The sequence below is a fragment of the Camellia sinensis genome, chromosome 5, assembly GCF_055761805.1.
Source record: "Camellia sinensis isolate YWXY chromosome 5, ASM5576180v1, whole genome shotgun sequence".
In the NCBI taxonomy this organism is placed as follows: domain Eukaryota; kingdom Viridiplantae; phylum Streptophyta; class Magnoliopsida; order Ericales; family Theaceae; genus Camellia; species Camellia sinensis.
In genome coordinates this window covers 97,205,669-97,349,847 of record NC_138965.1, presented here as the reverse complement: position 1 = coordinate 97,349,847, position 144,179 = coordinate 97,205,669, and the positions used below count along the sequence as shown (strand labels likewise).

The 144,179-nt window shown below is 38.7% G+C and overlaps 4 protein-coding genes across 4 annotated transcripts in view; 2 read left to right on the top strand and 2 right to left on the bottom strand.

Moving 5' to 3' along the window:
* The first annotated feature begins 72,744 nt into the window (after positions 1-72,744).
* LOC114314670 (E3 ubiquitin-protein ligase ATL4) lies at positions 72,745-84,992 on the top strand. Its single transcript, XM_028261135.2, has 2 exons — positions 72,745-73,867; positions 84,652-84,992. Exons 1-2 carry the CDS (start codon positions 72,839-72,841, stop codon positions 84,658-84,660), a joined length of 1,038 nt encoding a protein of 345 aa, XP_028116936.2. The 5' UTR covers positions 72,745-72,838; the 3' UTR covers positions 84,661-84,992.
* Positions 79,925-102,579, bottom strand: LOC114314852 (uncharacterized). The gene is made up of 2 exons (XM_028261372.2): positions 102,323-102,579; positions 79,925-80,668 (listed from the first exon to the last, which is right to left on the bottom strand). The coding sequence occupies exons 1-2, from the start codon at positions 102,405-102,407 to the stop codon at positions 80,091-80,093; spliced, it is 663 nt and encodes a 220-aa protein (XP_028117173.2). The 5' UTR covers positions 102,408-102,579; the 3' UTR covers positions 79,925-80,090.
* Positions 102,580-133,621: 31,042 nt separating this feature from the next.
* On the top strand, positions 133,622-140,966 carry LOC114314846 (10 kDa chaperonin 1, chloroplastic). The gene is made up of 7 exons (XM_028261359.2): positions 133,622-133,958; positions 134,062-134,120; positions 134,570-134,620; positions 136,526-136,591; positions 136,688-136,735; positions 137,541-137,570; positions 140,585-140,966. Exons 1-7 carry the CDS (start codon positions 133,871-133,873, stop codon positions 140,651-140,653), a joined length of 411 nt encoding a protein of 136 aa, XP_028117160.2. The 5' UTR covers positions 133,622-133,870; the 3' UTR covers positions 140,654-140,966.
* A 1,019-nt stretch (positions 140,967-141,985) lies between these two features.
* Positions 141,986-144,179, bottom strand: part of LOC114314834 (TRIGALACTOSYLDIACYLGLYCEROL-like protein) — a 9,701-nt gene continuing 7,507 nt past the window's right edge. The window contains exons 4-5 of the mRNA XM_028261342.2: positions 143,004-143,323; positions 141,986-142,300 (exon numbers count right to left, since the gene is read on the bottom strand). Coding sequence (XP_028117143.2) covers positions 142,103-142,300; positions 143,004-143,323 — 518 coding nt within the window. The 3' untranslated portion in view covers positions 141,986-142,102. The remainder of the gene's footprint in view (positions 142,301-143,003; positions 143,324-144,179) is intronic.

Sequence of the window (144,179 nt, the reverse complement as noted above, 5' to 3'; positions counted from 1 at the left end):
ATAACCTGCCCTGCCGAAGGGTTTGAAAGAATGGCCAGCATCGATCTGAGGACCAGCTAATAAATCTGTTAAGTACTGCAGCCATGCCCATTAACTTCTAAACTTCCTTGGCCGATCTTGGTGAGCCGAGTTCCATGATGGCCTTGATTTGTTTTGGATTAGCTTCGATTCCACAAAGATTTACAATATTGCTGAGAAATTTTCCTAATCCAATGCCGAATGCACATTTTGAGGCATTGAGCTTCATTTTGTATTTTTGGAGAATATCAAAGGTTGTGGCAAGATCGGCTAAGTGTACACCCTTTTCTTTGGACTTCACTACCATATCATCGATGTAGACTTCTATGGTTCTGCCAATTTGATCTTTGAACATGGCAATGACCAATCTTTGATATGTTTTCGCAGTATTTTTCAGTCCAAAGGGCATGACTTTGTAACAATAGGTTCCTCTTAGAGTGAGAAATGTCGTTTTGTCTTGGTTGGCTGGATCCATGGCAATTTGGTGATACCCTCCCTATAAGCTTCTAGGAAGTTCATGCGCTAATGTTGGGCAGTTGCATCCACAAGTTGATCAATTCTAGGTAAAGAAAAATAATCCTTGGGACAAGCTTGGTTCAAATCCGTAAAGTCTACGCAGACACGCTACGACTCTATCTTCTTCTTTACCACGACAATATTGGACAACCACGTGGGATAAGTAACTTTCCAAATTGCCCCAGTTTCCAATAGCTTGTCAACTTCGTCAACTATGGCCGTAGCATGTTCTGCAGCTAAACGACGGCTTCTCTGAATGACTGGCTTAGCTTTGGGGTCAACATTTAGGCTATGCATAGCTATGGCGGGGTCTACCTCTGGTATGTCGTAAGGTGACCATGCAAAAACATCGATGCTGTCGAGGAGGAAGGAAATCAACTTTTGTCACTTGGCAGCACTGAGACTAGTGCCGACCAAAAAGAATTTCTCAAGATCATCATTAATTATCACTCAGTCCAAATCTTTTGTTACTTTTTCAGCTGGGGCCTTCCTAATATCCTCAAGACTCTCCTGATCTAAAATTTCAATTAAATTCACTTCCAGTTCCTTTGGCTTCTTCACCACGACTATGAGATAATAATCCTTAGCTAACTTTTGAGAACTACAGATTTGCTTGATGCCGTATTGAGTCGGATAACGGAGAAGTTAATGGTGAGTACTTGGTATGGCCTGCATTGCGTGGAGCCATATTCGGCCCATGATTATATTATAAGGTGATGAAAGTTGGACGACTAGGAATTCAACCTCTAGTGTCTTGGTACCTACACGCACTGGTAATACAATCTTACTCAGGGGGTATTCCAGATTGGCATTAAAGCCAAAAAAAAGGTAGTCAATCAACATGAGATTTGCATCCTTAAAGTCGAGCTTGAAAAATGTTTATTATCTTAGAGGTCCTCCCTTAGTCGATTAGGACATGCCCAACGGCGAACTTATTTACTCATAACTTGATCATGAGAGCGTCATCATGAGGCACACTGACCCCTTTGAGATCGACGGAGAAGCTAATTTTGTTAGACAACTGCGGTCGTTTGGCTGATATACTGGACTCAAAGCTATGTAGACACCCCATTTTTGACCACTCGCAAGACTTGGGTGCTTTGTCCTGCGCACTTGATGATGAAAGTTGCGTTGTGTGTGATTTGAATTCTCAACGAAGAAACGTAAGATCGCGCTCTAGAACAATCCCAAACCCTTCATATTCATATTGTTCTTACCCCAGAAATTCATTTTTGAACATTGTGTCATCCTACACTGAGTTTGAAACAGAGGAACAGGGGAGAACATTGGGAGCCGGCCATGGCCATTGGGGACCGGCCGGCTCTTTTTAGGGAAAAACACTGTTCTGGGCGAGAATTAGCCAGCTATCCATTTTTTAAGATATTTTCGACCTATTTTGCTCAAATTCTATAAATACGAGCTTATATCTCAATGTTAGAGGTTGGAAAAATTTCAAAGAAGCTAAACAATAGTTGAGAGCTCCTTCTTCTTGTGCAAGCTAACTTTGAGATATTTGATCATCCATACACCATATCTATACACTGCATACAACCTTGGAGCCATAACTTAGAACCTTGGTTGAGCTTTGTGAATCACATTTCAAGCTTGGAAGTGTGCTTGGACCAAGTTTGGTTCACAAACAAGAGCTTACCTTCTTCAAGAGGTATAAGCTTACCACCTTTCTATTGTTTTCATTTCTATCTTTCTCTGCCTATTTATTGTGTTTTTGTAATGTTTTGATCCTATTTCAAGTGTTGGAACTTGGGTTTGAATAGCTACCAAAGGGTAGAAAGAGTTAACACCCTTTCTTGCAATCTACTTCATAGCTCACACCCTTGTTTTACACTATTTTCTTTGCCTTTTAAACTAATTTTCAGAGTTTGAAAAAGGATTAAAATATATATATATATATATATATATGGTTTGAGGTCTCAAAAATGGAGAGGTTAGCCACCTCTTCTTGCTCTTGTTCACTAGCCTTGCATTTCCTTGTTCTTTCCTACTTTTTATTTATTTTTATTTATTTTTATGTTCTTTAACATGTTTTTTGGCTACTGTTTTTAACATATTAGGGGCTATTTTAGGGCTGCCCTAATTTATTTAATTAGTGCATGCTTTGAATATCTAGCTTGTTGTGTTGTGTTACCCATGCTTTGATAGCTTTTCTTTGGTTAATTTTCATGTCAAGAGTCTTATCCTAATAATCAAATTCATGTGATCATTTTTGCCACCTCCCTCTTTTCTTCTTCTTCTTCTTTTTTTTTTTTTTTTATATATCTTTTTCGTTTGAGAGTTATTTCAAACGATTGATGGTTATTCAAGGCATGGGAAAGAGACCTATGTGTAGACATCCCATTTTTGACCGACCTTAAGACTCAGACATCACCGATTGAGCGCTTGGTGATGTTACATGATGTGCTCGTTCAGAAGTTTCAGAGTCGCGGCCGTGAGCCCTGCCTCTGGACTTCCGAACCCTCTTTTGTGCTTTGTCTCGGTTTGCGAACCAGGCTCGGTTTTCGTTGTTTCTTTTCCTGAGGGGAGGGAGAGGTCCCGTAGACCATCTCTCAATGTCCGCAGGCTACACTTCGTGGCCGTAGGCCATTTTGCCCATTTCGGAGCTCGGTTCCCGGTTTTCGGAGCCATCAGGCCGTGTGCCTCGGTTCGGGACCGCTTAACCATCTCCATTTGCTCTAAATTTTGGCACACATTTTATTTTCTCCCTTTCAAGGGACATTGGGGTCAGAGAAACCCACTTCGTGGCCGAACGCCACTTTTGGTGCTTAGCAGCCCATTTTCGGGACCCCGAACTACGCGTTTTAGTCCCCGAACATTCGTTTTGCATCGGTTCTTGTTCATTTTTGGCAGGTGCCTCTGTTTCATCACCGGGAAGGTCACTGGAGGGTGGGAGGCCAGTAATTGTTGCAGCAACCAGTTATACATCCTCCGACGCCCTTCGATGCCCGTTTTTCACACTTCCGGGCTAATGTTGAACCATCTGGACCCACTTTCTTGAACTTTGGACCACATATCTGTGATGTACACACTTGGGAGGATCCTAAAAGTTGGTGGCCGGCCAGTAATGCTTCCTGACCCTTTTGAACCCCTCCTTCCGGGCTAATGTTGAACCATCTGGACCCACTTTCTTGAACTTTGGACCACATATCTGTGATGTACACACTTGGGAGGATCCTAAAAGTTGGTGGCCGGCCAGTAATGCTTCCTGACCCTTTTGAACCCCTCCTTCCGGGCTAATGTTGAACCATCTGGACCCTTTTTCTTGAATTTTGAACCACATATCTGTGATCTACACACATGGGAGGACCTTAAAAAGTGGTGGTCGGCCACTATTTCAAATTGACTGTTTTGACCTCTAGCCGGCCGGCTAGGTGGTGTGGCCGGCCGGCCACCTGCAGCAAAAATAATGGGCCGGCCATGTTCCTCTCTCCTCACACTTTACAGCTGTATAGCTTTATCCCCCAGAAAATATCAATATCCGGGGGATATTTTGTGGGGAAAAGTTGACCTCCTTTTCCCCCACCTTTACACCCCCTTTTTGTTCCATATAACCAGCTGCCAACATGCATTATAGGGGTTAGAAAAAATTGTCTTCAAGCCTCAAGAGCCATATCTCCCTCCATCCTTCTCATTTTTCCTAAAAATCCTTAAGTCCTACACCTTGTTTTCTTCATCACCACCAAGCTCTACCATCACCACTTCATTTCCAGCAACAAGGAGGGCTTCTCAAAGGCTAAAGGAGCTGCAAATTGGTCCAAGAAGCAACAAAAGACTTGTCTCCAAGGGTGAGTTGCCATTTTCTGTTTTTTGAGCTTTTCTTTGCAACATTTCTTAGCCATCTATGCTTTTTGCTTTGAGCTCCGGCCATAACTGAAAGTGGCCTTCTTTTGAGCTCATTTTCATGTCTCATTAAGGGCTCAACCCTGTTTGAGCCCTCCATCTTGCACTTGCTTCATTATCCCTCTAAAATGTTATTTTATGTTATATCTCACTTTCGGTCCGTCTTCTTGCATGTTTTGTTAGCCTACCATGCTTTTGTTTTTGGCCATTTTACAGTTCTGAAAATAGTCTTATTTTGTCCCATTATTCATGTTTCATTAAGGGTCTTTGGCCATTTGTGGAATATTTTGCATACTTCATGTTATAGCCTCTTTTGAGCCTCATTTTGCATTGCATTTCTAGCATGTTTGTATATTGTTTTGGAGTTTTTACAGTTCTGTAAATAGTCATATTTTTGGTCCCTCTTCAATGTTGTAGAAGGGAATTTTTCAGTTTGGGCTTTGCATATACCACTTGCCTCTTTGGCCACCGTTTGGTCCATTTTCTTGCATAAGAACTTAGCCTTATCTCTGTTTATTTTTGAGGTTTTTATAGTTCTGTGAAAGTGCTTATTTTTTGTCCCTCTTCTATGTTGTTGAAGGGTCCTAACCTGTTTGAGGACAGTAGCTATGAGTTGCTTCATAATCTCATGTTTAGGGCCATTTTCGCATGCTAATTTTGCTCTATCTTTGCTTGCTGTTTGGCCATGTTTTGTACTAGTAAAATGCTTATTTTTAGGCTGCCTTGCTTCTGTCTTTTCATTCCATGTGCCAATTATGCATGCTTGGTATAGCTATAGGCCATTTCGGGTGCCTAATTTTGCATTTCGGGAGAAATTCCATGCATCGGGTGTGTTTTTTGCTTCATTTCGGGGCTGTTTTCCCCCACATTTCATTGCTGAAAACCCATTAGCATGTTTGCATATCATTTCATGTCATTTGCATTGCATATGCCATTGCCTCGGTTTGCGTGCCTGTGTGCACGCATTTCGAGGCACTTCATTTTCATCCATCGGCCTCTTATGTGAGTGTAGCTGAGGCTCTCTCATGTTGGTATAAGCCCATATCATAGTTTCATGTCATTTGCATTTCGTATGTTATTGCCTCGGTTTGCGTGCCCGTGTGCACGCATTTCGAGGCAATTCATTTTCATCCATCGGCCTCTTATGTGAGTGTAGCTGAGGCTCTCTCATGTTGGTATAAGCCCATATCATAGTTTCATGTCATTTGCATTTCGTATGTTATTGCCTCGGTTTGCGTGCCCGTGTGCACGCATTTCGAGGCACTTCATTTTCATCCACCGGCCTCTTATGTGAGTGTGGCTGAGGCTCTCTCATGTTAGTGTAAGCCCATATCGCATTTCCATATCATTTGCATTGCGTATGTCATTTTCTCAATTTGCGTGCCCGTGTGCACGCATTTCGAGGCATCTCTTTTTTTACAGCATAGTGCATACTAAATTGTATCTTAGATCGCGTTTTGTCATTTTCTCGGTTTGCGTGCCCGCGTGTACGCATTTCGAGACATCTCATTTCCATAACATTGTGTATGTTAGGATTGTATCTTAGTTGCATTTCATGCATATCATGCATATTGCATTGCGTTCAGAATAGGAGTTAGCCCGGGCGCGGGAAACGAGGTGCGTTTCGTACTCCGAGTGACGGAACGTGTCTCAATTCCCCAGTCACCGACACTCCGGATCATCCATGATGGAGCTAGGTCTTGTTGTGTTTTCATGTGCATTCATTCTATATTGAGTTATGCAATTCGACTCCTCGGCCATTATGCCTCGGTATGCGTGATTGGTGGCACGGGGATCGAGGCATGCATATATCTGTGAAAATACATTGCTATGCCCCTTTCCTGCTCTCTGTTGCAGCAAAATGAAGAATCAACAACTTTTCGGAGCTCGGCATGCTTTCCAAGATTAACTGCTAAACAGAGGCTAATTGGGGCATCTCGGTGGATTTCCGCGCGAGGCAGCCCAGACATGCATCATCCATCAGAAGCAAGGCAGTCCCTGGCTTGCACGCCAGTTCTATTTACTTTCTTAGTTAATTTCTTAATTAATTAGGAATTTGTATATTATTCGGACTGTAATATTTGGACTGTAATATTCTTTTATTTGGGACTGTATATTTATTCGGACCCTCTGCGCGAGGGCATAACTGTAATAAGTGTGCGTGTGTGTGTTGTATGTCTTCCAACCCCACGTCTTTCTCCCTTTTATTTATCCGCTTTTGATGGTTAGATTAGGGCATGTTTAAATTAGCATACAGTATGACAGCATGTTTGCATTATTCATCTGTATTGCATGCACCGGGCTCGGCGCATCATACTAACTGCATTGTACTTTTAATTTCAAAATTGAATACGTGTTAGTTGTAGCATTCCATATGCCATGTTTAGAATAGCCGAGCCTGCTATAGTTGCATTTTTGCATGTGTTGCATTAGGCATTTCTGTATACTTAGGATTCATGCATGATTTCTAATGAGTTTTTGTTTTGGCTTGGAGTACCCGGTGAGCTTTATGCTTTAGCATCCTTGCATGCGTGTGAGTGAATGCCATGATAGCATGCTTACCATGAGGCAATTTGCTTATGTGATATAACTGCCTGAATGCCTGTGGGTGAAGGTTGAGTTGCTTGAATTGGAATAAATCATCAACTATTTGTTTTAAGCCCACTAGATAGTGGCAAAACCATCTTTTCCTAAGCCCACCTGTGGGTGGCAAAATCTGCATTTTTAGCCTACTTGCGAGTAGCAAACCACCTTTCAAAAATAAACATGAAATGTTTTGTTCCAATCCAAGCGACCTGGTCTATACTTGTATGCTGTGCGCATCACATAGTAACCTAGGCTAATAACCGGAATAAGAACATACAATGTTTTCAAAAATAGATATCATGGTTAGTAGAGGCCGATCTTTGATCGGGCGAGCGGGGGTGCTCACGAAGTGACCTTCCCCAATCGTACCCAAGTTCCCGAGCCGAGGCAACTTTGGTGATGACGGACACGTGGCCTTTGGCACCGAGTCAGGGTTTCCTAAATTTCCCATTATAAAATATTTAGGTGGCGACTCTGTATCTGGCAAAGCAGTCCATGTTTGGCACTTCTTTCAAAAATCTGTTTTCTCAAAACGATTTGCCGGATTTGGACTCTTTGGTTCAGACTTAGAACCGTGACAAATTTGAGAGTCCTGAGCTGTAGTGACCCCAAAATGAACAGAACGGGAGCTCGTTCCTCCCGGGGCATTCGGGGACGTCTACAGTTTCTGGCGACTCCGCTGGGGATTTAGAGAACTTGACTCGAACTCGTGATATCTGTTTTTGACTACACTTGTGTGATTCTTTGCATTGCATTTGCATTGGTGCGCCTAGGACACCGTGTTTGCCATCTGCTATTCCTGAACGGTTTGCCGGAGGCTTGTCTTGTCAAGGCATGACCATAAGGCTGACCGGTTGTGGGCTCTGCCAGTATGGGAACACAAACCCCGGTTTTACCGGGGCACCCTCTTTGACCATTCGACCTAGTGCATATTCGGATCCATAGTGACCATTCCAAACTAGGACAGGTTGCTTACCCGTTTATAGGTTGTTTGAAACCGCTGCGTGCGTAGTGAAACCCTAGCTCCTGACAAAATAGGACAGGGAAACCCTACCCCCAACATAGGGGTGTTTTGGCTCTCACTTATCTGTTATGTGCTTTAGAGTGCGTCTCTACAGGAATGCATGTATCAGTGTATGAGTTTGGGCAGCAGGCCTGCGGGCATCAGTTCAGTATTATGGGTATCAGGCCTGCGGGCATCAGCCAGTATTTGAGAATTAGTTTTCTGCGGGTATCAGATTCTGTTTTTTTTTTTGGAGACAGTGATACAGGGATAATAATCAGTGTTTGAGGACAGTGTGTATTCAGCTTATTGACTGTGTGTTGTTATGCCCGGCTGAATGTCTTGCATTTTATTTTAAGCTGTTATGTTGTCCGTTTATCTGTTTATTTATTTCCTTTTCGCTTTATTTATCTTTTGCTAGGTCAGTTTTAGCACAATTGCTTCCAACCCAGCAGGCATTCCCCAAGCACTTTGGACACGAGGTCGTCGACTCCATCGATCTGAGGATCTAATCGACGGACAGCCAGTGTTCCATTCTCTACCCCCCGTTACCAGAAGAAAGCCGAGGAAGCGCAGTGTGTCAGAACAGCGATTGTCAGAACAGTGGATTACTTCATCAGAGGACTGTAGGACTGAGGTCTCAATTACTGCTATAGAAACAGACATACCGGTTAGACAGATGGATCAGCAACATACATCAGGGATGGAGGCCCTAATGCGCCAAATGCAGGAGAGCATGAGACAGATGCACGATGATGCCGCCCGTCAAGCGGAGTTCTCCAAACAGCAGGCCGCAATCATGGCCCAACAGGCCGAACTGATTACTAGACTGCAACAGCAGAATGAGGCATCTGCTTCACAACAAATTCCTCCTCCGGCAGGGGCTCCATTACCTGAGCAGACACCTGCTGTTCAGAACGCTCCTCCAAATATCCAGAATACTGTGCCGACTATCCAGAACCTGCAAGAGGACACGAACCTCCCAACGGGGCCAGCTCCGCCCCCGCTTCCACCACAACTGTCCAAGGTCCATGCACCCAATCGCCCGGACTCTCCCTTCGAGTTCGAGGTTGATCATACAGCTCTGAAAATTGAGCAAACTTGAGAAGCTCTTCAAGAAATCCCAAGGGGTCAAGGCTATGCCGGATATCGAAGACGGATATACCGAGGAGGCCGTAACACTCCCCGATAGGTTCAAAATGCCACAAATCGACCGCTTTGACGGGTCCGGCGACCCCATGGTCCATCTCCGACTGTTCGCAGACATCTTGCGGCCGATGGGCCTAACACGACCACAGAAGCTTTCACTATTCGGCCGAACCCTGTCGGGTGTGGCCGCCCACTGGTACGCAAAGTTACAAGACGAAGTGAAAAAGAATTGGGATGAAATGTCTGAGGCCTTTGTCGCGCAATATTCGTACAACACTCAGATCGAGATCACAACCCGTGATCTCGAAACGACAAGGCAAGAGCCCAAGGAAACTTTCTCGGACTTTGTAATCCGATGGAGGGCAAAGGCGTCAATGATGACTTTAAGGCCCACTGACAAAGATCAAATCCGGATGATTGTGCGCAATCTCCACCCAAAGTTAATGCAGAGAATGATTGTGGTCCCCTTTCCTACTTTCGCAGATTTACATGAGATGGGGGTGCAGATCGAAGATGCAATGAAACAAGGTCTGTTTGACCACGATAGGGAGCAACCGAGGAGAACTTTCAACCGTAATAACAATGCGGGCTCGAGTGGCGCTGTAAATACAAGAGCCTCAGAAGTCAGTATGGTCACCACCACTCCCCCTCCCCCTCCAAGGCCCATGGCTGCCACACCTTTCTCCGGCGCGTCCGGAAGCAACACACAAACCACCAGATTCCAACCTCGAGGCCAAAGAACCTTCACCCCATTATACATGCCCCTTTCCAAAGCTCTAGGGGTATTGATCAGGAATAAGCATTTGAAACCCCTGGAGCCGAAGCCACTACCCAATCCACTCCCTCCCTCTCATGACCCGACAAAGTATTGCGCGTATCACCAACAACACGGTCACGACACCGACCGTTGTTTCAGATTGCGTCATGAGATCCAGGATCTTATCGACAAATGGGTGATCGCGCCTCCCGAGAAACCCAATGTCACCACCAACCCTCTCCCACCACATAACCAAGCTCCCCCTCCCAACAGAATCAATTTTATCCAAACTGGGGTCGCATCTTACGATCCTAGTATCTATATCACCCCATCCCACCTACCCAAGCCGGAGGTGTTCCTCCCTGATTGCACTGACCTCTTGTGCATGGTGGACATCTCCAAAACCCAACCAGAGCCGATGGTGGTGACCGTCGAAGATGGGGCAGGGCAGATTTTGGGAGAGAATGAGATTGTTGAATCTGGGGCTGAACAGAGTTTTGCTAGGGAAGCCTATGATCCAAGCAAGTACATCCTATCAACAAGCCAGATTGGGCTGAGCTTAGAATTTCCCGAGACAGGAGAACTGTGCATGATCCGGGGGGATGAATTTGGGCTAGAGACAGATGATCTGACAGCAGTGGAAGAAGACTTAGCCAACCTCCAATTTTTCGATGACCAGGAACCGGGGGATTCGACAATCAACTGGTTCGACTATGAGGAATCGGCAGAGGCCACTGGATGGCTCGAGGATCAACCAGATGAAGTGGGGGAGGCCCAACCAGAACAGAGCCCGACAGGGGCAGAGGTATCAGCTGTGGCCGGAATGGCCGGAAGTCAAGTTGTATCGCCAGAGAGCGCCGGTGCTAAGAATTCAGCTCGAGATTTGGGTATTTTGGATGTGGGAATTGTTAAAAAACCAGCTGTACTGATGCAGTTGGAACAAGAAAAGTTCGAGGATGCTGAGAGAATTAGGAAAGCTAAAGGCCCTGAGGGGACTGAGAGTGCTGTGTACACGAAGACAGAGAATGCTGCGAACTTGTGGACAGGGAGTACTGCGAGTACAACTAAATCGGAGCCAGACAGGTGTCTGTTGCCTGCCGACGGAATGTGGTGGGAAGACGACGACTTATGTCTTGCCCACACGGATGAAGATTGGGGAAACAATCAACCGGATGACACTTGGTAGCTCGATGAGGTTGACCATATGACGAGAAGTGGGAGGTACTTCACACCCCCACACATAGACCAACCCGAGGCGTCCGGGAAGGATAGAGAAGCAAAGAAGCAGAAGGAGAAGCAGATTGAGGAGGAAGCTGTGCTGAAACAGTTAAAGAAGATACAAGCGGACATCTCCATCTGGGGACTGCTAATGGCATCGCGGGTACATAGAGAAGCTGTCCTGTCTGCTATGGACAAATCCAAACTCTCCATAGATACCACCCCTGAACAACTGGTCGGGCTAGTTTTTCCGGGAGGAGGTTCCCCGGCATTAACCTTTTCGGACAAGGAACTACCGCCTGAGGGCACAAATCATAACAAACCTCTCTATATTTCCGTGGAATGTAGAGATAAGTGGATACCGGTGGTACTTGTTGATACCGGGTCTGCTATTAATGTCTGCCCGACCAGAACGGCGTATGCAATCGGGTTGAAACCTGCGGACTTCGTCCCGACCACTCAAGTAATCAGAGCATACGACAATACCAGCAGAGAAGTGATGGGGACTGTTAAAGTTCAAACCAAGGTTGGTCCAGGACAACACGGCATTGAATTTCATATCTTGGACGTTCCTGCAACCTTTAACCTACTTTTGGGGCGACCGTGGTTGCACCAGGTCAAAGCAGTCTCTTCCACTCTACATCAGATGCTGAAATACCCTCACGAGAAAGGGGTAGCAATTGTTTTTGGGAATTCATCAATCCATCCGCCGCCGGAAGTGTCCACACCTGTCTTGGAGATCGAGCACGGCACGGAGGATGTGTTTTTATCGGGGTTCACTTTGGCCGAGGCTCAAGTAGTACAGAATGTCATGGCTGTGAATGAAGGTATGTATGTCAGTGCTCAATCTATCTACCTCATGAACAAGCTAAAACATACCCCGGGATGGGATTAGGGAGAAGCGGCCGGAAGGGCGTCTCAGCGTTGGCCGAAGTGCCACACAACCCTCACACCTTTGGACTGGGTTATCTGCCCACCAAAGAGGACTGGTTGAGGAAAGGAAAAGAAATGGCCGGAAGAGCCAGGGCAAAGAAGGCTGGGAAGCCATTTGAGTTAATGCATAGGCCCATCTAGGGTACCCTAAACGGACGCTTCGTCTGGGAGGGGGAAGATTTTCCATTCTGCGGCTTCCCGGAACCATGGCTGAACGCGGAGAGGAAACGCGTGCCTGGTTTTGAAATCTTCTTCGACATACAATTACCTGGGGATGACGTTGCCGAAGCGCAGACAGACCCACCAACTAAGGTTGAGCAGTGTGAAACAGTAGATTCTGAGAGCACAGAGCTTGAAATGGGGGTAGCACTGGCGAGTCTACTATCAGACCCTCCGATCAGCCAAGAGTGCTTGGGGGATAACTCTTCGGTTTCTATGGTTGGAGATGAAATAGCTGCGGGCTTTCCAGCGCCGATCTTGGATGCATCTGTCGTACCTTCTCTCATCTGGCAATATGAAGAAGGCTTTTTATCTAGCAGCACCGGGTCAGGTAGTGAGCCGGAATCTGATTCTACCGAATCTTCTGCGTCGGAATCAGATTCCAGCTCGACTGAGTCTGAGTCCGGTATTCCTGGGGGTGATAACCCGGATGCCACAGTCCTGTCTAGGTCGTCATTTTCATTTTCTTTTGAGTCTGTTGTAACAGAGGAATATGACGGCTTGGAAGTATTTAATGAGAACGATGTGGATGTGGTTTCTGAGTATTTTTCTGTGCCTTTGATTTATTGCTTAAATCAGGATTTTCAAAATTTTGATGAAAACGACGAGGAAGAAATTCCTCCGGTTTTGCAACGATTAATTGATCAAGAGCAGGAAAGATTTGTTAAACCTTTAATGGATGAAATCACTACTGTGAGTGTTGGTACTGAGAAGGACCCGCGGCTGGTCCAGATCGGGTCCACGTTGTCTTCCGAGGAACGCGAGCGCTTAGTCGCTTTATTAAAAGATTTCAAAGATGTTTTCGCGTGGTCCTACGAAGACATGCCTGGAATCGATCCTGAGATTGTACAGCACCGGATCCCTCTTGATCCCGAGGCCCGCCCTGTCAAACAGAAACTCAGAAGGATCCGCCTCGACTGGGCCCTCAAGATTAAGGAAGAGATCACCAAGCAAATTGACGCAGGGTTCCTGCTAGTGTCCGAATACCCAACTTGGTTGGCCAACATTGTTCCGGTGCCAAAGAAGGATGGCAGAATCCGGGTCTGTGTAGACTTCAGAGATTTGAACAGGGCTAGTCCGAAGGACGACTTTCCCTTGCCGCACATTGATGAATTGGTAGATTTCACGGCAGGACACGCCTTGCTTTCATTTATGGATGGCTTCTCAGGCTATAATCAGATAGTAATGGCCCCCGAAGACCGGGAGAAGACTGCATTCACTACCCCGTGGGGTACATATTGTTATAGGGTGATGCCATTCGGGTTGAAAAATGCTGGAGCTACTTATCAGCGGGCAGCAACTACAATATTGCATGATATGATCCATAAAGAGGTCGAGGTGTATGTGGACGACATGATTGTCAAGTCCAAAGAAAGAGAGGGCCACTACACCGCCTTACAAAAATTCTTTCAAAGGATCAGTGAGTTTCGGCTGCGGTTGAATCCCCAGAAGTACACGTTTGGTGTTACAGCAGGGAAGATGCTAGGGTTTCTGATTACGCAAAGGGGCATCGAGGTCGACCCTTCCAAAATCAAGGCCATCTTAGAAATGCCACCACCAAGGACTGAAAAGGAGGTGCGAGGCTTTCTAGGTAAAGTGCAATTCATAAGACGGTTTATTTCTAAATTAACCTTGACTTGTGAACCACTTTTTGGTCTCCTGAAGAAAGGAAAGAGATTCCAATGGGACGGCCGATGTCAAGCAGCTTTTAAACAGATCAAAGAGTATCTACAGAACCCGCCCGTGTTGTCACCACCAGAACCGGGGAGGCCGTTGATATTGTACCTCTCGGTAACTGAGACTACCATGGGCTGCATGCTCGCGCAGGAGTCGGAAGACAAAGTGGAAAGGGCCATATACTATCTGAGCAAAAAGAGGCTGGATTACGAGACCCGCTATACACCGCTGGAGAAGGCTTGTTTGGCCTTGGTATGGGCTACCAGGAAGCTGCGGCACTACCTGTTAGCTCACTCTGTAATGTTGGTTTCACGTTTGGATCCCATCAAATATCTTTTCGAAAAACCATCACTTACGGGTAGGCTAGCTCGATGGCTGCTGTTGCTCTCCGAATTTGATTTGAAGTATGTAACGCGCAAGTTAGTGAAAGGAAGAGCGGTAGCAGAGTTCCTTGCCGACCACCCGGTTGAGGGGGATGAAGCGGTTGAGTACCTATTCCCAGATGAAGCCATTCTGCACGTTGAAGATGAAACTTGGACGATGTACTTTGACGGAGCGTCAAACCAGTATGGGTATGGGATAGGGGTGTTGCTGATAGCGCCCGACGATTCCCGTATCCCTTTAGCATTCAAGCTCCAGTTCAAAGTCTCGAATAATGAAGCAGAGTATGAGGCATGTATTGCTGGCCTGGAAGCAGCCCTAGAACTAGGGGCAAGACGGTTGGACGTCATTGGGGACTCAAACCTTGTTGTATCTCAAGCAAAAGGAGACTGGAAAGTCAAGGAGGAAAGGATGATAATTTATCACCAAACCTTGGATTTGTTAATTCCTCGGTTTGAGAAGCTAAATTTCACCCACCTCGTAAGAGAGAACAACAGGTTCGCAGATTCACTGGCAACTCTATCGTCCATGATAGACATCCCGTCCGGAGTCCGGATGCGTCCAGTCATTATTGATCAGAAATTTGCGCCAGCATACGAGTCGATTTCCGCCACAGATGAGGCTCAAGACGACAACCCCTGGTATTACGACATCTGGAACTTCTTGGAAAAGGAGACATATCCACTAGGGGCAAATGCCAAGGATAAGAGAGCCATCAGAAGAATGGCTGCTCAGTTTATCATCTGCGGGGGTAAGCTGTACAAAAGGGGTCATCTGAGAATGCATAAGCTCTGTGTAGAAGCTGAAGAGTCAAAGTGCCTGATGGAGGCCATCCATGGGGGGGAGTGCGGTGCACACATGAATGGGGTAATGCTGGCTAGAAAGATCCTCAGACAGGGCTACTACTGGTCAACCACGGAGGAGGATTGTATTAGTTTTGTTCGGCGAAGCCACAAGTGTCAAATTCATGCAAACCGCATGAACATTCCGCCGTCAAAGCTGTACAACATGACTTCGCCATGGCCTTTTTCAGTTTGGGGAATTGATGTGATCGGAGCTGTTACCCCGAAGGGGTCAAACGGGCATGAGTTTATCCTGGTAGCGATAGATTATTTCACAAAGTGGGTCGAGGCCCAATCATACGCAGTGTTGAAGGCGTCGCACGTCGCAAAGTTCATCAGGAACAACATCATCTGTCGCTACGGGGTGCCAAACGAGATAATTTCAGATAATGGTTCCCACTTCAAGAAGGAAGTGATAGACTTGTTGGAAAAATACAATGTGGCTTTCCATAAGTCATCTACATACCGGCCGCAAACCAATGGAGCGGTCGAGGCTGCCAACAAGAACATCAAACATATACTGCGGAAGATGGTGGAAACCTATCGGGATTGGCCAGACAAGCTGCCATTTGCTCTGTGGGGCTACAGGACTTCAATCAGAACTTCTACTGGAGCGACTCCATATTCATTGGTCTATGGAATGGAGGCTGTTCTACCCATCGAGATTGAGGTTCCGTCGTTACGAGTATTGGCCGAGTGCCAAATAGCCGAAGCAGATTGGCAGCAGAGCAGGTTTGAGGAACTCATGCTCTTTGATGAAAGAAGACTGAAAGCACTGTACCACATTCAAGGCTATCAACGCAGGATTGCCCGGGCTTTCAACAAGAAGGTTAAGTCCCGGAATCTGAAAGAAGGAGATTTGGTGCTCAAAGACAACCGAGCTCCCATCCACGACCCAAGGGGCAAGTTCAAACCCAATTGGACTGGTCCTTACATCATCAAAGCTATCTGGTCAGGTGGAGCTGTGGTTCTGATGGATCTAGATGGCTTGGAGTTCTCACAACCGATCAATATGGACAAGTTGAAGAAATATTATCCTTGAGAGGCTCGCTAGGCCGAAAACCCGAAAGGGCGACCTAGGCAAAATTTAGAGCACAAAAAATTGGAAATATAAAAACTGAGCTCGCAAGGTTGAAAACCCGCAAAGGGCGACCTTGGCAAAAGTTAGAGCGCAAAAGGAGAGTGAAAATACTCGAGTGAACCTGAGCCTGAACTACGTAAGGCTTGATTCCCATCTTTGGGATACGTAGGCAACTTCACCTGAAGTTCAGCCATAAACTCTTCCCCAATCAACTTTGTCCATTTTGATCATCTCAGTCATCTTTATTCATCAGCATTTATTTCGATCTCCGGTACAGTGCTGTTCAAACTAGGGGCAACTTTCCGTTGCCGTGACGGTGCAAAGTTACTCAAACTAGGGGCAACTTCCCGTTGCCGTGAAGTGCCGCGTTGTTCTTCAGACTAGGGGCAACTTTCCAGTTGTGGGGATCTGGGGTTGTGCATCTCAGTGACAGATCTTCGGCACGTCCATTTCTGATCCACATCGAAAATGGTTTTGAAAAGTTTTAATAAAAGTTGCCTTTGTTCAAATTAATCTTTTTACGACTAAGACCATTTTTGGACCAAAGCGGAAAATTTTCAGTACCACAACTTTCAATTTCATTGATTTCAAAATAGAGTTCTCCTGCTCTTGCATACAATTGAGGTTGCTTTTTAGTACATTCATAAAGAAAACTTGAAAATGCTAAATAAGCAATAAATTTGGGGCATAGTTGAGTCAAGTATCTCCGCGCCCCCTCCCAGAGCTGGTCGAAGCATCTGATGCCATGCTAGGCCCAACCTGTGCCTCCTCGTTGAGCCAATCCAAGCACTCATCAGACAAAGTGCAACTGAAAGTCGGAGCAGGGGCCAGGAGCTCTCTAGTCCTCCATGCTGTGGCATATCGGGCAAGCTGTGCACCCCGGACCGGGAGAGCGGCTGGGTACTCAATCCCCCCCGGTGGGCAGGTCTGATCATGACCAAACTGACGCAAGAACCGGAACGAAAAATAGAATACGCAGTGGGTTAGACCAATCAACTGTATCCCAATCAGCTGGGACATACTATAGCTCATTGCCGGGAGGTTGAGCCAAGGACAACGCCAAGCAATGTGGTCTACGGACAAATTGCACATCAAATCAAACCACCACCTTTCGTCAAGAGCATTGACTAGGCGCTGCCGAAAGAAGTAGCCCCGAGCCGAATAGGCCGGGCAAGAGTCCACAACCTGCAACTTGTCCATTAACCATACCTAGGGGAGGGATGGAAAATGAGAGATTAAAGAATAGAGAGATGAACGATGAGAGAAAAGGGTTTTGTGAGAAAAAACCGAGCCTGAGGGTCGAGTGATGTGAGCAAATATATATGTAAGGTTGGGTGAGAAACATTACCTGCAGTAGCAGTGGACTCCCAGCAAACCTAGTCGTCTCCCGGCGATAGACAGAATCTAAGCCCATCAGCGTCTCAGCCAAGGTCATGGCAATACAACTCTTTCCTTCTCTCAAGCCTTGGGCAACTTCAATCAGACGGATGCTAGCTCCGCCAAAGCCCGAGGAAAGCAGAAAGTGAGACAACAAACACAAGCAGAGGGCGTGTTGCCGAAAACCTTACCAATAATGGTTGCTGCGGTCGCCGGCGTCGGAAAAACGATGGATCAAGCCGAGAATATCCAGTTCCCCACTGCAGATCAGAGATCGAGCATCATGCGCCGTGAGCCCACACATCCGCCCTAGAGCCTGGGCATGACCGAAGCGGAGCTGGGGCAAGATCACTTCAGAGCATTCAGACTCCATCAAAACCTGAAAATCTTCGAAAGTGGGACATACCTCTTGGCCGCCGAAGCTAAAAACATGCGTCACTGGGTTCCAGAACCTTGCCGCGGCATGGAGGAAAGGGAGATGCAGCGGAGTACGGCTCAGCGTGAATAGTGCATTCAAGCCAAAACCTCGGAAGTTCAGCTTTTCCGAGCCATCTAGAGAAGAGATCCAAGATGTGAGATTTTCTGCAAGAAATGCCTCCATTTTTGTGCAGAACTAAGATGAAATGAATGTTCCCGAAGTTGAGGCTTTTATAGAGGGAAAAACACTATTCACAGGGACACATGTCAAAAACCAGGTGGCTGCAGGAATAAATGGCCGGCCGGCCACCTTTTCTGGCTGGCCAGCCATTTACTTTTTACCAAATTGGCCAGCCGGCTCCCACTCTCCATAAAATTGGCCGGCCGGCTCCCCAAGGTGGCCGGCAATGCTCCAGTGTATCTCCTTGGCCCTGTTTTACCCTTCGAGGGAAAGTTTCAAACATTTTCATGCAACGGGAGAGCCGAAGGCCTTCATTTCCCTCTGTTTCGGATGCGTTCCGGTGCCCAGATCGCCCGAAGTACACTCTGTTGTTGTTGTTTTGATTATCGAGTTGTTGTTTCACTTATCGAGTTGTTTGTCGAGCGGACGTGTTTTACGTTTCTGAGTCATTGCGCTCTGTTTAAGCAATCTTTGTTTAAGTCTTGTTTACTTACGTTGTCAACACTGTTGTATTTTGTTTATCGAGTTGTAAACTTGCTAAAAGGTTCTGTTATATCTTAGTAAGTTGAGTTGCTTAATTTGTTGCGTCGGTTCACTACCTGACCTGGTGGTTACACAATGCACATTCCCATTCAATTTCATTTCTGTGCAAAATAAAAAGATGCGATACGATGCTAAAAGTTTAAAACATAAGCACCTTTTCAAAAAGCTGTTTCATTTCATCATGTTTTACAACGAACAAAGGTACAAGTTTTACAAAAAATAAAACTGCCTAACAATGTGCAAAGTGCTACAAACTACTAGCAAAAAGAAAAATAAAGCAGGAAACGGCAGCATCAGTGCCCTCGGGAGCGAGAATGAGAAGCATTCATCATCCTCTTCTGCGGGACAGCCTCTGCAGCATCATCATCATCTGGGTCAGAGCTGTCATCCTCAGGATCCCCCTCAGCCTCGTCCCCACTCCCCGAACCAAGACCGGAGCCCCCCTCCTCAGCAGATGTCTCTGACTGACGGTCGGTAGCCTCCTCTTCCTCCTCATCATCCTCCTCCTCCTCCTCCTCATCAGGCTCCGCCTCTACAACATGTGTCCTGCGCCTGCGGGAGGACCCTCCTCGAGCTCCTCGAAAAGGCCTAGATGGCCCAGCTCCTCGGAAAGGCCGGGATGGCCCAGCCCCCTGAAAAGGCCTGGATGACCCAACTCCGTGAAATGGCCCAGATGGCTCAGCTCCCCAAGGAGGCCTAGGTGGCCTGGTCTGCGGCTGACTGGACCATGAAGGCATCTGAAAATAAAGAGTTCAATTCAAATACATCAGTCCAAATATATACATCAGATGCAGATACAAGCAAAGACTACGTGAAGTGGGTGCATGTAAATACAGTGTACAAGTGGGGTGCGTGTCAAATGTACTCTACACAAATAGTCTATCGACGCAGTAGAAATCAGCATATCATCAGAAGTATGATAAATGCCAGAAAACTGAAGGATACCTGAATGCCCGCAACAGACAACTGTGCCTCCCTCCGCAGGACCATGCCCTCGAGTGTGGCCACCAGTCCGACCACCTCCTCCATGTACCCTCGCGGTGGCTGCAAATATGAGCTCATAATCAACAGTGAATGAAAGAATGTCTAAACGTCTGAATGATGAATGAGAAAAACAGTGGAGCATACCAGCGGTGAGTCAGGATCAATGGTGTATCGATCACTGGGCATCGGAGGCTCTAGCGGGATCGGAGTTGGAGAGATAGCCCCATACTGCCACGCCATCAACTCAGTCGGCATATCTGGCCATCCAGGATGAGGATAAGTCGCCGAAATCGGGGGAACCGATCTACCCCTACCTCTAGATGTACCAGCCCTACTAGTAGAAGGGGCGTCTGCAGCCCGAGCCCGGGCCTGGCCCGAGGATGACATACCAGCAGGCCTCGTCATCGGGGTACGAGCTCCCGTCAATGGAGGCATCAAATATGTATGGCGGTAAGTGCCGTAATCCCCCTTCTCGAGATATAGTAAAGCATCGCTACCCAGCATAGCGCCGACTACCTCCGAGAAAGAGAGCCTGTCAGCAATCCGCATGCTGACTGGGGGTGCTGAGGGAGGATCTTGAGAAAGATACCCCCATACCTGACGCAGAAAGCGTTCCCCCAGAAACCATGCCCTGCCAACCGGCCCTTCGAACAGGACCCTATACTGGGAGACGCTCGATCCTCCGGGATACTGGAATCGAAGACCATCACCCAGGGGCGCCCAGGGCTGCCATGTGATCTGCGGATGACAAATGCATAAACCAATCAGAAATCGGGAATATACAGAGCAAATCAAAGATGAAAATGAAAGGAACTGAAAGTTCTGAAGTGCCTCCGACTGTCGCACGGTGTCAAAATACTGTCGCAAGTAAAGGAGAGACTCTCGGCGTCTCGGCCGATGCGGGCCCTCGAATACCAACGAATATGGGGTCATGGGAGGGGCTGCCACCTCCAACTCTGGAGCTAATGCTGGGAAGTATACATAGACCCATAGCTGAGAAAAGCAGTGCAGAATGTGAGTACGAAATGCTGAGAGCAAAATACAGACTCTAAAAGTGCGCTGTGTGTGCAATGTATAAGTAATAAAGAGCAGAAATGTAAATCAAGGGGACAGAAAAGTACCTCCCAGGCTCTCCAGTAGCCGCCAAGTAAATCGCCCCGCCCGCGGGAGGTCGCGCTCATATAAAAGTAAAGGGTAGCCAGGCCGGCGCCCCCCCAGTCAAATCTACTGACCTGTGATAGGTCAACCAGAGCGCTCAGCAGATATAACCCGACTGTGTTCCCTCTATCGGCGAACAGGGTAGTCCCGAAGAGGAACATAAGGAAACCACGGGCGTACTGCTCCGTCTCCTCAGGAGTCTCGGGCACCATCTCCGCCCGCCGAAAGTGGGAAGAGAACCAAGTGTATCACACTCTCCCAGAAACCCTGTCAACAGGCGGGCGAGCCCCCAACAGATACATCCAAGCGGCCTCCCACTCGTTCATGTCCTCATCATAAGGGATGGCCCAACCTCCTGTATCCAGGCCGGTCAGCACAGCAAAGTCCAGAGGTGTCATGGTCATGTCTCCAGTGGCAGAGAAATGAAAGGAGTTGGTGGTGTCCCACCATCTCTGTCACGCCCCCAAACCGCCCCTAGTAGTTTGGTGCCGTGATGGCCAGTAACCCGAGGTTACCGAAGGCCGTCTTACAAAAATCACACACAATCCGAGTATAAAATATGGGGCTTACAAGTGCGGAAGCAATATATATATACATATACAAAATCTAAATAGTCCATGAGAGCCGTGCATAAGTCCAGTAGAATGGCATACATCAAACATCTTTACAAGTCTTACAACTTAAATACAAGAATGAAATGAAATACAAAACATATCTTGACCAAAAGGCTTCTCAAGCCGACATATACAAGTGCAAATGAAAAATAAGCCGAGAAGCATGATCTTCAAGACGATGCAAAACACAAATCCAAAACATGTCGGCTATGCGCCCAAAACACATCGGCATTCACGTCTAGGCCTCAATGCCTTCTTGTTCATCACCTACATATATATATAGAGAGGGTGAGCTTGGATACTCAGTGAATGATATTAGAAATAAAGGTTTGCATGATTGATATCCAAGATTTCTTTCAAAACAATACGTAGCATACTTTACAATCAAGAGGGAAATCAAGTTCATTGCCGGCCTTTCAAGTTCTTTGGATGTTATTACATCTACTTAATACAAGAGGGTGATGACATATCAAGACAAGAGTGCAGTTGCATTATAGTCCCCTGCAACTAAGGACTTTCAAGACAAGCTGTGCTGCGAAAGTTTATAGTCCTCTAGCACTAAGGACTGTCAAGACAAGCTGTGCTGCGAAAGTTTAGAGTCCTCTAGCACTAAGGACTGTCAAGACAAGCTGTGCTGCGAAAGTTTATAGTCCTCTAGCACTAAGGACTGTCAAGACAAGCTGTGCTGCGAAAGTTTAGAGTCCTCTAGCACTAAGGACTGTCAAGACAAGAGTGCAGTTGCATTATAGTCCCCTGCAACTAAGGACTTTCAAGACGAGTCATCAAAACAAGATAGCATTTGATATACAAAATAGGGATAGTCATTCATGCTAGATCAAGTACTTTTCAAAACAAGGCAAGACGAGATTTATGAAAGCAAGTGTAACATAGCTTTATTAAAAATACCACTCACATCGTTTCTTCACACGTCGGGGTCGAGACAAGCCCAAGTCCTACAACACATGGCAAAGCCTATTGAATGCGCTTTCAAACAAGTCTCTCATGTACACAAATGTTTTCGGAAAACATGCTGGGCACCAACCAGGTCTAGGCCGAGGTTCCACACCTCCTTGCCGAGGTGTGTTCCCGAGGGCCACATGCAAGGAAAAGAGGTCGGGAAACTCTGGGTTTCCCTCTGTTGATGAACATGAAGAACATGAGTGTGAAAACATGAAAAAAATACGAATGTTTGATCATAATCTGCCATCACAAATCTGGGATTTTCGTGCTATGAGTTTGAAAACATGGACCTGGGTACCCGTAGTTGAAAATCATACAAGAACAAACACAAAACTTGAGTCTAGGCGAAAAGCTTTCGGATCAAAACAAGACTTTCTTGAAGAACACATGAATGTCATTTTCTCTTTCTAGAATCGAGCTTCAAAACGATGCATGGCTTACAAATCATTTTCGATCATGCAATGCAATAACATAAACATAAAGAACATCATGAGCGAATCAAGAATCTAACCTTAGAACACGGATCTAACGGTTCGATCTCTAGGAATCAAGCTTGAAGATCTACTTCTCTCTCAAGAACTCTTCTCCCTCTTCTAGAGCTTCTCTCTCTCTACAAGGCAAGTTTATGATACCAAATGATAGTTTTCTATACCCGGTTCTGGGGTTAACCCTCTGCTGAGACACGTGGCGGCGACTGGTTGGGTTCATCCTGAAAAGGTGGCTGACAGGCCAGACAAAGCATGGTGGAAGGGTGTTCAACAAGCAAAGCGGTATGGGCTTTCTGACAGACTATGACATCGGCTAACAACAAGGCATATCTAACAAGCTACACGGAGTGGCACTCCGGCAAGGGGTGACATCGGCTAACAAAGACTTCGGCGACTAAGGTGACAATGACCTCGGCTAGGAAGGACAACACTTGACTAAGCTGTGCCACATCTTGGCCTAGATGCGCCACACCTCGGCCTAGGTCATACCACTTCCAGGACGAGATCACTTGGGTGCAAGGTAACATCTCGGCTAATGTGGTCAAGGCAAGGACTGAGGTCGACAAGGGGTTTCAAGATACTAATGCTAGACTAAGGATGACCTCGGCATTGGAATAACGTCGGCTAGCATAACTCAGGCAAGGCGTAACCTAAGTTTCACATCAAGGAAGGAATAAGACAAGCATACTACACTTAGACAAATCACAAGGCTTCAAATCAAGACATGGATCGCATTAGCTCAAGCGAAACAAATCACAACATACACATGCAAGCTAAACAAGTCATAATCATACCGATGCTCATGAACATGATGAGGACATAAAGTGTGGGTTCCTACAGTCTACCCTCCTTAAAGAAGTTTGGTCCCCAAACTTAAGTTACCTTGTCCTACGAATAACTCCGGGTAACGGATTCTTATCTCCTCTTCCTTTTCCCATGTGGCCTCCTCGCCATAATGTTTCTCCCATTCGATTTTCACCATTGATATCGACTTGTTTCTCAACTGCCTCACTTGTCTGTCGATAATTCTCATCGGCTTCTCTTCGTAGCCCAAGTCTTCATTAACTACAACCCCGGAGTAATCTATTACATGCAGTGGGTCTCGGATATATTTTCTCAGCATCGAAACATGGAACACGCTGTGGACTTGGCTCAAATCTGGCGGCAAAGCGAGTCTGTAAGCAACGGTGTTAACTTTCTCAAGAATTTCAAACGGCCCAATATATCGGGGTGCAAGTTTACCCTTCTTCCCAAATCTCGAAACTCCTGTCATCGGCGAGACCTTCAAAAATACATGATCCCCAATTTCAAATTCTAACTCCCTCCTCCTTTGGTCGGCATAACACTTCTGTCGACTCTGTGCAGTTTTAATCCTCTGCTGAATGAGTTTGATCTTTTCAGTTGTCATATGAACCAACTCGGGGCCAATTAGAGCTTTGTCTCCTACTTCAGTCCAACATATCGGCGATTTACACTCCCTTCCATACAAAGCTTCATACGGCGCCATGCCTATGCTGGCTTGATAACTGTTGTTGTACGCGAACTCTACTAATGGCAAATGCGATTCCCAACTTCCCTGGAAGTCCAACACGCACAGTCTGAGCATGTCTTCGAGTGTCTGAATCGTTCTTTCTGTCTGTCCGTCGGTCTGGGGGTGAAAGGCTGTGCTAAATCTCAACTCTGTTCCCAAGGCTCCTTGTAGACTCTGCCAAAATCTAGAAACGAACTTCGGGTCTCGGTCTGACACAATGGACATCGGCACACCATGAAGCCTAACGATCTCATTCATGTACAATTCGGCAAGTCGGTTGGCATTGAATGTAGTCTTGACCGGCAAAAAGTGAGCTGACTTAGTAAACCTGTCAACTATAACCCAAATGGAATCCATACCTCTTTGCGTCCTCGGCAAACCCACTACGAAATCCATGGAGATGTGCTCCCATTTCCACTCAGGAATTGACAAGGGTTGAAGAAGTCCTGCTGGTCTCTGGTGTTCTGCCTTCACTTGCTGACAACACAGACACTGAGATACAAACTCGGCTATCTCTCTTTTCATGTTTGGCCACCAAAAGGTCCGCTTTACGTCCCGATACATCTTGGTGCTCCCTGGATGAATGGCAAATTTGGAACTATGGGCCTCTTGCAAAATCTTCCTTTTTAACTCTGGTACGTCGGCTACACACAATCTTCCTTCGAACCTAAGCACCTGATTTTCCACTGTGTAACCTGGCCTCGGCTTGGAGACGAATTCATCAATTACCCTTCTTAGGAACTTATCTTCCATCTGCCTGTTCTTCACTTCCTCAACGATGGTTGGTTCCGCTGAGACCGTTGCCAGACACGCCAAACTTCCGACTAGTTTTCTGCTTAATGCGTCGGCTACGGAGTTTGCCTTACCTGGGTGATTCTGAATCTGCATGTCGTAGTCCTTCAACAGCTCGAGCCATCTTCTCTGCCTCATATTTAACTCTTTCTGGGTGAACAAGTATTTCAGACTCTTGTGGTCGCTGAAAACTTGGCAAGATGTTCCGTACAGGTAATGACGCCAGATCTTCAGAGCAAAAACCACGGCAGCTAACTCCAGGTCATGGGTAGGATAATTCTTTTCATTGGGCTTCAACTGACGAGACGCGTACGCTATGACTTTACCTTTTTGCATTAAAACGCAACCCAAACCTTTGTGTGAAGCATCGCTGTAAATCTGAAATTCTTCATTAGCTGATGGTAGTACCAGAACTGGTGCTGTAACTAACCTCGTCTTCAGCTCCTGGAAAGCTGATTCTCTTTCGTCGGTCCATTCATAAGCTGCTCCCTTCTTCGTTAGTTGTGTCAATGGCACTGCAATCCTCGAGAAATCCTTCACAAACTTTCTGTAATAACCTGCCAAACCCAGGAAACTACGAACCTCGGACACGTTGGTCGGCGTCGGCCAATTCACAACGGCTTCAATCTTACTGGGGTCAACTGATATACCGTCTTCATTAATCACATGTCCTAGAAATGAGATGCTGGAAAGCCAAAACTCGCATTTACTTAACTTGGCGTACAACTTCTTATTTCTCAAGGTCTGCAGGGCAAGTCTCAGATGATTCTCGTGCTCGCTCGTACTCCCGGAATAGATCAATATGTCGTCGATAAAAATAATGACAAACTCATCCAGGTACGGCTTAAAGACTCTGTTCATCAAGTCCATGAATGCTGCTGGGGCATTGGTTACTCCGAAGGGCATTACCAAAAATTCGTAGTGGCCATATCTTGTCCGAAAAGCGGTTTTCTCAATGTCCTCGGCTTTAACCTTCAACTGGTGGTAGCCTGACCTAAGGTCAATCTTGGAAAAGACTCGTGCTCCTCGTAGTTGATCAAGCAAATCATCGATTCTTGGCAATGGGTATTTGTTCTTAATGGTCACCTTATTAAGTTCTCTGTAGTCAATGCAAAGACGAAGGGTGCCGTCCTTTTTCCTAACAAATAGAACGGGTGCTCCCCACGGTGAAGTGCTCGGCCTGACGAATCCCTTATCCAACAATTCCTGTAATTGCGATTTCAGTTCTCTAAGTTCAGCTGGAGCCATTCTGTAGGGTGTTTTGGAGATAGGTTGTGTTCCTGGCAAGACGTCCACAGTAAACTCTATTTCTCTATCGACAAGGTGGCCAGGCAACTCATTCGGAAAGACGTCGGAGAATTCCTCAACAACGGGTATGTCGGCTAACTCAACATTTCCATTCAGATCACTTAGTATACTGCATAAATAACCCTTACATCCTTTTTGGATCAACTTGTAGGCCTTCATGGATGAGATTAAGTAAGGTGGGGGTACAACTCCTTTACCCTGGAAAATGACCTCGGCTTGACTTGGGGTCTTCAATGTGACGTTCTTAGTAACACAATTAATGGATGCATGATTCGCCACTAACCAATCCATACCCAATATAACATCGAAGTGAGTCATGTTTAATGGCATCAAATCAACTAAAAATTCTACACTCTCAATCATAGCAATACACGCCCTATAAATGGATGTAACAATCATGTTTCTCCCAGATGGAGTAGACACAGATAATACATAATCAAGGGGTTCTAATTCTCTATCCAACTTCTCGGCGAATATAGTGGACACAAATGAATGCGTAGAACCCGAATCAATCAATACGTATGCATCTTGTGAACAAATTGAGAGGGTACCTGACACTACCGCCTCGGCATTCTGGGCATCTCCTGGTACTAATGCAAAAACTCTGCCTTGCCTCGCCTGTATTCCCCCGACGTTATTCTTCTGTGCAGAGCCTGAGGCGCTTCCAATCCTCCTCCCATCATCGGTCCTTGCTTTCGGGTAGTCCTTCACGCGATGGCCTATCTCGCCGCACTCATAACAAGCTCCTGTTGCCCAACGACAAACCCCGAAATGTAGTTTTCCACAACTCGCGCACATCGGCTTAACGTTACCCTCTTGATTGGAGTTGCTGGAATTGTCCGTACTCATCTTCCTCTTGGCATTGAACGAAACTCGGCGATTATCATAACTCTGTCTCTTCCTCTGACCCTCACCTGAACTCTGGTATCGGTTCAAGTTAGCTTCAGCCAGGATGGCCTTGTCCAGTACTCCGGCGTACGTCGGCATATTGAGCATATTGACCCGATCTTGTATCGGTCCACGCAACCCACTTTCGAACTTCCTCGCCTTTCGGTACTCGTCGTCAACCATATGAGGCGCATATCTCGCTAGTTCAGTAAAGGCACGATCGTATTCTGCGACCGTCTTGTTCCCTTGGACCAGATTCTGAAACTCCGTGGTCTTTCGGTCCCGGACGCTGAGGGGGAAATGCTTGTTGTAGAACAACTCCAAAAATTTTGCCCAAGTCAATCCCGGATTGCTTTCTCGGACCATCATCCACCACCTACGAGCATCGTCGTCTAATGTGAATGCTGCCAGAGATACCTTCTGGGCGTCTGTACTGGGGAAAACTTCAAACAACTTCTCCATCTCTAAAACCCATGCCTCGGCTTTCATTGGTTCTATGCCTCCCTGAAATCTCGGCGGTTTCATCTTCTTGAACTCTCTGATTAGAGTTATCGTGTCGTTCCCATACAAAGCTTGCTGCGGAGGCACTTGTGGCACCGGAGGGGGTGGAGCTGCATATCGGCCATTCGTCTGTTCGGCATGCATAGAAGTGGTACCAGTATCCTGCGGCCTAGGTTGCCTCTGCTCACGAACCAAGCCTTCGACTAACCTTTCCAATCTCTCCAACCTGTCTTCCGATCGATCTCGGCCAACCGGGGGTCTACCTCTTCTCATGATGCTAGGGGGGGGGGGATGCAAGATGAGACTTTAAAACAACTAAACGGATAACACATATGCAAGTAACGAGCGTCTAGGCCAAAACGATGCACACATAGTCAAGTAGCAAGCAATATGATGCAATCTTAACATTCTTCTAAGGGAAATCCTAGGCTCTCTAGAACTCAAGGTGTGTGATTAACGTACTACAAGGATCTTGTGCTCTGATACCATTCTGTCACGCCCCCAAACCGCCCCTAGTAGTTTGGTGCTGTGATGGCCAGTAACCCGAGGTTACCGAAGGCCGTCTTACAAAAATCACACACAATCCGAGTATAAAATATGGGGCTTACAAGTGCGGAAGCAATATATATATACATATACAAAATCTAAATAGTCCATGAGAGTCGTGCATAAGTCCAGTAGAATGGCATACATCAAACATCTTTACAAGTCTTACAACTTAAATACAAGAATGAAATGAAATACAAAACATATCTTGACCAAAAGGCTTCTCAAGCCGACATATACAAGTGCAAATGAAAAATAAGCCGAGAAGCATGATCTTCAAGACGATGCAAAACACAAATCCAAAACATGTCGGCTATGCGCCCAAAACACATCGGCATTCACGTCTAGGCCTCAATGCCTTCTTGTTCATCACCTACATATATATATAGAGAGGGTGAGCTTGGATACTCAGTGAATGATATTAGAAATAAAGGTTTGCATGATTGATATCCAAGATTTCTTTCAAAACAATACGTAGCATACTTTACAATCAAGAGGGAAATCAAGTTCATTGCCGGCCTTTCAAGTTCTTTGGATGTTATTACATCTACTTAATACAAGAGGGTGATGACATATCAAGACAAGAGTGCAGTTGCATTATAGTCCCCTGCAACTAAGGACTTTCAAGACAAGCTGTGCTGCGAAAGTTTATAGTCCTCTAGCACTAAGGACTGTCAAGACAAGCTGTGCTGCGAAAGTTTAGAGTCCTCTAGCACTAAGGACTGTCAAGACAAGCTGTGCTGCGAAAGTTTATAGTCCTCTAGCACTAAGGACTGTCAAGACAAGCTGTGCTGCGAAAGTTTAGAGTCCTCTAGCACTAAGGACTGTCAAGACAAGAGTGCAGTTGCATTATAGTCCCCTGCAACTAAGGACTTTCAAGACGAGTCATCAAAACAAGATAGCATTTGATATACAAAATAGGGATAGTCATTCATGCTAGATCAAGTACTTTTCAAAACAAGGCAAGACGAGATTTATGAAAGCAAGTGTAACATAGCTTTATTAAAAATACCACTCACATCGTTTCTTCACACGTCGGGGTCGAGACAAGCCCAAGTCCTACAACACATGGCAAAGCCTATTGAATGCGCTTTCAAACAAGTCTCTCATGTACACAAATGTTTTCGGAAAACATGCTGGGCACCAACCAGGTCTAGGCCGAGGTTCCACACCTCCTTGCCGAGGTGTGTTCCCGAGGGCCACATGCAAGGAAAAGAGGTCGGGAAACTCTGGGTTTCCCTCTGTTGATGAACATGAAGAACATGAGTGTGAAAACATGAAAAAAATACGAATGTTTGATCATAATCTGCCATCACAAATCTGGGATTTTCGTGCTATGAGTTTGAAAACATGGACCTGGGTACCCGTAGTTGAAAATCATACAAGAACAAACACAAAACTTGAGTCTAGGCGAAAAGCTTTCGGATCAAAACAAGACTTTCTTGAAGAACACATGAATGTCATTTTCTCTTTCTAGAATCGAGCTTCAAAACGATGCATGGCTTACAAATCATTTTCGATCATGCAATGCAATAACATAAACATAAAGAACATCATGAGCGAATCAAGAATCTAACCTTAGAACACGGATCTAACGGTTCGATCTCTAGGAATCAAGCTTGAAGATCTACTTCTCTCTCAAGAACTCTTCTCCCTCTTCTAGAGCTTCTCTCTCTCTACAAGGCAAGTTTATGATACCAAATGATAGTTTTCTATACCCGGTTCTGGGGTTAACCCTCTGCTGAGACACGTGGCGGCGACTGGTTGGGTTCATCCTGAAAAGGTGGTTGACAGGCCAGACAAAGCATGGTGGAAGGGTGTTCAACAAGCAAAGCGGTATGGGCTTTCTGACAGACTATGACATCGGCTAACAACAAGGCATATCTAACAAGCTACACGGAGTGGCACTCCGGCAAGGGGTGACATCGGCTAACAAAGACTTCGGCGACTAAGGTGACAATGACCTCGGCTAGGAAGGACAACACTTGACTAAGCTGTGCCACATCTTGGCCTAGATGCGCCACACCTCGGCCTAGGTCATACCACTTCCAGGACGAGATCACTTTGGTGCAAGGTAACATCTCGGCTAATGTGGTCAAGGCAAGGACTGAGGTCGACAAGGGGTTTCAAGATACTAATGCTAGACTAAGGATGACCTCGGCATTGGAATAACGTCGGCTAGCATAACTCAGGCAAGGCGTAACCTAAGTTTCACATCAAGGAAGGAATAAGACAAGCATACTACACTTAGACAAATCACAAGGCTTCAAATCAAGACATGGATCGCATTAGCTCAAGCGAAACAAATCACAACATACACATGCAAGCTAAACAAGTCATAATCATACCGATGCTCATGAACATGATGAGGACATAAAGTGTGGGTTCCTACAATCTCTCTACCAAGGCTGCCATCAGTGCCCTCATGGCAGGACAACGTGATAATCCAGCGCAGAAGGTCCCGAATCCTGCCAAGTCCACTAAATCCCGGACGGCCTCCGGGAGCTCACCATACCATTCTCGCGCGGTGATGGAGCCATACCCCCGTACGCCGCGAGAACCGACCTGCATTCAAAATGAATACATGCGTCAGTATGAAATGAACGAGCTGTGTGTCAATAAAATGAATGAGCTGTGTGCCAATGAAATGAATGAGCTGTGTGCCAATGAAGTGAATGAACTGTGTGTTCCAGAGTGAAGTGTATCAACTGTGTGTTCAGTATAAGCTACGTGTAATCTGGGCTGTGTGTTCAGAAAATTTAAAGTTTGGGCTGCGTGTTCAACTTTCAATCAGTGTGGGCTGCGTGTTCACTATTCTAATCTGGGCTGTGTGTTCAGAAAATTTAAAGTTTGGGCTGCGTGTTCAACTTTCAATCAGTGTGGGAATCTGGGCTGTGTGTTCAGAAAATTTAAAGTTTGGGCTGCGTGTTCAACTTTCAATCAGTGTGGGCTGCGTGTTCACTATTCTAATCTGGGCTGTGTGTTCAGAAAATTTAAAGTTTGGGCTGCGTGTTCAACTTTCAATCAGTGTGGGCTGCGTGTTCACTATTCTAATCTGGGCTGTGTGTTCAGAAAATTTAAAGTTTGGGCTGCGTGTTCAACTTTCAATCAGTGTGGGCTGCGTGTTCACTATTCTAATCTGGGCTGTGTGTTCAGAAAATTTAAAGTTTGGGCTGCGTGTTCAACTTTCAATCAGTGTGGGCTGCGTGTTCACTATTCTAATCTGGGCTGTGTGTTCAAAAAATTTAAAGTTTGGGCTGCGTGTTCAACTTTCAATCAGTGTGGGCTGCGTGTTCACTATTCTAATCTGGGCTGTGTGTTTAGAAAATTTAAAGTTTGGGCTGCGTGTTCAACTTTCAATCAGTGTGGGCTGCGTGTTCACTATTCTAATCTGGGCTGTGTGTTCAGAAAATTTAAAGTTTGGGCTGCGTGTTCAACTTTCAATCAGTGTGGGAATCTGGGCTGTGTGTTCAGAAAATTTAAAGTTTGGGCTGCGTGTTCAACTTTCAATCAGTGTGGGCTGCGTGTTCACTATTCTAATCTGGGCTGTGTGTTCAGAAAATTTAAAGTTTGGGCTGCGTGTTCAACTTTCAATCAGTGTGGGCTGCGTGTTCACTATTCTAATCTGGGCTGTGTGTTCAGAAAATTTAAAGTTTGGGCTGCGTGTTCAACTTTCAATCAGTGTGGGAATCTGGGCTGTGTGTTCAGAAAATTTAAAGTTTGGGCTGCGCGTTCAACTTTCAATCAGTGTGGGCTGCGTGTTCACTATTCTAATCTGGGCTGTGTGTTCAGAAAATTTAAAGTTTGGGCTGCGTGTTCAACTTTCAATCAGTGTGGGCTGCGTGTTCACTATTCTAATCTGGGCTGTGTGTTCAGAAAATTTAAAGTTTGGGCTGCGTGTTCAACTTTCAATCAGTGTGGGCTGCGTGTTCACTATTCTAATCTGGGCTGTGCGTTCAGAAAATTTAAAGTATAGGCTGTGTGTTCACTTTCGAATTCGGGCTGTGTGTTCGACAAATCAGTGTTTGAGCCGTGTGTTCATTTCTTGACCAATGTGTGCTGTGCGCTCGCAATTAATTAATGAGCCGAGTGTTCAGAAATTCGAATGTTTAAACTACATGTTCAGGATGCAAGCAAAGTACTATGTCATAAGCTAAACTGCGTGTTCAAGCATGACAAAGCTGTGAAATGTACGAAAAATGCAGAAAATGAAATAAATACCTCTCGGGCCTCATGAGAGAGGTGATGCTCTGGCTCTCGGAGAAGCAGATCCCCAGGTGCTCGCTCGTCAAAGCTAGTGAAGTGACGGAAAACGGCACGCGGAAGGACATGTGCTGGCGGATTGTACCTCCCAGGAATAAAAGGTCTGGTCCTCGGGGGCAAAGTCATGGGATCAAAATCGTCCCTGGCACCCGGAAAACCTCCGCCGTGGGGAGAATTACCCGCCATTTTCAAAGAATCTGCAAAAGGAGCAAAAATGAGCGAAAATGAGCCAAAATTGAAAAAAGTCAACAAAAGTCAACTCTCGGGAAATGAAAAAGTCAACAAAAGTCAACCCCCGAGAAAATCTTCCAAATGTTGAGACAAACTCACCTCAAGTGGCGAAAATAAGAAAAGAAGCTCCGAAACTGAAATTTAATCGCTTCAAAGCGCTTGAAACTGAATATTTTTGCGAAAACAACTTGCGTGGGGCGTTGGAAAACACGTATGGAACTCATATCTGGAGAAGAAAATGTTGTAGGAGGCAAGAAAGGAGAAGATCTCGGCTGCATTATATAGGCTCCAAGTCTTGGGATAAAGGAGCATGGAGAAAGGAGGTGAAAGGACCAAAATGCCCTCGAATTTGGGCATATGGCCGGCCGGCCACCTTTTCTAGCCGGCCAGCCATTTCCTTTTTGGAAAACCAGCCGGCCAGCCATCCACTTTTTGTAAAACCAGCCGGCCACCTCCCCCTTCCCATAAAACCGGCCGGCCATGTCCCTCACAGGCTCACCTAGCTCCCTGCAAATTTTGAGGAAGATCGGAGTTCCCGGGACCTGAAAAAGTTTAAGAAAAGTACACTTTCTGTCGCGAAATTGCTCCGCCGGAACTTCAGCTTCAAGATCTGACATATATCTCATCATCATTCATCGAAATCGAAGTGTATCCTTTTTGAATGTGTTGTGGTCTTTCCAGGAAATCGAATCAAAGGCCGTCATCGAAGTCGCCTTCGCCGAAACACGCGTTTCCTTGCTCCTTATTTCATGACAAACGGGCACCCTGATTTATGCTCGTTTTGCACTATCATGCACATAACTTGCATTCTCATGAACATACTTGCATTATTATGTACATTTCTTGACATTGCCATACCTCTATGCTTGAGCATGCGTTGTCACGCATGTCCATTCTTGCATTGCGATGCATTCACTCACCGGCACTGCGTGTGTCAAACTTTTGAAATCGCATTGAATATATGTTGGAAGCATATTGTACTTGTTGAATTTCTCTCTTTCGCAGACACGATATTGTATGTACGGTTCATTTGAGGCTGGTGCGACCAGACGAATCGCGCAGGTATCGTATCTTCTCCGTGTGAGACGTGGCGAGGATTGAATAATTCTCCGCATTCTTAACTACATGAAATATAGTTGTTGCTTTGCATTCTTGCTTAAAACTGTTGCATCTATTTGCGAATACTTGCTTCATTACAGCTTGCTGCATTCGCATAATCATGAGTGATGTCCGGCTTCGCGTAGCGTATAAGTCCAATCTTCAAAATCTCCTTGCATTGCTTTGCATTTTGCCCCCCCTGCCTGCGGGCCTGCCTGCGGGCACGTCTCTGTTTACTTTGTGCGTTTGTCTAAGTCTTCGGCCTTGCCAAAAATGGGTCGTCTCTGGGCTTTGACATTCACTCCCGTCACTTGTGACTTCCGAGTTCTGTCAAAGAGGGGCAACTGTAGACACCCCATTTTTGACCGACCTTAAGACTCAGACGTCACCGATTGAGCGCTTGGTGATGTTACATGATGTGCTCGTTCAGAAGTTTCAGAGTCGCGGCCGTGAGCCCTGCCTCCGGACTTCCGAACCCTCTTTTGTGTTTTGCCTCGGTTTGCGAACCAGGCTCGATTTTTGTTGTTTCTTTTCTTGAGGGGAGGGAGAGGTCCCGTAGACCATCTCTCAATGTCCGTAGGCTACACTTTGTGACCGTAGGCCATTTTGCCCATTTCGGAGCTCGGTTCCGGTTTTCGGAGCCATCAGGCCGTGTGCCTCGGTTCGGGACCGCTTAACCATCTCCGTTTGCTCTAAATTTTGGCACACATTTTATTTTCTCCCTTCCAAGGGACACTGGGGTCAGAGAAACCCACTTCGTGGCCGAACGCCACTTTTGGTGCTTAGCAGCCCATTTTCGGGACCCCGAACTGCGCGTTTTGGTCCCCGAACATTCGTTTTGCATCGGTTCTTGTTCATTTTTGGCAGGTGCCTCTGTTTCATCACCGGGAAGGTCACTGGAGGGTGGGAGGCCAGTAATTGTTGCAGCAACCAGTTATACATCCTCCGACGCCCTCCGATGCCCGTTTTTCACACTTCCGGGCTAATGTTGAACCATCTGGACCCACTTTCTTGAACTTTGGACCACATATCTGTGATGTACACACTTGGGAGGATCCTAAAAGTTGGTGGCCGGCCAGTAATGCTTCCTGACCCTTTTGAACCCCTCCTTCCGGGCTAATGTTGAACCATCTGGACCCACTTTCTTGAACTTTGGACCACATATCTGTGATGTACACACTTGGGAGGATCCTAAAAGTTGGTGGCCGGCCAGTAATGCTTCCTGACCCTTTTGAACCCCTTCTTCCGGGCTAATGTTGAACCATCTGGACCCTTTTTCTTGAATTTTGAACCACATATCTGTGATCTACACACATGGGAGGACCTTAAAAAGTGGTGGCCGGCCACTATTTCAAATTGACTGTTTTGACCTCTAGCCGGCCGGCTAGGTGGTGTGGCCGGCCGGCCACCTGCAGCAAAAATAATGGGCCGGCCATGTTCCTCTCTCCTCACACTTTACAGCTGTATAGCTTTATCCCCCAGAAAATATCAATATCCGGGGGATATTTTGTGGGGAAAAGTTGACCTCCTTTTCCCCCACCTTTACACCCCCTTTTTGTTCCATATAACCAGCTGCCAACATGCATTATAGGGGTTAGAAAAAATTGTCTTCAAGCCTCAAGAGCCATATCTCCCTCCATCCTTCTCATTTTTCCTAAAAATCCTTAAGTCCTACACCTTGTTTTCTTCATCACCACCAAGCTCTACCATCACCACTTCATTTCCAGAAACAAGGAGGGCTTCTCAAAGGCTAAAGGAGCTGCAAATTGGTCCAAGAAGCAACAAAAGACTTGTCTCCAAGGGTGAGTCGCCATTTTCTCTTTTTTGAGCTTTTCTTTGCAACATTTCTTAGCCATCTATGCTTTTTGCTTTGAGCTCCGGCCATAACTGAAAGTGGCCTTATTTTGAGCTCATTTTCATGTCTCATTAAGGGCTCAACCCTGTTTGAACCCTCCATCTTGCACTTAATTCATTATCCCTCTAAAATGTTATTTTCTTGCATGATATTTTTAGCTTGTGTGTGATTTATTTTGGAGCATGTTGTAAACTGATAATAGGCTTATTTTGAGCCCCTCTTAAACATTGAAGAAGGGCTCAACACCATTTGGGACTTCCTTGTTGTACTTACCTTTATACTCCCCTTTTGGTCCCATTTTTGCATGCTATGGCAGCCTGTTGTGCTTTGGTTTTTGGCCATTTTACAGTTCTATAAATAGCCTTATTTTGGTCCATTATTCATGTTTTGTTTAGGGTCTTTCATGGTTTGGGGCCTCCATAAGCCACTTCATGTTATATCTCACTTTCGGTCCGTCTTCTTGCATGTTTTGTTAGCCTACCATGCTTTTGTTTTTGGCCATTTTACAGTTCTGAAAATAGTCTTATTTTGGCCCATTATTCATGTTTCATTAAGGGTCTTTGGCCATTTGTGGAATATTTTGCATACTTCATGTTATAGTCTCTTTTGAGCCTCATTTTGCATTGCATTTCTAGCATGTTTGTATATTGTTTTAGAGTTTTTACAGTTCTGTAAATAGTCATATTTTTGGTCCCTCTTCAATGTTGTAGAAGGGAATTTTTCAGTTTGGGCTTTGCATATACCACTTGCCTCTTTGGCCACCGTTTGGTCCATTTTCTTGCATAAGAACTTAGCCTTATCTCTGTTTATTTTTGAGGTTTTTACAGTTCTGTGAAAGTACTTATTTTTGGTCCCTCTTCTATGTTGTTGAAGGGTCCTAACCTGTTTGAGGACAGTAGCTATGAGTTGCTTCATAATCTCATGTTTAGGGCCATTTTCGCATGCTAATTTTGCTCTATCTTTGCTTGCTGTTTGGCCATGTTTTGTACTAGTAAAATGCTTATTTTGAGGCTGCCTTGCTTCTGTCTTTTCATTCCATGTGCCAATTATGCATGCTTGGTATAGCTATAGGCCATTTCGGGTGCCTAATTTTGCATTTCGGGAGAAATTCCATGCATCGGGTGTGTTTTTGCTTCATTTCGGGGCTGTTTTCCCCCACATTTCATTGCTGAAAACCCATTAGCATGTTTGCATATCATTTCATGTCATTTGCATTGCATATGCCATTGCCTCGGTTTGCGTGCCTGTGTGCACGCATTTCGAGGCACTTCATTTTCATCCATCGGCCTCTTATGTGAGTGTAGCTGAGGCTCTCTCATGTTGGTATAAGCCCATATCATAGTTTCATGTCATTTGCATTTCGTATGTTATTGCCTCGATTTGCGTGCCCGTGTATACGCATTTCGAGGCACTTCATTTTCATCCATCGGCCTCTTATGTGAGTGTAGCTGAGGCTCTCTCATGTTGGTATAAGCCCATATCATAGTTTCATGTCATTTGTATTTCGTATGTTATTGCCTCGGTTTGCGTGCCCGTGTGCACGCATTTCGAGGCACTTCATTTTCATCCACCGGCCTCTTATGTGAGTGTGGCTGAGGCTCTCTTATGTTAGTGTAAGCCCATATCGCATTTCCATATCATTTGCATTGCGTATGTCATTTTCTCAGTTTACGTGCCCGTGTGCACGCATTTCGAGGCATCTCTTTTTTTACAGCATAGTGCATACTAGGTTGTATCTTAGATCGCGTTCTGTCATTTTCTCGGTTTGCGTGCCCGCGTGCACGCATTTCGAGACATCTCATTTCCATAACATTGTGTATGTTAGGATTGTATCTTAGTTGCATTTCATGCATATCATGCATATTGCATTGCGTTCGGAATATGAGTTAGCCCGGGCGCGGAAAACGAGGTGCGTTTCGTACTCCGAGTGACGGAACGTGTCTCAATTCCCCAGTCACCGACACTCCGGATCATCCATGATGGAGCTAGGTCTTGTTGTGTTTTCATGTGCATTCATTCTATATTGAGTTGTGCAATTCGACTCCTCGGCCATTATGCCTCGGTATGCGTGATTGGTGGCACCGGGATCGAGGCATGCATATATCTGTGAAAATACATTGCTATGCCCCTTTCTTGCTCTCTGTTGCAGCAAAATGAAGAATCAACAACTTTTCGGAGCTCGGCACGCTTTCCAAGATTAACTGCTAAACAGAGGCTAATTGGGGCATCTCGGTGGATTTCCGCGCGAGGCAGCCTAGACATGCATCATCCATCAGAAGCAAGGCAGTCCCTGGCTTGCACGCCAGTTCTATTTACTTTCTTAGTTAATTTGTTAATTAATTAGGAATTTGTATATTATTCGGACTGTAATATTTGGACTGTAATATTCTTTTATTTGGGATTGTATATTTATTCGGACCCTCTGCGCGAGGGCATAACTGTAATAAGTGTGCGTGTGTGTGTTGTATGTCTTCCAACCCCACGTCTTTCTCCCTTTTATTTATCCGCTTTTGATGGTTAGATTAGGGCATGTTTAAATTAGCATACAGTATGACAGCATGTTTGCATCATTCATCTGTATTGCATGCACTGGGCTCGACGCATCATACTAACTGCATTGTACTTTCAATTTCAAAATTGAATACGTGTTAGTTGTAGCATTCCATATGCCATGTTTAGAATAGCCGAGCCTGCTATAGTTGCATTTTTGCATGTGTTGCATTAGGCATTTCTGTATACTTAGGATTCATGCATGATTTCTAATGAGTTTTTGTTTTGGCTTAGAGTACCCGGTGAGCTTTATGCTTTAGCATCCTTGCATGCGTGTGAGTGAATGCCATGATAGCATGCTTACCATGAGGCAATTTGCTTATGTGATATAACTGCCTGAATGCCTGTGGGTGAAGGTTGAGTTGCTTGAATTGGAATAAATCATCAACTATTTGTTTTAAGCCCACTAGATAGTGGCAAAACCATCTTTTCCTAAGCCCACCTGTGGGTGGCAAAATCTGCATTTTTAGCCTACTTGCGAGTAGCAAACCACCTTTCAAAAATAAACATGAAATGTTTTGTTCCAATCCAAGCGACCTGGTCTATACTTGTATGTTGTGCGCATCACATAGTAACCTAGGCTAATAACCGGAATAAGAACATACAATGTTTTCAAAAATAGATATCATGGTTAGTAGAGGCCGATCTTTGATCGGGCGAGCGGGGGTGCTCACGAAGTGACCTTCCCCAATCGTACCCAAGTTCCCGAGCCGAGGCAACTTTGGTGATGACGGACATGTGGCCTTTGGCACCGAGTCAGGGTTTCCTAAATTTCCCATTATAAAATATTTAGGTGGCGACTCTGTATCTGGCAAAGCAGTCCATGTTTGGCACTTCTTTCAAAAATCTGTTTTCTCAAAACAATTTGCCAGATTTGGACTCTTTGGTTCAGACTTAGAACCGTGACAAATTTGAGAGTCCTGAGCTGTAGTGACCCCAAAATGAACAGAACGGGAGCTCGTTCCTCCCGGGGCGTTCGGGGACGTCTACACTATGCTCAATGGCTTAATCTATATGAAGGTTCATCATCAAGGCATAGGCTCTCTTTCATGCCAAGAATCACTTTTTGTTTGATATTTCTTCTCATTTAGTGGACTTAACCATCACTTTGGACAAATTGATTAACGAATGGAAAGGACTAATAAAATCGGCTTAAAATGAACTAAACCGACATAAAAAAAAAATGTTTAGAGTTGCTTGGATTTGGCCGGACGTTATGCCAAGTCCATCACTCCGAAAATTGTCACTTATCAATCCATTATATGTTGATAAGACTTAGGACGTGTCTATTTCCCTTTTTAAGCCTTCATGATAAGAGGGAGGGGTGGTTTTCCATTACATTTATTCAATTTTGTCCAAACGTGTTCGAAATCATCAAGCCATCAAATTGGGCTTGTTAGTGGTTTTGAACTCGAAATTGTTCTTCTCTTAAGTTTTCCATCATAAAGAAAAGCATAAGGGATAAACAGGGCCTAGAAAGGCTCTGTCTGCACTGTTCTCACCTTAGAGCACAAAAACATTTTTTACATAAAATTAGGTACGCCGGCACTTTTTGGACCCGGCCGGATCTCATTTAGGGTTGGTCAGCTCCTAATGTTTGGTAAACAAAGGACTTTTGACAGAAACAAAGGGTAGTGACTGAAGGTGAGGCAAAGTAGTCTGGGCAGACATAGCAATTTCTGAGCACTGTGCATGCAATCATTGGGTCTTCTGGTTGTTTGAATTAATATTCTCATTATGATTGATGTAATTACTTATTATTGTTGTAATTAAGTAATTATTATTGTTTATTTGTAATTGTATGGCTAGGAAAAGTAGATTGCTAGTTTATTTCTCATATCCTTGTTATAATAACTTAGTTAGTTAGTTACATAATTCATTCATTCGAATTTGTAATAATTAGTTTAATTTGAACATTTAGACATTTATTCTCACCCTCTTATATAAGGGCAAATATGTAATAATGGTGTATGTCTTGTAACACTCCAAATTTCTAGCTCAAATGATAATACAACAATCATGACTCTTTCAAGGAAAACCGAATATAAATCTCTAAACTTATATTACATGATCCAATAGTTCTTCATGCAACAATACATTAATCTAACAACAAATAAATAAACAAATAAATACCCCCAAGGGGTTTACAAGTTTTCAAGGCTTGAGCCTGGTTACACAAAACGGTTATTCAAACCTACACACATACAGCCCTTGACTTACACACAGAGTCATAGCAAAATGAGAGTCTCGCACTCTCAACACATATTTCCTCGCCTCTAGTTAGGCAGCATCACCATATCTTTTCCTGCACAAAAATCCAGTAGGGTGAGCATAAAGCCTAGTAGGAAATCCTTAACAAAGTATATACATTTTATATAAGCTTTAAGAGATGAAATGCACATGTCATGCTATGCCCTTTTGAAAGAAAATCACATCTTCATCTTTGAAAACCATCATGCTCAATGATATCATGCAACTTCAATTATTCAAAACTCAACAATTCATTTCAAGAGCGGTAAATACGACTATGGTAATCCCTAGGTCGGTGTCTGCAAGTAGACTATACAAGTACTATCAATTTGTCATTTTACTAGCATTGACTGGAAGGCTCAACACCTATAATCTGTCATTTTTACCAGTATTAACTGGAAGGCTCGACATCTATTCAATTTCATTTACACCACTTGTCAAGACTTACCACAGTATTTATCCCAAAACCAATTCATGAAAACTTGTTTCTCAACATTCTTTTCTCAATGCAAGTTTTCAAATCAACTTTCAAAGTTTAATGTAATCAAATGAATTGATATGCCAATAACACAAGATGAATATAAATACTTTTATTCCAATTCATCATCCAAGGAATCAAACAATTCCCTCTTCTCAAGTATCCTCAACAATTAGTCATTTCAAGACTATTTCAATGTTTTGAACAATAATTTCCAAAATGAACAACAATTCTCATATTTCCTGAAATTCATCATTTATATAAATATAAATAAGAAATTTTCCAAACATCCATTTATTTTGACACACAAAATTAATATAACAATATCATTCATGGATTTTCAGTCTCTTTAAAAAAAATCCTTAAATTCTAGGTTTTCTTACCAAAACTATACAACTCAAATCTTTTGAAAGAAAACTTTCCAAAATCATATTTTTCTTCAATCAACGAAGATCAAAACCCATAAAATCATTTTAAAGGAACATGAGACAAACACATTTTCAAAATCGCTCAACTTCTTGAATTAACAATCAATTTTCAAAGCTATCGAAGGATGATTTCGAAAATCATCTAGATCTTGCAAAAATATATATATAACTCTAAGAAAATCCCCACCTCAAGTTTTGAAGAAGAAATGAGATAAAACCCCCAAAATAACGGTGTCGAAACTTGATCTTCACCACACACAACGAAGCCCTCGAGAAGTTAACCAACTTTGATAAAGAACCTATGCCAGAACTCTAATGGATCTTGAGAAATCAAGGTTTTGATCCAATTTGGCATAGGGAAAAGTAGAGAGAAGGGAGAGGAAATGTTTTTAAAGACAGAGAGAGATATACAAAAGTGATCTGAAATATCAGATTCACGAACTGATAGAACATGGTCCACTCGAGCGTGGAAAGCCCTGCTCGAGCGTCAAATACACATTCTTAGTACTTTTGCAGACATGTCAAACTTCTGGAACCAAACATTCTCCGCTCGAGCGCATAAACAGCCGCTCGAGCGGACAAGCAACTTCGATTCCGACCTGCCCAGTCGAAGTGGAAAAACATGAAAGAAGGGTCGAAACCGGGATCGCTACAACCTTCCCCCCTTAAAGAATTTCGTCCCCGAAATTTCAAATCAAACTACCCAAACAAAGGGGTTTCTATCGATCAAAACCACGCTATTTCGTTTTCAAATCACAATACTAACTCTCAACCAAATTCCACCATTTCCACCATGGTTATCTCATTAACAACAACCTCCCAAATACGCATAAACATGAAATTTCCTAAAAAATAATGGCAACTCTCAACACCCTTATGCTTGAAACAACAGCGCTAGGAATGGCAACGGGCCGGGGCGGGGCCGGGGATGACCCTCCCCGTCCCCGATCCCCGAAGGTAGAAAAATCCCCGTCCCCGCCCCCGATCCCCGGCGGGGAACCCATCACCTCCCCCGTCCCCGTCCCCTAACGGGGATCGGGTTTCCCCGACCCCGAAACATCCCCGGTAGATCTGTTCGACAAAAAAAAAAAAAAAAATCTGTATAATGGACGAACAGATCTGTTCAAGTTCAACACACACACACACAACAACAACTTTTCAGATCACAACAATCATCAATCAACAACATATATATAACAACTTAAAAAAAAAAATAAAAAAAAGTGTTCAACAACAGATATATATATATATATATATATCGTGAGAGAGAGAGAGAGATGCGATGATCTACTTCGAGTGGCGGTGGTGTATCGACGGAGGGCTTCTTCGCTTCAGATCTGTTCAGATCGGTTTCTTCAGATCTGTTCTGAGTCTGCGTGAGTCCGTGAGTGAGTGAGGAGGATGCGATCGACTTCGAGAGGCGGTGGTGGAATGACAGAGGCAGTGGTGGGGTGGAGCAGCAGGTGAGAGAGAGAGAGAGGACTGTGATCAACTTCGAGAGAGAGAGATGTCTGAGAGAGAGAGAGAGACAGAGGTCTGAGAGAGAGAAAGAGTCTGGAGAGTGATGCAAATGTGAGAGAGATGCACATATGTGAGGGAAGGGTTATATTAAATATATATATAAAAATAGATAGTGGGGTATAAAGGTGATTTTATTTCGGGGAGGAAACGGGGCGGGGCTCGGGGACGGGGCCGGGCCGGGTCCGGGGCCGGAAAAGCTATTCCCGTCCCCGGCCCGAAATTAATCGGGGATGTATTTTTTAATACCATCCCCGGCCCGTGGGGAGTATTTTTCGGGGAAAAACCATTGTAATCGGGGACGGGGGGTCGGGTCCCCGTCGGGCCGGGTTTAAATTGCCATCCCTAAACAGCGCACATATCAACATGTGGTTAACAACTTTAAATACGTTTTCCTCAACACTAGGGAATATTACAAAGAAAAGCAGCTTAAGCATTTTCAAACAAATCCGGATATTTCTCGTTCCCACATCGCTTCTTCAACCCCATGGTGTCTCCACAATACCTTTACCAACGGTATACTTTTGCCTCGTAGCACTTGCTCCCAGGTATCTAATATTTGAATCGGTCGTTTTTCGTAAGGGGCATCCTCATCTACCTCCAAGTTAACCCAATCAAGAACATAAGAAGAGTTGGGTTCATACTTCCTAAGCATAGATACATGTAATATGTTGTGAACTCTCGAAAGTTGTGGCGGTAAAGCTAACCGGTATGCCACTTCCCCAATTCGCTCTAAGATCTCAACAGGCCCAATGAACCTTGGAGATAATTTGTCACTCTTACCAAATCTCATCAAACCCCACCTTGGTGAGAGTTTTAGAAACACATGGTCACCAACTTCAAAAGATAAAGGTCGTCTCCTCTTATCGGCATAACTCTTTTGTCGGCTTTGGGCCGTAGCTAACCTCTTCCAAATGAGAACAACTTTCTCGATTGCCTCTCTAACAATTTTCGGACCCAATAACGGTGCATTACCCACTTCGGTCCAACAAACCGGTGATCTACAAGGTTGGCCATACAAGGCCTCAAATGGTGCCATCCCCATACTAGCGTGGTAACTATTGTTGTAAGCAAACTCAATCAATGGTAAGTGTCTTTCCCTAGGCCCCTTAAAATCAAGGACACAAGTTCTAAGCATGTCCTCCAAAATCTGAATGGTACGTTCCGATTGTCCATCGGTTTAAGGATGATAAGCGGTGCTAAGAGTCAACTTAGTTTCTAACGCCTTTTGAAGGCTTTGCCATAACTGGGCAGTAAAACGAGGATCCTTATTTGACACAATAGTCACAAGGACTCCATGAAGTCGAACTATCTCTCTAATGTACAACTCTGCCAAGCGTTCAACTAAGTCGCTGGTGCACATTGGAATGAAATGGGTAGACTTAGTCAACCTATCAACAATCACCCAAACGGCGTCATTACCTCATTGTGTTCTAGGAAGCCCAACTACAAAATCCATGGTAACACGCTCTCATTTCTACTCGGCTATCGGTAAGGGTTATAATAAACCCGCTGGTCTTTGGTGTTCGGCCTTCACTTGTTGACAAGTAAGCCACTTCGATACAAATAAAGCGATATCCCGTTTCATACCCCTCTACCAAAACTGATGACTAAGATAATGATACATTTTAGTGCCTCTCGGGTATACCGCGAGGCGTGAGTGATGGAACTCCCGAAGTACTTCCTCTCTACAATATTCTGGTACAAACAAACGGTCTAGGTAACGTACACTCAGATCCGAGTAAACGTTCAAACCTTTCTCTTCCTTCCCATTGGAAATCTTAACACAGATTGATTGCACATCACGGTCTCCTCGTTGTGCCTTTATGACCTCACTAACCAAGGTAGGTTGAGCATTCAAAGTAAACAAGGTAGCACTCTCTCCGGACTCACCCAAGTGCAAATCAAACTTGCCAATAACATCTAGCATATCTCATTCCCAAATGGCCACACTTGCCAAACTACTCACAGATTTTCGACTTAAAGCATCGGCCACCACATTAGCCTTCCCTGGATGATAGTGTAACTCAAAGTCATAATCCTCCATAAATTCCATTCACCTCCATTGTCTTAAATTCAAGTCTTTTTGAGAAAAGAAATACTTTAGACTTTTATGATTGGAGAAGACTTCAAACTTCTCACCGTACAAGTAATGCCTCCAAATTTTCAAAGCAAAAATCACCGCTACTAATTTTAGATCATGGGTGGGGTAATTTTTCTCATGAGTTTTCAATTTTCGTGAACCATAGGCCACAACTTTTCCCTTTTGCATCAAGACACAACCAAGTCCATCTCCGGACGCATCACAATAGACAGTGTAATTCAAATCCTTTTCCGGAATTATCAAAATCGATGCGGTAGTCAATCTATTCTTAAGCTCTTGGAATGACTTTTCACAAGCCTCACTCCACACAAATTTGATACCCTTTCTAGTCAACCTAGTCAAAGGTGCAGCTAGTCTAGAGCAGCCCCTTACAAAACGTCGATAATACCGCGCTAATCCCAAGGAACTCCGGATTTCAAAAACATTCTTTAGTTGTTCCCAATCCTGTACGACATCTATCTTTGAGGAGTCCACAGTCACTCCCTCTCTAGACACTACATGCCCCAAAAACTTCACCTCCGTTAACCAAAACTCGTATTTTTGAAATTTGGCATACAATTGATGCTCACTAAGTAAACCCAGCACTACCCGCAAGTGAGTTTCGTGTTCCTCTTCAGAGGTTGAATAAATCGAGATGTCGTCCACAAAAACGACCACAAAATGGTCCAAGTATTCCCGAAAAATTATATTTATCAAATCCATAAAGGAAGTCGGTGCATTGGTCAACCCAAAAGGCATTACAACGAATTCATAGTGGCCATAACGAGTAGGAAAGGCCGTCTTCTGAATGTCCTCCTCCCAGACTCTCAACTGATGGTACCCCGACCTCAAATCTATTTTTGAGAAGCACCGAGACCCTCTAAGTTGGTCCAACAAATCCTCTATTCTGGGTAGAGAATACTTGTTCTTAACTGTAACTCTATTTAACTTGCGGTAATCAATACACAACCGCAATGACCCATCCTTCTTCTTCGCAAAGAGAGTCGGCGCTCCCCAAGGAGATGTACTAGGGCGAATGAAGTCCTTGTCTAAAAGTTCTTGGAGTTGAATCTTCAACTCATGCAATTCGGCAGGTGCAAATCTATACAGTGACATGGAAATCAGTGTCGTGCAATGCCGCGCCATGCCAGGCACTATTCAGCTCATCAACTAAACTATGTCAATTTTTAACTTCATTGTTTGAAAACGTGATTTATCACATGTCTTGAATTGGATCATATACTATGCTCATAGCCGAGCCCATAAAAATTGCGTAAATGTGTGCATTGCATTAGTCACATTGTTTAGGAATATGCATATTTTCTAATCATTTTTCTCTATTTGGCTTGCCTTGGAGTAGTAGGTGAGCACTTATTGTTTTAGCATATCACATCATATGTTTGTGTTGCCATATCAAGCATGCTTTCCATGAGGCTAATTGCTTAAGTGATATACTTGTTTGAATGCCGGTGGATGAAGGCTAATTGTTAAAATTGGGATAAATTGATTAATGTATGAACTCACCTTTTCAAGTGACGAGTATAAAAAAAAAAAAATTCAAACAAACATGAAATCAAAGTGTTTTAACTTTTAAAAATTAGTCTATACTTGTGTACGTCATATAGTAAAAATAGCTAACACATTGGAACAAGAGCATATAATGCAAATAAAAATCACATCATGATTAGTAGAGATCAATCTTTAATCGGGCGAGTGGAGTGCCCAATTCATGACCTTTCCCTCTCGTACCTAAGTTCCCGAGCCGAGACACTTTAGTGATGACGAATAAGTGGCCTTTGGCACGAGTTATGGGTTTCCTAAATTTTCTAAAAATATTTAGGTGGCAACTGTGTAATCTAAAAAAGTAGTCCATTTTTGACATTTAATTCAAATATCGATTTTTCAAAAGATTTGTCAAATTTAAACTCATTTGTGTTTATCTATTTCACATTGCACTTGTGAAATCAGATTCAGAACCACGAGAGTCCGAACTGTAGGGCTAATCGTATCCGAAAGGAGCATAAAAAGCAAGCTACAAGCTGCGTTGGGAAGATTATTGCAACTGGATTGTATTCAACCTGTTTGGTGGGGATAAGTTATATATCATGTGAATTATGTCAAGTGGAGGTGAATCGGGGCGTACGGCAAGTACACCTGGTGGGTGAGCCCTTTTTGGGAGGTATTCAATTAGTCGGCCACTTTAGACTAGGTTTTCCAAATGATCCTTCAAGGCATAACATTTTTCGATCACATGCCAATGGTCTTTGTAATACTCTCATCTTAGGTCTCTCTATCTCATGTTTGGGGGCCCAGACATCTTAGTCGGCCATTTGAAGGAAGCCAGAAATTAGAATTTTGGTAGAATCTTAATGATTAGCTCTGACAGTTCTGTGTATTTCTTATCTGACAGCCTAGAGCGCCTATTTTCCACCTGATATTGTTCACTCTGTCGGCGAGAATCTAGGGAGTTCTCCCTTCTTGATCGACTTTTTGGCTCTGGGCTCCTTGGGGTTTCATTTGGTGGTGCAATAGTCAACAGCTGTACCAGGATAGGTGCTGCTGATTCCATAGCTTGTAGTCTGGCTTTAACTCAGATTGCATCATCTTTCACTTTGCAATACTTTTTGACCTTCTTTATCAGGGCCCAAACTGTCATGGGGGGCCTTTGAGTTAATGAGCTCCTAAGTAGGCTATTGGGATGCAATCCCATCTTGAAGGCAGTGATTGCCATGGAGTCATTGCAATCATCATCCTCTAAATTAAAGCACTCCCAATAGTGTGCCAAGTACTCGCGCAAAGTCTCGTTCGACTTGATTTTCATTGCCCACAAAAAGTCTACTTGTTTCGGCTAAATCTCATTGGTGATGAATCTAGCCCTAAAGGATTTTTGGAGTTGATGGAAACTTTCAATCAAAGTTGGCTCAAGCTTGTAATACCATCTGACGACGAGTGGTCCTAACTATTAGGAAATATTCGGCACATGAGTGCCTCATCGTGTACATGAAGTGTCATTGTTTACTTGTAATGACGAACATGATCCGTGGAGTCCAACTTTTCATCGTATAAAGTGAACGACGATGCTTTAAACTTCTAAGACAAGACAGCCTTGGTTATACGTCATGTGAAAGGATCATGCTTATCTTCTGAATCTAAATCACCGTTTCTTTTTTACGTTTATGTTGCACTTACAGAGGACTTCTATCATTAGATGAGCTAGATGAGTCTACTTGGCAGCGCTTTTTGGGTTCTTCCTAGGAGGAATCTAACGTACTACTACCGTGCCCCTGTGGCTAACTTTGTCGCCTCTTCTACAATCTTGGCGACCGACCGTGCTCACGACGAGGTGGCAGTTGTTGGAACTTTGCCAACTCCTGACGTAGAAGCTCGTTCTCTGCTCATGTCCTCGAGACGTTGTTCACTACGTTGTATTTGACTCATCAATGTTTGCATGGCGTCCTCTGTGGATATTGAAGGCTGAAATAGGGTTAGCGGGTCAAAATTCAAAGACCTTTGCGGGGATTTCTTCTGGATCGAGAGTTATTCTTACTGTAGCATTATTAACTTTGGTGACTGGAGGATCTTGGTTTGTGTAACAAAATCATGGAGGGACGTATACAACATAGGAAACGGAAGGGGATATGATGAAGAGATACCTTGACTTGTTCTCTTGGGATCCGATATTCTACCAAAACGAAGGTAATTTGAGTTTAGGGGACCAAAATCTTTAAAAGGGGAAGACTGTAACAACCCCAACCTGTGATTAACTATTAAACCATGATTAAGGAAACCTAATAAGTAATTAAAAGGAAATCCTGTGTTAATTGCATGTATTATATGATATTTGCATTTATATTTGTCGGTTGTAGAAATATATGTCTGTATTTTGTTTCGTTCTGCAAATTGAAGGCCTTATCGGCATTTGATCATGAAATTGACTTGATTTATGTGTTATTTGGAATTTTTAGAAATTTATGGTAAGTTTCACTAAAATTCGATTCAGAATTAGACACGTAGAATTAAATAATGCCATCTACTTAAGCCTAAACTAGGCTTAATTAAGGAAGCCTAATCAAGCCTATATAAGGCAACTTGATGACTTAGGAGTATTAGAGACACTTTCAATTCCTCATCTTTAAGGCGCAAACGTGAGAGAGAGAGAGAAAGAGAGAGAGAGATCAAAGTTTAGAAAGGAAGAATCTCTTAGGAAATTTAAGGTTTGGACTTAGGAATTCAAGCAATTGGACACCTAGAACACAATTAAGCTTCTAAGGTAAGAATTCTAGCCTTTAGTTTTGTAAATTTAAATTGGTTAATGCATGGAATCAAGTGAAAGAGGTGAATCAACATGAGAATTGAGCTAAAGATTGGAATTGAGAATCAATTCATGCATGCATGAGCATTTCATGGAGTTTTGAAGTTGTTTTCAAAGATTTCTCTCATGCATGTGGTAATTCTAGCAGGGTTTTAAGAATTCGCAACATTTCTCCCCATTGGACCTCATTTGATCATGTTTTGAAAGCAAGGAAGTCATATCATTACATGCATGTTATGTTTTCAACATTTCAAATTTGATTTTGAACAAGTGGCATGCTTTTGCACCTTAATTTCATGCAATGATCTTTAAGTCTCAATGTTTTCCAAGTTTAGACTTGTTTTCTCAAGTTTTTGGCCCGAAAGGATGAGTTTTGTGTGATTGAATTTGAGCTTTGAAGTTGGAAGAGCAATCTGGAAATTCCAGAATTCTGCCTCCTCGCTCGAGCGACCGAAGTTACACTCGAGCGATCACCCTTTGTTTTGTGCTTCCGCTTGAGCGAAGAAGTATAAGCTCGAGCGTAAAATTCATGCTCCCAAAAGTTTTGCAAGTTTTACAGACCGCTCGAGCGACAAGAGTTGCGCTTGAGCGAGGACCCTATTTATTCAGCCTTCTGCTCGAGCAACCGTCGACCGTCCATCGAGCAAAAAATTCTTACAACCAGTACTTTTGCAGACCTAGGGGCTCGCTCGAGCATAGGAAATTTTTCTAGGTGTTTCAAAGTACATTTTGGCATCCTCATTGCATCCTAGGCATTCCTATGACATAACTAAGGTACAATAATGAGGATAAGACTTAGAAACACACTAAGAACGAAATAAAATAAGTTAAGTATTATCCGAGTGCGTGTTTCAACAAGTGTATCTGTTATATGTCTGTGTAGGTCACGCACCATGAGCGGTTTTATCCATTTGTTCTACAACTGAAGCTATCTGTGAGTAATAACTTTGTAAAGTTATGTTTGACTGAATTATTTTCTGATGATATGAAATGATCAATTTTCTGAAATGCTATGTTTTTTTTGGGTGAATAAAAATGCTATGTTTTGTATGAATGAATGATGATTCAATTCTTTGAGATGTACTTAAGGTATCCTTAGCAATGGCCCTCGCCCAAGGGACATAATACTGTGGCTTAGGGTCATGAGGCCCTCGTCCGGGGGAAACAATACCGTGGCATAGGCCCTCGCCTGAGGGAAAACAGTATTGTGGCCTACATTTGTTATAAGATACCCGGTACCAGATGTTCCATTATGGAACTTGATATGCTTGACCAACGTGATATGTTAATGCTAATAGATGTACCACGCATGATTTGAATATGGCTATGACTATGTTTCCGATTTGAAATTTGAATTTGATATAGACATCATTCATTAAAATCTTTACCTTTTTAGTATTCATTGGGCTTCCGCTTACTCTATTATTTATGTATGTAGGTGACTAGGCATGTGACCAGGCTCAGTGATGTTTGCCTGGAGGTTTGTTTTGTCGGCCAACCTTTGTGTCTCTTGAGGAGATTCCGGAAAGAGTCTAGTGGTCGAATTTTGTGAATCAATTATAAGTTTAAGACTTTGGTCTATGTTAAGTAAACGGTTCTTTTGTATTGTATGTTTAATGACGATGTAAGATGGATGTGAACATGACGTCATATGTAAGTTTATGTGTATAAAATTTTAACTTCATGTCCCATGTTTGTCTACACAGCTCAATGTACTATGTATGTTTAATATATTTGCTTCCGCAGCCCTTTATCATGTATTAATTTATTCAAAGGCCTTTGGTAATCCCAGGATTACCGGTCGGTTACGACGCTGAACCTTTAGGGGTGGCTTCGGGTCGTGACAGTTTGGGTTTGCCATGGATGAGTTTGAGTATTTCTACAGACAACGCAAATTGTGGGGAGGTGGTTTTGGAATACTCCTTGAATTCAAACATGCCCTTGAAAGACTCAACCAGCTGTCACCTGAAGCAGAAATAAAACTCTGGTCGGTGGTGTCGAAATTAGCACTTCAATGAGTAAGTTAGCTTCTATAGAAAGAATAGTGTTTTTGGTTTCTTAAAGTATAAATTTTTTGCACATAACTGCTCTTTCAGCCTCCCCCTTTCCTTTTATAAATCATTCTCTCTGATATTTTCTCCATACAACTTAGCCCTTCATCATCACTCTATCAGGGCCCATCTTCCTACTATACTTTTTAGAAAGGGACAGTTTGGTCCCACCTAATGGGACCATGCTGACTTACCTGACATACTCGGCGTTCTTCTCATTATCTTTCATGTCTATTTGGCAATAACTTTCAATCCAATGGGCTTTGGCCTCATTCAGTCCATCTCGGATGGACTTAGATGTACTCTATTTGTCATTTTAGGTATATCTATTTTTGGCTCTCATAATTACAATATATATATTATTTAAATGATAAACTCTTTATTTCTTAAACGCAAGGTCAAAGTTTTGAGTCTCGTGTATACTTTTGGACACTAAGTCAACTTAAGTGAACAACCCCGTGTCCGGAAGTTTATTCTCTCATTTTGTCAAGTGAAAATTTATATTATATAAAAAGTCAACAACTAACTTAGTAATTGAAACTTGTGAACAAGACTTGAATTTAAGTTCATTAATATAGTGAATAGCAACTTTACCACTTGAGTAGCACAAACTACATATTTTTAATTTAAAATCAAAATTTATATTTTATATATTTAATAGTACACATATCTGGTGGGCACACACACCTACTAGTATATATAATTTGTTATTATATATCAAAAACACTCGAAGTATTCAAATATTTTATTAATATCAAATTTATATATAGGTTGTAATTTTGTTGTTGTAGAGTAGTAAAACTAATTTCAAACTACCAATTAAAAAAATTTTAAATTGTAAATAATATTTTGTGATCACGTTGTGAATCGTAACAAAGATTCTAAAAATTATGGTTTTAAAATTAAACCAAACTATGTTTTACTAGTTTGGACTGATTTAATTTTAAGATTTTCATGATTCGATTTGATTTAATTACAACTCTTGATTTATTTCTAAATTGAATGAATTTGAACGATACTCGCCCCTATAATTTGTGCTCTGGTGCAAGTTCACCGGAGTTCACACCACGTTTGCAGTGCATTTTTAGCCTAAACTTACTAAAAGCTCCATCTTCATAAAATATATTTTTCAAAAATATTTTAAACATATTTATATTGTTTGATCAAGTAAAAAATAAATAAAATATATTTTTATCTTGATTTTCAAAATAATGTACTATTAAAAATTTTATAAATCAATTTTAGAAAGCTCTCTTTTAGTTCGGTGCTTAGGCTTTGTTTGGGAACAAGCTAATTTAGTAACTTTTTAACTATTTGGCTAAAATATGAGTTAAAAAAAACTAGTATGTTTGGGATAAATTTTTGACTTTTTACGAAAAGATGTGCAAAAAATAAAGAGAAAAGAGAATCTTTGACTTTTTGGTATGAGTTGTTGACTTTTTGAATTTTTTAGTAACTGTTTAGCTTTTTGGCTAAATGGACTGGTTCCCAAACGAAGCCCAAAAGTAAAGGGTAATTATTTATTGGCTTCCACCTTACACATATAATAGAAAGTTTTTGTTTTAAAATGTGAAAAATTAATAAAATATTCATCTCTAACTTCGGATAGCAGAAGTCCAATATATTTTATCTTATTAGTTAAGGTCTTTTAATAACATTATTAAAGAAATTTTAATTTTATCTATAAAAAATTGAAATTTTTCTGTGAAAACATTAGAAATCCCAACTAATATGAAAATGTTACATTTTTTTTATCTTAAAAAAATTTAATATCAGAAACTTTAAACTAAAAATCCCTTTAAAATGTCAACCATATACCAAAAAAATGAAACAAAAAATATTTTGAGTATCAAATATTTTATGTCTAAACAAACAAATCTTAAATAATTGAAATTTCTCTATAAAAATATTGAAAACTCTAACTATTATAAAAATATTATACATTTTTTATTTTATAAAACCTTAATGTCAGAGACGTCAAATTAAAAATTCCTTTAAAATTGTTAAAAATCAAAGTATAAAGAATGCAGCAGAAAAATATCTATATCATACCTTTAGATGATAGAACCTCGTGGGTAAATCACGTGCTTCCAGAATCCGATAAACCAACCCAGCAGTGAAGTGATATTACAGAATGAATATCACCCACACAAATCACAGTGCAAATGACTTGATCGTTGTTCTTTGAGAGAGAGTCAGTATATGGGTAAAAACAGATCATACATTGTTTCTCTCATAATCACCCATAACCCATATATCAGATATATAATATTTTATTATTATCTATCCATATTAGTTAATGGAGATAATATTTGTATCCAGAGTGGTTATCCTAAATAGGTTTGAATTCAATTTCAAAACCTATTTGGATAAGATTCAAATTCAAATTCAAATGGTCATGTCACATGGGCGCCCATTACTAACATCTCCCACTCGCACATGAGTTGGCATGACACTGCCACATCTCTATCTCAATCTCCCAAAAATAAACAATCTCATACTAGCCACTGCACCGTGCGACTGCTGAGAACACCTGCATGTGGGAGCTCTATACTAGAAACTCAAAATGAGCCAGCATAGAGACATCAACCCAAAAAGAATAGAAATAGTGTCTCATATACCCCATACCCATCTAATTACACCAGTCCAAAAAACATCTATAATCCCTCAAAAGGAGCATGTTTGACCCTCTCAATTCTTGCAATATATCCACACTCAATTCGCTTTTCATACAGAGCGATGTGAGTTGCCGGCAGTGAATATACAACGGTGGTGTAATACTAGATGATCTTCCCTTTGCCCTCATGCCATTTAGTTTAGGATTGACCATTTTCCCAGTGATGTCCCTTAAGGCCGAATCATACATGACCGCAGGCAACATACCAAAGTAGCAGAACATCAATCCCTTACCTTATGACATAGTCAAAAGTCACAAAAGGGTACATAGTGAAGTCATATCAATAATGACACGTAAGACTCACACGGTGAGGAAGCAGGGATCCATTCTCTCACCTCATTACTCGGTCGCTAAGCACATATAGTATGAATACATGCTATGGTGGAGTAACTCTTCCATAAAGAGTGACGTCATACTCGACACACCGTACAGATATTAGTTTAGTCGCTTTCTAGCGCCTAACCCGAATTCTCTATTTGCTCGCCTTCTAGGCGCCAAATGAGATCTCGCATCTGGCTAATCATAACAGGCACAACATGGAAAGTGGGTACTAACATCCATGTTTGGTCCTTAACACGACCTCATCTTGGTTATAACCAAGGCAACATACATAGTGGATGATTTAAGCCTCTCTTGGCTCCAAATAAAAATAAACCACCAGTCTCATCCTTGCTCGCTCCCAAGCGCCAAGGGCGATTGCTCGTGTGAGTGAGCCAATCTTGCCTGCTGACATCATCATCTGCTAATCATTATGACACAAACCATAATAGTGTCAACATCCCATCATCTCAAAATAAGTGATCGATTTTAAAAAAAATTGACCACAGCTTGTGCAATTATAGATTCCAAACATAAGCCTTATTAGCACCTCTTGCGATAAGTATATACAACGGAATCCACCATGTGCGCCTCATATGAAGTAATTTAAGATCACTATCTCTTGCGCAATAACCTCTCTAAATATATTTTGGTGACCAATTTGCGTTCATTCTTAGTGCGCCCAACTAGCACAGATGCGCCCAACTAGCGCATTGAATCTTACAATGAGCAAATTAATATACAACTAGTAAAGTATTTTATCAAGGTCAATGTCTAAACAACTCAGTTGACCATTTACCAAAGATAACACTTATCATGCCGAATACGCCCACATAGCGTACTTTAGGCTCCCACAACAAAGAAAAGATCGAGGAATATAGGTCATCTGTTTCTCTCAAAGACAATCCGAGGATTCACTTAATAGCTAAGGCTCTGGCTTTTACCGATAGGTAAGTCAATAAGTTTGTAATTTTGCATCTAGAATCGTTCTAGGATATTCCTTATGTAAGTCATCGAAGACAAAACATGAATTCTCCCAAAGCAATCCCTAAGGATCGTACATCCGAGCATATAAATTACATTACCCATGTCCATCATATCTAAAATAGAGGACTGCCCACCCTAGGTGGCAACAACCTTATAAATTCCTGGCTCATAATGACTAAGTAAGGAAAAACTTCTTTTTGGACTATTGATCATGCCTCAGTGGTCTTCATCGATCATCGGTGGCCTATCATGGCTTGACGAAATCTAAGAACCACTATTTGGATAACTGTTTTAGGCTGTAAAAGATTTATTGGAACTAGCAACCTTTTTGCGCTTCTAACTTTTCACCATAAAAAAACAGAAGGTAAATCCCTACGGATCTACTTATCCAATTCTTCAACGAGAAGTTGGGTCACAATGTCTACAAATCAATGTTCCAAACTTATGTCAATCATAGCCTAAGTCAAAATAACCTCACTCCCCAGGAGGAAGTCTTTTCATAGTCTACACTTTCCTCAATGGTGCGACTTTTCGGTATCTAGCGAGCCTTATGCCTCAACAATGACTATCCAAATTACGTATAAATTTAGAACAGTTTTACGTCATAATGGAAAGTCAACCAAATTATAAAAAATGGTTAATCCTCAAAGACTTTGTCTTAAACTGCGCAACATTGATCCACTTTCTAAAAATAGGGGACTAGAGCCTTAGGCATTATCCTAGGTTCTTTATCATCTTGCGGAGCAATCATGAATGTTTCCCTCTCAATCACCTAGTGATGACGTGGAAAATTTTCACATTCGCTACCACGCAACTAAGAATGTAGAGTATTCTTCTCTAATGGAGTAATCCATTAGTAGGCACATCGCTCCCACTGTCCCTAGGATATTGGAAATTTTTTTCCATTCTCAACTAGGCTACATAGAGCGCTATGCTTGGAATTCTCCATCTTATAGAGTTCCGAAAACTCTATTCACGTCACCTTTACTAATAAAACTTTATGTGACTTAGTTACACTACCACAAAGCTGCTTACCTATATGCACATGACCCGGAGGGTTTGCATGACCGCATACAATAATGCGCCACACGACCCTTTGTGTTTACAAGACAGCATACAATAATGCGCTATAGAACCCTAGGCCTTAACTTCACAATCTTATGAGAAGTAACATAAAGATAAGCTGCTTAACGGTTACAGATCGCCCATAGATGGCTCTCCACTAACCTATTACTCAAAATTGGAGTGTAAAATCTGATATGGATGGCTCTTAGTTAGGGATATAGGCAACAAACTAGTGCAATTTCCAATTGGGAAACATTTTGCGCCATTATCCACCTAACATTAACAATATTTAATTCCTTATTCTCTACTACACCATTGTGTTGTTGAATACTAGGAATAATCAATTTTCTAAGCATCCATCTCTCTTCACAGAGTTTTCTAAAAATAACTCAAATAGATACTCGCCACCTTGGTCAAAACTAAAAGCACAAAAGCTCTTATCTAATTGATCTCAACCTCATATGTGCAATGTCAAAAATCATCTCAAAACTTTTGACTTATGGGAGATCAAATAGTCTTGACTCAGATGCGTATCGTGATCTATAAATGTGTCGAGATTGAGGCTTAGCTATCATACCCTTACACATATCTAGTCACAAATATCATAGTGGACTAAATGCGCCAAAACAAATGACCTTCTACGGCTTTCCTACTTACTTGTGCGCACCCATTGCGAACAAAGTTACACATTCACATGAGAGCAGGATGTCATAAGCGAGTGGGCCCGAGAAGGCCTACTCAAACCATCGTGTCATCATCTCATTAATGTGATTAAGTATAATAAGCCACTGGTTCATGACCAATGTCATAAACTAATTCCAATCATCTTAATGTGTGAGTTCTCAAAGATAAGTTTAAAAGGTTTAGGCCCAACTAGGTAATGACTCAGGACTAATTCATATTCATTAGATCATAAAAGGATGTCATGGAGATATTAACTATGCCTAAGTTGCAAATTTAACTAGTAAGTGCTAATCCCCTGCACCTTCAAGTCAATTTTATTCTCCATACACTTTAATACATCTAGTTGAAAGATGACGATACTCCTCTTGCCATATCTATTTCTCGCTTCATAGTTACTTGCAATTAATTCTACTATCCACAAGAAGGAGAGAATAAGCTATCAACTATGACAGCTCCTGAAGTAACTTAAGCGCGAATTAGGCTAAATAGTCTAATTCAACACAATGCTCTTTCTCTCATGAGCCATGCGTCAAATTCTTAGAGTCATAACAACCTTGTCAGCCTTGACCTTTTCATTACTATGCTGCAACGTTTGCGCTTAGTGGTAAATGTTATTCAAAATGTTAGCCTAGTAAAGGAATCACACAAAGAAGCACCTCATCCATGTTTCACACTCAAGTGTGGAAACAGTAAGTGTCCAGACTTAGACAAGTTGGCAATGCTAATAGATTTTGCAGCCACTAAGCGCTAATCTTTTCACTCAGTGTTAATAGATTTTGCAGCTTCTAAGCGCTAATCTTTTAACTTCACGTGATATTTCAACGCACACTATTATAGTGCATGAAATTTCGCTCAATCCACTCCCAATAATTGGGTAGAGAGCAAAACACTGCTCGTACTGGCTACTCGTCTTACACTTAATGACTAATTTATTTAAGCTCGCATTTCTTGGATGACGTGACTCTTGAATGTTACTTCATCCAATGATGTAACATTATTTACAAGTCAAATTACAAAGTCAATCCGCGCAGCTCATTAGTCAAGATCATATACAGATCTATTGAGGGCTTACTAATTTCATAACTCCAAAACTCGCCAACCAAAACTACGTAGCGTGCCGCTAACCATAGCGCACACATTAGTTTTTATTATGCCAAACAAGGCAACAAAACCACGGCGACTTTGAGTCATGTTTCCTTACTTTGGCTCAATTAAGACTTGACCTAAAGTCTTCAAGACTTTTGCTCATCTAAAGAATGGGATTGGTTTGTTCACATTTGAACATCTCTACTAAGTCTAGGTCAACCAAATTAACTTCCATAAGCTAAATCAATTTAGAGAGAAATTCGCATTGGGATTAATTTGATTAGCATAATATAATTTTGCCGCAAAAATCTAAATTAAATAGTGACAATATTACACAAGTCGCAAGATCGAAAATTCGCTATGCTCGTAATCATCTCTTGCGCCACATGTGACAATTATCCAAAATTTAATTTAATTTATGCGCAAAATATTGGTTTTCGGGAGTTAATCTACAAAGATTTCTCTCAACCGAATAACCTCCCACTGACTATAGCATATACAAAGCATGATAAATTCCATACAATAGCATCTTAATGTAAATTTACAAATAACTCATGCTATATTCATTTAATAATGGAATTCAAATAAATAAATAAATAAATAATCATGCTTTTCTAATTACAACATATTAGAAACTCTAAAAAAAATATGTTGTATTAAATATTCAAATTATGCCATAACAGAAAGTACATCATCCTGAAATTTTTTGGAATTTTTCTGAATTTTTCTGAAATTTTAAATAACTAATTAACACACATAAAATTAGAAATAAATATTCCAGAATCTGGTAAAATACTACAATTATACCAGTAAACAGTAAACCATAACAGTAGTGTACAATAAAAAATTCAGCCCCAGAAACTTAATCATGCAACACCAGATGCATTTTAAAACAAAAATAATGCATTATTATTTCAGGAAAAATATTTTTTATTTTCATAAAATTTTCAAAATTTTACAGAAGATATAAAATTTAATTCTGAGTCTAACGGTATCAACCATGCTTAAAACAAAGCTATAACGAATAAATTATGGCCAATTAACGCAATTCAGAATTAAAAACAAACAAACAGAGCCTTAGAGCCAAGCCAGCGCGGAAAAAACGGCTTGGCTCGACTCGCCGCCGCTCAGCGCAACTCGGCGCGAGTCGGCTCAAGGAGCGGCTCGGTGCGCGGCTCAGCCCGCGGCTCGACGCACGGCTCAAACGCGGCTCGGCGCTCGGCTCCAGCACGCGGCGCGCGTGTGAGGCGCGGACGGCGTGCGCGTGGACAGCGCCGCTGACGCGCCCGTGATGGCGCGTGCAGGCGCGTCTGTAGGGCGTCTGGCACGTGTGGGAGCGTGGGAGCGCGTGGCTGCGGCTCACGGCGTCAGGTGGCGCGTGGTCTGCACGCGCCGCCTTCCTGGGTGTTTTCTGGTCCGATTTTTGTACTGTCGGACTCCTTTTTTCACAATAAAAACATTTATGGCATTAAAAATGACATTTAAACAACATAAAAATGAGGTATATCACTCTCTCAATCTAATGGAGTTAAAATGCAAAAAAAATAACCGTGCACTTCATCTTCCTCCTCCATTAATATTCATGCATATAAATGTATATATATTTATATAAAAAATATACACATTTTAATGCAGAAAAATAAGCACGAAAATACCCATATTTATGGCTCTGATACCAATGTTAAAAATCAAAGTATAAAGAATGCAGCGGAAAAATATCTATATCATACCTTTAGATGACAGAACCTCGTGGGTAAATCATGTGCTTCTAGAATCCGATAAACCAACCCAGCAATGAAGTGATATTACAGAATGAATATCACCCACACAAATCACAGTGTAAATGACTTGATCGTTGTTCTTTGGGAGAGAGTCAGTATATGGGTAAAAACAGATCATACGTTGTTTCTCTCATAATCACCCATAACCCATATATCAGATATATAATATTTTATTATTATCTATCCATATTAGTTAATGGAGATAATATCTGTATTCAGAGTGGTTATCCTAAATAGGTTTGAATTCAATTTCAAAACCTATTTGGATAAGATTCAAATTCAAATTCAAATGGTCATGCCACATGAGCGCCCATTACTAACAAAAATGTCAACTCGATACCAAAAAATGAAAATGAAAATATTTTTTTTTATAGTATCAAATATTTTATGTCTAAACAAAGGATCTTAAATGACCAATATATATATATATATATATATATATTTTGCACATATACCTATAACAATATTTGGTCAAAAAGTAGATTACTTATGATTTAGGGGTTGTTTGGGGTGTCCTAAATAAGTGTACTTTTTGTCTTTTTAGACTAAAAAGTTGAGGGAAAAAATATGGATATTTGGGTTAACTTTTTACTTTTTATGGAAAAATATGTAATAAAAAATTGTAACAATTGGTTTGTAGAGGAAAATTAGGATTGGGAATTGTGCAGCCGTAATTGTTGACTTTTAGTGAATAGTGTTAACTTTTTAACTTTTTAAGTAACTTTTTGACTTTTTGACTTTTTGACTTTTTTTAAGTATCCCAAACTTGGCCTTACTATCAATACCATAACCGTGAGTTGTATTATGACAATTATTATAGAAAAACACACAATTAAAAAGGTGTTTTTGGTCTTATTTGTTATAATTTAAAAAAATTAAAAAAATTAAAAAATTATTATTTTATTTAAATCACATTACTTCTTTATTATATTACTTCAAACTTAATTTATAAAAAATTAAAAAATACACTTATTCAGCTTATCACAAAACACCTTTTCTGTTTCTAACACCTTTTTGGAAATAAATTGATTGATTTATCTTGCACGGCATTCCAAGTGTTTCAATGACAAAGAAATTATTCATTACCTCATGCCACAATACTGCGAAGGCTATTTACGTCATCAATTGATGGTGACAAAAATAAAAATACTAACTTCTTAAAAAAATTAGAAAAATTTGTATACAACATTTAAATAATGAGTCTTATATAGTATGGTTCCGAACTCATATGAGTAGGAAAATTCTATTACACATGAGAGTAGTTTTCATGTGTGGTATATAAAAAAATATAAACTACTAAATTTAAATAGGATAAATATAAACCATTAGATTTAAAAAGTAGTTCCCAGTACAAATTATTTTTAACTTTTTTAATTACATTTTCCTCCTCTAATCAAATTAATTTTTTGAAAAAAATTTTAAATCCTATATATATATATATATATATATATTTTCAATACATGCCACTAGCCATTCATCATCATCATCATAATCATCATCATCGCCATCACCATAACCCAACCTACCATTATTATCACCCTCCACTACCAACTTCCCACTTCCGTTTGTTATCTTCAATCACCACCACAACTTCTTTTCTAGGCTATAATTGTAACCCCCCTAACTTCGTAACTTACCATCCTTCATCCCTATGACCACCACCATTGCAAATCTCATCCTTGCAACTCCATTCTACGATATATCACCTCTGGCCGATAACCAATTCTTCTTCTTCACCAAACCTAATTTTGAACCCCTAGACCTATTTCCTCTAGCTAAAACCCTAGATCTATTTTATATCCCTCGCTTAAAATTGTAAATGTTGGTTTGTGGTCAAGAAAGGCGGAGAGGGCAATTTGCATCGGTAAGAGGCTACGAAATGGTAATCATGAAGGTGAGAAAGGGCGTTGGGCGGGGGGGACGACAAGATTGGGGAAAAAGCTAAGTAGGGTCAATGATATTGATGGCGGCGACAACTATATTAGGGTTAGGGTTTGAAAATTAGAAAAGATAAAGATATTTTGGTATTATTTGAGAATTGGTGGTGTGAATTAAAAAGAAAAACAAAAAAAATTCAAAACAAGTATAACTTGAACTCAGAAGATGGTGTAGTAAAAGAATTGATGGTGTGCCAATAGAATTTTTCCAATATCAATCACATCTATAAGGGTGCCTCTATTTACACGCCATCTTTCATCTCAAGACACACCATTAATTAATTAATTTTTTATTACAATATTAACCTACTGCAAAATGACCACAAAGGACTATCTCCTTCATCCATGAACCCTAACCTAAACTATTGACAGCCACAGCCACAGGCCAACCATCACCGATTGGCCAACAACCGCACTTTACCACCACCTTTGCGAGGATGAGGGTTGTAACGAGGAGGGGAGATGGGTGGAGGTCGGTGGCTGACTTCCAGCGATGGGAAATGGTTTGGGTTAGGGTCAGAGTTAGTTGGAAAAGATCGTAGGTGCGGTGTGTGAGTAAGGGTAAAGATGGAAGATTGTTGTGAAGCCCCTGAAAATTGTATTCTCTTTAAAAACCCTTATGTTTGAATTATTTTCTTAATGCCCCTCAATTTCTTGAATTATTTCGAATCTTATCGGTTAGCATTTTTTTTTTATACTTTTATCGAAATAATAATATCCCAGCCGAATTAGGTTCCCTAGCCTAATTTAATTTAATTCTCCATAAGTAAGATTCCAATACATGAGTTTAATTCCAAGCTCTCACTTCTTTTATTAATTTCAAGAATTTCCCAAAACTAGTACATGTACTTTTACACTCTAGGTACCATCAATCAATTTGAGATCTATACATATATATACTTTGGGAAATGTGTCCATAGTACCATAATTGAATAAAAAAATGCCCCATCTCCCTTCCTAATGGCCGGCCACCCTAGGAGATTGTGAGGGGCCTATTTTCAAGAAATTACAATTATGATATTCTAGAAATCCTAGCACCTAGTACCCCTAAACCTAGGGTTTTGTTCCCAACACTAGTTTCACTCCAACTAGAGACCAACTAGATGTTGTCTAATTGTAACAACCCCTATCTGTGATTAGCCACTAATCCGTATTTAATGATGTTAATGAGAGGATTAAAATAAATTATGTATTTATGCTGCACTTTGTATGATTTTGGCTTTCTATCTGTTACTTATAGAAATATCTATTTGGAATTTCACTTTAATATGTAAATTGAAAGCCTTATCGGCATCCGAAAACGAAATTGACTACACCGATATGTTATTTGGAATTTTTAGAATCATTTGGCAAGTTTTATCAAAAATTGATTCAGGACGATTCATTAAGTTGCGTTTGGCAAATCTTATGTTCTAATTAAGGTATTTGAGCATCATAACTATAAATGTGAGACTTAAGCTCATGTGAGCTCACATCTTCTTCATTTCCCTTAGTGCTAAAATCTGAGATTTCATCCTAGAGTGAGAGAGACTCCATTTTAGAGAGAGAAAGTGTTGATTTAAAGTTGAAGTTGGGGATTTTGCTAGAGTAGCTCAAGTTTGGCAAGGATCTTATGTTTTTGAAGACTTTAGGTAAGCCCTTGACTATTAATTCATGAAAATTGTGTGTTGTAGGGATGCATTCAAGGAGTTGTTATGATCATTTGCATGTATTTCACATGTATTTGTCAAGAAGATAGAGAATTTGATTATAATTTCACATGCATGTATATATATATATATAGAGGTTTGCCATTTGAGTTTGATTTTGAGCATCTATGTTGTTATCATAAGTTACTGGGCACATGCATGTATAATTCGTCATGTTTTAAAGTTTAAACTCATGTTTTGAAAAGGATTTCCTTCATGCATAGAGCCTTTGAGCTCAAGTTTGTTAAAACCTTGGTGTTGGAGAAAAAAAGAGTTTATAAACCTTATATATGGAAGTTTGAACTCAATTTTAGTTAAATCCACGAGTTTTGAGCTAAAGGTTTGTAAATGATCATGTATTGGTGTTTTAGAAAAGTTTTCCAAGTGTTTTGATTAAGCTATGTGTGAGTGTAGCCATTGAATTGCATTTTGAAGCTCAAAACTCTGTTTTTGGAAATCCAGAATTTCACAGCTCGCTCGAGCGAGGAAACCTGCGCTCGAGCGAAGAATGCGAGCCCCCAGTATTTTTGCAGGCATGAGCGCTCCGCTCAAGCGACCGATGTCACGCTCGAGCGAACCCTTTGTATATTGTTGATCCGCTCGAGTGTGGAAGTTGTAGCTCGAGCGTAGATTGAGACCAACCAGTACTTTCTCCGAGTTTACAGACCGCTCGAGCGAAGGAAGTCTCGCTCGAGCGACCCCTCTCATATTTGCATGTCCGCTCGAGCGAGGAAATCTATGCTCAAGCGGAGACCTTATTTTCAGAAATTTTACCTAAGTGTTCCAAGGCATGTTTTGGCATTTTCATTGTATCTTAGGCATTCCTAAGCCTTAATTAAGCCATAGTAATGAGGTTATGGATTAGAAACACACTAAGGAAAGAACGTTCTAAGTTATGAGATTCAAGAGTGTGTTTTGAGCAATGTGTTAAGGAAGAACAAGAATCAATGTAATGAAAGCTAAGTCTTAATGGCCACTTGAATGTGTAATGATAAGACATGCTTGTGTTATGTATTTTGTGATTGTAGGTCAAGACTCGAGGATTGATTGATCGCTTACTGGAACCACTGTGAGTAACGTTATTGTAAAGATACGTTCATATGAATTACGTTCCAAATGAAATATGATAAGTTCTGATTTCTGAAATGATATCTGTTTTTGTGAACGAATATTCCAAGTTTGAAATCTATTATGGCATCCATAGATAGTCCCAAGTCATGGAGGACGGCATGAAAATGCGAGTCCATGACATACAAGTTTACGAGATCTCGTTAGCCACTTCATTGTGGTGATATGTGTTTAATCGGTATCCGGAACCGATTATTCTAGTCAGAAGACATTCTGTGATGTGTTCTATGGGATGTACCATTATTATGTCCCGATATGGAAATGATTATGCTCTGGTCTGTTTTCTGCTTATGATATATTCGGATTTAGTTCATTAACCCCTTTACCTTAATGTTATTCATTGGGCTTTAGCTCACTGTGTGTGTATATATATATAGGTGAGCATTTTGAAGCCCGAGCCTGAAGGCTTTTGTCTGGATCTGTGTTCTATTGTCAGCCAACCATTGTGCCTCACGTGGAGGTTTCCGAAGTGTCCTGTGTTCAAGTTCTATTGGTTTTATGTATATGTATGACTTGTTTTAATTCTGTTGGTTGGACTTAAAATACTATAATGTGTGTGGGTATAATGTATGAATGACTATTGCATACTTGTATATAAAGTTTTTAAATATTCTGTTTCATATAAGTCAGCACAGCTCATTGGACAACTATATTTATGTATTTGCTTCTGCTAGCCCCTTAATCTTGTTAATCTGTTCAGAGGCCTTCGGTAATCCAAGAATTACTAGCCGGTTACGATGTTAAACCTATAGGGGCGGGTTTGGGTCGTGACACTAATCCCATGATTAAGTTCCCTAATCACTCCCTATCCCATTAGACTCCAAGTAAATCCAAACCTTTCCATCCAATTCCAACTAGTGGGCCTTTATGTCTTTTTACACCAAAATTTCCTATAAATACCGCCACCCCCTAGCATGGCATACACAAAAAACACACACCCACACACTTTCAGCCTAGAGGAGAGAAAGGAGAGCAAGAGAGAAGTCTTGAGAGGGAGAGGAAGGAAGAGGAGAGCACTCATGTTCAAGCCTAGCATGTAAGCCACAACACAACCTTCTCTTTTATTTTCCCTTTTCAAATACATGTTCTTAAGGGTTCTAAACATTGTTTTCAGATGTGTTATTAATGATTTCCTTGTGTTAAAAATGATAAGAGTTGAGCCATGATCCTACCTCTCTTGTAGTTTCCCTCATTTCAGTACAAAACTATATTTTTCATACCAATCTCTCAAACTTTCCAAAGGCACACCTTCAAGCAAATTTTCTGAGTTTAATATATGTTAGTTAGCATGTTTTCATCACAAAAGAAACGAAAATTTTTTCTTAGTGGATCTCTTTTCTCACAAATCTTTTTGTTTTGGGTATTGTGCCTTAGAATATGTTTTTGCAGCCAACTTTCAAAATTTCTAGAAAAATGTAGAAAATTATTCTGGACCTCTATTTTATTTCAAAATATTCCTTAAGGAGTTATGTTTCAAATAAAATTGGTTTCATTGAAAAACAGTGAGCGGTTTGTAAGAAAATCAAATTTTCAAAACGGTCGACGAATCTGGACAGCGCTGGAGTGTTTTCTAAATAACTTAAAATCTAGAAAAGCTATCCCATTTCCGAAATATGTTCTGGAAACTAGATTAAATTCTCTACGAACCATAGGAAGGCCGAGTCCGGTGAAAAATCTAAAATAGTCCTTTCATTCTAATCCTTATGTGATATTGAATTTGGAAATTCTGTTGCGCGTGGGTGTTTTATGCTCTTGTGTTCATGAAAATGCTTATTATTTTATGATCATGTCTTGGCATGATATTGTATGTGTTATGGTTATATTCTTTATCTTCTTCATCTTAATGATGCATGCTTATGTGGATATTATTATCTTGTTAAGTTGGTCTAACCTTGATTTAAAACATTTAACTCCACGAAAAACGTAATTGGGATGGTATTGGGTTTTCGATCACTTGAGTAATGAAAAGATGATAATGTGTGATGTATGGATTGTTGGGATGCGTTCCCTATTTGGAAGTTAAAGTCTTGCGCAAGTGGTTTTCAAAACTCTTGAACGGAGCGGTTGTATTCGGACCCTAGATGGTTTGATGTGAGGAGGGATTTGGGCAAGGCCCTATTTTACCGTCTCTTTTGAGGCCCTGCGGTTGGCGCTACACGGCACATAACCGTTGGTAGGCATCCGAGGTAAGGTCTGCAACAAAGCAGCAAAAGAGGGGGCATACCGAATAATCCGCGTCCGATTCTTGTGGTTAGGAGGATGAAGTCTCTTTGGGGGATTTCTAGTTTACTAACATCTAACTTGTAACCCTTTATTTATTTAGTTGAGTATCATGCTTTACTACTTGATGTTATACTTGTGATTGCATTTTGGACTGGGAAAAAAGGACAGGGCGTGTGTGTGTGTTTACTGGGCATTCAAAACTCACGGCGTATCATGCTAGGTGCCGAAGAGGAGCTTATAGCTGGAGACGACGAGCCTGAAACCTTCGAAGACTTTTGGCTATCTTAGAAAAGTTAGAAATTTCCCTTTTGATATTTGGTAAGGCTCATGTGAAGATTAAATTTTCTTTTGGGATGTAATGTTATGAAACAAGCTTTTAAAATTAAGGATATTCGTGGTTGTTATGTACTTATATTCTAATACTTATATGTATGAACCTTATCGTTGCTTATGAGACTTTGTGTCAATACCTTTTAAGATCTGTCAAAAGGGTAGTGCGCTGTCTAAGAAAGCTGGACTTAGAAGGGAGGCTAATTTGACTCCTCCAGCGATCTGGGATCTTACTTGGTTATTGACCATAGGATTCATTAGTGACTCTCCTTTGACTGCAACCAATAGTGTAGATTCGGGGCGTCACAATTGTGGTGCTTATTGAGTAAATTTTTTATTTATCAAATTACTAAAGATGTGCCTTGAGTAGTGGTGTGTCTTGAAATGAAATGTGGTTTGTAAACAGAGACACCTCATCTATAACAATATATGTGGTTTGGCAAGTGGATTTTGAACAATATAGGGATATTGAACTAAAGCCTCGTTTGGCAAGTGGATTTTTTAGTCAAAAAATCAAAAAGTTATTAAAAAAATAAAAAACCAACAACATATACCAAAAAGTCAAAGATTTTATTTTCTCTTTATTTTTTGCACATCTTTTCATAAAAAACTAAAAAGTCATCCCAAACATACTAGTTTTCTTTACATCATATTTTAGCCCCAAAACCAAAATGTTACTAAAAAAGTCTGTTCTCAAACGAGGCCTAAATATTGTTAAAATTTTAAGAGTGAATTACGCCGGAAGTCCTTATATTTTGGTCTTTTTGTCATTTTAGTCCATCTAATTGTATTTTTTTTTTAGAGATAAAAATGTAAATTTACTCAATTTAATGAGTTAATCTCAATCAACTTACTAATTTTTTTATTTTATTTTTTTTTTGTAAAAAAATCCTAAATACGTATTAATTGAATCGAATTGACACAAATTTTAAAATTAAGAAATAAAATTAAATCAATTAAAATATAAAAATCAAATTGATACAATAAATAAAATATAAAGACTATCAGTATAATTTACTGAAATTTAATATAATGAGTCTTGGAAAAAGTAGAAATAATAATTTTCTTACTATAAAATTAGATCAAAGCCAAATTCTTAAATGAGACAAGTAATGAAGAGGACCCACCAACCCATAATGACCCAACCAGTCGGCTGAAATTTTAATTCATGCAGTAAACAGAGCCCCTAGTATTGCTCCCAAACTCTCTCTCTCTCTCTCTCTCTCTCTCTCTCTCCAAACACATTCATTCCCATTCAATTCATGTACCTGCCCCTTGTGTCTATCAAGAGGAAATTATAAGGGAAATAACATATCAGTTGAAAAGTTATAAATTTTGATTATTAAAATTATATATTTTTTCATATATTTGTAATTATTTTTAAAATTTTAACTGGATTTGTAATTTGTTCAAATTATAATCAGTAATTCTACAAATAACAGTTTCATTTTGTTAGAATTGTTTTTATTTTTATTTTAAATAATTGATCTATCTTGTAAAATATATTTATTATTTATTTTTTTAATATAAATATGATAAAATAAAAAATGTAATGATTATCAAATTAATCTAATTTTTTCATGAATAATATTTACTGAAAATCCTACAAAATAAAAAACTCAAATCATGAAAATATGACTCATAGTGGGCCCACATCTCCTCAAGTTCCATCAAATTAAGATTTAAACTTGAGAATAGTCTCATAAAAATTATTAGGTAAATTACCCTCACCTTTTTTGAAATTTTTAAAAAAAAATACAAATAATTCTACACTTTTGATATAATTACACCATACTCTTTTAAGGTTTTAATTCACATAATTCTTAGATAATTTTTTATTAGTAATTCATGAATTATACGTATAAAAAAATAATATTATCATATATTTTTATTACTAAAATACTAGCAGTTGACTCGTGCACGTATTATTATTTTTTTCAAAAAATATTTGATGGTACAATATGTTATAAAAAATTAAAATTTAATTATGATTTTAATTATTTATTTTGATAATATTAGCGCTGTCGTTTTATAAAATTGTTACTTGAATACTTATATATATATATATATATATATATATTAACTTTAATTAAATTATTTGTGTATTTTGATAATTTTAGTTCAATCATATTATAAAAATGTAATTATCATATAATAATTTTGTATGATATATATTAAATTATAAAATAGTAAAATAAATATTCATGTTAATATTAAAAATAATAGTTAAATTAGGGAAGAATTAGTAATATAAAATTAAAAGTAATTTTAACTATTTAATTTTCTTTTTATATTCTTTTGGAAAATAAAATATGTAGAAACGGAAACTATATAAAATATATTTAAAAAATTAAATATAAATATATTGTAGTTGGATTAACATATCATGGTTTTATATGATATATATGATATATATATATTAAATTATAAGATTGTAAAATAAACACTTTTGATTAAATTAAAATATCAATTATATAAAAGAAATTCAACAATGACTAACCAAGAAATAATCACATAACAACATCTAAACCCAAAAAGAAAAAAATAATGAAAACATTCAAATGATGGATACATATCAGTGTGTAAAATAATTAATCATCTGTAATATGACGTCAAAACATAAAAAAAACTTACTGTTCAACAATTAAAAAATTAACTTAAGCAGTAAATCCAAACTTCAAAGGTTCATCGAAAGTATCATTGTTGTACAGGTTTTTTCTCCAGTGAGCTGTGATTCTAAAAATAATGTTGGAAATGAAGTATGATTTTATATATGAAATTACTATAAAATTTAAATGATAAACCCATAATTTAAAATAATATAGAATTGGTATTAGGTATAAAATAATACACGGGAAAATAAGAAGAAAAAAAAAAAGGACAATTTATCATTAAAAAAAATCCTAATACCCTTGAAAAAATTAAGAAGAAAAACATGAAATGCAAAATTAGTATCGAGTTTATGGATTATCTCAATTTCCGATGAAAAATATACGAAAAAATATATATATTTATTAAATATAGTCCATATAAAATAGGTAAAGTTAAAATAATTTAAATTAGGTTCGTATTTGTGTAGAACTCTATATGTAATTAAAAAAAAATACATATTAACGTACTATCTTAGAAAAAAGTAAGCCTTTATAATGTGCGACTTAAATATGAAAAAAATACTACTTATATATATATATATATATATAATATTGACTTTTGTTTATTTCAGTATTTACTTACTCTATATTTGGTTAAATGATTTGAGAAGGAATTTGGAAACAAAAAAATGAAAAGGAAAAGGAAAAGGAAAAGAAAGAGGGTAGTGAAATATAAATAAAATATACTTATGTTTTCACCTAATTTCAAACACCATTTTCCATTCTCTTTCCAAGTCTTTTCCTAAATCCACCTACCAAACACAGTTTTACTGTTTGTCAACTATACATTTTAGAAAAAAAAGTTAAAAAGTCATTATAAATTGTCACATCACTCTATTTACTTTTCTACATATTTTTTTATAAAAAGTTAAAAAAATTATTAAAATAACTTATTTCCAAAAAAATTATAAGATTAATTATATTTTTTCAAACCTTCGAAGCGGTGAGTATAATTATACTAAATTATTTTTGTACTTGATTTTGTATGCTGTAATTTATTGCAAGAGGCAGTGTTAGAGAGGGAAGAAACGGTAGATATAGTTAGGAGTGTAAAAATGGCCCGTAACCTGTGGGCGGTCCGAAACCCGCAGGCGGCCCGGAGTGGGCCCTGCTAGAGCCTAGCCTGAGCGCTTAGGCTAGGGCCTAAGCCATCATGTTGAAGCCCCATCCGACTCGTGGCCTAGCCCTTCAGCCCACTTAAGGCCCATTCAAGGCTCGGCTCACCCGAGGTCCAGTGCCTTTTTTAGTGAAAAATAATAAAATTTTGGTAAAAAATTTAAATTAAAAAAAAATGGTTAGGCCCGCCTAAGCCCAAGCTCAGACTCAGGCCCATCGGGCTGGCCTGAGGCTCGGTCCACTGACCCGTCCAGGGCCTAGATACCTCTGGGCTTGAACCTAATTTTTTTGGCTCGTGGATCGGTCCGACCCAAATTTTGCCTGGAGCCCGCGAGGCCCGATATGGGCTGGCCCCGGCCTGGCCAGATTTACACCCCTAGATGTAGTGTGTCCCACTCTCAGTTTTCCATGTGCCCCTCATGTGCCTTACCATCTCTCCCTACGTCTCTGTTCTTCAAAAATTATACCATAATTTGGAGTACTCGAAAGTATCACGTGATCATACTTTATTATTAATTATTATTTATTATATCAATCAACATAAATAATTAATACTCTCTCCGTCTCAAGATATTATTTCTTTATTCTATTTTTCATTATTTCAAAATATTAGTTCATTTTCTAAAAATTAAGGACTAAAATAATATAAATTTCTTATTTTGTCATTTTTTTAAATTCATTAATAACACAAAAAAATATAATTATGACAATTGATATTTCTAAAAATATTATTATCAAAGAGTAATTTTGAAAAATTAAGGCTATGTTTGGAACCATTTTCAAACGAGTTTTCTACTCCCACATTTGAATATGATGTTTGGATAGAGTTGTGAAATTAATTTTTTACAACTCTGTAAAAAACTCTGTTTGAGAGCGCGATTTAAATTTTTTTTTTTTTTGAAATTTGGCCTAACCGGTCGTCCCACCGGACATCCGCGTCCGGCCAGTTGACCGAAACAATTTATTTATTTATTTATTTTTTTTTTTGCAATTGATATGTTAATTTTTATATATTTAAAAAAAATTCTGAATTTTTTAAAATTTTTTATGTGCTTTAATAGAATTTTGAGTTGTATGTTTGGTTATAAATTGTAAGTTTTTGTATCAAATATCAAATATCACATCAAAAATTTTCCACTCAATTTAAAACTCTTTTCAAAATTATTTTCAAAACTCTTTCACTAAACAAATTTTCCACACTCAAATCATAATTTCAAAACTCACAAACTCAAAATACAACTCATACTCTCAAATCATAGTTACAAAGTTCTATCAAAAGCAACCTAATATTTTTAAAGTGTAATAATTATACTATAAAAAAAATTAAATTCTCTAAAAATATTATTATTATGGGACAGATAGAATATTTTATTTTTTCTACTAATTATACTACTGTAAAATATTTATTTCCACAATCAATTACACAACGTAACGATACGCCGAGACTATCCTCTCTTTCTCTATATGTGTCCCACCGGTGACTACCGCCACCCCCTTGCATTAACCTCTTTCGCTCTCTAAAGAACCATGCCTCGCGTGCTTTCTAGTTTGGATTCCTCACCGCCATTTCTCACCGTAGTTGGCGGCACAACCACCACCACCACCACCACCGTGACTCGACCTCACCTCAGCCATGACGAGCCATCTTCTTCGTCGGCGTCTGCTTCGATCATGATAGTAATCATCATCATCGCCTCCGCCATTATCGTCTCCGCTTCTCTCTACCTCTTCCTCCGCTGCCTCACTCGCCACTGCCACCGCACCTTCTCCGCCGCCGACGTCGTCTCCTCCTCCCACAACAACAACAGCAATTCACGCCGTGTTCGCTGTTCCTACGAGACTCAAAATGCATCAAATAATTTGATTAGCTCTCTCCCTGTATTCACGTTCGGTTCCGTCACCGGGAACCTCGCCGGCGGAGATTGCTCCGTCTGTTTGTCGAAGTTCGAGACGAACGATCAGCTACGGTTGCTACCTCTCTGTTGTCACGCCTTCCACGCCGAGTGCATTGACGCGTGGCTCTCGGCGAATCAGACCTGTCCATTGTGCAGGTCCACGGTACATCCGACCGAGGCCGATGTACTTGATAAAATCCTTTCATCATCAGCTACCGTTGATCGCGGGAACAGTTTCCGAATTGAGATCGGAAATTTGAGCCAGCGACGAGAGGCGTCGGATTCCATCGACGCTAGGAATCGGAGATCGTACTCCATCGGCGGCTCCTTCGAGTACATTATCGACGACAGTTACGAAGTCTCCGTGGGCTCCACACACCGGCGAGGAGTCTCTGCGATCGACAAGGACTCCACCGGAGCCCCGGCGAGTGTGCCAGAACCGCCGGGAGAGAATTTAGCGGCGGAAGTGGCAGGTCGGAGCTGGTTGAGAGATTACATGGATCGACTCTCGTCGATTTCGTCTCGAACGATGTCGTTTCGAAGCTCCAGCAGATTTTTCACCGGTAGCAGTCGGCGGAGCGACGCCGTAGTCGCCGTGGAGGACTTGGAAGGGAATCGTGTTGGAGAAGAAATCAGCGAAATCTTTCGGTGGCTCTCAGGGGTATGACTTGTAAATTCTCTCCTAAACCAGTGGCAAAATCATAATTTCAAGCTTAATTCCCACTTTTGCTCCTTCCACTCCATTCAAAGGAGTAGTGGATGTAGAAAAAAAAAATGGAATGAATTTGAGTTTTTCCCATTCCAAATCATACAAAATAGGTGAAACGTAAACTTGCTATTGAGAAAGTCTTACAGTAGGTAATATCTTTGTTAATGATTTTTGTCTCATACGTAGTTATAATTGATAGCTATGAAATGAGTGGTAGTTAGAGTAATCAAATCCATTGGTACACACATATATGGTTTACCAGCTTCTAATTTGTCCAGTTTGTGTAGTGTGATCATGAAGAATGTCAAACATATATTGGCCAAGTTAGCTAAGCATTCGTTTGACTAATTTAATTGGGTTAAAAAAAACACAAAAGATAAAATAGATTAAATAAGTTAATAAGATAAAATGTCGCATTTAAATCATTATTATTTTATTTTTTCTCTCACAAAAATTAAAAAAAGTCAAAAAAACCAAACCAAATGAATTTTTTAGTCTCAAATTTAAAAAGTCTCAACTCAAAAAAACCAACTAAAAAAGTTAATGTCAAATGGCGACTTTGTTCACAAAAAAAATCGAACATTGACAATTAAGCCTTCGTTTGGATGTGGGTTGACATTTTAACTTCTTAGTTATTTTAGCCTAGGGTTAAAAGGTCTCGTTTGGGATAGACTTTTTGATTTTTTTGACTTTTGTAAGAGAAAAAATGAAATGATTATGGTTTGAATGTGATGTTTTGTCTTATTGAATTAAAAAGTTTATTTTGTCTTTTTATACCTATTTTAGCCCAAACATGACATGCCAAACGAAACCTAAGAGTGACAAAAATTAAATTTAGAAGGCATAACACTATTTAAGGCTCATCCTAAAATTATATATATTACAGCTAAATTAGCTAATTGCCCAATAGAAATCCAGTCTATGATTTTGCATAATGATGAGTAGCTCTTTCACTTGTTCATGAATTCCCTTCCTTTGACTTGATTATGATTGTGTTTGAATCATAACTTTGAACAGATTAAAAATAAAATAAAAAAAGAAAAGAAAAGAAAAGAAAATAGAAGAAAAAATTAGATTTTATTGTACTCACATTTTTCTTTCTCTTAATTCAAACTCAGTTTTAAGAGATTGATTGACCTGACAAATGAGACACTTTCTTAATCAAAGTTGTATTAGATTTATCATTGCAGAATTGATTGTAAAAAGAGAAAAAAATACTCTCTTTTTTTCTTTTTTCTTTTTTTTCGGTTGAAGGTTAGATTTGATTTCAAGTTTTTGGTACACCTATTATTAAAAGACTTGTGAATTAAGTTAATGTGGTCATTTAATGTTGTACCCGAGCCTTGGATTTACCAAGAGAAATAAATAAATTCACCTCATTTTCTTTTTGTCAAGATAAAGAAACATAATCTTAGGGTGTTGTCATTTACTGCATTCCAACAAAAAAAATCAAGATTGAGATCTGAATTTGGTGTAACCAAAGGGTTTGTTTGGATATGAGTTGATTTTTTGACTATTTAGGCCTCGTTTGGCAAGAGGTCATTTTAGCTAATTAGTCAAAAAGTTATTAAATTAGCCAAAAAGCCAACAACCCATACCAAAAAGTCAAAGATTCTCTTTTCTCTCTACTTTTTGCACATCTTTTCGTAATTAGCCAAAAAATCATCCCAAACATACAAGTTTTTTTTACCTACCTTTTTAGCCAAATAACCAAAAAGTTACTAAATTAGCCTGTTCCCAAACGAGGCCTTAATTTGGGGCTAAAAAATATCGTTAGTGATAGGTTTTTTTGACTTTTATGAGAGAAAAAATAAAATAATTATGATTTAGATGTAACATTTTGTCTTATATCACTAAAATAACTTATTTTATCTTATATGACTATTTTAGCCCAAACTAATATCCCAAACGGGAGCAAAGCCAGATTGAGTTGTTGTGCCCTTTCTTTGACTTGAAACCTTGAAATTTGTTTATGTTCATTTTATTTTTTATTTTATTTTTGGGTAGCCCTATTAATATTTTGGTTTTGTTGTAACGGTCCATGAAATTTTGGGATGATCAAATTATATTAAATCTAGCATTTAGTGAATCTTATCACGTTTTCAAGAGATGAGGATATATAATTAAGTAAAATATTTTGATCCTCCATGTAATTCTCTCTGCCTTAAATTAATCAGAGTATACATAAGTGACAAAACTTTCCTATTTTTTTTTTAAAAAAAATTTAATTTAATTTGTTTTTTGGGGTAGGTCATCCATATGTGGTCCTAACACATTCAAAACCCAATAAAGAAAACCCCTAAATAGTCCCCAAGAAACATGGATCCTTTGTCTCTTGGGTATCACAATGCATGTCTCGAGTCTTGACCTCTACAATTTCTCCCAAATTAATGACATTTACATGCTTTGATTTCTATTTGCTTTAGCTCATAATCTTCGTTACTCATGACAACTGGAAAATTATTTTGTAATACTATCATGACATGTACACATAGTGAAAAAGGAGAACAGGTAAAGATCAATCTTGTCACCAACTTAATTTGCATAGTGACCTTGACTCCTAATAATTAAAACTTATTCAGGGTTGGTTTGGGAAGTGGGTTGACTTTTTGGCTTTTTGGTTTTTTGGCTATTTTAGCCTAGGCTAAAAAGCTTGGTTTGGGAAGGTCTTTTTGGCTTTTTTGACTTTTTTTATGAGAGAAGAGTGTAATGATTATGTGTTGGATGTGATGTTTTATTTTTTGTGACTAAAATAGCCTATTTTGTCTTTTGTAGCTAAAATAACCAAAAAAGCCCAATCTAGCTCTTCCCAAACGGAGCCTCAGAAGCACTACTATGGTATATGCACATATGCTTCGTTTGCTTTAGCATAACATAATTTTTTTACAAAATGTTTTCTTTAGTGGTGGTAGGGTGGTGAAGTTGATGTGGTGACCGTGACAGTGGTTGTATGGTAGCATTAGTAAGAAAGTGTTTAGATGATCTAAATAAGTATATTTTTTGACTTTAATATATAAAAAAGTAAGAGATGATATGATCCAAAAAAAAAAAATGAAAAAAAAATACATTTTTATATGAGATGCCAAATAGTGCTTTAGTCAACATGTTACTCACATTTCAAAAGTGAAAAATATTTTTCACTCAAATAAGCTTATTTATCATTGATTATAGAATATATTTTCTGTTGATTTTCATTTTTCATTATACCAAACAATAAAAAATGTAATAAAATATTTTTCAAAAGATAGATAAATTAAGTCAACTTTATTCATTGGATTACAACTGCTCTTATTGATACGTGATTTGGGAGTATCATATTTGGGTGCTGAGCTTGTATTCTCGAAAGTGACTTTGAAAGTGAAGGGGGGGTTGAAAAAAATGAAGCATGAGTTGGTAGGGGTGAGAAAATTGGGTAGTTTCTTTTTTGAATGTGAATAGGGAAAGAAGGGCACAAATTGAGGGGGGTAATAAAAATAAGAGAGTTAAGCATTGATAGAGACTCCCTCCAATCACCACCCTCACCATCCCCACACACACGTGGCGGGTGGTGATTGGAGAAGAAGAAAAAGAAAAAAAATAGAAAAAAAAAAACTAGCCAATGGGAGGAAAAGGGGGTCAAAGGGGGTGGGAGGGAAAGAGTGTCTCAAACATTTTTGTTATATAATATAGCAAGAGGACTTCAAAATATTAATTAGCCAACAGAGGACTTAATGACAAAGCATCAAACCACTTTCTTCTTCTTCTTCTTATTTTTTTTTGTTTATTTTTATTCACAGAAGTAACCATTGAGTTAGCTGTTTCTTTCTTTCTTTGTTCCAAGGACCACTGATGTCCTTTGTGGGCTAGAGGGTACTGATTCTATGATTGTTGCAGTACCAATGAAGAAATCTAACATGAAAAAAAAAAATATATATATATATATATATATATATTATTTATGTGGTTGTACTTGTGTTTGTGTACTAGTATGTAATATGTATGAGCATCTTAGCAACAAATTATACAAACTCAAGTATTGGAGTCTAAACAAGTCACTTACCAATCGATAAATCCCATTGGCTCCACTTTTTCTTAGACTGTTTTTAAATCATGAATTTAGATAAAGATTTGGAAATGAAAAAAGAAAATATAGATGAAATGTAATATATTAATAAAATATAATTACATTTTAATCATATTATTCAAATACAGTCTTAATGCACAAATGACTTCATAAGCTTCCTTCATATGTCATCCCTTTCCATTTAATCATCGACAAAACATACCTTTCAATTCGACTTAACAAAATAACTCAAAACTTTTAAAACAATCAATTGAATGGGTAGTCATGATCTTCCAAACTCTACCGATTGTATGGATGAATCCAATGCTTCATCCAAATGTGTAAATTATTTTAGCTACACTTAAAAGTTGAGTTACGCGACTCGATTTTGAAAAGGATGAGAGGACGAGCTCCTAGGAGCCTTCAAAGTCATGTTCATTGTCACTATAACATATAAGAGTTTTAGAGATCAAATATTTTGGTCTTTAAAAGTGAAAATTTTGTTGTAAAAGATATTTAGGGACCAATTTTCATCATCATGAGGATAGTCATTAAAAGGTCGTCCCGAAAAATAAAAAATAAGGCTGTTAGAGACAAATTTTTTAAAATGTCACTAATAAATAGACTTTTAGGTACAAAATAATTTGGTCTCAAAATTGTTTACTTTTTTAGACAAAAAATTTGGTCCCAAAATGATAATAATTCATCACTAATGTCCAATTTTTGTTGATAAAAATATAATAACGACACTTTTTGCAACAAAATTATTTCGTCCCTAAAAAATAATTTTGTCCCTAAATTTTGGTATCTAAAACCAAAATTTTTTGTAGTGTGTTCAAGTTTGACTTGAGAACTTATTGAATTTCAAAAATATACTTAAACTCAACTTATTTTTATCTTTTAAGCCGATCTCAAATATGATTCAATCAAGCCGGTTATAGTCAAACTCAACTAATTTGATTTTTATAGTGCATAAAATTTTCTCTAACAAGCTTCAAAATGTATGCAAATTAAACTTGTTTACGTAACAAATATTTTAAATGAATTTTAACAAGTTAAGCATAAATCTAACTCGAGTAGTTTGATTTCTTTTATAATCCTTCTAAATGTCTATACACTTCTATAGTACACAATGGCTTTACATAGTTTTTCAGGTTACTTTGAATTTAATAATGCTATGATGACTAAAATTTGGATATACCCTCTTAGATGTCGCCAATGCGTTGATTTTAATTGGCCAAATCTTTTATGTTTTGTATCAATGCATTAATAATACATTAGATGATATCCAAAATTTGTTACTTAAATTTAATCACATTATGTGATTGGAGTAGCAACTACAAACTCATGCACATACTTTTGGATCTGTTTGGTTTTATTTTCGTTTTCATTTTCATGTTTTTAAAAAACAAAAACAAATGAAAAGTAAAAAAATGCTCATTGTTTTCATTTTGTGTGACAACAGGCTTTTAAAAAATTGATTTTTTTTTTTTTTTTTTTGATGTTTTTAAAGAGGTTTAAAAGGTTGCATAGTTTATGGGTGATTGATTGGTGTTAAGATGTTTTTATCTTTTCAACTTGAGGAAGAAAACTAAGTCATTAAAGTTTAGCAATCAAATAATCTTTAGGTTGTGTTTTTGGATCATGAATTGGGAAAGAAAAAGAAAAAAGGTGAATAAAATGTTTCTTTTTTTATTCATATTTCACCTATCTTTTTCATTTTCTTTTCCACAACCTTGAGTTGATACAAGATACGCCTCACTTCAACTCCGCCTCTCTATTCTCTTTTCTGTTTTTTCAACTAATAAATAAGGTTGATACAAGATTAGCGAAATAGACATATCCTACCTGACTTTTATTTTTTTTAATGATTTTACACTATTTAGAAGCAACTTCTGAAGCAACAGCATTTGATCCCCAAATCATCATCTGAAACAAGGAAAACAAACAAAACAAAAACCAAAACAAAAACAAAGTAAAGTTATGAACTCATGATATACAACAAAACAAACATTCTATCAACATTCTCACAATTCAAAAATTACAACTCAATATATTCGGAATGGTAACCAGAAAATTGCATCATATGATTCCTCCTAATATTCTCTTCTTCAGCTGAAACGAAACAAAATCTCATAGCAACAGAAAAGTGTACAGAGAGCACATTGTCAAAATGTTGTTGAAAAACATGCTTTTTTTTCTCTGTCCACTGCTGCAAGGAGTACTTGTCCCACTGAAACACCCTTTCTTCTGTTTAATCCCTTGACCTAGATCTTCAAGTACAAATGAAGAATTTGTTTGACTACTACTAAACAAAACACACCAATAAAACCCTTTGTGAGTCCCAATCAAGCCTACTCCGACTTCGGTGTGCGTTTTATTTTCAAGGAGAGAGAGAGTTTTCTTGTCTTGAACAAGCACACGAGAAAAGGCTTCGGATGGCTCAAGATACTTGTGCTGACACCCCACAATGTGGCCTGAAATGGTGCCAAAAGTTGGTAGTTCAACGCCACAATTGGGAGCAAAAACTTCAGTGAAGTCATCTTCTGGTGGTTGACAATTTACTGTGTTGTTGCCCGTGCAGTTCCCCTTGCATTCCTCTGCATACTGCAACGCCATGCAACCAAGACCAGGACTGTTGTTCAATTGTTGAAGCCTTAGGGCTGTACGGTTCTTGTTGATTATATCAACTAGATCATTTGCAGGGTTTCCTGTGGAACAAAACCATAAATCAGAAATTGCACATGCATGAACATTCATGGATTAGTCCTTGAAAGCATTGACAATTAAATGTGATTTATCCCAAAAATCTACAGTTTGAATGATTTTAATATCAGATCTACGGATAGTTTTAGAACTAAGTGCAGACTAGAAACAATCATAAAAATGTGGACCAAACTCTGGGGTCCTTGATATTTAAATATTATAAAGTACATTTATAGTTGTGCACAAATGTGGACCAAACTCTTACTTGGGGGACGTTTCCTACTCAGAAACGCGTTTCTACGCTCCCAAGTAAGAAACTCATTCCTGTCGAGGAAGAAACTCACTCTCAATTGATATAGAAACTCTTAACCATATAACTCTCAAATGAAACAAAAGAAAAACAATTTTAACTTCTTGTACTACTTTCTATTTACATGATATATATTTATACTTGATGAAGACAATTTATAGTTGACACTAGTCTCACATAATTATTCATATTTTTTTACACATCTTGCAACTAAGCTGAAAAATTAATTGTTAGAATATATTTATATATTTAATATATAAAATATATCTACACTCCTGACCTTAGAAACTTCTATATGCCCTCACTCCGCCACTCACACTCCTGTCCCTATCCCCGCTTTGTGCAACTTAGCCTAATTCCAACTACTATGAGCAGCCCTTGTTCTTCAGCCAAAAAAAGGTTAACAGCAGAAGACTAAGCCCTCGTTTGGGAACAGGCTAATTTAGTAACTTTTTGGCTATTTGGCTAAAATATGAGCTAAAAAAAACTAGTATGTTTGTGATGACTTTTTGGCTTTTTACGAAAAGATGTACAAAAAGTAGAGAGAAAAGAGAATCTTTGACTTTTTGGTATGGATTGTTGGCTTTTTGGCTAATTTACTAACTTTTTGGCTTTTTTGCTAAAAATAAGGGTTCCCAAACGAGGCCTAAATAATCTTCTGCATATCTATTCCATTCCAAGGCGAGATTTCAAACTTTGCATTAATGTAGTATTTGGTTCATTGAAAAGAAGGTAGAATGGAATGATCATTCCATTAGAATGTCCATTTTCACGTTTGATTCACTAAAAAAATGATTAAAAAAAATACATTACAACTGTAATCACCATTGTAAGTGAGTGTAATTCCATAGGGAGGTTAAGGAATGAGCATTCCATTTCATTCTATTTTCAATTCCGTGAACCAAACATAGCATAAGAGTCACTTCCATGAATAAGAGAAAGGATTTGCTATATTCTCTTATTATTGATTTTGTCCATTTATGTTTGTTTGTTCTTGTTTTTTTGCTCAAAAAATAAAACATCTGGTTCTCTGAATTCTCATAACAGATTTGTTTGCAAATTTAACCAGATAATAAATCCACTTCATATCTTATATTAACTAGGTATCTCTATTTTAATGCTTGTATGGACCAACTTATAGTATATAGTATATATGCAATAGCGTGGATTTAGGATTTATTAAAAAATTTCATGATAGCTTCTCTTACATAATTGGTTCCAATTTAAAGGATGAATCTTTGCCTTCAAATTACATTTGATAGCACAATCAAACAAGGCCATAATCAATAACATGTTTTTTCCCAAATCAAGTAACTAACTTCTCATCTGTTTATCTCTTTCCAGATGGACCCAAAAAAAAAAAACCCTGCAAAGAGAGCCACTTCCCATGATACAATCTGGGGTAAATTACACTTAGTATCCTTGCATTTTTACCAAAATCTCACTTTGATCCATTCACTTTCAATTGTAACAGTCAACCCCCTATACTTTAAATCAAGTTTCAATCTCATCCTTCCGTTCACCTACTATTGGTAAAACTAACAGAAATTTAAAGTGTAGGGACTAAAGTGAGATTTTGATAAGTGTAAGGAGTGAAGTGAGATTTTAGTAAAAGTGTAAGATGCTAATGAGACAACAAAAGTGTCACACATGCTTCAACTAACAAGTTCCGTCAACTTTATTAACGGTAGATGGATAGAAGGATGAGATTGCAACTTGACTTAAAGTTTGGGAGGGTTGATTGTTACAAATGAAAGTGAAGGGACTAAAGTGCGATTTTGGCAAAAGCGCAGGGGTAGTAAGTGTAATTAACCCTACAATCTTATTTACATCTAAAGATTTTATATTTTGTTGCAGTACAGAAATTTGGGAGGTCTGATAAATATAATGCTTGTAAGCTTATTCAATTAGTTCCATTTAGGATTTCCTTCATTTAAATTTAATAATAATAATAATGACACAGAGCTAGTATATATATAGCACGATAAGACCAAACCCTTTGCTAAGGCTAGATGGATAAAAAATATCTCCCCTCAAACATTTCTACAGCCCCTAGTAATAATGAAAAAAGTTGAAAAGGAGACATAAGAAAAACAACCAATGATAGGCAGAAGATTGACAAAATTGCAACTAAAGTTAAAAAAATGAAACAAAGAAAATTTGGGAATATTATCAGAAAATTATGAACTTGTGAATCTTGAATGTCACTAAAAAGACAGTTTGCAAATAGTAATGACCTCACAAAAAAACGAACAACTCATAATTAAGACACATTTGAACACGGTAAAATGTCTGGCTAATAATCCAGGAACTTGTGCCCTTTTTTCTCAACATTGCTACAGGCACTAACCATTGTACCGAATGGATTACCAACACGACACATGAGTGTCCTTATTTGCTTGGTGTCCCCATTGTTTTCATTTTGTTTTTTTTTTTTTTTTTAATCCTATGCCACTAATATGACTACATACAAATTTAACTTCTAAAATATTTAACTCCTAGTCTTTTATCTTCTTGCTAATCTCCTTTAAAGCTCACCAGTACTCAGCTAGGTTAGCTAGCACCTTTGGAACTTGTTGCTTTGCTTCACTAAGTAACAACTTCTTACATTTTCTTTTGGTTCCACTAGGAGAGGGAAGGAAACTAAGCAGGAAAGTATGTGATGCTGTCTTATTACTTTTCCAGACTCATTTAACCTGACCTAACAGCTTCAACCCTCAACCACAAAAGAGAAGTTGTTTCTTAAGGGATGTTAAGAGTAAGACATTAGTCAAATTTAAATCAAGGAGGAAATCATAGGACTAGTGGGCACCATTATCTGTGTGTTCATGTTGTGTCCGAACACCAACATTGGCACTCATCAAACACTTCCTGACATTTGTCAAACTCGAACACACGTCAAATATGTCATATTACTTTTAAATTTGTTTTGAGACCTAGACATACTTTAGATACTTGGAGAACACACATCTATTGCTTAGACACATAAAACACATTATAAGTTTTAACAAAACAAATTAAGGACACAAAATACCTATTAATCCCTCCTTTAAAACACATTATATATATACCTATTAATTCCTCCTTTAAACTTTAAATTTAGTGTTATATTGCATTTTTTATTATCTTTAAATGCAATATTCATATTCATATATATATAACATATAATAAATATATAAAATCATATATTTTGTGTCTCCTACATATCATGTCTTGTATTTTTTTAAAATTAGGATGTCGGCATGTTTGTGTCGTGTTGCATTTACGTGTATGTGCTTCTTAGGCAAGACCTACACGTTAAAATTCCATATTTTGAAACCCAAATCAAATCTGAATGTCTTAGAGAAATCATTGGTTACTAATGGAGTAATGTTTAAGACCTAATAATAAAAACACCCCACAAAACATCTAAGATATTTTGTTGATTTTTCTAAAGAATCATTTGTCTTAACTGCAAAAACTTTAAAATTCTTATAATGGGGTACATCTTACAAGGAAATTTGTATTTTTCTTCCTTTATAAGGAAAAGGCAAGCAGAATTTGTCAATATAATCAGCAATTAAGTTTCTTTATTTTGACGCAAGCAATATACAACAGAACAAGATCTGCATTGTTCATCAATGTATAAATGTGAATGGAATGTCAATCTTATAGTCAATTAATCCAATTTGTTTGCAGAAAATCTAACCAAACAGAAGAACAGATTGCAGCTGACTCGTTGATTAAGACTTTCTAAACTATGCTACAAGGAATAGGAGCTCAGTGCTGTGGTCTGGATTACTTAGGATCATTTTCCATCCTCTTCGTGAAGCTAGTCAAATGTACTCTAAAACTGTTTAGAATTATAATTTTATGTATTTTTATTTGTAATATTCAAGTGATGGAGGTAGACGATATAAAAACTGGTGTTATTGAAGGTATTTTATCAAGTGATTTCAGTTGTATTGAACTTGCTTTGCCTACTTTATTTTCTCAGTTGAGATTGAGATACAAACAAAAGAGTATTAAGGTTAACAAAATATTAATAAAATATTCCCCCAGTTGCGCGCCCAATGCAAGTGGGTTGGTCAGAGCAAATGTATATGATCGGAAGTTAGATGGTAATGACAGTCTGCAGGCGTATTTTATTTTCCCTGTGGATTGTCAATGGGAATTAGTGTATTATGGGAATGGTTATTGTTCCATTAACGAAAAACAGTTGCCATGGATGGTGAGGTATCGACTCAAAATATTCGAATATTAAAAGGGGAGTGACATATTGTAAAATGAAGGGGAATTTGAAGTATTCTACAAGTGAAATGCCAGAAGATTCACAGTTGAGGGCCCCATCTATTGTGATCTTATCTAAAAAATATATGACGGCGAATGTTGATGTTTGGCATTGTGCTCTAACCGAAGTTCTTTTGATTCTATCGCGGACTAAGTCAGTTGGTTTACCTGAGAGACGGAGAGATTTGCTGTTAGAAGGTTTTGGGAAAAGTGGTTCAGTTATTGATGAACGTAGAGGTCGTCTCAGCTTGTCCGAGATTGATGTATGCAGAGGTGGTGATGGTGCTAGTGATGTTTGTGACGCCCCAATTTTTTTTTGGAACATCATAAAATTTAAATAACAAATAACTTGCTACATAAAAATTTTAACAACTAATTAGGGAAATTTAAATTCTCACATAGTCAAAGCTTAACAACAAAACAAAATTACGAGTCCGCAACTACTATTACAACAACTTTATAACATTCGTAATTACTAATACAAAAGATAATGAAATTTTATTTTGCTAAATTCTTGATTTCAAGTTAGCCACGTTGACTCCTCCATCCCACGATGTCTCCAGAGAACTCGAACCAATGGTATAGTTTTACCTTATAATTTCTTCTCGCGACAATCTAAAATTTTGACAGGCTTTTCTTCAAATGTCACATCTTCATCAATATTAATTTCCTCCCAATTAATGATGTGAGAAGGGTGTGGCTTGTATTTCTGCAGCATAGAGACATGAAAAACATTATGTACTCCAGACAATTGAGGTGGTAGAGCCAAACAGTACGCCACCTCTCCTACTTTATCCAAAATTTCAAAAGGCCCAACGAAGTGAGGTGACAACTTTCTCTTCTTTCTGAAACGAACAACTCCTCAACGAGGTTGTATTTTTAGAAACACGTGATCTCCAATTGGAAATGCTAAAGGTCTTCTCCTTTGATCTGCATAACTTTTCTGCCTACTTTGAGCGGTCGCAAGTCTTTGTCTAATCAATTTCACCTTCTCGGTAGTTTCTTGAACTAACTCTGGCCCTAAAAGAGGTGCTTCTCCGACTTCCGTCCAACATATTGGTGATCGACAAGGTCGTCCATACAAAGCTTTATATGGTGACATACCAATACTCGCTTAAAAACTGTTATTGTAAGAGAATTCGACTAGTGGTAATTGTCTCTCGCAACTACCCTTGAAGTCCATCACACAAGCTCGAAGCATGTCTTCTAAAGTTTGAATTGTTCTTTCTGATTGACCGTTAGTTTGAGGGTGACACAACTTTGTACCTATAGCTTTTTGCAGACTTTGCCAAAATTGTGACGTAAAACGAGGATCATGATCTAACACTATTGAGACTGGTACTCCGCGCAACCTAATGATTCCTCGAATAAGTAATCGACTTAATGATTCGAGTGCGTCTGCTCGTCCTATTGGTAGGAAATGTGCCGTCTTAGTTAACCAATCAACCACAACCCAAATGGCATCATGACCTTACGACGACCAGGGTAATCCCATTACAAAATCCATTGTTATGTGTTTCCATTTCCATTCAGGTATTAGTAAAGGTTGGAGTTTTTCTGCCGGCTTTTGATATTGTGCCTTCACTTGCTGACAAGTCAAGCACTTAGATACGAATTGAGCCACATCCTTCTTCATTCCACTCCAGCAATACTGTCCCTTAAGATACTGGTACATCTTGTGTCCTCCCGGATGAACTGCAAAAACTAAATGGTGAAATTCTTTAAGTACTTTTTCTCTCAATTATTCGATGTTTGGCACAAAAATTCTACCTAAATACCTTAAACTACCATCTTGATGGAGCATCCAATCCGGTGAAGATTCCCCGGACACTAATCGTGCCTTGATGAAGTTAGTCTCTTGATCAAATCTTTGAGCTTCTAGCACTTTGGTAAGAAGTTAGGGTGTTGTAACTATTGCAATCAACCTAACCTTCCCATTCTGAGTCTCTGGTTGTAACTTAAACTCATTCACGGTACTTACCATTTCCCATTCTTTAATTGATATATTGGCTACAATCTCTCTTGTCTTTCGACTTAGTGCATCTGCTACAACATTAGCCTTCATGGGATGATAAGACAAAGTGAATTGGTAGTCTTCAAGGTACTCCATCCAGTGTCTCTACCTCATGTTCAAATCTCTATGTGAACAAGTACTTCAAGCTTTTATGATCAATAAATATCTCAAACTTTTCTCCATAAAGGTAATGTTGCCAAGTCTTAAATACATAGACCACAACTGCCAACTCCAGATCGTGAGTAGGATAATTTTTCTCATGATTCTTCAATTGTCTTGATCCATTCCCGTTTTGCATTAACACACCACCTAACCCTTCCTTAGAGGCATCACAATAAACCATGTACCCGATGTCACGTTCAGGTATGATTAGTATAAGAGCGCTTGTCAGTCTCTTCTTGAGTTCTTGAAACGACTGCTCACAAGTTTCGTTCCATTCAAACTTTACTCCTTTTTGTGTTAGGCGTGTCATCAGCTTGGCTAATTTGGAGAAATCTTGAATGAATCTCCTATAATATCCTGCTAGTCCCAAGAAACTATGAATCTCAAATGTATTTTTACATTGTTTCCATCCTATTACTGCTTCTACTTTAGTAGGATCCACTGATATTCCCGATTTAGACACAACATGACCTAAGAATTTTACTTTCTTCAACCAAAATTCACATTTGCTAGCTTTAGCATACAATTGGTTCTCCCTTAGAATTTGCAAAACGGTTCTCAAATGTTGCTCGTGATCTTCCTCCGATCGTGAGTATATCAAAATATCTCCAATGAATGGTTCAAATAAGGTGTAAAAATTTTGCTCATTAAACTCATGAATACCCCAGGCGCATTCGCCAAACCAAATGGCATTACCACAAACTCATAGTGGCCATAACGGGTTCAAAACCCAGTTTTGGGTATATCTTCTTCTTTGACATGAAGTTGGTAATATCCCAACCTAAGGTCAATTTTGGAAAAACATTTTTAACCTCTTAATTGATCGAACAAGTCATCAATTCTTGGCAAGAAATATTGATTTTTAATGGTGACTCAATTTAGTTGTCGATAATCGATGCACAATCTTAAGGTTCCATCCTTCTTCCTCGCGAATAATGCTGGCACTCCCCATGGAGACATACTTGGTCGGATGAAGTTTTTATTCAACAATTCTTACAATTACTCCTTCAATTCTCGAAGTTTAGCTGGCACCATACGATGTGGTGCTATAGAAATTGGTGAAGTCCCAGGTTGAAGTTTGATCGTGAAATCTACATTCTATTTTGGGGGTAATCCCGGTAATTCGTCAGGAAAAATGTCAGCGTACTCGCACACTGTGTAATCTTGGATCCTTTCAATTTTTGTCTTCCAAAATTAAGCTTGCCAACCATCTAGTTAGTTGATCATACCACCGCGACTTGCAATGCGTTGGAGTTAAACAATCTTGTCTATCTCCTTTAAATTGAACTTTCGTGCCATTAAGGGAGGATGTTGTCACCGTCTTACAGTAACAATCAATAATGGCTCAATGAACTGACAACCAGTCCATTTTTAGGATGACGTCAAAATCACTCTTAGATCACATATCAAGTATGAACTGGAGATTTCTAGTTCACAAGATTTACATACTAGGTTTACTTGGGTTTGACCACCTAAGGGTGAAGCAACACTCATAGCTATCTCTAACGTTTCTGGCTCCAAACCCAAACTTGCCACACATGCAGTGGACATAAAAGAATGCGAAACTCCGGAATCAAACAATACTTTAACCCAAGAATTCATAAGGATTAACATACCTTGAATTACTAATGGGTTACCAACATCGTCTTCTTCTTGGAGAGCATACATTCTTCCTATTGTCTGTTGGTTAATCCCTCCTGGTTTCTTTCCATTTCCAGCTCCTTGTGGTTGTGTTCTTGGCCGGCCTACATTCTTAGAGCGTTGTGGCTGCCCCTTGTTGGTCTGAGTATTTTGAGTGGGCTTAGAACCTTGTCCTGGCTGGAATTTGTTGTATTGTTGTGCCCCTCGTTGATCCATAAAATATTCCCCACCTTGAGGACACTCACTTTGACGATGCCCCTGTTGACCACATCTAAAACACTTTCCTTTCCACTCATTTACAAAGTTTCCTCCTTGCTGGTTTCCTCGATTCTGCCTTTGTTGCTGGTGCAACCCTCCGGCATAAGGTGCTGGTGCATGATGGTTTCTGGTGTTGCGGACTGGACCTCCTCCGCGTGGTTGGTTATTGTTCCTTGATTGCTGATTTCAATTGCATTCTGAATCCGCTAACTCTCGTTCCACAATTAAAGCTCGATCCACCATTTGAGCATAGGTAAAAAGTTGCACTGCTATCAATCTTCCTCAAATGTCTGTGTCCAAATCCCATTCAAATCGTCTAACCTTATCCTCTTCATTTGCTACTATTGCTGAAGCATACCGTGAGAGAGCCTCAAAACGGTTTGCATATTGAGTAACAGACATTTCTCCTTGTTTCAGTTAGAGAAACTCTTGAATCATTTATTGTCTTAGCGAGTTAGGAAAATACTTTTTCATGAATAGGTCTTCGAATTGTCTCCAAGTTAATGTCTTTACTTGTTGAGTACTTCTGATCATTTCCCACCAATGATCTGCTTCTCCTTCCATTTGAATGCTGTCATAATCACTCTATGTTGCTCATTTCGGATGTCAGAAGTATCTAGCAACTTCTTAATTTGTCTTAACCAAGCTTCAGCTTCATAGGGGTATGATCCACCAAGGAATTTGTGGGAATGTAGCTTTTCAAATTTTGCTATCATTTCAGATTTGCTTTGATCTTGGTTTCGAGGTGGTATATTACCTACCTTATCGGCAATTGCGCGTATAATTCGAGCGACATCGCCATCAAACACTCCATTACCATTATTACTATTTCTTGTTCGTCCAGCTATTTGAACAATGGAATTTTTAGTAATTTGTGATTTATTCATTTATTTATTATCATTATTATTATATTTATGTGCAAGGATAGTAATAATAATAATAATAATAATAAAAGAAACTTCATTAATTAGATTACACAAGCTACAATTAGCAAAATACAAATAAAACAAAAAAAAATACTACAGGCAAAAGATAGCCCCTACAAATCCAGGTTAACACATACACCAACAATTCTAAACTAAGCAATTTTACATAATAAGCATACAAAACAATTGGTTAGCCTAGTTTGTAATTCCCTCAAAACCTCTAAAACAGCCAAGGAAAGTCGTCTCTTCTCACAAGGGTTTCCGACTCTCATGTGGCTTGAAAAAGCCCCATGAATCGCCACAATACCCTCAAAAGACAACAGTTTCCAGCACACAATGCCCTAGCAGCTACACCGACTCTTCCCGATAGATCCTCCAGTCTTTGAAGTCCACTGACCCATCTCTCTTCACAATTCTGTTTGGATCGAGCATGATATACTGAAGGCTTCAAATGTCAAAAAGGTTGCCCATCCTATCGGTGAAACCATCTGGGAAAGGGCACTAATATAACCAGGGAGTCTCTTGCCTTAAAATTTGGACAGGTCCCATGTAGGCACCTACCCAACTCTCAGATTTCCAAGCACAACCTCCTAGGGGATAAATTCTAACATATACAAATGAGCCAATTTGCAGCCCATTTCGAACATCCCAATTCTCAAACACGGCCCCTATATCTCCAGTGCTCTCATCAGTATTGCCCTCTACAGATTCCTCTTCGGTGTCAGACTCAATCACAATTATCTCCAGTGGGTTGTACATTGGTGCAATCTCTTCGGGTTCAGGTTCAGGCTCGTAGTCTTCTATTGGTGCAATTTGGGTTCTGACTCAAGCTTATAGTCTTCTACAGGCGACTCCACTTCCACTTCCTCATAGTTTGGTATCGAAGCCTAGATTCAAACCTTCGGGCCATGGGTAACAGTTTATTATTTTTTTTACGTTTAAGAAAACCTTACGTTAACTTGTAATTTTCTGTGACTTAACTAAGTTAGAAACTTTTTAATTGTAGGATGCCAGGGTCATCAGATATTAACTCTAATGAGGAAGAATCGGTGGGAAACTGGGTAGCAATTTATTATTTTTTTTACGTTTAAGAAAATCTTAAGTTAACTTGTAATTTTTTGTGACTTAACTAAATTAAAACCTTTTTAATTATAGGATGCCAAGGTCATCAGATATTAACTATAATGAGGAAGAATTGGTGGGAAACTATGACATAGAATCATCTGACCAAACTATGAGGAAGTGGAGTCGCCTGTAGAAGACTATGAGTCTAAGTCAGAACCCGAAGAAATTGCACCAATAGAAGACTACGAGCCTGAACCTGAACCTGAACCTGAACCTGAACCCGAACCCGAAGAGACAACCCATTGGAGATAATTGTGATTGAGTCTAACACCGAAGAGGAATCTGTAGAGGGCAATACTGATGAGAGCACTGGAGATATAGGGGCCGTGTTTGAGAATTGGGATGTTCGAAATGGGCTGCAAATTGGCTCATTTGTATATGTTAAAATTTATTCCCTAGGAGGTTGTGCTTGGAAATCTGAGAGTTGGGTAGGTGCCGACATAGGACCTGTCCAAATTTTAAGGCAAGTGACTCCTTGGTTATATCAACTAGGCCCTTTCCTGGATGGTTTCACCGATAGGATGGGCAACCTTTTTGACATTTGGAGCCTTCAGTATATCATGCTTGATCCAAACAGAATTGTGAAGAGAGATGGGTCAGTGGACTTCAAAGACTGGAGGATCTATCGGGAAGAGTCGGTGCAGCTGCTAGGGCATTGTGTGCAGGAAACTGTTGTCTTTGTGAGGGTATTGTGGCGATTCATGGGGCTTTTCCAAGCCACGTGGGAGTCGGAAACCATTGTGAGGAGAGACTTTCCTTGGCTGTTTTAGAGGTTTTGAGGGAATTACAAACTGGGCTAACCAATTGTTTTGTATGCTTATTATGTAAAATTGCCTAGTTTAGAATTGTTGGTGTAGGAGTTAACCTAGATTTGTAGAGGCTATCTTTTGCCCATAGTATTTTATTTTATTTTCATTTATTTTTTTGTTTTATTTGTATTTTGCTAATTGTAGCTTGTTTAATCTAATTAATGAAGTTTCTTCTTTTTTTTTTTGGGGGGGGGGGGGGGTTTTATTAAAATTAACACACTAAGGTTTTTAACTAAGTTATTTAGCAAAGATAATTATCATGTTGAATCCTTAGAATAATTTATAAACAATAAATATTAAATACCCACAAAATTATTATTCTTAATAATGTCTTTGTTAGTAATTTAATAGGATTAATTTAACTTATACACTAATATATATATTTTAGATAGACTCTGAATAAAATTAATTAATTAATTAATTTTCTTTTAAGAATAATTAAATACGGGTTCTCACAATGTTGATCCTGGTCCGTCAATTTCAGAGGTTGGTGCAGTTAGGAAAGACGAAGTTGATAAGAGATGGTCCGTTGTTATGGATGGTTCAAAATTTTCTGATGTTTTACAAAATGTAATCATGAGTATGAAGAAGAATGACGATGTTGTCGATGATAAGAGAAATATAATAAGTAAATATAAGTTTGAGTGGTTACATAAATAAAATTAATAAAAAATTTCATTAATCATGACAGCTATTACATTTACATCAAATCATTTTCTCATTTTTGGTGACATTGCATCTAACCAACTACTGTCCCCATGAGTTAATATAATACAAGGAATTCCTCCTATAACGGTAGATCTGGTTAGAATTTAATAAATACATGGAAGTCTCTCTGACAACCTACTAGATTCTTCATTAGTTTTGTTGGGATTGTCGAGTATTTGATGTTGTCTATGACGTTGTAGACGGCGTCTTGATTATAGTCCTTTAAACTTATCCTGCCGGGGAAGTAGTTGTGTCGTCCGAGTCTTCTGGCCCATGCGGTTTTTCCTATTCTTGAAGGTCCTTCGAGGTAGAGGGATATTGGGTGGATAGGTCACTGTTCTGGATCCTGTTATCAGATAAGGAGGAGAGTTCTTCGTTAATATGTAAATCATGTATATTATTATTGTGTATTCCTAATCTAATCCAATCGTCTTCACTGTAAACGGAGAGACAACAATTTTGACATAGCTCATATTTTACAAAATTCTAACTTACAAACAAAATATTATTTTCTGCCTAATTTTTTTACTTCTTCATTTAAAAAAGGAAATGAATTAAAGGAGCTAGTATATGGAGGCCTCTCTCGTTTGTAATGATCCCTCAAAAATGTTTTTAATTTGGGGTATTTTGTGACGTAATCGGTAGAACATCTTTCTTTACAAAGTGTAAAGAATTGTTCATCCGTTTTTGCTTCTACAAGTATTCCCTGCCATAGTTCGTCTCTGCTTTTTGAAGGACTTTTCCCCTTAGATGAAAATTCTCCCCATTATATGAAATCTCCCCCTTTCTGCATATACTGTCGACGCTATTGAAGAGTGAGTTTTTCTATATTTGGATGATAGATTCTCCTGTTAGTTCCAGTGAGACACGAAAAATCTCTAGTTGGAGGTTTGAATCTTCTTTGTGCATTGAATCATAACATGAAGGTGAGGGTTTCCATCTTCGTGGAGCTTCCTTGCTACGAGTATGTAGTATGAAAGACAGGTCAGTTGTAGAAGGGATTGGAGGAGCTCTAAGAGTTGTTCTTTTGGGCAAGGACATTGTGGGTGGGTGAGGAAAATATTATTGGCATAGAAAAGGAAAAAGGCTTTTGTAGTGGTAAATAGCAAACTCACACCAGCCGTATAAGGGCTCCCTATTAGTTAAAAAGCCCTGGTGTGAATGGTATGAGTTGGTGTGACTGGGGGGGCGCTGTATTAATATTACCAGCGCCCCCCCCCCCCCAAATTCCGTTGATCTGGGCCCTCTATTCATGTACTTGTGGACACGTGTATGGATGTAGTTAAAAGGAAGTCACACCCAAGCCCAGGTGTGAGTACTTTTGATTCTTTTGCCGGATAGTGCTATACACGTGTCACGTTTGTGGTGGTTTGCATGGCTGTAAAGTAAAGATATTTTCAGTATAAGTGACATAAAGCAAAGCCGGAAAAATGACTATGCTTTTGAATCATTTTGAATGGAGAATCTTCGTCCTTGCCACCAACAAGCTTGAATATCATTTTCTTTAGTATCCGAAACCTGTTGGATTGGTCAGGATCAACAATCCAAGTCTCAAGATTACCCTTACCAACTCCAATAAATATCTTGTCAGGTGTGGGGACAGAATCTGATGGACTATTATCACTTATGAAGAAAAACAAGACGTGGTGGACCACAGCTTCCTCTTTAGCCTCTTGTCCCAATTGAACATTTCCAATTAATTTTATACCCTCAACCACGATCTTATTTGATTGACGGTCAGATCTTTTATTACCCAACTCAATACCATTTAGCAATCCCCCCACACCTTTATTATCAAATTTAACATCCCTTAATTGTTTATCGTACAGTTGCAACTTCCTTACTCCCCTCTTAGTCTTCTTAATATATAGGGAAATATTCTGAATGTACTGTCTGTGAATGTACGCCGCTTTAAAAGGTGCACGACCACAGTAACTACGCTTATATCCACTGGCCGCACCGCCAGTGTCCTTATCATTCGGTACGCAGGGGGAGTCCGATATTGGCTGCTTACCACTCCTTTCATTTTTTATAAAAAAAAAACTCCAAATCTTTTATCCGAACACTTCTACAGGATCTGTTACCTTTGTTAACCCTTCTGTTCAGACACCTTTTAGCTTTGATATTTTTGCCCTCTTCTTCTCGTACCCACGAACAAACTTTGTCGGAACTAACCGCCAACTCTCTTCCCACGGTCCTATTTGCCACATCAAAAAACAATCTACACACATTTGAGTGAACTGTCCGTAATTCTCGGAATACTCTTCTAAGGAGTACAACATTGTATACCAATACAATCAACAAAAAAAAAAAAAAAGACAGAAAATGAGAGACGAAACAAGGTACCAGAAAACATCACCACCACAATATAGCTATCCCACTGCAAAATCATATTCCTCTCTGTCATTAAATGTTTTCTGGTACCAAATAAATAGCGAAATTGGCCTGTGAGTAAGGACGAAGATTCTCCATTCAAAATGATTCAAAAGTATAATCATTTTCCCACCTTTGCTTTATGTCACTCATGCTGAAAATTTCTTTACTTTACAACCACGCAAACCACCACAAACGTGACACGTGTATAGCCCTATCCGGCAAAGGAATCAAAAGTACTCACACCACTCACACCAAGGCCCTGGTGTGACTTCCTTTTAACTACATCCATACACGTGTCCACAAGTACATAAATGGACGGCCCAGATCAGTGCCAGGGAGGGGGGATATTAATACTCCTCCCAATCACACCAACTCACACCATTCACACCAGGTTTTTTAGCTAATAGGGAGCCTTTGTACGGTTGGTGTGAGTTTACTGTTTACCACTACAAAATGCCTCGCCAAGCTTCCTTCATTTTCTATGCCAAGAATGTTTTTGTCACCTACCCACAATGCCTTTGCCCAAAAGAATAACTCTTAGAGCTCCTCCAATCCTTTCTACAACGAGCCTGTCTTCCATACCCACAATGCCTTTGCCCAAAAGAATAACTCTTAGAGCTCCTCCAATCCTTTCTACAATGAGCCTGTCTTCCATACCACATACTTGTAGCAAGGGAGCTCCACGAAGATGGAAACCCTCACTTTCATGCCATGATTCAATGTACAAAGAAGATCCAAACCTCCAACCAGAGATTTTTCAATCTCATTGGAACCAACGGGAGAATCTATCATCCAAATACAGAAAAACTCCACTCTCCAACAGCAAGTCAACAGTATATACAAAAAGGGGGCGATTTCATAGAATGAAGAGAATTTTAATCGAAGGGAAAAAGTCCAAAGAACAGAGACAAACTATGGCGGGGAATACGAAACAATTCCTTGCACTCTGCAAAGAAAGATGTCCCACCGATTACGTCACAAAATACCCCCAATTAAAAATATTTTCGAGGGATCATTACAAACAAGAGAGGCCCCCATATACTAGCCCCTTTAATTCATTTCCTTTTTTAAATGAAGAAGTAAAAAATTGGGCAAAAAATAATTTTTTGTTTGTAAGTCAGAATTTTGTAAAATATAAGCTATGTCAAAATTGTTGTCTCTCCGTTTACAATGAAGACGACTGGATTAGATTAGGAATACACAATAATAATATACACGATTTACATAATAATGAAGAACTCTCCTCCTCCTCTAATAACAGGATCCATAACAGCGGCTCATCTACCCAATATCCTTCTAGCTTGAAGGACCTTCAAGAACAGGAAAAATCGCCTGGGCCAGAAGTATCAGACGACACGACTACTTTTCCGGCAGAATAAGTTTCAAGGGCTATGATCAAGAAGCCGTCTACAACGTCATAGACGACATCAAATACTAGACAGTCCTAACAGAGCTAATGAAGAATTTAGTAGGTTGCCAGAGAGACTTCTATATATTTGTTAAATTCCAACCAAATCTCACCCTTATAGGAGGAATTCCTTGTATTTTATTAACTAATGGGGACAATAGTTGGTTAGATGCAATGTCACCAAAAATGAGAGAATGGTTTGATATAAATGTAACACTTGTCATGATTAATGAAAAATTTTATTAATTTTACTTATGTAACCATTCAAACTTTTATTTACTTATTACATTTCCCTTATCATCAACAATAATATCGTTCTTCTTTTTCACACTCATGATTACATTTTGTAAAACATCAGAAAATTCTGGACCATCCATAACAACGGACCATCTCTTATCAACTTCGTCTTTCCTAATAGCACCAACCTCTAAAATTGACGAACCAGGATCAACATCACTAGCACCATCACCACCTATGCATACATAAATCTCAAACAAGCTAAGACGACCTCTACGTTTATCAATAACTGAACCACTTTCCCTAAAACCTCCTAACAGCAAATCTCTCCGCCTCTCAGGTAAACCAATTGACTCAGTCTGCGATAGAATCGGAAGAACTTCAGTTGGAGCACAATACCAAACATCAACATTCACCGTCACATATTTTTTAGATAAGACCACAATAGATGGGGCCCTCAACTGTGAATCTTCTGGCATTTCACTTGTAGAATACTTCAAATACCCTTTCATTTTACAATATGTTACTCATGTTACAAGGCCCAAGCATCGTTCATCCATGGAACACTCTCCTTTTAATATTGTGGTGGGTGTGCTTTGTTGTTTATTTGGTAGAAAAGCTTCATTTATTTTTCAATTGAAGGAGATACTCCATTTACAATTCATGAGATTAAATTTTTTTTTTTTACTTCACAAATAAGCAAGAAGCATATCAAATGCATCAATTTCATCCTCTAAATTAGATTTGATTTCTAGCCTCAGATTTAACATATATAACAAACTTGTTTTGGGTAGCGACTCAATGGAAAACTTAGTTCACTAATTAATCACTTCCCTTGCATATAGTAGCAAAGTACCTCTATGTATGCTTTACAAGGGCAACAACACTCCCAGCTGAGAAAGTTTTGGGTTTTTTATTTTTTATTTTTTATTTTTTATTTTTTTTTTTGGGGGGGGGGGGGGGTTGTACTTTAACCAATTTGTCACAACTGAGAAAGAGAGTTGAACCCCTGCTGAAACTTCAAAACAAATCAAATCACTATTCTACCATTAGAAGACAAAACACTCCTACAATTTTTTCTTTTCCCACTTCTCTGCCACTTCTTTTCTTCTCTTAAAAACTTCGTAACTCCTTGGGCGTTGGATCGGTTGTCCGGTAAAGATAAATTTGTTGGCCTAACATAGTGATAAATTTGTAGTTTTGTGGGATTTCACAACTCAAAGCACCATAAATTATAAAATTACACCACCACCTTGTTGAGCTCTTTTACATAGTCAGAGATATGCAACTTCCAAAAATTAGCAACCATTTCACGAGCTGAACACACCTAGTTTTTTGTGTGTGGAGTACTTGAATCCTACTAATTCATTCTTTAGTTTTTACAAGAAAAAGGTTAATCCTCTTATTTTTCAGCAGTAAACCACATGGAATTTGAAAAAAGTTCAAAACTACATATGTTATTTGCTATCAAGCAATGAGTTTCCAAAGAAGGAATTGATGACGCCTTGGTAGATAGTTGGTAGAGACAAAGAAGGATCTCGCATATCCATTGATCTATTTGCTTGTGGAATTGGGGTTGATTTCGCAACTGTGAAAAGAGATTCTTCAAAAATAAAATTCATATAGAATAGGTATTAGGTTGTGTAACCGAATGGGGGATTAATGGATGAATGATTGTGTGGCGGTATATATTGAAAATGATGTATTTGATTATTGATAATATTGATATTAATAATGAGATTATTATGAAATAATGTCAAAATATGAAAACTCATCATGTCAATTGTAGAAGTTCATGCATGTACATGTCTTTTTATTGAAACAATAGTATCAATAAATTTAAATTTTCTTGTGTTTATGATTTGAAAAGGCTAAATTAGTTTGTCAATAGATGATGGATATGAGAGGTGTAGGCTCTATTTGGTAGAGCTTTGGAACTTTAATTCCACGCTTTGGTTTGCACGTGGTGTTTGCTTACAACTTTCAAAAATTGCATCCACACCCACTTTTCAAAACATGTCTACCCGGTTATCCTCCTGGACGTCCGGCCAGTTGACCGAAATAGTATACATGTTTTTTTTTTTTTTTTTTTTTTGGCACCGGCTATTTTTATATTTTAAATAAAAAATATTTTGGAAATTTTTTATGTGCTTTGAATAGAATTTTGAGTTGTGTGTTTGGTTATGAGTTGTAAATTTTTAAATCAAATATCATATGCCACATCACTCAATTCAAACTCTTTTCAAAACTCAAAACCAAATAAATTTTTCACACTCAAATCATAATTCCAAAACTCACAAACTCAAAATACAACTCTATTTTCAAATCATAATTCTAAAGCTCTACTAAACACAACCTAAATTTTCTGTTGGAGCGTTCCCTTGGCCACCCAGGTTAGGAAGCCTTTAATATCTTGCAGGATTGCTAAGCTCGCAGCTTATCTTGCTTTCAATCAGTGTGAGGTAATTCCAACCTCCACAAGTACCATTAACCATTAACCATATAAAAGTATTTTGGAAAACATTTTATAGGTCTAACTTGAAATCATAGCTAGTTGCACAATTTTTGCATAATTACACAGTAATCCCACAAATTCAAATTTACATAAAATTTTTACCCATATAGTTAGTCAACCCTTCCCCAGACCTCACTTAAGTGGGAGTTTCGTATACTGGGTACGCCCTTTAGTTAGTCAACTGTCTGTTTACTAGATGGAAAAGAATGACATCATCACATTTTAAAACTGAAAGGCCTATTCGACCCTTAAATATGCTTGTATCCACGCATCATCTAACAAACGCCCTTCATCTCTTTACTCTCCCTCATCAAACAAACGCCCTTCTTCATCTCACCATGGTAGCTAGACCACCATTACTAACCACCACATCCTCTCTCTCCCAATACCCCACTATGGGCAATACTCGCCACCACCATTGCCACTACAACACCCTTACTACAATTACCCAAGTTCCACCATCGCCTCAATTAGTACCATCAAACCCAATGCCTTAATCAATCACCACCATTGCCTCCAATCACCTTAATTAGCCACCACCATTGTCAATTCGTGCCACCACCAAGTACCACTCCACTTCGACCACCACAACAACATAAAACAATCAACCATTTACAATTTATTAATATATATATATATATATATATATAGAGAGAGAGAGAGAGAGAGAGAGAAAATGAGAGCAAAGGAGAGAGGGGTTTGTTTAGGAGGTTATTTTGAGAAGATGAGAGGGGGCAGAAAAAGAGTGGTGGAGCTAGGTGGGAGTGGCTATCGCTGCGATGGTGGCCATTGGTGATCGTTGTCATGCTTGCATCTGAGAGAGAAACTTTGGCATGAGCCATCACCACTAATGTGACGTGGGGTAGATGTGGAGTGGCGCTGGAGAGGCAATGGATTGCCACTAGAGAGGTGGTAGCTTGGCAATGGAGTATTGGCGGAGAGATTGACGAACCCATGTCTCCTCTCCCTCTACAAACAACTAAACCTCGCCTTTGAAAGGTTCACAAACAGTGGAGGGTTTCTCTTGGGATTAAAGGCTGTTTTGTTAGAGACATCAATTAAATTTAACCATTAAAATACAAGATAATGAAGGCAAAAAGAGTAATTTCATAACTATTGTTAGTTCTGTTTATTCAATAGTTAGTGGAAGGTAGGTCATTGTATTATAATTATGTCAGAATTATGAGATTAGCTATATATTTTTTTCAAATCTTAGGGGAGGTCATTGTAATTTACCCAAAAAATCATAGAGATTCTTCCTCCTGAAAGGTCGAATAAATGAAGAAGTGGCAAAGAAGCAGGCAAAATGAAGTTATCAAGACAGTCAAGAAAGTTGATAAAAGATTAATTGCCAGAAAGAAAGGGTGCTTTTATGTTGGGAGGAGATCTACATTAATTCGAGATGCCTTACCCAATATTGCATTACCATCCATTTTTACCTTTTAGTTGGTGTCAGTAATAGGATTGAGAAGGTGCAAATTCAGAATGGGAAAATGAGTGAGGAGAGAAGAGATCATATGGCGGATTTTGGGTTCTAGTTTCCTCCAAAGCATTAGGTTGCGTTTGATTACAATATGTGATTGCAAAATGCTTTTATTTGGAAGTGGCTTTAGATATTTATGGTTATCTTTGTGAACAAGTTGTTTTTCATAAATATGGGATGGCTCACATCAAAGGGGATGGAACTCAAATGCAGCTAGCCAAGAAACTTAACATTCTCGGCGTCCCTACATCAGTAGCTTGCCTCTCTTTGTTTTCCACCTGTGGCATATGGACAACAACAAAAAAAAAAACCAAAGAAATGACAAGCACACCTAGTTTAGTCCCCCATTGGATAGGGGTCTAAGAAGGTAGATTCAATGCAGACCTAAGAATTATGTATACTTAGTTTGCCTCACAGAACGACAGGCTCCTAGTTCTCATCTTTTCATCACTACAAAACTGGCTAATCTTAGAAGTTTAACTTCTCTCAACTATCCTTGTGTACGTTCATAGCTCCTGTTATTTGGAGTGTTAAGAGTTGTCGACCCTCTAGTGAATGCCTCGGATATGCTTCAAAGGTGGAGACAATTTAAATACTCTCATGCCTATTTATGCATGTTGTTGTCTAGTTTAGAGATCATTTATTTGTGCTACACCTTTTATCTGCAGCATATATCCCTCCCAACTTCTCTTCACTAAGTAGTGAAGTACCATTTCTTCAACTACAAACTTAAAAACAATACCAACTTTGGTGCCATTGCAATCAATTCCAATAATATGACAAACAAAGGTATTGCTCATCCTAAATTGGTTTCAACACAAATTGCGAGTCATGTCACTGAGAAAGCATCATAACGCATGCTGTCCATTGCTCATCCCAAATTGGTTTCAACACAAATTGCGAGTCATGTCACTGAGAAAGCATCATAACGCATGCTGTCCACCTAAAATTGAGAGTGATCAAGCAAATCCCTTTAAACTTAATCATCCTCATATCTACCTTCCTCATCCTATAGACCCATATATATACTCATTTATTCTTCCAAATTCATGCTTGATCACTGTCAAATGTAAATCTCTTGCATATAAAAGTGAACCCATCACCATTTAACATTTCCCCCTAGTACAGCAAACTTAATTGCAAAATACCTTCATACAGAGGAGAATATCCACAGAGCTTTTATTTATTTATATTTTTTAAAGCATCCATTTCAAAGAATTAAAAGCACCAAGCATAGACATCCATTTAGCAGTACAAGTAATGAACCTATTAAAATAATTATATCAAATCAAACAATATCTCTAATTGCCATCAACAAACCAACATGAATTAAGAGAGATTTTGAGCAGATGCTATGATAATACAATTAAACAAACCAAATAAAAAAAATAAAAAAAATAAAGGCTAGAATAGATTACCATGTTGCTTTGAAGAAACAACAGCTGCAAGCATTAGACTACAGAAGAGAGAAATCCACTGAAAGCAACAGAGCTGCTTCTCCATCGCCACAGAAAACTCTCAAATGTAGAACAGAATGGGGTTTTCTTTGCAAAGAAATGGAAAAGAAAAAGAAAAGAAAAGAAAACTGTAGGTTCAGAAAAAGGGTATTCTTCTTTAACAATGTAAAAGTGTCTGGTCCAATGGGTGCCATTTTCCTGGGAAAAGTAAAGGGAAGAAAGGACATGATTGGCAGAGATTGAGGGGGAAACGGCAAGAATGGTGGACCCCAACTAGCCGTTGTGTGAAGGTGTTGTTTGATTTCTTTTTTTTTCTTTTTTTCTTTTTTTTTTTGGTTAAGAAATGGAGCCAAGTTTGAGAAAAATTAATTTAGAAAAATAAAAATGTTTCATGTCCCCTTTTCCCTCACCCCTTTGACCCCTCTCTCTCTCATTGGTTATATTTTTTTTTTTTTCTCTTTTTTTCCTGTTCCTCCAATCACCACCCGTCACGTGTCTGTGGGGGGTTGTGGGAGTGGTGATTAGAGGGGTCTCTATTATGACTCTTAGAAAAATTACAAACAAAATCTCAGAGTTCAACCTTATAACCCTAATTTTTTAAATTTATTTTTAATTTAAATCATTAATTTATTTTTTGTTAAGTAAAATTGATCAAAAAAAATATTTTAGTCTTTAACGTCAATCTAAAATACAATTTTTATTGAGTTCAATGATTAAAATATTATTTTTCTATTAATTTCATTCACGGGAAATAAGTAGATAATTTAGATTGGAAACAAAATAAAAGATTAAATTTTAAATTGATAAAATTAAAATTTTGAATTTATTTTATTATAAGGGTCAAAATTCTAGGGTTTTTTTAATAATTTTTCCAAACTCTAGGGTCAAAACTTTAAGGATTTTTTTAATGAAAGAAGCTTTTGAGGATAAAATTGAAATTTAAAAGAAAAAAATTATTAAAATTTTTTATGTAAGTGAAGATTGGAGCATTTAATTTTTTTTTTTTTTATCAAATCAAGGTTTTAATTAAAGTTGATGAAAAATCATTGAAGCATCCATATCAAATCAAGCTTTTAACTAAATTTTTATTTATATTTTCTTTTATTTTAAAATAAAGAAAATTATATAATAAAAAAAACTCTTAGGAATTGATCTTTTTAATAAAATAAATTCTGAATTTTAAATTTTATCAGTTTAAATCTTAATCTTTTGATATGTTTTCAATCTAAAATCATTGACTTATTTTCGTCAAATAAAACCAATTAAAAAAAGAATATTTTAGTTACAAAACTCAATGTAGGTATATATAAAATATCTAAAATATTTTTTATTTAGTTTAATGACTAAAAGAATATTTTTTTATTAATTTTATTTAACAAAAGTAGATAAATAATTTAAATTAAAAATAAATTTAAAATTTAAATTAATAAAATTAAAGACTTATAATTTATTTTGTTATAAAGTTTAAATATATTTTTTCTAGGAAAAAGCATATGGAATATTGAAGATGCTGAGTTAGCTAGCTTTGTCAAAAACAATGGAATTGGATGGGACCACCGCATTCAGAATCCCTAGAAGAAAGTTCGGTGCAATTATTATTATCCTAAGATTCTGTTTGGGTGACTTAAGTTAAATGGTTAAAAAGGTAAATCACACCTTTCCTAAAATTTAGATAAAATATAAATAGTTTTATAATTTTGATATAATTATGGCCCTGTTTGCTAAGGCTTATTTCTAGCTTATTTTAACTTTTAACTTAATTTAAGCTATTTTGATGTGTTTAGTTCAGTTTAACAATACAGCTTATAATTTTTTGTAAGTCAAAAATCAATTTATTCTTTGAGTAGAGGAAGTGAAGCTTAATTTATAAGTCAAAAATCAGCTTATATTCACAGCTATAAGCTATAAGCTGTTAGGCTATAAGTTATAATTACTTTCCCACAGCTCTACCAAACGGGGCCTATAACGACTTACCTTTTAGTAAAATTAAAGAAATCAAAATTTATGTAAATAGTATAAAAATATAAACATAAATAAGAAAAAATATATATATTTCAATATAAAAGATATCACAATATTATTTTTTTATCCATATTACTACTAAATTATTTATGAAAATTGGCTCAATAATGTAGAGGGACGGAATTTAAATTGTTAACCTAATCATGAGAGCCGCCTTTATTAGGCGAATAAGTAATCATTAAATCAATATGAGTCAAAACCCAAGAGAAATGGGTCAATCAGAAGACTAAACCAGATTCGATCCAAAAGTGCCCTAAGGAACTCACTGAGGTACTACTAGTCGAGGCTCAATTGTTGAGCCAAAACCCACCTTAACACCGCCATCCTGACTAGAGTATTGTGGCTCTGCCTTTGACATTTATTGAGGAGAAGAACACCAAGGCAACTTCAACCTCCACAACTACCTTCTAATGCGCAACTCTCCAAGGTGATATTAGCCTTAGAGGGAGACCTATTTCATACAACGTAGTGTACAGATGCTTGGAGCAAATGGCAGTCCCCAAAGCATTAATAGCCTATGGCTAATAACAAGCTCGAGACACGCATAAATTGGTACTGATAGCAGGTTCCAACGTTTACTGGTTGAAACGTATAGTAGGCGCTAGAGATACCAATATACCACGACAACCCCGCAAAAATGGGAGCAGTATAACCCGAAAGTAAAGGACTCAATTTCCATTTACCCAAAGAGTTGCCTTGGTTGCACAGGCAGAACCAAGGAAGCTCCCCTTGGGCTTGGTACGAGGCATAGCCCTTGTTATGGCCCGTGTCTTGGAAAGTTGAGAAGTTTGTGGTTAAGTGGCTAAAGATGGAGAAATCATTAAGGTAGACACAAGTGTGATTGATAACAGGTCATAAGTCCTGAAAATGCAAAGCCTAAGAAACCAAACTGAGAAGGCATATGCTACAGCAACAATGACACCTACTGAGGTTCGTACTAAAAAGGTATATGCTAAAGTTCGTGCCAAATAAATAGTGCAGTGGCACTTGTTGAGATTTTGTGCTAAACAGATAGCACATGTCAAGGGACACGTATCAACCAAGGCCTAGTGGTTCGGGATAGGGGTGGGCGCGGGTCGGTTGCGGCCACGAAACCTCCAATCCGCCATCCGTCCGCCAGATTAGCGGATTGGAGAAAATCAATCCGCATCCGTCCGCCAATCCGGCGGATGTGGATTGAGCGGATTGGCGGTTTGGCGGATGGATGCGAATCGGTTTAGCGGTTTGAAATTTTATAAATTTTCAACATAATTCAACTTGTGCACTTCCTCAAAAAAAAAGAAAAGAAAGTATTACAGTCAATGACTCAAAAAAGTATTACAATTACTGCATGTATCATCCAAAGAAAGAAAGTTCGAAACTTTAGAATATCACAATCACTGCATGCCTCATCCACATAAAATATTACAATCTGTGGTTCTTAAAATATAAAAACAATTCAAATCATCAAAACTATAAGCAGAACAATAGTAGAGATTGTATGTCTCTGTATTATTACATTTATATATGTTTTTGAAAACAAAAACCAACTAGCATATGTTATATTTTCTACTTATTACTTTTAAAGTTAGATTTAAAAACCAAAAAATATAGATAAATAATATGTTTATTTTTTTCAATTCAAAAAATATATCCAAGTTGAAAACTTTTTTTCAACAGAATATTTGAACTCTTTTTCAATTGAAAACACAAACAAAATATTTAAACAAATTAAAAACACAAAGTCTTATAAATTACTAAGGGTGCTCGTGGTTTGGCGGTTCGGTTGCGGCCAAAGGAAGTTCAAATCCGTCATCCGTCCGCCAAATTGGCGGATTGGAGAAAATCAATCCGCAACCGTCCGCTCGTCATCACGCATCCGTCCAAAATGCGGCGGATCGGTTCGGTTCGGTCGGTTTTGGCGGATCGGTATATCCGCTGCTCACCCCTAGTTCGGGATAAAATATCTTGTGACATATGTCGCTACACTGTTTGGCCACTTAGTATATTCTAGTACCAAGGAAAAGCCTATAAATAGGATACATTTTCCAATGTTGAAGAAGAAAATTTCTTGGGATTTGAAGGGATATGCCGCCTATTTGTCTTGTCACATTCTCTTTTTGAACCACTTGCTCTACTCTCACCCAACTACTCACTCTCCGGTCATCCCAGACTATTGACTCATTGATATATTATTATTACTATTCTTTTAGACCCCTACAAATAATATATAAATTAAAATTTTAAAGAAATTTATAGTATATTTTTTTCCAAAGGGTAAGTAAGTTTAGGGATAGTTTGGAATGTTCTAAATAAGTGTATTTTTTTACTTTTTATAAAAAAATGTGTACAAAAGTAGAGAGGAGATGTTGATTGATGTGACCTCAAAAAAGATAAAAAGATAAAAAGATGGACTAAAATAGTGCATGCCGAACAACCCTTTAATTTAGCCAAGGTTAAAAAATCTATTTGTAATCAACTAAAAAATAAAAAATAAGCACTCAAATTTTTCACTCATAAAAAAAATAACTTTTTTAACGATCTTTTAAACCCATCAATCTTTTATATTCTAAAAAATTCACTAAAAAGTCAATGCCAAACTCCCCCTTAGAGTCATACAAACTCTCTAAGGAAAGGTTACTGTTACTATGTTTGAATCAAAAGAAAAATTATGATTTATTATTTTGTTAGTTATAAATCATTTTGGCATAAATTACAAAGGGGTGCACCAAAAGAAAAGTCTTGACTATGATTCTTTGATCCAACTTTTTGCGAGACTTAGGCCCTATTTAGGGTGTTGATTTTTTGGCTTAAATAGTTAAAAAGTTAAAACATTCAATCATATCACTTTTTCTATTTTTCTGTTAGTCTCACATATCAAGCGAAGTAAAGACTCGAATTTAAAACTTCCTAGTTATTTACTTAGGAATTTACCATTCAACAAATTAATTACAAACTATAGTAATTATGTTACGAACTTTGTAATTATATTATAAACATTAAAAAATTACAAACCATTATAGTGAGAAAAGTAATAAACTAGTATAATTTTGTTATAAATTATTATGATGATACACACTTTAAGAATGTATATCATAAACTTGCTAGAAATAAGAAAGCTATATAATAATCACTCAAATAATTTGAGAAATAATTAGAGGAGAAAATAGAACACTTTTATTCACAAATATGATATGGTTAGATTACAAGTCCTCATTACTCATGACATTTTAATGTTAACATCCACTTTCTCCGCTATTCTTTGTAGCAACTAAAATATTAACTCACTATTAACATGACTCTTTCATTACTTGTAAACTAACACACCACTAGTCCTATTAAATGTATTACTTGTAAATTAACACACCACTAACCCTATTAAATGTATGAACTTAATGTAAGAAAAACACAATTCTCAAAATAATAAAATATAAGTTTATTTTTTCAAGACTCTTTAAACTTATTTTTTTTGCAATTTCAAATAATCTCTTTAATTTGTGAAAAACATCTTTGCAAAGAGATTTGGTGAAAATGTCTGAAACTTTATCTTGTGATTTAACAAACTTAAGTTCCACCTATTTCTTGGGCACACTCTCTAATGAAATGATATTTTTGTCGATATGCTTGTTTTGATCATGAAACACCTTATTTTTAGTCAATGATAATGTCGATAAATATTTTCGTTAATTCGTCTTAAGATGTGTGAAATTATTTAAGTAAGTTTTTTAGGCAGATAGTTTAAGAAATACAATATTACACTTAATAATTTTCTATATATAAGAATTATTAGGTAAACAAAGGAAGTACTTAAACCTTGAGTCAGATTTTGCAGTTGATTTAATTTGTATTTGTTGTATTAATGGATTTAATTTGTATTGAGTATATTTAAACTTGAATTGGATTTAATTTGTATCAACTTGTATTAAATAATATTTTTCTCTTAGTTTGTGTTATGTTTAAATGTTCAAGATTTGTTTATTTTAATTATTTGTTATTGATTGATTTGCTTAGTTTTAATATAGTGGAATTGTGGTTCAAACTCAAACCAACCCGAACCAAATTGGGTTGGGTTGGTTTGGTCCTAGTACATGATTGGTTTGGTCTTGGGTCCAAAAACTTGAACCAATTATGATTGAGTTGGTTCCAAATTTATCGCCAAATTGACCCATGAACACCCCTAATAGAGACTACTAGTTGGATAATTTGTATTCTTGTTTTTGTGATGAACAAATAGTATGATAACACGTTCGATTTTGATCCCTTACTTTAGAATTGTAATGACAAATCTAGGCATTTATTTGTCTGTGATTCACTCACTCTATCCAGTCCCTACTTCCTATGCTTCTTTAGTTCTTTTATTGTTTATTAGGTTTCTTTTCTATTTTGCCTTTTCTCTTTCTTTTTTTCAAATTCTAATTTCTTCATGCTGATGGTACTATATAAATATATGTGCATATGAATGTATTATAACTCAAGTAACTAGGTTAAGAAGTTGTGAGGGAAAGAGAACGCAAATAGGAGAAAAGGTTCAATATTTGCTTTGAAGTTTCATCAAGTCATGTGCAATAGCTTGCATGTTTAGCACGTAGCAAACCTAATTCTTTTGTCTTTTTTCTTTTCTTTTTTTTTTCTTTTTTTTATTCAACAGTAAGGGTATCCGAACCAGCTTACGCGTAACTTGACTAATTCCCTCCTCAGTCTGGTCAAAGGTAGGCCATCCATACCGAGACTAGGGAATTTAGAAGAAATTTCTTTCTTGCTGCCTGGTCCCAAGAGTTGAACCCTGAACAATTGTGTAGAGAATATACCCACCAATCATTCAAAACAACCCTCAAGATTTTTGTCTTCCTATTCCGATTAGATGTACCTGACTTTGGGAAATAAAAAAGAAAAAAGAAAATCGTGAATTTGCTATGGGAAGAAAGGAAATAAAGAAAAAAAAAAGGGAGGGGAAAAAAGGAAATCAAGAAATTGTAAATATTTTGGTGTCATGTTCTTTAGTATATCAATCATGTTTTGTGTTTGATTGTCTTATATATGCGTCATGGATTTGAAGCTATGTAATATATATATATATATATATATATGTGTGTGTGTATTCAGGTTGCCCTTTTTCTATCAATGATATTGTCTCCAACATTCAACAAGTGAGAGGATTTTTAAAAATAAGGGTGGTGGACTGTAGAGTTTGAGAGACAAAACTGGGAACGGCTGCTCTATTCTCCTGTCTTTCATTATTTTGGTAATTGTAACGCCCTCAACTAATTAACATAAAATAACTCTGATTAATCTTTTCAATTAAATAATCCTAATTCTCCAATCATCACTCTACTGATCAAATCTCTATATTTATCTTTCATATCATATGAGAAATTTACAAAATTGTCCCCACGCAAATATATATTCAGCTTTCTATACGGCATTAATCTATAGCATGTGAGACGGTTAATATACAAGAAACAAACACATAAAAAAAATAAAAATAAAAAAAGGCTCTTCAGGTTACAAGTAAATGGTTATTGAACCCATACACATAAAGCCCCTTGGCTTGTCAAAACATATATATATATATATATATATATAACAAAATAGAAGATCTTGCACTCTCAAAAACATTCACTCGCCTCTACTTCAGTAGAATCACCACATCTTTTCCTGCAACAAATCCACTAGGGATGAGTCATAAGTCCAGTAGAAAATTCTTAATAAAGTATATATTTTATACAGCCTCATAAAATGGACAAAATGTCATGCCATGCACAAAATCAATGTATTTCTCATTTGAAAAGTTCATGCTCAATGCTCATTTGGAAATACAACCAAAACCAATAGCTTCATTAATATTTAAAAGGGGTTAGTAAATACGACTCATGTAATCCCTATGTTAGTATTTGCAAGTAGGCATATCAACCACTATTAATCGCCACTTTATCGACTCTTAACTAGAACGAAATTCAGAACCTACAAGACGAGTTTCTATGTCACACCTCGAATCCGGGTTTGACCAACCGTGGCCCACAGGGTCTTAGACCAAGGCACACGTAAGCCTAAACACGAATTCATAATCACATCAAATAAAAGTAACAATAGTCCAATAATAAATAAACAAAAATTCAATCTATTGACATGTCACAAGTATGAATGGCAAAACCAACCATGACCAATTTCTAAAAATATATACTAAATGGCACAAAAACCACCCACAAAATAAAATAATTCTAAATAAAACCTAACCACAATGTATGCACAATACCGACATAACAAGCTAAAACAAAATAAATGAATATCCTAGAGGTCCATAAGATAGAGTCCTTGCTGAGCCATAAGTCCACTCTAAGTCCTTCTCTCACCTGAAAATGTTTAACAACTAAGTCAGCTGATAGGTCAGTGAGTAGAAGCATGGATAGTAAATACAATTTTGAAAATTGGGTTTCATTCCTAAATAAGATGTATATAACAGAAACTAGAATGCAATACAGTTTTGATAAAGACAATCTGATTAAAAAATGAGGTTCCACGGTTTTATGGTTAAAAATATTCACGTCTCTCAAGAACATAACAAATGACATTCTCCATTTAAGTCAGAGAACAACATAATCATCAATATAATCTGGGTACCAAGAATAATAAGTAACATGCCACAAGGTTCTCAAGGCAATAAGCTTGTTGGATCCAATATCGAACCAAAAGTTATCCTCAGGGTGGCAATCCAGACCTTTTCTTTTAGATATCCATTGAAGGTCACCTAGCCTAATCTAGGTCTATTCCTTACAATCATTGAGCACTAGAGTCATCACAGCCCAACCCGGATCTGTTCCATAGCGGCCAGAGTCACCACACACAGTGGAATAAATTCTCTAGACTTTTATATATAGATGGTCCCAATAATCAATACTATTCGGTTTCGCAAAACATGGTAATTCACAATTGTATACATGAGACTATGACAAATAGATTTTCAGTATGCCAAATTTGCACATATTTTAGAAATAGCTCAGTTCCAATAATGTCATAATAATTTAACCAAGGTTGTTTGGTAAGGAAACAACAATTTACTTTTCAAATAGTTTTAGAGAAAAAGAACATTTATAAAAATACGTAGCATGCAACTACTCAACTGAAAACGGAATAATACAATCCTCGAATAGAGTATGAAAGTTCAACTAGTGCCCTAAACCAAGTATGAAAACTACACGTCACTACTAATTCAAAACTACTAAAATGAATAATAAACTAAGTGGCCCTAAATTAAAGCGCACACGTTAATTTTAAATAATACCTTAAGTTCATGTTTTTCAAGATCTCAAATTACTCAGACATGGGTTCAGATTGAAACTTGATTAAATGTGACTTTAAGATAAAAATAGAATTCTAAATAAGTTTTTTCAATCTATTCAGTAACTTTGAAAATTAAAAACCCACTCCACGCTATTTGAAAATTCTCAAAACGCTCTAGATATCAACTACTATATCCCAAGTTTCAAACCCAATTGGTTTCACTCGATTTGCTTATCCAAAGAATTATTGGTTAATTAAAAAAAAAAAAAACTCCAAGGTTTCTTGTGTTTTTCAATTTAAACCCCAGAATTTTAATTTTGACAAATTAAACTATAGAGTTTCATCCGTGTTTCAATCTGGCCCCTCCGTCTATCTCCGTCATATTAAACTAACGGAAATCTAGGCAGAATTTCTGATTCAAACTCACATGTTCAAACACTTGTATCTCCCTTGTCATAACTCTGTTTCGCCTCATTTTTGCATCATTGGATTTATCTCATGGCCCAGTTTTCATTCCACTCTTCATGTGCCTTGTTCCATATCTTTTTACTTGCCGTCGGAGCTCCGAAAGTTGGCCAAAAATAAGATTTTTATCTCTTTGGGAATTTTTTTTAGATTTAAATCCATATATTCAAGCACTTGTATTTCTCTCGTCGTAACTCCGTTTCACCTCATTTTCGCATTGTTAGATTCAACTCATAGCCTAGTTTTTATTTCACCCCTCATATTCCTTGTTTCATCTCTTTTTGCATGCCGTTAGAGCTCCGAAAGTTGGTCAAAAATAAGATTTTTCTCTCTTTTTTGTTTTTATTTTTTTTCTTGCTACTATCGTAACAATATTCTTAGTAGTGGAGATGCAATGGATGATGCCTAATTGGAAACCAAGGTGCCCTAATGTGCTCACCAACCCATATGGTTTTTGATTTTTATGTATAGTTGTATACCTATCACTGCTTGACGACACCAACGCCATTACCACCACCACATTATCTTGCAGATAATGATAATGAAGCAGCAGTAGCAGTAGCATCAAGCCAGGAGAATGAGCTGTGGAGGAGGAGAAAGAGGGAAGAGAGATAGAGAGAGAGAGACGGAGACAGAGAGAGCTTATTTTTTACCAACTTTCAGAGATCCAACAACATGCAAAAAGAGGTGAAACAAAGGCATATGAGGGGTGAAATAAAAATTAGGCCATGAGTTAAATCTAATGACGCAAAAATGAGATGAAATGGAGTTACGACGAGGGAGATACAAGTGCTTGAATATGTGGATTTGAATCTAAAATTTTTGCCCAAAGTGATAAAAATCTTTTTTTTGGCCAACTTTCGGAGCTCTGACGACAAGTAAAAAGATGTGGAACAAGGCGTATGAAGAGTGGAATGAAAACTAGGCCATGAGGTGAATCCAACGACGCAAAAATGAGGCGAAATGGAGTTATGACAAGAGAGATACAAGTGTTTGTACATGTGGGTTTGAATCTGAAATTCTGTTCAGATTTCCGTTAGTTTAATATGATGGAGATGGATAGAGGGGTCAGATTGAAACACGGATGAAACTCTAGAGTTTAATTTGTCAAAATTAAAATTTTGGGGTTTAAATTGAAAAACAAGCGAAACCCTAGGGTTTTTTTTTTTTAATTAACCCAAGAATTATTTACAGTGAATTATGTTCAAACAAGTCGTTTTTTGTAGGACCTAAAAGAAATTGACGGTTCTCTTAATATACACGAGCAATCATCACAAGGGCAAAAAATTAAGAAAACTATACTCGTAATCGGTTCTAATGACACTGATTTGATAATTTTTAGATTTATACCCAAAGAGAATAACACTTCTAAAGTTACTGTTGTGCACTAGTTTTTTTAACAAATTTAAACACATCAATTTATATGGATTTTAACTCTAAAAAATAATGAGAAAATTCTAGTTTGAAATTCAATGTGTGATTAAGCTACTGTTAAAATTTCAACTTAAAATTCATTCATTCGATATATTTCCTACACCTCTATTCATGGTTGTATTATGTAGCAAATAACATCAACAATGAATATTAGTACCTCTTCTTGGCACCATCTCTAACTCCCAAAGTCAATCCACGGCTGGGACATACCAACATACATAAAGTAATATACATAAAATATTTACCTATTTATGAGAGTTCCTTTCACACTCAGATTTCTTCGCTGTGTTTGGTTTGGAGATTTGAAGAGAGATTTGGAAAGAGAAATGGAAAAGATGTGTGAAACTACGTGAAATATAAATATTTTTTATTCACATTTCACATACCTTTTCCATTTCCCTTTCTAAATCCCTCCTTAAATCACCCAACCAAGCACAACATTAACGATTCTCCTTACTTTCTCTTTTTCTCTCTCACCCCCTCTCACGGCTCACAGCTGCTTGGAGAGAAAAATAAATACTAATAAGAAAAGAAAATATACTTACAACTAGGGTTTTATCATCTATACAACAAATTCCCAAAAACCACTCCTTAATTATTTTATTTTGTTTTATAATACCTTGTCTTATGAATCTAATTAAAATAACATTATATTTGATCAATTATATTTAGTACACTTTTTTTTGGGGGGACGCTCAGGCCAAAAGTCTAAATTTTAATTTTGTTTGGCTAAAGATCCGGGCATTGAAATATTTTGTCCATAAGGACATGACTAAACAAAATGACCAAAATACCCCTCTATATATAAATCTATCTCTCTCGGATATCTCAAATTTGAGATTTATTTATTTTTGTAGTTCTTGTTGATGATGATGATGATCTGAGATCTGAAATTTGAATTTGTTTCAACAGATAAAAGTCCAAATTTAAATTTGTTTGTGTTTTGTTTCTTGTTGCTATTGATATACATATATATACACATATATAAAGAAAGATATAGATAGATATATAGAGATGCATATCAAATCTTTGGCCTCGTTTGGGAACAGGTTAATTTAGTAACTTTTTGGCTATTTTGCAAAAATATGAGCTAAAAAAAACTCATATGTTTGGGATGAGTTTTTGACATTTTACGAAAAGATGTACAAAAAGTAGAGAAAAAAGAGAATCTTTGACTTTTTGGTATGGGTTGTTGACTTTTTGGCTAATTTAGTAACTTTTTGACTTTTTGACTAAAATGGAGGGTTCCCAAACGAGGCCTTTATTTATTTTTATTTTTTAAAGTTGTTTGTCACGTCCCAAATTTGGTACCCAAAGGTTCAGCGTCGCAACAAGATAATAAAAATAAAATAATTTTAAAATTTTCTATAGTAGTAGCACGAGCGGATAAATTAAATAAATTAAAGTAAAATAAATGGATACTAAAAGTTTATTAAAAAGGAAAATAGTCATTTGGGCTGTTTATTTTATTACAAGAGTCCAATTAGAAATACAGATAGTAAATAAAATAAAAATAACACTGCAATTTATCCTCCATCTTGATCCCGCTAAACCTCGTCACCTGAAAAGGGTAACAACTATAAGCACATAGTAGAGTGAGAAATATTATACTGTGAGTACAGGGACACAAAATAACCATGGATAGTTATTTAAATTAAAACATTAACATAACTGAATTTGAATAAATAAATTATTTAAGTGACAGAAACTGAATAGTTATTATTTAAAATAACTTAGTTTGAACAAATAATAATATAAGTAGCTAAACTAAGATTAGGTAACTAACTAACTATAACCACGGTACAGAACAGAACAGAGGTCACTGAAGTGACAAACAGAAGAGAGGTCAATGGATCCAAAACAAAGGACCATAACATGGCCAAACAGAAGCCAATTGTTTATTTAAGTCCCCCAAGGCGTGAGACTCCCATGGTGGTACTTACAGAAATTTTAATATAAAATTATTGTCAAATAATTTCTAAAATTTAAATAAATATATCCATAGGTTTCAATTTAAGCAAATAGAGTTCAGAAAATAATCTACATGATTGAAACATTAATATAATCACAAAACATAAATTATATAAAATAAATTGTGGTAACTCAAGACATATAAAAAAACATATTATAGTGATTCAAGATATAATATAACATTTAATATAAATTTAGTCCTATTATCCCCTTGCTCTCGAACCACTTGTGCTATGTTATTCCTCATTTCACTCTACTTAGCTTGTTGCTTCATTCTACATCAGCACCCTCTATTTATACTTATCCAAGTGTAAGGCCCAAACCAAGAGGCATACACGTAGATTGCCTCTCTTTTTGCCATCTGTTTTGACCCTTGTTTTTAATACCATGAATTCACCGAGGGCCATACTAACCCTTCCACCAAAATCTTACTTGCCTGTTTTGTTTTTTTTTTTTTTTTTTCTATTCATTTATTTATTATTACTTTATTTCAATTCTAAAGGTTATGATGCCTAAAATTACCTATGATTATAAGTTAAGTTCACGTCTAAAAATCGCACCACCCAACTATAAAAATATCACTTACCGCTTACTAAAATATTTAATATTCTCAAACTGTAGTATCTCATAATCTATTTCCTTAACAATTTAATCGGTTAATTCTCAACTTTCTAAACTGTGCACTTTTTTGATATAATAAGAAATTTTATTTATTTCAGTAGCGCAGTATTGAATTAAATTTAAAAATTCGAGTGTCACATTGTTGATTGTTGTTGATGATGATAATGATGATATTGATGTATATGTGATTGTTGTTGCTGATGATGAACAAGTAAAAAAACAAATAAGATCTGTGTGTTTTGAATTTAAAGAGATATGTATGTTGAATTTCAATACGTTAGAAAATTAGAACTAGAATTTCAAACATATAAGAAAAAATAGGACAATAATTTTAACAGATAGAGTTTTAGAATTTTAGTAGATAGAAAAAATTAGAATAAGAATTTTAACAAAGATTTGAACAGATTAAAAATTAACAGATGAAAAATCAACAAATAGAATATAGGGAAAAAATTGAACAGATAAGAAAATTTAGACAGATAGATTTAAACAGATAAGTGAAAAAACTGAACAAAAGACAAAATTTAGACAAATATTTGAACAGATAAGAGGAAAAAATTAAACAAATAGTCATAAAATTTGAATAGATAGAAAAAAATTTTGAACAAATAGTCAACTAAATGTCAACAGATAAAAAAAAGCCAAGGGGTAAAATTGGAAACAAAATGTCCTTTCAAAACAACAAAATGATTTTTCACTAAACTATTTCAGAAATGATAGACCTCTCATTAATAAAAAATATTCACTAGACTTAATGCCATATACATTCTTAAATTGAATTTATCACCAATTTACTATTTTTTTTATATACATGTATTATTAAAACCTCATATTTTCATTATAGATCTGCATCATAAATTTATTTAAAATTTAAACTTAATTAAAATACACTCCAATAATTGAAATAAAATACAATTATAAGATCAAAATATACTTATTAATTTATCTTTTTTTCTTTTCTTAATAACAATAATAGTAATATTTTAATTCGCTTAATTAAATAATAATTGAAATTTTGGGTTTTGCATTTGGACTTTTACCAAGGACCTCAAGCTAACTTAATTCTCAAACTACACCCCCTAATTGGACTTATTACCGTATTTGCCCCAAATCAGTTCAACAACAACATTTATCTCGCAAAAACAATTTCTTTCTCAAGGAAACATTCTCAAATGTTAGTTCAAAAACAATGAGAATGAGAATGATAATGTCAGATTATGTCAACATATAATAATTATCAATTTCTCAATTACACCACACAATCTTATATTGTGATCAAGTTTTCCATATCTCTTCTCAACATTTTTAACACACATGTGTTCTAAGAGATAAATAACAATATTGCATTTTATGTACTTATTCTTTCAAAATACTCAAGATAATATGCTATTTACCCTACTGTAAACACAAATTTTGTGTCTTGCAATTAAGACAAGAAATAAATGCATAAATAATTAATTTTATTGATTATAATAAATGGGTATAATTCTTGGTTTGCTCTATCACAAAAGAACAAATCCTCTTATTCGATTTCTAAAATGGGTTACAATCCAACAGTTGTAGAAGCTTGTTGTTGAACCGAACAAGTTGATGGATTTCTTCAAGTCTTCGAGTAGAAAAACTTGAAGAAATGAGGTTGGCTCGAGGGCTTGAATGGCTTGATCCCGAATGAACTTTGAAATAATCTCTTTGCAAGAAAATTAAATTTATACTCATGACTTGAAAGGATTGCCACAAGTTTGGAGTGCTTGATAATCCTCTTTTTTAGGTTTGAAGAGCTTTAGAGGGAATTTGAAGAAGAGAATTTGGCAGAGTCTTGAGATTGTTTAGGAGCTTGCAAGACCTTTAGCCAAAAAATGTTTGTCCATCGCCATAGTAAGAGCCTCTGTTTATAGGCTTAGGAAAGAAGGGTTAATTTTAGAAACTTCAAAAATAGATTTTAATTTTCAAGAAAATATAAATTTATCTGTTACTTTATAGAAATGATTTGCATTTAAATTTAAATTATTCCACCAAATTTTGACAACATATCTTCATGGACCCCACATTTTTGGGTCGACCAAATTGTCAAAATAGGTTCACTTTTCTTTTAGTATAACCCATAATTTAGAATGGATTGGGGTTCATAATTTTAGTAAGACCCACTTCCATTTAAAAATTTTAACCATCTTAATTTTGACTAATTAAAAAAAGTCTACTTTTCTTAATTTCTTAATTAATCAAATCATGATTAAGACATGTGAAAATTTAAGTGTCTACACTTACTTTTAAAAATCAATCTTTCCCCATTTCCATTGGATTACAACATTAAGTGTGAACTTACCAATTTCTCTACCATAACCATAACAATATCATACCATGCATGAATTTATAATGTCTCAACATTTTTTCCCAAATTCTCCATTTTTCTAGGGTTCCACAAAAACTAGGTTTCTCATATTATTTGAAGGGGTTTTTCTCAAATAACACCCACAATCATCAACATAGCTCACACTCTAAAAAAGAAAAAAGAAAACCCACTTTTAAAATCACAAAGAGTTCTTGATTTCAAAATCACAACTCAAGATATAAGAAATTTGCTTCAAAACAATGATGGACTTGTAAAAACATATATAACTCTAAGAACATTCCTATCTCAAGTTATGGAGAAGAAAAGAAACCCTCAAAATCAACGGTGTCAAAAACCGATCTCCATTGTACAACATGGAGCCTTTGATGAGCTCTTCAAATTTGATGAAGGAACTTAGGTCATATCTTCAATAGATTTGAAGAGATCAAGAGGTTATAGTAGTGGTTGTGTGTTTTGTAGAGAGAAGGGAAAGGATATGAATTTTAGAGAGAGAAAGAGACAGATGATAGAAATGAAAAGGTATTCAGTCCAAAGGAAGAAAAAGGAAAAATTTTGGACAACCCAGCTGTTCGCGCACATGCGGCACCCTCCACATGCGTGCCCTCCGCACCTGTGGTTAATTCAAAATTTAACCCTCAAAATCGCTCCCTCACTACACATGCGGCGCCCATTCCCACACGTTCGGCCTCCATTCCTGCACATGCCCTCCGTACCTATAATTATCTTAGAAAGCAACCATTGCCCCCGCTTCTTTCCTGCACATGTGGATAACGCACGTACGATTTTTCCAACTGGAGAGGTCCTAAGCTTGCCCAGATGCTTTCCTCCACTCTGGTCCTCCTCTGCACCAGAAACATAGAAATTTAGATTCCCAGCGCAAGTTTAGAACCACACAAGAAATTATGAAATGCGACAAACTCATGCGGTCGACGAGACCTTGGATTGGTTTCGAAATTCCGAAAACGAGGAATTAAACACGATTAAGAGGAGAATAAAGTGGGTTATATACCTGGAATATCACAGTAATCATCAAGTGGTGTCTTTGGATGTGCTAGTTTTTGGTTTGTTTGGCTGCACCATTGCTTGTATCGGGTTTACTTTTCCTGTGATAGTTGGTTTCTCACCAACTCTTGATGATGTTGTTAGCACATGATTGGGCGGGCATCTCGGTACCAATCTAGTTGGGATCGTTGTGTTTCCTCCATGATGCTGTTTTAAACACTCATCTGTTTGGTTGTATTGATGTAATGTATTTGTATGTTTATCAATATGGCTCTTTTCTTTTGCCGATAAAAAAAAAAAAAACGAAAAAAAAAATTAAAAAAAAAGATAAGAGGAAGCTTAAATTAAAGCATCTTTAACTTGGGAAGATAAAGTTAAAGAACACTTGATCTTTAAATTTATATTTGATTAAGTTTGTCTTGATTAAGGAATTGAAGATTTCAATTTAGTTGCTTGCTTTAGTTTGCTGGAAAAGAACACTTTAATTGATGAATTTGTTGTTTAAAAATTAGGGTAAATTGCTTAATTGTTGATGTTGATTAAGTAGTAAAAAAAAAAAAAAAAAAAAAAAAAGAAGAAGAAGAAATTAATGCTTAGAAATTGAGAAAGAATATCTAGGTGCTATGGCCTGTTTGGAAATTTGGGTTAAAATAGCTAATAAAACAACGTATGTTAAAATAGTTAGTAAAACAAAATGTTACATCTAAATCATAATCATTTTAATTTTTCTCTCAAAACCATCAAGTCAACTAAAAAAAAAAAAAGGAAGAAGAAGAAGCCAATTATCATCCCAACAATGCTAGGTGGCCCGAATTTTCTTAACTCGAATGTCTAAAAACGACGTCACTTTGGTTGTAAAACGACGTCGTTTTGAAACATTTGAGTCACACAAATTCGGGCCACTACGCATTTTTGTTATCATCCAAAACATAACTTTTTTAACTAGGCTAAAATAACTAAAAAAAAAAAAACAACAACTAAAATAACCTATTTCTAAATGGGGCCATAATGTTGGAAATCAAGTTTACAAGATGAAAAAAGTCAAAATAATAAGATAAATTCAAAAGAATTATATATTCTTTCAGCAATAACATCTTGGGAGAAAATAGGCATAACTCTCTCTACAAAACTCGAAACCATGCACCCTGACGTGGTTAGGCCCACAAAGGTCATAACCCACTATGAACAACCCAAGCCCATCACTTAGAGCCCAACACAAAACCTAACTGATGAGATCCTAAACAGCTGGAAGCCAACATGGAACGAAGAACCAATGATATTCAGACATGTAGCAGGTAAAGGACAAGCCACATCAGCAGACAAAGATTTGCAAAGTTATTGCCACTGCACATCGCCATTAATACAGTCCATCACAGCATTTATTACGATAACATCTCTCCGTCGGAACAGCACCGCCTCACCCTGAACAAGGTAAGCTGCAACGTAGACTTTCGGCCAAGGTGGTAGGTCGGAAGGGACGGCGAAATAATTACCAAAGGATATAAGCAGACGTTGAAGACAAGAAGAAGGTTAAGCTTTGTATCTCCATTTCATATCTCTACATTCCACTTCTCTCTTTCTCTAACTTGCTCGTCAGAGGGTTCGCTGGGGGACTTCCCGTTCCCCTGTTGAACTTGTGTGCAGGTTCTCTGGTGGGCTTGAACACTCAGTTATCGGTTGAAGAAGCGTGAATTAGTCCGACCCATTCCACCTGGGACCCGTTGTATCGTAATTGTATCATCAATTAGCACCATCTGTGGGAACGCTTTGCTCCTCGCGCCAGTTGTGTTCACTGTCGCCGGAGACCCTGTTCCAATAACCCTTTCTCGCTACCCATCGAAATGTATGGTCACGACTAGATCCATGGCTTCTCACGAAAATGCTGTCGACCACCAAGCTGACCCCCCTAATCCAAACAACCCGCCACAATATTTCATCGAGCTTACCAACAGCATTAACTGCATGGCCGAGCAAAACCAAGCCCTGATTAATGCCCTACTCCAAAGAAACCTTCCTATGCTCCCTCCACCACCTCCCGATATCCCCCCCAACCACGAACAAGCCCCGAGCCATACTATCCCGCAGCCTAATCCACCCAATAGAGAAGGCTTGCAACCCCCTCCCCTAGGTATAAACCTGCCACCTCGGGGCCCACAACCATCGATCCCGGCACCAACCCTTGAAGGAGAGGCCAGCAGCGTCCAGCCCTAGCTGCCCTCCGGAGGTGACCACATCCCTCTCTGGGACGCGGAACTCCGAGCCATGAAGCTCTAACTCCAAGGGGTCATGCAGAACATCCAGCATAAACCCTCTACCACAGCAAACTCACCATTTATCGCCTCCATCCGAGACAAACCTCTACCCCCCAAGTTTAAGATGTCCACCATCGACTCTTTTGACGGTACGACGGACCCAGTCGACCATCTGGAGACCTACAGAACCTTCATGATCCTTCATGCATTCCCTAATGAGATCATGTGTTGAGCTTTCCCCGTGACACTGAAGAGGTCAGCTCGGCTGTGGTTTAGCCAGTTACCAGCAGACTCTGTCTCCACTTTCCAGCATCTCAGTGACTCCTTCCTCAGCCATTTTATTGGAGCCTAGCGCCAGCGACGCCCGGCAACCCAACTCCTCAACATTCGATAGATCGAGGGGGAGTCACTACGCAGTTTCGTTACCCGTTTCAACACCGAGGTCCTGCAAGTAGCGAAAAATGATGACAATGTCATCCTCACTGCTTTTATGGCCGGTCTGCGGTCGTCCGACTTCCTGTTCTCCCTCTCTAAAAACCTTCTGACCTCCATGGCAGCCCTACTTTCCAAAGCCCAAAAATATATGAATGTTGAGGATTCCCTAGCCACCCGGCAAGATCCAATAACCAAAAACCCGACCCCCAGAAAAAAAGAGAAAAGACTCAGAACCTAGAAACACCCAGTATAATACCCAAACACCACACTATACCGACCAACCCCCCCGAGCCGACCGGTCGGCACCAGCTCAACCGGCCGGTCGGTTCGAGTGGTACACACCCCTTAATTCTCCCATGGAACAAGTCCTCAATCAGATCCAGCGGGATTACCCCCTCAAATGGCCCCAACCTTCACGAACCCCTTCCAATCAGAAAGACCAGTCCAAATATTGCCGCTTTCACCAGGACCATGGTCATAATACCGATGAATACGTTAACCTTAAAGACCAGGTCGAGACCCTAATACGTCAGGGACGCCTTAGCCAGTTCACGGACACCCGCCCTCAGCAGAGGCAAAAAACTGAGCCCCTCAGAAACAACTGCCGGCGCACCCCTCCCCAGCAGCCAACCCAACCTAACCAAGGCCATGATCGCCCTCCACAACAGCTTTGGCCACCAGGTAATCCCTCCCCACCTGTTGGTGAAATCAGAGTTATTTCAGGTGGCCTTGCTTGTGGGGGACCATCCCGCTCGGCTTAGAGGGCAGAACTCAGAAAGATAAGACAGGGCTCAGACAAAGCAGTTGCCATGGTAGACCGATCCCCCAAACAACCCAAGCAGTGGACCGAGCCCATCACCTTCACAGACACCGACTGTGCAGGCATTCGTTACCTTCATGATGACCTTCTCGTCATTTCTGCCCTTCTCTCCAACTACAAGGTCAGGCGAGTTCTCATTGACAACGGCAGTTCTTCAAACATCATCTTCCTCAACTGCTTTCGCCAGCTCAAAATCGGAGAAGAAAGTCTGTCTCCTCTCCAAACCCCTTTAGTCAGTTTCACTGGCGACCGAGTGACCTCAATCGGCTTCATCGATCTTCCCATCACAATCGGTAAGTACTCACGACAGACAACAAAGTTGCTCACTTTCTTTGTTGTTGATTGTCCATCCGCCTACAACATCATCCTTGGCCGCACCGCCCTAAATGCTTTTCAAGCTATTACGTCAACTTACCACCTCGCCATTAAGTTCCCCACCGATCTAGGGGTCGGGACAGTGAGGAGAGAGCAGACCGTGGCTAGGGAATGGTACGTCACCTCACTCAAAGAAGTCAAGCTGAAGGAAGCCATGATCATTGAAGGACTTGACGTCCGAGATGAGGACGAGCTGGTCAGAGGAGAACCTGTGGAGGAGCTCGTGGAGGTTCCCATCGACCCCACCAACCCAACGAAAACTGCCAAAATTGGCAGCCAACTATCCCCTCAAGCAAAGGCCGACCTTACTGCCCTCCTGACCGAGCATAATAATGTCTTTGCCTGGACCTATTCAGACATGCCGGGTATTGACCCCTCATTCATAACCCACCGCTTCAGCATTGAACCCCATTTCCGACCTTACTGCCAGAAGCAGCGCATCTTTCATCCTACGTGCAATACTCTTATTGCCGCAGAGGTTGACAAGCTCCTTGAGGCCCAGTTCATCAAGAACGTAGACTACCCTAGATGGTTGTCCAATGTGGTCCTAGTCCGCAAGAACAATGGCAAATGGCGACTCTATGTCAATTACTCCGACCTCAACCGAGCTTGCCCCAAAGACACCTATCCCTTCCCCCACATAGATCTGCTGGTCGACGCCATGGCCGGTCACCAAATGCTCAGCTTCATGGATGCCTTCTCTAGGTATAACTAAATTCTGATGTACCCATCTGATCGGGAACACACCTCCTTCATTACCGACCGAGGCACCTACCATTACCAAGTGATGCCATTTGGATTGAAAAATGCTGGGGCCACCTACCAACGGTTGGTCAATGCCATTTTCCATCATCAGATCGGTCGAAATATGGAAGTATATGTCGACGACATGCTAGTCAAAAGCAAACTCTCCGCTGACCATCTGACCAATCGGCGAGAGACCTTAGCCACCCTACGGAAGTACCAAATGAAGCTCAACCCGGAGAAGTGCGCCTTCGGTGTAGGATCTGAGAAGTTCTTGGGTTTCATGGTCAGTCAGTGGGGCATTGAAGCTAACCTTGAAAAGATCAAGGCCTTGATTGAAATGCAGTCACCGAGAACGGTTAAAGAAGTTCAGAGACTCACTGGCCGAGTAGCCGCCCTCAACTGCTTCATTTCCCGCGCAATGGATAAGTGCCTCCCCCTCTTCAAAGTTCTTCGGCAAACTTTTGAATGGACGACCGAGTCTGAAGAGGCCTTTTAGCAGTTAAAGCAGTGCATGGCCAACCCCCCCTCATTTCTCAGGCAATCACTAACGAACCCCTTTTTCTCTACTTAGCCATTTCAAGCACCGCAGTCAATGCAGCTTTTATCAGGGAAGATGACTCTGTTCAGCGGCCGGTCTACTGCATCAGTCGGGCCTTCAAGGGCGCCGAGCAGAGTTACCCACTATTAGAAAAACTGTCCCTGGCCTTGGTCACTGCTTCCAGACGACTCCGTCCTTACTTCCAAGCCCATTTCATAGTGGTCCTCACCGACCAACCTTTGAAGAAGGTAATGCAGCAACCAGAGCTCTCTGGCAGACTCATGCAATGGTCAGTGGAACTCAGCCAGTTTGACATCTCCTACCGACCTCGAACAGTAATTAAGGGGCAGGCTGTCGCCGATTTCATCATGCAGTTCACTAATCCTACCCCAACCACGGCCGCTCTACCCCCACCAACCCCTACCGAGCCAGAGGACCCTCATTCTTGGACTCTCAACGTTGACGGATCATCCCGCAGAGAAGGCAGTGGGGCTGGCCTCATCCTCACCGCCCCTGAGGGTGGTTATTTCAAATGTGCTCTCCGTTTCTTGTTCGATGCCAATAACAATGAGACCAAATATGAGGCATTGATAGCAGGGCTCCGCCTAGCCAGGGACATTGGTGTCAGCCACATCCGGGTGTTCAGCGACTCCCAGCTCATTATCGGACAAATTACGGGGGAATTCGATGCAAAAGAGGACACAATGCGGGCTTACAGGGATATTGCCCTTCCCCTTGTTCACCTCTTCAATACTTTCCACATCCAGCACATTCCTCGGGCAGAAAACTTAAAGGCAGACGAGATGGCTCAGTTGGCTTCTGCAGACCAGTCCGACCTCAGTCATGGTGTCCGTCTTGAGTACCTAGCCTACCCTGCCATTTCTCTCGATTAGCAAGAAGTACAGTTCCTCCAGAATGAGCCCATCTCTTGGGCGTCAGACATCTTTCTATTTTTGACAACGGGGGAACTTCCAGATGACCAACAGCAAGCCGCAAATGTTAAGGCCTGGTCGTACAATTACATCATCGTCAGTGGTGTTTTGTACAAACGTGGTTTTTCACGCCCGTATCTGCGATGCCTCAATCCAGCTCAAGCAACTATGTGATGCGGGAAATCCACGAGGATATTTTGTGGTAATCATTTGGGCGGTAGATCCCTAGCCCACAAAATAACTCGCACTGGATATTTCTAGCCTACTCTCAATCAGGATGCGCCTGACTTCATGCTCAAATGTGATAAGTGTCTGCGTTTTGCCAACATCCCCCATGCTCTTCTTACAAAGTTGATCACACTTTGCAGTCCTTATCCGTTCGCCAAATGGGGGATCGACTTAGTTGGTCCACTGCCCACCAGCCGAGGCCAGACCAAGTTCGCAATTGTCGCCATTGATTACTTCACCAAGTGGGTAGAGGTAGAACCCCTTGCCGCTATTACCGAGCGGAACACAACCAAATTCATCTGGCAATTGATCGTATGCAGGTTTGGCATCCCTCAAGCCATCGTCTCCGACAACGGCAAACAATTCGACAACGCCAAGTATAGGAAGTTCTGTGCGGACCTCCAAATCCAACCATGTTTCTCCTCCCCAAGTCATCCCCAAGCCAATGGCCAAGTCGAGGTTACCAACTGTTCCCTTCTGAAGATCATCAAGACTAAATTGGAAGTTGCTTAGGGACTTTGGGCTGAGGAATTACCAAATGTACTCTGGGCTTACCGTACTACTGCTCGGACTCCCACTGGGGAGAACCCCTTTCGCTTAACATATGGCGCTGAGGCGGTCATCCCAGTGGAAGTCGGTCTGCCCACCCCAAGGGTTTTACATCCGAATCCAAAACTAATCGAAGAACTCCGTCGGGCAGACCTCGACCTAATTGAAGAGCTTAGAGAAACCACTGCTGTCAGACTGGCCTCCTACCAACAGAAAATGAGAACACACTATAATCGCAGAGTTCGACCAAGGGAGTTCGTCGTAGGGGACCTTGTCTTACGCGAAGCAACCCTCGCCACCAAGAATTCGGCTGAGGACATGCTGGCAGCCACATGGAAAGGACCTTACGTTGTGAAAGCCAGACCTCGCCCAAACACTTACCGACTTCAGGACATGGAAGGTCGAGACCTCCCCCATCCTTGGAATGCTGAGCATTTGAAGCGCTATTTTCAATAAAACTTGTATTTTTGTATTGTCCAATTGATGTATGTTCTTTTTGACAATCTGCACACCTGAATGTTCTCATTTTCTCCATATATGGTGTAAATTTATGATCCAATGGGCTACACTTTACTGACAACAAGCTTATATCTCAAATATTTGCATGATCTTTCAAATAACACTTTGATTGCAGCCTCAGCCAGACTGAGCATCAAAGCCTCGGCCAGACCGAGCATGCAACGCCTCAGCCAGACTGAGCATGACGAGCCTTGGCTAGACCGAGCGTACAAAGCCTCAACAGAACTGAGCATAAAAGCCTCGGCCAGACCGAGTCGTTAAAAACCTCAGCCAGATTGAGCACAAAAAGCCTCAGCCAGACTGAGCACCAAAAGCCTCGGCCAGACCAAGTCGTTAAAAGCCTCGGCCAGACCAAGTCGTTAAAAGCCTCAGCCAGACTGAGCACCAAAAGCCTCAGCCAGACTGAGCACCAAAAGCCTCGACCAGCCTGAGCATGACAAGCCTCAGCCAGGCTGAGCGTAAACTCCTTGGTCAGCGCAAAACTAAGTTACTTCAAGCCACTGAATTATTTGCAGAGTCAGTGAATCATAGCTTAACCCCAACTGGGCACGCATACAGAGCTCAGTCAAGACCATTCAAGCAAACCTTATGCTTGTGGCATTCGTAGACACACTTAGTCAAAATTCCAGGTCCATGTTTTTACACCTTACTTGGTCAAATTCCAAACTAATCTTTTATTTACCAACACTCTTGCAACTTGATCTACAACTCCATTTTTGGGCATACTTTGAAACTTCACATTTTTGACATTCTTACCAACACTGTTTTATTTTCTTATTTATCAACATTTGCAAGTCAGCCTCTTTCTTTACAAGTCAAGCCTAACTTTAATAAACCACTCTCACTCACTTCAGCAGTGTGGCAAACACACACCTGGAATTTTATTCCATTTTAAACGTCACTCTGCATTGAGTTTTTAATGCAAGTTCAACTTCAATTTACATTGAGATTCTCACAACGATTTATACACAAGCTTTACACACAAACCACCATTCTCATTCATTTCAGATGCGCAAGCAACAACAATCGAATGAAAACACAATTGCACTTTTATTTATTCACAAACTTGTACATAAGTTCACTACAACATTTCAAAAAAATAAAATAATAATAATAACAAAAACAAACACACAAAAACAACTCTAAGTACAAGGTCTTCTTCTTATTCTTCAATTATTCCTCCTCACAGGAAACGAGGTCTTCTTCTTCAATTCCCTCGTCCAGGGGGGTCTGGGCCACATTGTCTTCGTCAAATTTTACACTACTGAGGTCTAAGCCTGGGAACAGTTCTTCAGCTTTACGCTTGAACATCTTCCGGCCACTGTCTCAGAACTCAGCCATTTTGTGTTTATAGAAGTCTGACCGCTGGAATCTCTCAATCACTTCTGCCTCGGTCCTGCCCCCAACGGTCGTTCCAGACGGGCCCGCCCCTCCAAACACCTCCCTCGCCACGCTACTGGCGACCGCGGCATCGATCGCCATCTGAAATTTAGCAGACCCCTTGAATTGTTTTATTGCTGCGACGTACAGATCGGGGTATGCTGCCCTTTCAGAGGCTGCCTTGGTCCTCTCTTCCTCTAACTCCTTCTGCAGGCTCGCCTTTTTAGAGGCCGTCTTGGCCCTCTCTTCCTCTAACTCCTTCTGCAGGTTCGCCCTCTCCTCCATTGCCTTTGCACGCTCGTCTTTCCAGCTCCTTTTGTAGCCCAGCAATCTTCACGTCTGCTTCATCTTTTTCTTTGATTTGCTCGGCGCGCAGTTCTTTATTGCTAGTCATAGCCTCTTCATGCCGCTCAATGGCGACCGCGTAAGTCCTTTGAGCATCCCCCAGCTTCTTCTGCTTGCCAGCCAGCTGGAACTCGAACGACACAACCTGGCGGCGTTCGTCTTCTAGCTCCAACTTGACCGCGATCAGCTCAGCTTGGGCTTAGTCGGCAACATTGCGGTGAACAATGGCCGACACTTGCATCTTTTTAGCTTTTTTAGCTTCCTACCAACCTCTGGAGCACGCGCTTCGCGCAGCCTTTTTCCACCCTGCACTCTCCCTTTTGAAGTTTGCAAGTTGAGCCTTGGCCTCATCCGACTTGACCTTTGCAGCTGCTGCCTTTCTCAGCAGAGACCCAGCTAAGGTGGTTACCTTCATTTGGCCAGAGCATAACCCCCTTAGCAGCTCAACCTCATTGAACCTGGCTACCGAGCGCACAGCCGCCTCGTCCACGATCCCAACAAGGCGATCTGCAGCTGCCCTGGCTGGGCCTTCTTCTCCCTCCAGTCGCCCAGACATCGCGCGGGCGTGGTAGATCGCAGTCGTTAACCTGACCCCCCATTCTCCTTGGGACGCAGGACCCCCCCGGGGCTGTTCATCTCCCCTCGGCTCAGGGCTAGTTGCCTCACCTTCTACTTGAATTCCTTGGGCGATCTCCGCCACTACTGGGACGACTTCCATGACCTCTGAGGTGACCTCCACCACTTCTGGGGCAACCACCTTTCCTAGGATCTCCCCCACCCCCTCCTTCCCTGCCTCCTTGGCCATGGGGGTCTCCTCTGCCGTCATCTCCTTCCTCCTCTTTAAGGCAGGCTCTTCTTCACTCCTCCTTACTATCCTCTTCTTCTTTACCACACCCTCCACCTCCATCTCCTTGTAGGCCCTCTCCTTCAAAGGATCAACTGGGGGCAGTCGTGGCTCAAATCCACCTAAGTCTTTTTCCCCCAAGGGTTTGGGATGAGGTCGGATCCTCTCCCTCGCGATCGATTTTGGCGGTCGGTCTGCCTAGGACTCTTTGAACTTACTGGCTTTGGCAAGGATGGCCATATCCTTAACCTCTTGCGCTTTCCTCCTCGCCTCTAGTTCAGCCCATCCTAGATCTCCAATGCTCGGCTGAGGACCCAATCCCGCTGCAAACAAGGCTGAAGGTTGAACGAGTTCGTCCCACCTAACTCCCTCATTCTCCCTCCATGCCTTCACCTTTTTTATCCTCTCCTTTGCTGCCGCCCCTAATTTTGCCTCCACAGATTTGGTGGGCACTCTCTACACCGTACGCACCCCAAACCCTCAATTCGCGGACACGTAAAACCACTGTGGTCTCCAACCTTTAATGGATGACGGCAGCCCCGTCACCAGACCCCTCCCTGCCGTCGCCTGCAACATCACCCAAGTTTCTTGCTGTCCTGAGGCCTTATAACACGCGAAAAATTCGTCCATCGTCATAGCCGCCCCTTCAGTCGCCTTCAGCCACACGCTTGCATAGGCTAACACGATCTTCCACGTGTTGGGCATTAGTTGCCCCGACGCTACCTCCAACCGGTTTAGGACATCAGCCACCACTTGCGGAAGCGACAGCCTCAGTCTTCCTTTCAATGCTTCCTCATACAGGGCAAACTCCCCCAGCTGGGCGTCAGATGGCCTCTCCGTTGACGACGACAACAGTAACTCTATTTCAGCGGGAACCTGGTATTTTTAGCGCATAACCTCCAGGTCCGCCGCAGTAATCGTTGATTTGTCAGCCTTCGTATGCCAGTGATCTGGTTCTGCCTGGCTGATCGGCTTAGGAGTCGCTATCATGGTGGAAGAATGGGATTGTACCACCGGCTCCCTTACTATCTCCACTTGTCTCTCCGTCCGATACTGCTCTGCTAACTCCACCGCGTCGTCATCCCCAAATGGATCAACCCTGGCGGTTCCAGCTTCTTCTTGAGCCATCTCTGTGGTGTGCCTACAAATAGCTTCGGAAGCGGGTGTAAGAAAATTCAAGAAATGTTGCAGAGGTGTATCGTCAGCAACAAAGGAGTTAACACTTGGAATGTTTTGATTTTTTGCAAAGAAGTAGGTAAATCGAATAATACCAAAAGCCTAAGGCTTGCCCGTATTCCACGGGTCACAATTAATTTTCGCCAGTTTGAAAACTTTTCAAAACATCCGCCAAAATTGTCTTTTCAACACCCATCATGACCTATCGTTTCATTTCTGGCCCAACGCCTAATCTCCCTCCCCACGAGATGCTGCCATGTGTACGAGCACGATTCATCACCCTGTCTTTTCCAGTTCAAGTCATCACGTGACACGCCGCCTCTTGAACCTCGCGCCCCCCACCTCCACCTTCACGGTTAGTCCTCCTCATGGTCAGCCCTCCCATTCGGCCACCCTTCGCGGTCGGTCCTCCTCATGGTCGGCCCATCCACTCGGCCACCCTTTGCTGTCGGTCCTCCTCATGGTCGGCCCATCCACTCGGCCACCCTTCGCGGTCGGTCCTCCTCATGGTCGGCTCTCCCACTCGGCCACTCTTCGCGGTTGGTCCTCTTTATGGTCGGTCCTTCCACTCGGCCACCCTTTGCGGTCAGTCCTCCTCATCTTCTCCATTAGTATTCCCTTCGTTAGGCTAAAGCTGCACTTGGGAATGGGGGACTACTGACGTGGTTAGGCCAACCTAAGCCCATCACTTTGCGGTCAGTCCTCCTTATCTTCTCCATTAGTATTCCCTTCGTTGGGCTAAAGCTGCACTTGGGAATGGGGGACTACTGACGTGGTTAGGCCAACCAAAGCCCATCACTTAGAGCCCAACACATAACCCAACTGATGAGATCCTGAACAGCTGGAAGCCAACATGGCACGAAGAACCAATGATATTCAGACATGTGACAGGTAAAGAACAAGCCACATCAGCAGACAAAGATCTGCAAAGTTATTGCCACTGCACATCGCCATTAATGCAGTCCATTACAGCATTTATTACGACAACACCTCTCCGTCGGAACAACACCGCCTCACCCTGAACAAGGTAAGCTACAGCATAGACTTTCGGCCAAGGTGGCAGGTCGGAAGGGACGGCGAAATGATTACCAAAGGATATAAGCAGACGTTGAAAACAAGAAGAAGGTTAAGTTTTCTATCTCCATTTCATATCTTTACATTCCACTTCTCTCTTTCTCTAACTTGCTCGTCGGAGAGTTCGCTGGGGGACTCCCCGTTCCCCTGTTGAACTTGTGTGCAGGTTCTCTGGTGGGCTTGAATACTCAGTTACCGGTTGAAGAAGCGTGGATTAGTCCGACCCATTCCATCTGGGACCCGTTGTATCGTAACTGTATCAACACACCCTTTTTTTCTTTTTTGTTTGAAAGTATACTCATTGGTTTTTCAAATTGTATAGGCCTTAAATTTTATTTCTAGCTGAGTGAATACGGATTTGAGTTCAAAGTTTATTCAAAAACTGCATCTACGATTCTGTTAATAAATGTACTTTGGATGGGCACAACTTCGCCGTCCGAATTCCATTCTCATCCCATGAGTTATAATTTTATAGAAATTTAACTTTACAAGATATCAACTTCAGATGTTCAATATTTTAAAAGTATTTCTTTTCCCCCAAAATGTGCACCTACGTCAGAGTATCATTGTTCAAACTTTGAGTTCAAATTCAATTTATCTTATATAGTTTCTATGACCTCTCCTCCCCATCATAATATAATTTTATGAGAATTTAATTCTTATATTCTCTTCTATTTAAGTGTGTGCTAAACATATTTGGTATTGAAGCAACAAAAAGTACTCCAACTTCACTTAAGGCCTCGTTTGGAAACAGACTAATTTAGTAATTTTTTGACTATTTGGCTAAAATATGAGCTAAAAAAAACTAGTATGTTTGAGATAACTTTTTGACTAATTACGAAAAGATGTGCAAAAAGTAGAGAGAAAAGAGAATCTTTGAATTTTTAGTATGGGTTGTTAGCTTTTTAGCTAATTTAATAACTTTTTGACTTTTTGACTAAAACATAACTTTCCCAAACGAGGCCTAAGAAGTGATCTTGCGAGTGGTATTTAGTATTGATCCTTGAGGTGAGTATATTAATTCATAATTAGTATCAGTTAGGTTATTTACGTGATGTTGGTTAATGGATGTCACAAATTCATTTGGCTTGGAGCCGATTCTTTACATTGCCTTGGAGACGTTGTATCTCATTGTCTAGGGGATGCTATTACATTATCTTAGAGACGTTTAATACATTGTTCTGGGGACGATGCCTTGAGGCTAATTATATATGATAAATAGCCTGGGGCTTATACATAACATGTATAAGATATATTTATGTGAATGTTAATTGCTATTGACCTATTTATTTCTCTTTCGAGTTATTATTATAATTGGTATAGTCACCGAGCTTGTAAGAATTTCATTTTTTTCATAGGATAGAAATTGTATTTTTTTATAATTCAAGTAATTATATCAATGTAGAGGAGAGCAAGTAGAAATTTTATTTTTTTAGTTAATTTTATTAAATAAAAAATTATAACAAAAAAATATTTATAATTTTTCAAATCACAATAGATAATTCGTATTTAAAAAATATCTAAAAATTCTAATTGAACATCTCTAATAATGTGGAATGGACCTCACTTCTCACTCGTCATTTTTTCCTCTCTCTGCCTCTTTGTATTCTTTTTGTTTCACCTTATTAAAACTCAAAATATAATTGATAAATTAGGAGAATGCAATATCACTCTTCGTATTTTAAGCATTCCTCTCTCTACCTTTCTCTATTTTCTCTCTCCTACCTCATTAAAAGTTAAAATAGGAGTGATCTATTAATACTGTGTTTGGTTGAGGGATTTGGGGAGGGATTTGAAAAGAAAAATGGAAAAGATAGGTAAAATGTGAATAAATCATGCCTATATTTCACATAGTTTCACACATATTTTTCTTTTTCTTTTCTAAATTTTTCTTTAAATCTTCCAACCAAACATAACATAAAAGAATATAAAGACCCATCATCATAGTATGGACACGAGCACAAAACCAAGACCCAAATGTTGCCCGGACCGACCCATATTGCCTTTCAGGCATTTATGTGAGAAATTTTCGAATTATCTAGAAGACCGGCCCAACTGTTGCCTTCTATAAACCCTTCGCATCAACGATAACGATAGGCTCTCTCTCTCTCTAAAATCAAGTTCACCTACACTATCATTAGCTCTCTCTCTCTCTCTCTCTCTCTCTCTCTCCATGGCTTCTACTCTCATTATTACAATGGCAAAGCCCTTTACTTCTCACAGTACCAACCTACCCTCGCTCTCTAACCAGAGACTGCTAGGTTTTCTCCTTGAACCCTAAAAACTTGGTTGATTTCCCCTAATAAGAGTGTATAAATTTTTCTCAGTTTTGTTAATGGTATGTGCATATTGGGTTCTGAACAGGTGGGCGTAGAAATTCCCTGAGAGTCAGTGCGATTGCAAAGAAATTTGAACCCACAAAGGTTCTCTTCTCTACTTTATTTCTAATTTCCTTTCTAAATATTTGCATGTATAGGGGACTTACTGCTTAATTTTGTAACTTTATTACAAAAAAAAAGAACAGAAAAAAAGGAGATAAATTACACTTTTAATCCCTGTATTTCAATCCGATTTTTACTTTTTGGTTTCTATTATTTCAGATTAAACAATTTTACATTTTAAGTCTAGTTTTAATTTGGTTTTTAACTTGAACGACACTTGTCAATCTTAGATTTCAGTAGAAAACATTAACAAAAATTTGGACGGAATGACTAAATTGAAACTGGACTGAAGTATAGGAATGAAATGTTCAATCTGAAATAATAGGATCCAAATTGAAATTTGGGTCGTAAAAAGTGTAATTTACGAAATAATAATAACAATATGAGTTTTACATATGCTTGTGGCCTTGTGGGTGTTGTCTAATTGCCAGGTTATACCGCAAGCTGATAGAGTTCTGATTCGTCTGGAGGAGCTGCCTGAGGTATAATTCATTTGTTTGTTGAGCATTTCAATTCCTTGCCATTTGTTTCTTTCTTTGTCCTATTTTGAGAATGTGAAGTGGGATGATCTGTTTGCCAAATGTTTGCATTTGTGTTGTGTGTGCAAATGCTTACGCGCATTTGGGGAGTGTTTTTTTTTTTTTTTTTTTGTGGTTTTGATGAAAATTTACAGATTTTTTGACAACTGCATGGTTGATCATTGTTCCATGTTTCCTATGTTGAAAAATTTGTGGCTTCAAAACTTTCACTTTCAGAGAGAATGTTGTTTCGTGTGGTATATGTTTGATGGGTCTTGAAGAAGTTATCGGGAAGCTGAAATTGTTTGTCGTTTTACTTATTGATTTCCTAGTTAGTTTTAATGACTTTAACGGTAAGGGACATATTGGTCTCTTTGGGTATCTCTGTGACTAAAATCTGTTCAAATTTGATATCAAATTGTCTTTTATTGAGGAAAGTTATTCTTAAGATATTACATTTTAAGTTGAAAAGAACAAAGTAAATTTGGTCATGAACAGCTGTACCTTCACGAGTATAAATGCCATTTTTGTCTTCTGGAATAGTATATACTATGTAATACCATACCAAGTACCAATGGGCTAGTGGAATGGACTTCCATATATATGACGGCGAGGATTAGCTTCTTATTGCCAACTTGTAACTTACGAATAGTAACTTTAGTTTGACAATCTGAGTCGGTTGAATTTGAAAATTACTTTAGTTCTATTTAACTTCTTGACATAAGAATAATATTTTTACTTTAGTTTCAAACTTTTTCAGCGTGTCTTAATTAAAAATTTAAATTCATAATATTGGACACTTGACATGCACTTCTTGGATACTTAGGTGACACTTCTTAAACCCGTTGAGCACAATGTATATGATGAATCTCTTTATAGTAACAATTTTCTACATTCTTCGGACTGCAATTTGTGTACATATATGTTTTGAAATATATAAATCATGTGTATTTCAATGTTCCACTATTGTTCCAATTAAATCTTGCGGAGGAATTCCTTTGTGTTATGTATTAGTCAGGTCCTCAATTGTTCCGTGTCATGTCTCGTATCTGTGTTTGTGCTACCTAATGTAATACACCTAAGAAGCACGGATACGGATGTAGACACGAACACGGATGCAAACACGGGACACAGAGATTTTGAAAAAATGAGGATACAGACACATTGGGGATACGACAATAAAATATATTTTCACATATTTTTATTTGCTATCTAGATTAATATTACATTCACAAAAAATTAATATTAACAAAAATAACTCTAATTCTATATTTATAAATAAATAAATAAAATTTTAAATTAACACTTACAGTTTATATCTTTTTTTATTTTATTTTATTTTTTATATATGATCTATTAAGTATTTAAATATAAGAAAAAAATAATAAACATTTAACATTCTTCAAAACCACTAAAAGAAAATGGGAGAAAAGATAACTTGACATGTCCTTAGTGTGTCTCCGAAGTGTCCCTATTGTGTCCCCTAAAAATAAATTAATTAAATAAGGGGACACTTCATATGACATGTCCCATACGTGTCCCTGCGGTGTCCGTGTGTCCTCGAAGTGTCTGTGTGTCCGACACAGATATGCCACTTGTTTTGAAGTGTTAGTGCTTCATAGTAATACACTAATTCATTGATGTCTTTTATTTTGAGGTGGGGGAAAAAAGGATAGATGAAAACCTTCGTGCATTTGTCTGACCTCTGTATCAGTGATCTATACTTGTCCCATTATTACAAATTGTGGATTTTATTTGTGATCTTTAAAGTTTTATCAAGTACTTAAAACATATTAAACAGACAAAGACTTTCGCATGCAACCTTTGTTATAAACTGTCATCTTCATGAATGAAATTTTCATTGTGCAGAAATCAGCTGGTGGAGTTTTGCTACCCAAATCAGCTGTCAAATTTGAACGGTACCTTATGGGGGAGGTGAGCAAAACACTGACATCTGTCCTCAAGTGATGTGAATAAAAGAACTCAGTTTTCTTATTTGAGGTTGCTTATGATTGTTTTTTTCCTTTTTAGATTCTTTCTGTCGGTGCTGAGGTGGAGCAAGTGGAGGCAGGGAAGAAGGTAAGTTTATAGGGTGAATAATTTATAGAAAAATGCTTTAGGCCTCGAAATTTCGAGGCTCAAATGCCTTGAAATTGTTGTTGTTGTTTTTTGTTTTTGTTTTTGTTTTTGTACAAGGGTGGTTATGTGTAGGGTGTGCTGAAAAACTAGACATCCCACACCAATTCAGCCTGTGTGGTTTGATAGGGTGATAAAATTGATTGATCAATTAGGCTGTTGGTTAAAATTTGGTAATTCTATATAGTTTTGTACGAGTCCATACTATATTTTATTTCAAACCAGGAAGACATTTCAATTTCCTTCGAGTCTTTCTGATTTGAAATAAAAATATAGTAGGGACTCATACAAAACTGTATGGAATTAACAAATCTTAACCAGCAACCTAACTGATTAGTTAATTTTTTCACCAAACTAGTTCAACTCAGCTCACTCACCTTATCAAATCACACAGGCTGAGTTGGTGATGATGTCTAGTTTTTTAGCGCATCCCTATACATAACCACCCTTCAAAAAAAAAATAAAAAAATAAATAAACAAACCAAACCAAACCAACATAGAAAAAAAAAAAAAAAAAAAAAACATGATTCGAGGCATTCAAGCCTCGAAATTTCAAGGCCTCTAGCACGACTGTAATTTATGGCAAGCCCAAATCGATTCTGTTTTCCTTATGTATGCAACAGACACTTTTAAAGCCCGAGTTATTGAGTTTATGAAGCATTGCATACTTGATGGCATTATTCTGCTTCATATCCTCTGTTCTGGTGCCTATTGCATTGTCTGAAAGAATTAAATGCTTCTTTTGCAGGTTCTTTTCTCCGACGTAAGTGCTTATGAGGTAGGTGGTATTACCTGAAACTGATGTTTTACATGTAAAAAGTTTGTTTACTAATTGCTCATGTTTACGAATCGCTCTTGTGGAATTACCTTTACTGGCTAGTTAACCTCTAGTTGGACAATTTTACAGTAGAGACCAACACCATAGGCCAGAAATGCACCATCTCTCTCTTATCCTGTATAAGTTACGAACATTACATGTTTGGTCTGGTTTAGGGTTTCATAATGCATTGATCTTTCCCACCCCTTCTCCTCCTCCTCACTGGTAGTCTGTCTATATATATATATTTAGGTGGTAACTTTGATATAAAAATAAATAAATGGTTACCTGGGGAGACCACCTCAGAACATGCGTTGTGAAAATAACTTGTCATTCCATTAACCCATTTTTTATAGAATCTATAGGAGACTGCGTACGTCTTTCAGTGCCTTGTTGGCTTGATTTACAGGATATGTACCTGATGTTAATGGTTCCAACCCAACAAATCTTGTGGATCAGTAAAATATATGGATCTATATTTACTAATCGTGGACCTTAGTCTTTGTAGCCAAGTGGTATCTTGAGGGGCCAATTGGAGTAGCTTTTTCACTTGAGTAATAATGTGAGGAAGTTATTTAGTAGTTTACCAAAAAAAAAAAAAAAAACAAATAGGCTCATTTTTCTTAGACATTATAAAATGTCTTTGCCAAGCATCTGACTTTTGTCTTTAATTTAGATTCTAAAAATTTATTAATTGTGTTATGATTATCTATACTAGCATCAAACCTCGTGTGTTGCTGAAATAAAAAAATATATAATTTAGCATTTGGTAAATGCTTATTTCTTAATTACTTTTTAAGCTAAAAAAATACTTTTAGAAGTTAAAAAAAAATAAAAATAAATTTGTAATGCAATTTGTATTTTTTATGCACTATTTAGTTTTTATAGTTAAATAAGCTTTTTGTAACCTTTTTGATTTATGCTCCAAAGTAAAATCCAGAAAGCAAGAAAACGATAACCACATTTGATAATTCATTGTTAATATTGATTTTATATATATATTGAAAGCCTGAAAAATTATTATTAAAAATTAAATAAATATATAGTAATTTTTATGACTAGGGGTGTGCGTGGTGCAGTTCAGGCGGTTTGAGAGTAAAATTATAAACCGAATGGCGATTTGGCTGATTTGGCGGATTGACAAATCGCGGTTTTAGGCAGATTAAAGAATATTCTAACCAAAAATCAAGCATTTACATAATATATAACACTAATCTGTATAATCTTTTTCACATATATAACACAAACTAATTTTACATATGTTTCATATATATAACTACTAATTTGTAATAAATTTCACATCTTAAATCTTTCTCACATTCATTTTTATTTTGATATTTCATTAGAAGTTAAAAAAATATTTATCTATTAACTATAGCGGAGCGAAGCGGTTTCGAAAGCGGATTATAAATTTTAAAATTTAATCCGCGGTTAGCAGATGGAGCGGTGTGAATTGATGAGGATCAGTGCGGTTTTAGCAAATTGTGCGGTATTTTGTATAGCCCTATTTATGACCATGTATGCTTTCATTTGCACAGATGCTTTTATATTTAAGCAATATATATGTATATATGTATGTATGCATATATACATGCTTATGTGTAAATATGTATGCATATATATACATGCTTATATATGTATAAATATATATAAAAGTGTATATGGAGGTATATATTGTAGTTATGCATCCGAATATCGCTGTAATAGAACTTTTGTAGGTGTATATTTAAACTAGTGATGGATGCAAATACGATACATTTGCAATTTTACATTTAAATTTTTGTATGGTTTGATGAATGAGGAAACTGTTCAGTAGCTTTGGACAGTTTGATAACTGAGAAAAACCATTTACCAGTTATTGGATGTGGTGGAGGGCATTATTGGAAAAAAAAAAGTGACAAAATTCACACCAAGTGGGGTGTACGTTTTATATAATAGAATAGATATACATGGCAATTGCTCCTAACAAAAAAATAAACATGCCAGTGAACATATATAGCAGCTATATATAGGTGTGCACAACAAAATATTGACATATATACATGGTATAATATATACTTGAACACAAGTATATAAAAGCATGTAATACATATGCGTACTTAAGTGGGCTATTAAACACTTACATAGGTGATATATGGATATGGACATACAACTGTGTGCAAGAGCATGTATTAACATTATTTACACATAAATGGATATTTGAGTGAATATATGCACTCATACACGTGTATATACATGCTCATAAAATGAACTGCATATGATTTTGAGATGAGAGGAGAATTAACCAACTCATGTAGTAAAAAGACAAAAAAATTGATTTCAAGTAAAACAGCCTTTTTGCTTTATAAATGTACTTTTTTAATGTGAATGTAACTGTACTTTTTTAGCTTTTTTGCCTATTCTGCTCAAGTAAACAGGCAAAAATTCTTTAAGAAAAGCAGTTACTAAAAATAACCTTCCCAAGGGGAAAAAAGCATTGCACATCACAAGCAGAAGGGCTTGTGCTCTGGTATTGCTACAGCGGATGATGCCTGCGGTTATCTAATTAATGAGCTATTTTGTATTGGTAATTAATATAGCTAGGATTGTAATGCCAAATGTGATCCTGCTAATTGCTTTGGTTAATGGCGGCAATTTGCTGACTAGGATGACTTTTGGAGGATCAGTTATTCAGTGCTGTTGGTGACACTGAATTGGCAATGCCACAAACACATCTTGACCTGTGATTTCTTTGGGACTCACATGGGTCTGACCGAAATCAAAGGCCAATATGTATTTGTGCCATTGCTACAAGTGGCACTGAATAATTTCTACTTTTAGAGTGGAGCTTTGATTAAATGGGGGCCTCGCTGGCCAATCCGGGAACTGACATACTTGCAGAGGCTAGTTTACATTATTGATTAAGCTGATACTAGCACTTGTCAAAGTGCACGGTTACCGTTGTATTGATCTTGTGTTGTGCCGTCTCTATTCAGGTGGATTTGGGAACAGATGGAAGGCACTGCTTTTGTAAAGCTGGTGATCTGCTGGCCGTGGTTGAGTAAAGATGTTGATGTTGATGTTCAACCTCTTTAGAGAATTAACTAGCTGCTTTGCAGCCATTGTTTTGTGAACCGGTGTTAATTTGGGAGCAATATTGTTTGTTGAATGTTTACTTTGTTCAGAAACAGGGCAACAAAAATTTTTGATTCATATTTGTGCTGTCTGCTATATGTTTTGAGCTCTCTTTCATTTTAACTTTTCCCAAATGTTTAAGCATCATATGGTCTTGCTATACATTTTGACGTTCTTGACAAATGGCTGTTGTAAAGTGCTGTGATTATTATAATTATCATTATAGTTATCTGGGTCTGAAAATGGTTTTTTAGTAGTGCCGTGATTCTATTTCGAGTTAGTTCAGATAGATTGGGAGTTTTAAATGATAGTAGATCCTCATGTGTTGTTTAGGTGAACTGCTTTGAACTTGTGAGCTGATTTGAACTTCATAATTCATCTTAGAGCATGACAAATTTTTTTAGTTTGATTTCATCTTCCGTTTCTGCATATCATTAGACATGCAGATACATCCAATGCACCTGTATGCAAGGAGCCGGTAACTCAAAATTTGATCTCAACTCGATGGTGTAATGGCAAGGAGCCAGTTATTCAAAATTTATGAACTAGTGTCTTGGCATCGTCTCAAAGAGTTGAAACTCGTATTCTCTTGATAACCAAACCAATGTATTCTCTTGAACAAGAGTCTTGGCATCATCTCAAAGACTCAAACTTGTATTCTCTGGGTAACTAAACCGGTTGATATAGCTCAGTGATTAGACACTTTGGTTGCTGCTCACCGAATACCAGTTCCATACCCTGACAACTCCATCCCTTTTGGGACTGAAAAGGTGTAACTGATTTTTATGGAACTTTCTTTTTTGGATCTAACTTTTTATGAAAAACGAGCAGTAGACTGCTCGACTATATCAGAATAATCCTTGTTCCTGGCCGCGTTCATATCAAAGCCCCTATCCTTCATCAGTTCCTTAAATCAAATTTAAATTTGATAATAGCAAAAACTTAACTCAAATCATTTCATTGAACTTGCAGCAAATCAATGAAGAGAAATCTCACCAAATCAATTATGAATAAAATCTTTCACCAAATTTCCAACAAATATTTTTACTCGAAATCTGATTGAAATTTCAGGAAGAGCAAGGATTGGAGAATGTTTTTTTTTTCATCAACAATGGCTAAAAGAGGGCTTTGCAATAAGCTGAGAATTTTTTCACAAAATAACAAAAGTGAAAGAAATAAGGATTGGAGTGTTCCATATCACATAAACCTAATTTTTACTCAAAATTTGATTAAAAAAAGGAAGTAAAGATTGGAGATGGCCATGAGCAACCATATTTGTGCACCATAAATTAACGGCAAAAAATTGCTTTCCACAAACAATTCATATTGTTGAGATATATAGTGACAAGACAAAACAATCATTACTTTGGAGAGAGAGATTAGAACTCAAAAAGGCGCAATTCAATCATTGCCTCCTTCCTTTTTGGGGAATACCATGCTACCACTTTCCCAGATTGTAGGAGCCTCAGGGAATAATTCAAGCTGTATATCAAATCCTCCATATGCATTCCTTGTTTCCCAGAAGATGAATCAATCAAAAATTTGGAATCTACTCGAAAGACGATTGGCCCTGCAACCTGCCAAGGCAAAATACATGTGGATCATCTTATGGCCTTCCTATCCAAGAAAACTACTGGATAAATAGTCTATTCAATAATTAAAGCACTTATCCTGAATAATCTGCTGATGTAAAGGTGTTCACAATGCTGAAAGTGATGTATAATTTGACTCATTTTCCTATTGTTAACTTAGTCCATAGGACGCTTGTCATTATCAATGTTAGACAGTCGCGTGTTTTTTTTTTTTTTTTAATGTTATTTTATATTGAGGGTATTATTGTTGTTTTGTTGTTTTAATATCCACCTAAAACCTATTTGCCGTATCCTCTTCTCTTCTCTCTGTCTTCTAACCCTAACCTTATTCTCACACTTCACATTTTAACTAGCACAATTTACGGTCACTTAATTCTCAACCATCAAAGAGAAAATAAAACAAAACAAACAATACAATACGAATTACAAATCCAATACCTCCCTGCATTTGAAAAAGCTCGCTCCAGAAACAGATGTGCACAGAAAAATTAATTTGTTGCCAAATTCATTTTAGGTTATGTTAATCACCCAACCAAAAATGAATTACTTCAGTGGCATATTTTTTTCTTTCCACTCTATAATACGGCAACAGTTTTTTAGGTACAAATAATAAATCGAAATTAAGCGAAGATAGTCTTGATAATTTGCAATTCATGTTATGGTTAAAGGCAGGTACAAACAGAAATACCTGCTGTTGAAGTATCAAATTAAGCCTGGGAGAAGACAGTGGATTTTCTGCATTACTAAGTGAAGAACTCTTAAAGATTTTTGAAACCCTTTGAGCTAAAGCTGAAGCTGAACAGATATCCAGGCGAGCATCTACCCGACTGAGGTCCCCAAATAGCTTCCTGAATTTCCCATGTTGGAAAGTATAGCAAACCGACCCAAATAAGTCAGCACTAAAAGGGCTTCTTTTCTTAGCACTAATAGAAATGCTATCCCCAATTTCCTTCATCTCAACAGCAGCTGATCTCTCCCTACCTCCAATCCAGGCAGCACAAGTACCACCTAAGGTGATATAAAATAAATAAAAAATAAAAAGGGGGAAATAATTTCTTCAGAAACAAAACAAAAGGAAAGAAAAAGATATCTTAACTTGAGAATTAAACATGAAAAAAATGATATTTGATATCTCCGCACGGTTGTTTTCTCTAAAGCTGAGTTTGTCAATTAACTATGTGGCATCAACAAGGGCATCAAATGAACTATATCAGTTCTAGTACTCAATTTATTAAAGTTTTCCCTGTAATTTGTTTTGTTTGTTACAACTTTTATTAATATATCATGGTCAATTTTCAAGTCTTTATCTGCAAGTGGCCTTTGCTTTTGTTTCAGTTCTTCATTTGATTAAGGGTTCTTCTTTTCTACTTTTCTTTGTTTCTTTTTTTTTTTTTTTTTTTTTTTTTTTTTCATTCTACTCTTCAACTTTTCTTAATTTCTGACTTCTCTTGCAGATTTTCAGAAATTTTAAGTAGGGAAAATTACATCTCAGTGGAGCAATGGCAAAAAATTTCATTTTCATTCTTGTGCTTGGTGTGACTCTTCCTATGTCAGAGTTGCACCAAAAAAGATTCCCATTTGTAGTGCAATTATTTTATGACTGTCCAATTGGTTTGCAATTTCCCCTTTTAAGTATAACTATCCTTTTCTTAGTCAATTTTCAAATTCATATCCTATATAATTCTGAGTTAATCCCCAATACATCCAATTGGTTCAATACTTCATCCAAAATCCCAGTTTTGGCTACATATATAAATATTTCTTTTCCGGTGGACCAGAATTCTAGTATATCAAGTGAAGAAGTATAGTTCTAGGGCATTATTATACTATCAATTTTTCATTCAAAAAGAGAACACAGCTTCTA

What these genes read in the sequence shown, in the direction of transcription:
- LOC114314846 (XM_028261359.2), top strand. Translation starts at nt 133,871, where the DNA reads ATGGCTTCTACTCTCATTATTACAATGGCAAAGCCCTTTACTTCTCAC. An exon ending in CTCTAACCAGAGACTGCTAG is followed by an intron (nt 133,959 to 134,061) that starts GTTTTCTCCTTG and finishes GGTTCTGAACAG; the next exon opens with GTGGGCGTAGAAATTCCCTG. An exon ending in GTCTGGAGGAGCTGCCTGAG is followed by an intron (nt 134,621 to 136,525) that starts GTATAATTCATT and finishes TTCATTGTGCAG; the next exon opens with AAATCAGCTGGTGGAGTTTT.
- LOC114314670 (XM_028261135.2), top strand. Translation starts at nt 72,839, where the DNA reads ATGCCTCGCGTGCTTTCTAGTTTGGATTCCTCACCGCCATTTCTCACC.
- LOC114314852 (XM_028261372.2), bottom strand. Translation starts at nt 102,407, where the DNA reads ATGGAGAAGCAGCTCTGTTGCTTTCAGTGGATTTCTCTCTTCTGTAGT. An exon ending in TGTTTCTTCAAAGCAACATG is followed by an intron (nt 80,669 to 102,322) that starts GTAATCTATTCT and finishes TTTGTTCCACAG; the next exon opens with GAAACCCTGCAAATGATCTA.